The following is a 130,175-nucleotide window of genomic DNA, read 5'->3' as shown; positions in this document are numbered from 1 at the left end:
GCATCAGATGGGCCCACAACATCTTCAGCTACCAGAGACAAAATCATGGAAGATTTTGGCAGTCAGTGTCTGTGTTGAAAATGTTTTAATCCTGATATACATAAGATAGTCAAACTTGATAGTTCTCCAGGAGCAGACTCTGGTCAGAATGAAAATATTTATACCTCAGTAGCATCCATTGATGTCTTATTGACTGATTGCAGTGAAGTTAAAGCTGAGTTGTCTAAAGAAAATCCCATTGACAAATCAAAATTTAGTGCAGAAACTTTAAGTTCCAAATAGAAACGTTTTATTGTAAAATATGGCTTTTTTTTCTCAACCTCTGAGGGACCATTCCCACATGACTCAGATAAATCAATGCTTTTCAGCATCTTATTATGAAACCAGGTGTAACGGAGTGCACTCACCTTATGGGAGCACCCCTTAATCAAGTGTGCATGTGTCTGCTCTTTTTTCTCGATTTCTCCACTCACGGTGTCCCCTGCTGGCCGCTGCGCTGGTCTTCGATGACAGCCCTCCAGCTGAATCACACACAGTCCATGTGCAAAGCCAAACACACCCTTTTAGGGCGCACGGGTACCCCTCCAGCTGAGATACTCCTCTCGAACTCAGTTCATGGACTTTAGCTCTCCAGCTGAGTCAGTCTCAGTTCAGCCCCCTTCTGGGGGGGCGGGGGGTAACAGTTCCAGATGCAACCCATCCCTAGGCCTGTTTAAACTCCCTTTCTCAGAGTGTAGCTACCTCCCTGGTGGCTGATGGGGGGGGGGGGCAATCCAGACCCAGCCACTACTTCAGGCCATGACCCTTGGACCCTATAACTAGCAACCACATGCCACATCCCTCTAATTAACAGCATTTACCTGGAACACTTTCCCACGGCCCTTATCTTTCTCGAGTCCCAGCAGCCAGCCAGGATCACCTTCCCTGCTCCCCTGATCCCTGCCAGTAACTGCTTGCCTTGGCCCTTGCAGCTCCTGTAGCCAGCCAGGAACACTTCTTGCTCCCCTGGTCCTGGCCAGCAGACTGAACTCACTCTTTCCCTGTAGCTCCTTTTATACCAGCCTGCTGAGACCTGGTTGGCTGCTTCCCCGCAGCCTCTTTCTGATTGGCTGTGTCCAACGCAGCCACTCTAAGCAGCTTGGAGTACTCACCTCCACTGTTCCTTCCTGGGACAGGATGGGGTAGGATCGTGAGGCCTCCAACAGGGGACCTCTGGGCCTAATACACCCCACCACTTCCTGTCAAAGGCTGAAATCAAACAAACTAATTTGGTTATGCTATTCTCCTGTGCAGGACAACATTTACTGCCAACTCTGTTGGCTTTTCAGAGACTAAGGGGTAAAAACGTCAGATGACTTGGCCTCAATAAGTGGAATGATAAATACAGTGATATGTGAAACATAGAATCATAGGACTGGAAGGGACATCGAGAGGTCATCTAGTCCAATCCCCTGCACTCATTGCAGGACTAAGTATTATCTAGACCATCCCTGACAGGTGTTTGTCTAACCTGCTCTTAACAATCTCAAATGATGCAAATTCTACAACCTCTCTGGGCAATTTGTTCCAGTGCTTAACCACCCTGACAGGAAGTTTTTCATAATATCCAACCTAAACCTCCCTTGCTGCAATTTAAGCCCATTGCTTCTTGTCCTATCCTCCGAAGTTGAGGAGAACAATTTTTCTCCCTCCTCCTTGTAACAACTTTTATGTACTTGAAAACTGTTATCATGTCCCTTCTCAGTCTTCTCTTCTCCAGACTACACAAACCCAATTTTTTCAATCTTCCCTCATAGGTCATGTTTTCTAGACCATTTAATATTTTTTGTTGCTCTTCTCCTGGACTGTCCCCAATGGACTGTCTGGACTGTCTCTTTCCTGAAATGTGGCACCCAGAACTGGACACAATACTCCAGCTGAGGCCTAATCAGTGTGGAGTAGAATAGAATAATTACTTCTTGTGTCTAGCTTACAACACTCCTGCTAATACATCCCAGAATGATGATTTATTTTTTTTGCAACAGTGTTACACTGTTGACTCATATTTAACTTGTGATCCACTGTGACCCCCAGATCACTTTCTGCAGTACTCTTTCATAGGTAGTCATTTCCCATTTTATGTGTGTGCAATTTATTGTTCCTTCCTAATGGAGTACTTTGCATTTGTTCTTATTAAATTTCATACTATTTACTTCAGACCATTTGTCCAGTTTGTCCAGATAATTTTGAATTTTAATCTTATCCTCCAAAGCACTTTGAACCAGTGGCAAAATAACATATGGGTCAGTCTGGAGGCTCCCTCATGTGCGCCAGAACTTGGGTAAAAGTGCAGGGGGAACCGGCACTGGAACTGTGGCCCTTCCCCGTGCTCCTTCTCTTCCCCCAGGACCCTACCCTCTGGCCTGGCCAGAAGTTGAAGTTGATAACTACTCTCTGGGAACATCTTCTGTGGAACTTTGATTGTTACAGTTTTCACTTCTGCATATGCCTCCAGACCATATTCCCCCAACTCTTGCCCATTCCCAGATGCTTTGTATCCACCAAATGGGCCTGGGAACAGTTTTCCAATCAGTTATGCACCCACCATAAAGTACCTCCATTTAGGTTGTATTTCCCTAGTTTGTTTATGAGAAGGTCATGTGAGACAGTATAAAAAGCCTTACTAAAGTCAAGATATACCACATCTACTGCTTCTCCCCTATCCACAAGGTTTGTTTCCCTGTCAAAGAAAGCTATCAGGTTGGTTTGACACGATTTGTTCTTGACAAATCCATGCTGACTCTTACTTATCACCTTATTATCTTCTAGGAGTTTGCAAATTGATTGCTTAATTATCTGGTCCATTTCTTCTTCATGCTTTTTCTGGGTACTGAAGTTAAACTAACTGGTCTGTAATTCCCCAGGTTGTCCTTATTTCCCTTTTTATAGATTGGCAGCATATTTGCCCTTTTCTAGTTCTCTGGAATCTCTCCTGTCTTCCATGACTTTTCAAAGACATCTGACTGTCATTTCATAGCTTGCTTGGTGTATGATCAGTGGTCCTTGCATAGGACCGTTGACAAAGATCTCAAATTAAAAATAAGGAAAAGGGGCCAGTTGCTTACGGCACGACCCCAATCTTATCATTGACACACCATCACTTTATCTATGTCTAATCTTGTATTTAGAGGTTGTAGAGAGGTCATTGCTGAGGGAAACAGCAGTAATTTTTTGTCTACTGTCGAACTATCAGACAAATACAATCCTGTTCATCATAAGGAAACCAAAAGGCTCAACAATTTACTTCAGACCAAAAATTCCAAACGAAATCATCCAGTTGCTATCAGGCCAGGTTACAGAAAGTATTGTTGATGACATCAAGAATGCTCCATTTTACCCAGAGATAATGGACATGACCCACGATTTATCCAAAATCGACCAACTAAACCAAGTTTTTTGGTAGGTTACCATAGAAAAAGATGAAAAAGGCAATCCTGCCAAAATAAATATTAACAAGAGTTTTCTAGGATTTCACAGAGTAAGTGGTCAATCGGGTGCTAATTCTGAAAGCAATACCAGCAAGTATATTGAAGATAGGTCTAGAACTATCAAAAATAGGAGGACAGGGATATAATGGCACTGCAAATCTGAGCAGAATCTATTGTGGTGTAGAAGCAAGAACTGCTGAGAAAGTACCAAACACAAGATATGTGCACCGTGCTGCACACAATCTGAATCTAGTGTGAAAGGATTCAGTACGGACAATCACAGAATTTCAAAATTATGATGATTTAGATGAGTGATTATATACATTTTTTTAATCACAGCATTAACTGATGGGCTTTGTGCTCTTCCTTTGTAAGTGAATCCAACCTAACTGAAAAGACATTGGTCTTCTCGTTATGAACTTCTGCAGACAGTAGGCAAAAATGTGTAGACGTAGTCTGCATATTGTGTTCATGTATTTATGGATGAGATAGATACGTTCTCATTTTCCAAGAGGGTAAAGATAAGCAAAATTTTAGATTTCAGATTCGGGAATGGGGTCCCTTACCTATTTTGCACCAGGGCCCTCTTCAGCCTTGTTACGCCCTTGATCCAAGAAGAGTGATGGATCTAATATGTCCTCCAGGCTGCAAAAGGTAAGAGCAAGTCAGACAAACACTTCTAATAGAAACCATATTGCAATCCGTTACTCTAGATGTTTCCTTTTGCATAGCAGTATAATTGCTGTCTTACCTGGAATAAGTGTAAGGCAGCTTGCCCTTACATATATCCTACATCTGTCAGAACTGTAGGAAAGCAAGTAGACCACAGTATCAGGGTTCAGTGAAAAGGTGATGCAGAGCTGAGTAACATCTGCATACTGATGACCCTGCCAACCATCTCACTGTCTCCTTTAGCAGCTTCACAAACAAGAGGGATGACAAGCACCCTGCAGACTCCACATAAGAGAGCCTTTAAGGAAACAGGGTGCTCAAACTATCCTTTGGCACCACACAGAGAGGAAAGAATGACCCTGCCTTTCCCATCCATCTCTGCAAGGATCCCGCAGGCAAATTAACAAAACCTCAAGGTCAATGGTATCAAAGGCTAATGATAGCTCCAGCAAAATCCACTCAGACTTCTTACAGGCATTTATTGTTAGAAGATCAACCATTATTAACAATACCATCCCCCAAGTGCACCCACATTTAAAAATCAGACCGATAGGGAATAGAGGACAGAAGACAACGGCAAGACTAAGATGCAAGTGCTGCTGCTCCAATATCACCTTTTCAAGAGCTTTCCCTCAACACAGAAGGTGTTAACTGGCAAGATTCTTACAATCAAGAGTATATTTTTACATCTGAGTTAACCCAGGCTCTTATTCGGTTTTTGTCTCAACCCCGCTTCCCATCCACACACAAATCACTCTCACCATAGGTAAGTGGTGCTTTCAGCCCAGGCTAACTGGCCTGTTCTGGGCTTGTGGGTTAGAGCCCAGATTCTGTTTTCACTTGGGCTGGCAACCCCCTCCCCCCCCCCCCCCAGTGCCTTCTCATAGTTCCTCCATGAGCCCAGAAGGACAGTCAAATTCTCCCACAAGTGACTGGAAAAGAATCAGAGTGACCCAGCTTATTGCAGCCCAAAGAACCATGGGATAATATGCCCCCAGAAATCCTAGCAGCATACAAAAGTGAGTGCGGCACCAGGATTCAGTTATGGCTGTGTAGTGTGGCTGCCCACACCTGAGCTAGGCTAGCTCAGGTGCTGATTACCTGAGTTAACTCTGCAATGAAGACATATCAGAAGAAAGGGTTTTATTCAGGGCTGGTTGGTACCATATTCTCTTCACTTTGTTTCTAACTGCCTTTTCCCCATTTCCCTTTAAGCTTTGTTTTCCTCCTCCTTACCCCAGTAGTGGCCACAGCAAGTGGTAGGGCTGAGCCTGCAGGTAGCCAGCTGCTCCCTCCCTTGATCCCCACTGTGTGCACGCACACACCTCCCACCCTCCCCTGCACATTAATCATAGTTTCAAAGTGAAAAACTACAGCACTGTAGGGGGACCGTCACAGAGAAGCATAATGGTAGGATATAAGCAAGATTCATGTGGAAGTTGAAAGAAAAAGGGGTGTCCTCTTCTCCCTTTCAGTATGAAAAACTGGGACACTTGACTGTAAAGGGAAGGGTGTGAAAAAATCATGTTTATCTCTCCGTGATCCAGCTTCCCCCAACCACCACCCGCTCAGAAATACATACACATCTATTCCCCCAGGCTGAGGACCTGTGGAATCGTTCCACAGATCAGAACCACCTTCTTCCTCCCAATGTCCACAGGCTCAGAACGACTTCTCCACAATACACCCACAAAAGCCTCCATGCTCAGAACACTTCCTTACCTGACATCCAGCACCCCCAGGTACAGAATCCCACCCCCCAATTTGTTGCTGAACTGGTATTAGCTTCACAGAAGTCTGTATTCCATGTCCAGGGCCTGTTCCCTCTGCTACTGGCAGTATAAGGGCTAGAGACTTCAGGAAGCTATATAATTTGCCTCTTTGGGGCAAAACTGAATTAGTCCCTCAGAAACCCATTTTTATTCAGGATCTTCACCCCTAACATAAATTTGCCCTAACTTGTGAACCAAAGTCTTGATCCATATACAATTTGTACATGGGGCACTGTGTATGAATGAGAATGACAGAAGGAGTTGGGAGATCCTGAATTCTAATCCCAACTCTGTCACTAACTTTTTGCATGGCTTTGGCAAGTTATTTAACTTCTGTGCCTCCGCTTCCCAATCTATAAAATGGAAATAAGCTTTACCAACCTGGCAAGTCACTGTGAGGATTTGTTAATTTATACAGCATACTGAAAATGCTAAGTACTGTATGTCTTTAGACTATTGTTATGTAACGACCTTTATTACCCTTAATTTAAACATCTACCAGTAGGATAAAGAAATATTTTAATAATCTAAATTTACCTAAGATGTTTGCCTATTTTGTGAGGTTATTCTGCTCATAAATGCCACCTGCAGCCAGGCATGTAGAAAAAGAAAACAACTTTTTTTTTTCACCTTTCACATTTGTTGCATCCTCTTCAGTGGGTTTCCGGCGGTTTGCTGTGGCCCCACAACAGACAGCTGCGCTCGCAGTACCTGTAGGTGTATGTCTTTCTCACTTTTCCTCATTGAGAGATTTGTCTAGAAGATAAAAACAAGCTCAGGGACGTCCTCTGATTCTAACTGTGGGACTGCTCTCAGACTGAGTCAGGGAGATTACAGTGATATTTCAAAGGTCCTATTGAAACACACGCACCAAAATTTTCCATCCCCACAGGAAGAGACAACAAAACCTTAAAATGAATCCTGAAATCCTGGAGCCACCCCTCCTCCTCCACAAATGGGTGAGACTTGCCTGCAGCTCTGTGACTACATGCACCATGGCAAAACTTACTTTCACTTCCACACCGCAGACAACATGCCCGCCATCTGGACTCAAAGAACAGGGAACTCCCTTACACCTTACAGAGCATACACACAGAGAAACCATATGCACACAGCAACCTGAGTACTGCACAGTCTCTAATGTATTTATCCTCACAACACCCCAGTAGGGCCAGAAAGTATTATCCCCATTTACAGATGGGGAACTGAGACATAGAGAGGCTACGTGATTTGCCCAAGGTCACACAGGAAGTCTGTGGCAGAGCAGGAGCTTAAACCCAGGCCCTAGGTTAGCACCCTAACAGTCTGGTCCAGTCTCCTCTCCTTAACCCAATTATAGGGACCGCAACCTTTTCCTCTGCTGTACACACTATACACATACAAACTAAAAAGAGACGACCTGATTCTCCTCTCCCTTAGACTAGTGTAAAGCATAGTAACTCATGATTATATTTTTTTTCAATGTTCTGATTTTCAGAGATTGAAAAATGTTGGGAGGTTTTTTTTGGTGTTTTTGTTTTAAAAAAAACACATGAAAATTATAATTTTACAGAGAGAGAGAGAGAAAATAATTTTAAAAAAGTTGTTGGTAAGACTTATTTTTACCATTTTTGACCAGCTCTACTTTGAACTAGTTCCAAGGACTCAGTGAGGGACAGGGGCAGCTCTAGCCATTCGCCGCCCCAAGCACGGCGGCACACCGTGGGGGGCGCTCTGCTGGTCGCCGGTCCCGCGGCTCCGGTGGACCTCCCGCAGACGTGCCTGCAGATGCTTCACCGAAGCCACGGGACCAGCGGACCCTCCGCAGCCACGCCTGCAGGAGGTCCACCGGAGCCGCCTGCTGCCCTCCCGGCGACTGGCAGAGCACCCCCTGTGGCATGCCGCCCCAAGCATGCGCTTGGCGTGCTGGGGCCTGGAGCCGCTCCTGGTGAGGGAGTAAATCAGGACCCCAGGAAACTGGGAGATTCCCAGTATAACTGCTCAGTCTTTCAAATCAAGCATAGGATGAAATTCCTCTTTTTTTTTTTTAGAATATGGAAATGAAAGGAATAAAAAATAAACCTCTTTGGAAAGGCTTTAGGTCCCTCTTTCCACTTCCGTCAGAGACCTCACCTTCCATAGGCAGGTTCTCAGAGTAGAGGTCTGGCTTAGAGGGCAATTAGGAGATGGCACGGAGAGAAATCCCTAGGACTCAATAAGTAATTCCCAATGCTGCTGCCATGGACAAGAGAGACATTCCCTCAAAGGGAAGGGAGAGGGAACAGATCTATAGCACATTCCAGTTCAAGGCTCTCAAGGTACTTATCAGAACGGTTGTTTTGCAGATGCATATAGCAGAACAGCCCGAGTAGCCAAGGTAGGTAGTTTCAGTCAATGGTGGCGAATCCTGTATTACCTTTTCGCCTTGTCTTGCCCAGCACAGTCCTTCTATTGAACCTGGCAATCTGGCTGAACTGTGGCTGCTGCAAATTCTAGACACGAGAGAATATTGTATCTACTCAATTAGCACTGGCGACTCTCAAGCTGTGGTAATTTAAATCAGTGATCGCCAATGTCTGATAATTGAACTGTATTGCAAAAATCTTTCCTCACAACTTTTAAAGACTGACTTAAAATTAACCCAAAATGAGACTCTCTCACCCAATATGAAATGAAACTTGGCAGGTTGGTTTGCACACCACAGGACTGTAACAGCTTATTGCACTCTGAAGATACACATTTGGAATTGGAAAGGGGTAATGGGACTTCAGTGGTATTTATTGTTAATCTGATACAAACTCAGAGAGACACTGACAGAGAGAGTGAGAGGACTCCAGATCTGTAGGGTTATATTGTTTATGGCTATATGTAGACAAAATAAAATGTGCTGATGTTATATTAAAAGCCAGATTCTGGTCTCACACTTGTATCAATCCACAATAAAAAATGTCAATGGAATTATACCAGATTCGATCCCAGTCGTCTAATTTAACCTACAAAAGTAGAGGTTTCGTAGCTCAAAGAACTGGAGCTAAATCCACTTTCATTTAGGGCCAGATTGTAAACCTATTATTCCCACTGGTGCAGTTATTCAACACCAATCAGAGTTAGGATTTAGTGATTTAGGCCGGGATTTTGAAAGAAGCCTGAATGTCACTGATTTTGGGTACCTAACTCCCGTAGGCCCCACTGAAAATCTTAGCCTTGATCTTCTTTGCAATTAGATGCAGCGATTACAGTATCTTTTATATTTCAGTGTGGTTTTCCTTTAACTTGCCCAGCTGAGTTTGTACACGGTAGCATATTACAGTATATTCCAACCTAATGCAAAGCGGTAAATGTTATAAAACCATGAAAACTATAAAACACAATAGAAAAGGCAGCTCAACTTAACTGTAGAGGCACAAACATGATACTATAAAGACGTTTCTCAATGGAATGCATTCTTCATATAGACCTTTGTTACAAAGATTACAATTAAGAAGGGAGATGGTCTGTGTCTTCCCGTAAGGATTACGTTTTTAAAAAGAAAAGTATTACAACCAGGAGCCTAGGGTTTATGCTTTATCCAAGTTGCATGTTGGCACCAGTGCAAAGGAAGGGGCTCATGTTTAGGTAAAGAGAGTTTGTAAGTGAAAACAGTTTTTTGGAAGGGGAAAAATGTGTTTAATCTGTGGGGAGTTATTTAAAAACAAAGAAATTAGGAGGTAGCAAGTTTTCACTACAGTGGGATGGAAATGTACAATGGATGTTCACTACTCGGGCCAAGTCAAAAAGAATACAGCCCTGTCCAATTTGACTGGGCCCTTTTGCTGCCTTTTCCTTGAGTCAATCAATATAATGGTAAACTAAATAAATATGAGAGGAGAAAAAACAGTACAATATTTAGGCTTGGAAGGCTCAGATTTTACCCTACAAATGTTGCTAAGCACACACACACCTACCTCAAAAAAAAATGACAGAAAAATCTTCATCCTTCCCAATAAAAATTTACAAAGAGGGAGAATTTTTAGCAATTATTAAATTATCACTTATAGGCAAGGAAGAATCCCCAGCCTATTATACATAAACATGCATTGGGAATGAAGTAAAGGTGAAGCTGTGACCTTGTGGATAGGACACTGGACTAGTACTCTGGAGACCTGGGTTTTACTCCTGGCTCTTCCTCTTGTCTTCTGAGTGACCTTGGGCAAGTCTCTGTGCCTCAGTTTCTCCATCTGTAAAGTGGGGATAATGATACTGCCCTCCTTTGTAAAATGGCTTGAGATCTACTGATAAAAAAGCACTAGGTATTATTACATAGGTGCGCTGATTATATCAGTGGTGGTGTAGTATTATCCAGTACATCTGTGGGTGTCTCTTTTCAACACATGATGTTTGAAAACTAAATATTAAGAACTTGCTATTATGCAATTCAATCATTAAATATGATGATATTATTTGGGAATAATGTATTTGCTGTAAACACAAAGTCACAACAAACCTTCTGTCACTTTCTGCTATATAACTAGTCAAAGTAAAGAATTTACCGTAATTTCAGGGGCTCTTATAACAGTCTTTTTAATGTACTTTACAAACATGAAGAGCCAGATTCTGATGCTCTTTACTCAGTGGGACCCCTAGGCCCATTGATGTCATTGGAACTAATCATGGCATAAGGCACTACTGAACATGAGTAAAAGAACCAGAATTTGGCCCTACCTAGTTCATTTGCACACCACCCAGTGAGGCAGGTCAGATAAGTAAATGGAAAGAGGGAAGTTTAAGTCCAACATTTTCTAATGGTGGCCACTGTATTTAGGCCCCCAACTTGAAGTCATTCAGAACTGCCAGTACTCAGCACCTCTGAAAGTCAGATTCCAGATGTCTCAAGTTGAACACCCAAAATCAGTGGCTGCTTTTGAAAATTTGGGCCCGTGGCTATGTAGGCACTGCAGAAAATGGGGTGTTTTTACACGGATATAGCTATCTTGTAAAATCCTAGTAGAGCCAAAGCACTGTAGTCTTTACCTTGATGTCATTAGTAGAGATAATACTCAGGTTGGGGGCGGGGGGTACGGAGTTGACCTTGACTAACCACATCAAGATAAAATTTACCTGTGCTTGTCCTCATTGGGATTTTACATCGAGATAGCTATAACCTTTGGCCACAGAGGGGAGCAGCGTCAGAGCCCAGGATTCCTGCCTAGTGGACCTTTGGTCAGACCACTGGTGACCATATCTTTCTCAGTCTTCTTGTTTTATTGTTTTGGTAGAATCAGAGATGTCAAAGAGAAGATCCCAATCTTGTTAGGACCAGTAGCAATTGTTTTATAGGGTGCTTTTCAGTGTCAGAGTTTCCCAAAGCACATTACATGGCAATACATTAAGAGCTGGTAGTACAATGACTGTGCAGGCTAAAGGAACGTGTACTAGGCAATAGCTCACACACAGCACTAGAGTTCGGTTGATTCTGTCACTTCCAGTAACTTTTAGCTTGGTTTCCTGTGATACCGCAGCAAGGTACATGTGGCGCAGATCTGACAGACAAGAGCAGAGCTGGAAGTTAAAAACTGCAGAGAAGCCTAGATTACTTGATATGTCTAGTAAAAAAAAAACAACAGGTGCCCTTTTAAAAAAATGATCAATCACTAACAAAAAACTAAAAAACAACCTTTTTGTTCTTAAGTTCTTTATTTGAAAAAATTGGTAGAATACTTGGAACAATGAGCAGCATATTCTAGTACTGCTTCTGGTGGTTGTTTTGAGCCTATAGGTTGCTGAGGGGTATGGTTCTAGTTTTATCAGTAACATGGAACACCTGAAAATGAAAGACTTTACAAAGAGAGGCCCCTAATCTTGCAAAGATTTATGTGCATTTAACTTTAAGCATATGTGATCCCCTCTTATGTCAACTGCGCTATTCACACGCTTAACATCAAGCACATGCTTAAGTCTTTGCAGATCAGGGCCTTTGATTTTGAAATATTTCACAGAATCTGTGTTCTAGATTCTTGACATAAATTCTTTCTTCTAAAAATCTTATCCAACTCCCAGTGACTTCAGTAAAAGCTGGATCAGGCATTTATTGTGTATGCTCTTTCTATGTAAATCAACCTCTAGATGTAGTGATGACTGACAATTTACAAAGCTGCAGTTGGACAGATTTCAACAAATGTGTATGAAATGCATGATCTTATCTTCCCAAATAGGAAAAAATGGGGCATTTATTTGAATGTGACAGTGGTGGTGTAAATGTTGTAAAACAAAGCACATAATTTGAACTAAGGAGGTGGGGGGAGGGGAGAGGAGAAATCTAATACAAATGTTACTCTACCATGGATCAGTGTGTGCACTTCACAATCCCTGATAATCCTCTTGCTTGATACACAGTTTATCTAAAAATCTCACATGCTGCAAAATTCTTCAAACTATGGAAACAAATCACAACAAATATTGCCATTTTCCAGCATCTTCCAAGTAATTATTTTCTATAACAATAAACAATCATATTAAGGACAAAAATCCTCACTTATCACAGTAGTTGGATGATGTTAGCTTAACTTTCAATGAGAAAAAAATCTTATTTTAATTGCCACTTCATTATGTAGGCCACTTTAAGACTGTTTTCATTCACAGATTTTTAAAGCCATAACAGACAGTTATGATAATCTAATCTGAGCTCCTATAACTAAATCAGTACCAGTCTGGGCTGGGATTGTACCAGAAACCTGGCCTGATCCTCCCAACCTCAAGCAGTAGGGTTGCCCACTTCCTAATTCCACAAAACTGAATCCCCTTACCCCGCCCCTTCTCCGAGGCCTCACCCCCACTCACTCCATTCCCCCTCCCTCCGCCACTCGCTGTCCCCTACCATCACTCACTTTCACTGGCCTGGGGTAGGAGTGCAGGGGGAGTTAGGGCTCTAGCTGGGGGTGTGGGCTCTGGGGTGGGGCCAGAAATTAGGGGTTCAGGAGGGGGCTCCAGGCTGGGGCAGGAGGTTGGGGTGTGGACTCTGGCTGGGGGTGCGGGCTCTGGGGTGCGGCTGGGGATGAGGGGGTTGGGGTACCAGGAGGGGGCTCTGGGCTGGAGCAGAGAAGTTTGGAGTGTGGGAGCGAGCTCAGGGCTGGGGCGGGAGGCTGGGTGCAGGAGGGGATGCAGGCTCCAGGAGGGAGTTTGGGTGCAGGACGGAGCTCGGGGCTGGGGTTGCGGGGAAGAAGGGGTGCAGGGTGCAGGCTCTGGGAGGCGGCTCAGGACTGGGGCAGGGGATTGCAGTGCAGGAGGGGGGTTGGGGTGTGGGCTTGAGCCTCAGGCGGCTCCCTGGTCTGCGGTGCAGTGGGGCTCAAGCAGGCTCCCTACCTGCCCTGGCTCCATGCGGCTCCCAGAAGCAGCTGGCATATCTGGCTCCTAAGTGCAGAGGCAGCCAGACGGCTCTGCACGGTGCACACTGCCTGCGCTCACAGGTGCCACCCCCACAGCTCCCATTGGCCAGCACTCGGGGCGGGAGCAGTGCACGGAGCTTCCATGATTGCCCCTGTGCCTAGGGACCGCAGGGACATGCCAGCCACTTCTGGAATCCATGTGGAGCCGGGCAGGGACTTAGCCCTGCTGCGCTGCCGACCAGACTTTTAAACAGCCTAGTCAGCAGTGCTGACCAGAACCGCCAGTGTCCGTTTTCGACCAGGCATTCCAGTCGAAAACTGGATACCTGGCAACCTTATCAGTCTAGCCACTCCCAAGTTTGGAAAGACTGAGAAATAAGGGTCTGATCCTGCCCTATCAAAGTCAAGGGGAGTTTTGTGACCAACTTTAATGGCAGCAGGATCAGAGCCTAACTCATCCCAGTTTCCAAAGGGCCCGACACATCACTTAAATCCTTAATGTGGGGCGTAAGCAGTTAAAAGGTGCTCCACTGCACTGAGAAGAACTGCAGCCTTAGTGTTTTTGTAATACGGACTTCCATTTCATGCACTCATTACATTGTGATGGAAGTACGAACCAGGGTCTGGCTGATGTCCCCCAGTCTTCCTGTACTGATGGTAAACAAGTGACAGGCCATGTGTTCTGTTACTGCAAATGAAAGTAAGCCAATACCTAAGTACTAGATCCATACATCTGTATCCATCTGTACTCAGTGAACATGAACGTGTGACCAAAATGTTGGGATATGCATATTGTGCCAGATTTATATGTGGTGATCGACTTGACAGGGCCTCCGTAAAAGAAGTTGGAACTGTTCAAGTTCAATATATTGGCAATCACCACAATATTGAAGAAGTATGTGATTATTTTTCATTGGAATTCTTTCCACAATGGAAGCCCCATTTACAAATGAAGTCAACAAGGAGGCAAGACACCAAGGACCGAACCACAGGGGACTGTCCTATCTTTGGGGCAGACAATGAACCTTGGGGATACAAGTAGAAGGCAAGGAGACACCCTTATATCTTGCACCAGAGGACATACTTGGACTGTGCATTTACATTAATGAAAATGGGATCTCAGCCAGGCTTGGTTGAAACGCTGCAAAGACATTTGGGGTGAGATAAACTTTCTTAGACAGAAAGTTAAGTTTAATGTCTAGAAGATGGGTTATGATCTGGTTCGATATGGAACCTTTCTGTTTCCATTATCCTTTTCACTATCTTTTAAATCTTAATCTTTGATGACAAAATTATGATTGTTTTCACTATAAATATAACTCAGTGCTGTGGTGTGGTGTCATTCAAGTTGCTGTGTGCACAGTTCCCTTAGGACAGCAAACCTGGTATAACTGTGAGTCTTCTGTGGATGAAGAGCTGAACACCAGAGGAGAACCCTTAAAATTTGCACAGACTCTGGGTACACCTCTTGTTAACCTGAAAAACAAAGTAACGGCTGACATTGCCCAGAACAGATTGTTTGGGTGGCTAATAGATTAGAGGTGTCAGAGAGCTCGCACCCACTTAAGCACAATCATGTCTTCCTCTTCCTGGAGGCCAAAGGGAGGGGAGAGGTGGTGGGACAAGATGACTCACATTCCTGGGCACTGTGAGAAAGCATCACAGTCATTCTCTGTGGTACCCTTGAATTCTCCTTTCAAACTTTCTTGTTTTATGCTGTGACTTATCGATTACAGAATCATGCAGAAATACAAAGAGTTTAGCAATCCATTCTTTAGGCACTGTGTATCTCGGTCTTTCCAGTACACTCCCAAAGCTGGACATTCGGTTGCTGTGCAACTGCCCAGTCCAATTCGAGATGGAGGAAATGTTGCAATTGAAAGTACTTGTAAATATCTCATTTTTGAGCTTCTGTTGTGCTAACCGTTCAAATGATTTCAAGTTTGAGTTCTGAAAGCACTGGTCTAAGTGAATCAATATATTTTGCTTTCATCTAATTATACCATCATGGGGAGGGGTCAGGAGCATAGACTGAGGCCATGTCTACACTATGGGCACTACAAGAACATAGCTACAGCACTATGACTATGCTGCTGTCATCCTGTAGCATAGACACAGACTACAGTGACAGGAGAGGTTTCTCCATTGCTGTAGGAACTCCACCTCCCCAAGCAAAGGTAGATTGGTTGAAAGAAGCTTTCTTCTGTTGATCTACCTTGCATCTACCTACATTTTCAGTGTAGACCAGAGGCCTGAATGGTCAGAAATAGATGCTAGATAGGAGAGGGAGGCTCTAGGCTTAATTTCTTAAATGTTTCCAAACAATAAAGGTGTTTTTAACCCTTGTGTCATAGGAACATACAATATTTGTAGAGTTTATGCACATGCTTAACTTCAAGTCAACAGGTCTACTCATGTGCTTGAAGTAAGGAATGTGCTTAAGTGGGGCCCTATTTGGAAATTCACAGCAATACGTGATGCTGCAGTAGTAACAGTATTTCACCTAAGTCATTAAACATCTTTACCGTAACCATCCATGTAAAACCATCAATAGAAAAAAAAAACCACTGTAAAATAACACACAAAATACACATTCAAATGTTACCTGTTCACTTCAGGCAGCACCCATAGGTGCCGACTCTGTGGGTGTTCCGGGGCCGGAGCACCCACAGAGAAAAATTTGTGGGTGCTGTGCACCCACCGGCAGCTCCCCACCCCGCCCCCCTACTCCAGCTCACCTCTGCCTCCGCCTCCTCCGTGAGCTTGCTGCTGCGTCCTGCTTCCCCCCTCCCTCCCAGCGCTTGCACCACGAAACAGCTGTTTCATGGGGCAGGGAGGGAGGGGGAGGTGGGGGAACGTGCCGTGCTGGAGGAAGAGGCAGGGCTGGGGCGGGGATTTGGGGAAGGGATCCAATAGGGGCAGGGAGGGGTTGGAGTTGGGGCGAGGACTTTGGGGAAGGGGTTGGAGTGGAGGTGGGGCCAGGGGCAGGGAAAGGCTGGAGTCAAGACGGGGTCAGGGGCAGGGAGGCGCGAGCACCCACCAGCGCCGGAGAAAGTTGGCACCTATGGCAGCAGCACCAGTGATTCAAGCCCAACAGGGCCTCTGAGGAATGTGTCACTAACCTACTGCCTCACGTTGTCTGAAGGAATCCCACTGTGTACATTGTCAACATGCTGATGATATTTTTCTGCCATCAAGCAGGAGAAATTCTAGTTTTTGGAAACAGAGAGTTGCAGAAGAGTGGACTCACTGTGGCATGGCAACGCTCTCCTCTCTAGTGCCACCTGCTAACAGTTGTTTCAGTCCTGTGGTAGTCTGCCTCTTCTTGTGACTCAGCCTTCCAGCCACGTCACTTTTAGACCCACCACTTCAAGGGTATCAATATGCCAAACAACACGAGTCATCTATATATGACATATTCCTCTCTTCCAGGGCTCTTTTCCTGTTCCACTTTTTTGTCAGAGTAGTGGCCCCCCAGCTTCTTCTCCCTGGAGTCTCTTAACCAAACTCAGAAGGGAAACACAAACCACAATGAAAACAACATTTGTCCCTTTCTTGTGCTTAAACTTTTAATCCATCCTGGGTCTTCCCCCAGCTCTCAGCTCCTCTGCAGATTACTGACTCTCAAGAGTTACCACCCTGGAGCATTTCCTCTACTCTGGATCCTTCACTCCTATCTACCCCAGGCCATCTGCTTGTCAGTTGGGTTTCTCTCAGACCCAATCCAGGATTCTCCTTCATCCCTGCTTCCCTCTCCCATCAGGCCCATCACAGGGGAGTAAATTCCCTTGAAGCTCCTCTTCAGTTGAACGTCTTCCTGGATTTCTTCCCTGGAGGCCCAAGTCTTGCTATTTTGTCACGGCTCACTGCTGGAGCATGTGCTATCCTATAGTTTCTCTATATCGCTCCATTTTCTATTATTCCACACTTCATTATTCAGAGGGACTGCGGCATTCTTTGCCCCTCTTAAAGCCTCCTTCTAATTTGTGCTGCCTTTCCTTATACTCACCCCCCTAGCTCCTCTCCATCTTGGCTTCATCTTTAATTAAGCCTGGCCCAACCTCCAGGTGCAGACAGATAGGTTAATTGGCTCTGAGGCCCACATTAACCCTTTCAGAAGCAGCATACCAGGATGGTGTAAATAACCCATCACACAATTCTATTCAAGAGCAAAGAACTTTATCACTATCTGTGCCCCAAGGACAACGTGTCATGGGCATCTAAGATTAGGATTTGGGTTTATCATCTTCTGTTAATGTCTAAAGCAAGTTATGCAAACGAGAGAAACCATCGTGCAATGAGGAAAACAGATCTCTAAATGTTTACTGCTCAGGCTAGATCAGAGTTCCAAATGGGAACAAGAAATATAAGTGAAACGGAATTTTTTTAATAGCCTAAAAATACTTTTTAAGCATAAAGAAATATAAAAGGACTTCATAAGAGAAGTTAATGAGTATTTTCCATCCATTAACAAAACAGAACACAATAAAAACCTAACAAGAGCTTTAGGACTGCCAGATCTCACGCAAAGCAGCAGCCTTCAGCAATTTGGGCCATATCTCACTCTCTCACATGATGTTACAACTCTGTAGATCCTCTATATCCTGCAGTGCTGCTCTCTGTTTATCTCAAAACTACACACTGGTGAAGATACAACACTGCTGACTATAACTCCATTTCCTTTCCCACTGGCAGGTGACAAAAAAATCCTCAAGATACATGCTCAACTCCTAGCCCTACACTGAAAAAAGATCCAACGGAAAATTCCACCCAAAATGAAGAATCTATAGGTTATATTTCAAAACTTTCCAATTTAAGGAATGCATCTACACTGAACTGTTCATGTTTGCAAGCTTAGATTATTTGCTTTTGCTATAAATTCTGAGAAGCGTCACTGGGAAAAACACTGATGCTCGTTCTTGTTGCTTTTAAAATACAATCGGCTTGCCAAAGGACTACTGCAGTGTTTCTCAAACTGGGGTCGCCGCTTGTGTAGGGAAAACCCCTGGTGGGCTGGGCCGGTTTACCTGCCCCGTCCACAGGTCTGGCCGATTGTGGCTCCCACTGGCTGCAGTTCGCCACTGCAGGCCAATGGGAGCTGCTGGAAGCGGCAGCCAGTATGTCCCTCGACCCGCGCTGCTTCCAGCAGCTCCCATTGGCCCAGAGCAACGAACCGCGGCCAGCGGGAGCTGCCATTGGCTGGACCTGCAGACGGGGCAGGTAAACAAACCGGCCCGCCAGGGGCTTTCCCTACACAAGTGGTGACCCCAGTTTGAGAAACACTGGACTATTCAGATGAATAGATTCAGGACTATTTGGGTTTATTCCTCACTCATCCCAGGTCACAGAGTGAGTCAGTGGCAAAGCCGTTTAAAGCAGAATATTTAATTTGGATGCTTAAAGACAAGTGCCTAAACTCATATTTAGGCTCCTAAATAAGTTTCAGCCCAAAAGAATCATAGAATTCAAGATCAGAAGGGACCATTATGATCATCTAGTCTGACCTCCTGCAAGATGCAGGCCACATAAGCCGATCCACCCAGGGCCATTGCCAATCTTCCCTGAAGGAAAATTCCTTGAGCATGCGGGCAAGACTCTCCAGCCAAACCCTCTGGAAAAGGTTATATCATACCATTGACCCATTGTACTATTTACCAGTGTGGCACTTAATTGACCTATTGACTAAGCCCGTTATCCTATCATACCATCTCCTCCATAAACTTATCTAGCTTAATCTTAAAGTCATGGAGGTCCGCTGTTCCAGTATTGCACTCCTGATGGTTAGAAAATTTCAAGCCTGAATTTCCTGACTGACAATTTATATCCGTTTGTCCTCGTGTCCACATTAGCACTGAGCTGAAATAATTCCTCTCCTTCCTGGTATTTATCCCTCTGATATATTTAAAGAGTGTAATCATATCTCCTCTTATCCTTCTTTTGGTTAGGGAAAACAAACCGAGCTCCTCAAGTCTCCTTTCAGGCCTTCCATTCCTCGGATCATTCTAGTGGCCCTTCTTTGTACCTGTTCTAGTTTGAATTCATCCTTCTTAAACATGGGAGACCAAAACTGCACACAATACTCCAAATGAGGTCTCTTATATCAGCGGTCCCCAACCTTTTGGACCTGTGGGATGGTTATTACATTTATTTTTGTACTTTTATTTCTATTATTATTGTAATATATAATGAAATAATTATACAACTGACCATAATGCAAGTGTGAGCCTGCCCCCCCTATCTGACCCCCACACTTCCTGCCCCCGACTGCCGTCCCCTCAGAATCCCCGACCCATCCTGCTCCTTGTCCCTCACCATCCCTCAGAAACCCCACCACCCTGGGACCCCATCCCTGCTCCCTGTCCCCTGACTGCCCCAACCCCTATCCCCGCTGAGTCGAACACCCACAATCCAACACCCCCCTTCCCTGCCCCCCCCCCCCAACCTCCGCCCCTCTCTGTACCCTGACTGTCAGCCAACCCCTGGCCCCAGCCTCGCCTCAGCGCCGCCCGACAGCTGCAGCGTGTCTCAGGGGGCCTGAGCTCCGTCCCCGCTCAGAGCCGCGTGGTGAGGGGGCTGGAGGCAGCTGAGCTCAGCTCACCATGCGGCTCTGGCACCTCCTTATCCCTACTAGAAATACACATTGCCTACTCATAGTCATCCGATCAACCAGGACTCCTAGGTCCTTCTCCTCCTCCGTTACTCCCACTGGTGCGCCCCCAGCTTATAACTAAAGTTCTTGTTAGTCATCCCTAAATGCATAACCTTACACTTCTCACTATTGAATTTCATCCTGTTACTAATACTCCAGTTTACAAGGTCATCTAAATCTCCTGGAGAATATCCCGATCCTCTTAACTTGGTGTCATCAAACTTTATCAGCCCACTCCTACTCTTGGTTCCCAGGTCAGCAATAAATAGATTGAATAAATTCAATACTACCCTCTGCAGTCTCCCCTTTAACCAGCTCCTTATCCACCTCTGGATTTTCATTTGATCCCCATCTTTTCCAATTTAACCAGTAATTCTTCATGACTGAAATCCAGATAGATTAGATCCACCGCATTTCCCTTGTCTAAAAAATCTGTTACTTTCTCAAAAGAAGAACTTCTAAGAAAGATAAGAGTATACAAAAGCAGGAGGTTAGATGTAAGTCTGCAAATAACCTTAACTATAGACTTAACTAATAACTTTATTATTGCAAAAGATGACATTAATCCAAAGCAACTATAGGAGACAGCTGATGCTACAACAAAGTTTTGGTGAATTCCATTTCCCTGTAAAAAAGGATCAGTTTGGAATATACTATATTCTTTAAAGCAGTTACAATATAACTTTGCATCATAAACTTTCCTTAAAAAATAGAATGTGGAACAGTCATATCATGCCGCTAGACATGAAGCTGAAACTGCTGTCTTAAAGTACTCTCACCAATGGCTAATTTTCTGTACTGGAATGATCACATCACAGGGAAAACTGCATTCTCTGTGTGAGTAGTAACACTGTATGCAACCAACAATAAGGAGGGATATACAAATAGAACATGTAACCCTGAGAGACATTCAAAATATCCAATCTTTTCCATGGCTGAGAGCCACCATTGTATCGTTCTGATATTTCATTCAGAAAAGCCAGATGTTTGTAAGTCATTCTCCATGAGACCAGCATGGTAGCTTCAAATACCAGAAAACTATTATTTAGTATTCATAAATATTAAAAGTATACTGAATAGCTGTATATTTCAAGTTGCATATCAGGGGAAACAATTCAAAGAATAGTTATGTTAATAACACTCAAATTATTCTGATAGTGAGACCAGAGATCATATCTGAGATCTAGGGGAAATTACTTTTACAATGAGTTATGGTACAAAATCCAATTCTTAAGTCTAAGGGGAGTCCATATCTGACCATTATGTATTTATTACAAACAAAAGAAGTACATTAAAAGAACATTAAAGTTGCAAAGTCAAGCATGGAAAAGTTAGGAAATGCCAGAATTAAGGTTGCCCCCACAATCTTAATTCAGACCCCTTGTGCATATGCATTATGAATAAGGCTACGTTTTAGTCATGGGTATTTTTAGTAAAAGTCATGGACAGGTCACGGGCAATAAACAAAAAGTCATGGCCCAGTGACCTGTCCATGACTTACAAAAAATACCTGTGACTAAACCTCACCTGCTGGGAGGGGGCGCTCCTGAAGACTGCTGCTGGGGGAGGGGCAGCACAGGGTGACGCTTCTGCTGGGGGAGGGCAGCCCAGGGCCCTGCTGCAACTGGGGGCAACCCAGGGCCTCCTGCTGCTTGAGGGGGATCAGACGGGGCCCCCTGCTGCTGCTGGGGGGGAGGGGGCAGCCCATGGCCCTCCCGCTGCCGCCGCCGGTCCGGGTGGGGGGTAGCCCGTAGTGCTGCTGCCACTCTGAGTGGGGGGTGGCCAGAGCCCTGCCACCACGGCCTCTGGTCTGGGCAGGGATGGCCCAGGGCCTCGCCACCGCTGGTCCTGGACCACTGCTTGGTGCAGCTGACTGCGGGGCTTCCCCAGCTGCTGGGGTGGTCTTGGGGTCAGCGCACCAGCGCTGCAAAATTCACGGAGGTCACGGAAAGTCATGGAAGCCGTAACCTCCGTGAATGATTCGCAGCCTTAATTATGACCAGGCTTAGCAGAATTCAATTTTTATATTTTGATAACTTCAGCAGATATTGAACTTTATTTTTAAGCATGGTTTTGTTTTTATCTATTTTGCAGGAAATTATTGGGGTTCAAACATTTACTTAATGCCATTAACATTCAAAAAGTTAAAGCTTTATGACCATTAATACACATCTTGTCAACACCACATGTCAAAATATATTACGTAAATAACTTTGTCAAACTCCAACCAGTTCTCAAGTAGCATTTTTCTTACTTTGCCTACCTTTACATTTCTATTATCATCAATAGAGATATTTGTCTTTGGTTTTTGTGTGTACAGTAAAATTGATATTTATTGACATTTACAGATACGTACAAGTCTAAGACTTCCACGCCTAATTATGATATAGTCTTTAATTACGTGATCTCATACTATTTTCTCCACATAACCCCTGCCATGTCTCAGTTCCATCTTCTATACTCATTCTGGTCCTGCAGCAGTTACCAACAAATACTATTTTCAGTACTCTGCTGACATCATCAGTGCTTTTGCTGTACAAAGACATTTTGGCATGAAAAGGTGTAATAGAATTTAATGGCCTTTGTAAACCCAGCAACATTTGAAACACAGGGTGGGAAGTGCTTTACATATAGGACAAGGACCAAATCCTTAAGGAAAGTAAGTTTGTTTTCTAGGATATTTACAAATGACAGAGAGCAAAAACAAAAGTCAGCACCATGGAAAAAAATGGTGACAAAGTCAATTTAACTTCAATGTGGTGAACTGACAGAACAAAGTGAATGATTCCTACAGTATCTCTAAAGGACTGTTTTGTTCCTTTTAAGGTATTAGACACTATCATCTGATTCTTAGCTCACTTACACCACTGTAAACCAACTGAAATAAGTTGACTTAAACCAGGACAAAACTGGTGTAATCAAGACTTGAAATAGACCTTGTAAATTTAATCAACTTCTGCCTGTGGGGAAGAAAGGTTGTGGAGTGCCTAATGAGCCAAGTTTTCAAAAAAACAGCTTCCAATTGTGAATAGTTGTTGGCACAAATGACACCATTTAGATCTGCAAGCACAATCAGGTAGTTAGACATGTACGTGCCATGATTTCCACTTACAATTACCTAAGACTGATCTGACGTACCTTTAAAATTAAGCTCAGTGTATCTGCTAAAAAGGGGTATTTCCCATTTAGAATAAGAAGTAGACTCTGCAGATGAGGAGTTTCCATAGGACAGCAGCCAAAGATGACCTTCTTGGAAATAAAGCTTAGACAGGACAGAAATATTTTTTTCCCCAGTACTGATCAATTATGGAGGAATTTTGGTTTTTCATTATCACCTTTTGTAAGGGTCATTGAACTATAACAATTAAATCTTATTTTCCAAAAATCAGTTTCTACTGCTGCTCATGTGTTTGTCCCTCATGTATACTTATACTTACTGGGTTTTCGCTTGTTAGGGGCAAACGGGAAATGACTTTTTTTCTGGGGGTTTATCAGAGCTAGGAAAGGATTTCACAATGTATTTGCAGACATTTAGTCGCACGTAAAGAATGATACCATTTTTGTCAGTGCCTATATAGCCAAGAACAACATAGCGGACCTGCATAGATACTGTTATGCTGGAGGGTGCTGGCTACCAGAAGATACATAGCTCAGACCTCACAGACCCTGTTAGCCACCTTTAATCCAGGATAAACGTACAGTAGAAAGCAAACAGGCTTCTTTGTGGAGTAAGAAAGCTGAATCAATAGCCATCATCCAAGAGACCAGACCACATGCAAAGCCAATCAGAAACAGAGTTATGTGAGCAGGAAGTTCCCTGGGGGCTGATTGAAAACCCAGTAGCTGTGCATGTCTGTGAGAAGCAGAAAGCTAGGAGAAAGCAAGTGGCCAGTGAGAGAAGCATCAGTATCATGACCCTGAGACAGAGCGTTTTGGGCACAGGACCAGCTGGAAAGCAGGCGTGGATTTCTGTGAAAGGAAACTGCCTCCTGTTGTTTGTTCCTACTGCAGTCAGTGAAACAGGACTTTGTGTAGATTCAGTGTAAACAAACAGGATTTTAGAATACCTAACCTGGCAAGGAACTGAATATTGGCTAATTGCTTGGGCCAAGAGGCAACAGTATTAAAATGCCTCATGGAAATGGCTCTTTGTTTCTAAGATGGGCAAATTGCTTCTTTGGCCATGACTTGAGAGGGATTTTATGGGAACACAGGACCCATTCTTTTGTCCCTCACCTCTAATGATAGCACGCAGCTCTCAACAACTCCTCTTCTACAGGAAAGGAAGGAAGAAGGTTGCCAGGTGAGAGTAGCTGGCGATTAGTCTGCTGATGGCGACTCATGGGAGGGACACAAAGAGTGGCACCAGCTAAGGGGGGGCGCACGTGACCTCCCCACGTGACTCCTCCCTGCCCCACCCCCAACCCGGGGCCTCCATGCTCTCTCCATCCCCTCCCCGACCCACGTTAGCTGGGGGGTAGCCTCTATCCTCCCGCTGCACCAGGTACTGATTTCAGCGGATACGGATTTCTGAATTGCAGGGCTCCCCCAGGAACCACAGCAGTTAAAGGAGCAGAATGTGGGGCCGCTGGGTGGCCCCCCGCCGGCAGCTCCTCTGGCGTGGCTGTACCATCCCCAACCCTGTCCTCCGCTGGGGCTGTACAAACCCCAGACAGGAGACGCAGCTGCATGGAAGGGCTGGGGGCAGGGCTGGGGGGGGACTCAGCGGCCCCACATTCTGCTCTTTTCGACACTGTGGTTCCCTGCTTAATGTGCCCCCAGGAGTCTGGGGAGGGGCATGTAACCCTTCTTGCCTCTCCCAGGTGTCGCCCCTGTCAGTGGGTCAGGGCCACACTCCTCTCTCCCGTCCTTTTGGGTCTGGAAAAGCAGCTCCCCTCTACTTGCAGCTTCTCTCTCTCAGACATGCATGACCTTGCAGGCCCCCAGGGCATTCAGCTGCAGCTCCTAGCAACAACAGGCATCACACTTTCAGTCTTCATAAAGCTGGCTCCTCAGGGATAGTGGAGTTGAGGCCTTGCCACATGCTAGCAGCTGAAAATCTGCAAGTCAGCTTCCCAGTGCTCTGACAAGTCCTATCGCAGACATTCATCAGCCCCTTTCCTGTTAAGAAATCAGAGTACTGGTGTAAAACACAGCTAATAACTGGTTATTTCTTTACTTTAAAAAAAAAAAACCCTGATGGGATGGTTAAACCTAGTCAATAATTTAAGGCTTGACTGGGAGGTTAGCCCAGGTCCTGAGGAAGGGGCAGCATGTATTTATGCTGCCCCAGGAGCAGACCAAGGACCAGACTATGATGAAAGAGTTACATATGAGCCCCTAGAGTTCCCCCCTTGCTGCAGGTAATCTGCCACCAACCATATCTATTCCTGTGGCTTCCCTCTTTGCTGGCTAGCTATGCTGGCTGGTGTGTTGAGGGGATGGGAGAGCAATACGGACCCTGCCCACTTACGTGGGAGGGGAAGTAGCAGCTCAGCAGAGGCTAGTCTAAACAACAGTATAACCTGTGATGCAGGCGGCCAGTGCAGGGGAGGAAGGAGGTGACTTAATCCCTTTAATCCCCTGCGTGCAGGTACACAAGGTTAGCCAGTGTCTTGGTATTTAGTTCAAGCTCACTGAGACCCACGCTACAATGGAACTATTTAGTGCCTTGCATGCCTTGCAAGAACTCGTAGTGCAGATTGGAACAATAATATAACCCAGGGTGTCAGTGAACTGGGGAATAATACGTCCTTACTATGGGGCTGATCTTGCAGACACTTATAATGCCTACCACCATGAGTAGTCCCATTGAAACCAATAGGACTATTCATGGTAGTAAGCACCATGCCTGGTAGCAAGTGTCTGCAGGAGTGGCCTCAAGTATTACACAATAATAAAGTACACAGTAATCATGACTTACCGTATTTCCCTGTGTAAAAATCTTTTTAGAATACACTTTTGGGAAAGGTGCTTTATAATTATTATAAGTGTACAATAAAGTGAGTTACAAAAACAAGTAACAGCAAAAGAAAGAACTGAACAGAAAGTGAAATTTCTCTTTGCTGTTGTCTGATTAGATGTATGAACATGTTTCTTGAATTAAAAGTTAAGCAAAACATGTTGGAATGCTCCTGGAGGAGCCATTATAGCACACTGTGGCTGTGTATACCCCAGTTTTTACAGTACAGGCTTTTGTTTTGATCTATATGCCATGGGGTAAGTACTTTATTCTGTAAAGTGCTTTGAGACCCTCGGAAATACAAAAACAATGAGGAGTCCGGAAGCACCTTAAAGACTAACAGCTTTATTTGGGCATAAATTTTCATGGGTAAAAAACCCACTTCTTCAGGTGCCACCGGACTCCTCGTTTTTTTTGTAGATACAGACTAACATGGCTATCCCTCTGATACTTGGAAATACAGTAGAACTTCAAGTTTACAAACAATAATCTTACAAACAACCAGTGATATGAACTATTTTTCCAAACAGAAAGAAACAAAATACAGAACAAACGTGATGTTGATGAAGAACAAGTTAACATCCCTCACATTCTGATGCCTTCAAATGCATTGGAAATCGATTTGCAGTGGTTTATAAAACAGCAAGAAAGTGATGCACTGGAACTTATGCACCATGCCTACTGTAATTGTGAGATATTCAGTTTTATGAGCTCCTCAATCCCCAATTGTTTGTAAAATAGAGGATCTGCTGTAATAAGGTGCTATATTTACATAGTGCTGAAAATATGGAAGTAATATAAATATATAACATTATTATTCATTATTTTACAATGCCAGTATCATCCAATGCAGCTTACAGACTTGTGTGAAGATAAGTGCCAAGCATTACTATTATTATAAAGCATGACGCTGCTTGGGGGAGAGTGTGTTGAACTCTACCAAACCACCTGGCACCACAGTAAAGAGCTCTGCGTGAAGTGAAATGACAGCAAACAGAAAACAAGACAAAAATCAATGAAAAATGCAAAAACAAATCAAATGCATGAAACTAACATGAAGGGATTTGATTTACAACCCTAGAATCAAAGAAAGTGAAAAAAAATCCCTTATCTCCCACACTACCACTTCCCAGTGTGTCCCAGCATGCGCACAGCTGCCTAGAACTGTAGCACATGCTGCAGTCCCTGAGCACAAGGGGGTGAGCTGAGGACAGAATCCCTGCTCCAACTCTATTTGCATGAATGGCCTTTGCATTTGGTGGGCAGGAGCAAGGGCCTTCTCCATTCATATCTGGCAGCTCCGAGTAGAGGCATTTGGGAAAGGAAAATAAAAGGTGCGCCTTTTAACTGCTTTGAAACTCATGGGTGTGGAAGAAATTCCTACAAAGACCCTAAGGCTGTGTGTGTTTGTGTGTGTGTGTGGGGGGGCAGTTATAGATATTATCCCTTAAAATAAGAGTAAGGTCTGAGGCTCCAGAGAATGGGGTTGTAAGAGAGATGTGTCCTTAGGAGCTTGGATTATATGGGGTATCAGATGCATTATTGAAGGGTATGGGGTTATATGAAGGCAGGTGCATTTTTGAGACAGACCTGTGGTTATATAGGGGCAGATGTATTCCTGGGGTCTTGGGTTTCACGAGGGATCAGATGCGTTATTGAGGGGGCCAGGGTTATATTGTGGGGTTGAGTTACATGGGGATCAGATGCATTATTGAGAAGGTTGGGCAGTTGTATTGTAGGGGTAGTTGCATTATTGAGGGGCCAGGGTTATATTGTGGGGTTGAGTTATATGGGGTATCAGATGCATCAAGAGGCTGGATTTATACAGAAGCAGATGCATTTTTGAGACAGATGGGATTGTATGGGAGGCAGAACCAGTACTGAGTGGCTGGGGTAATAAGGGGGGATCCAATATATTACTGAGGGGCTGGGGTTATCTGGGGATCTGATGCAGTACTGAGGAGATGGGGCCATATGGGGGATGCAATGTATTATCAAGGTGATAGGGTTATTTGGGGGATCTGATACATTACTAAGGGACTAGGGTTATGTAAAGGATCTCATGCTTTACTGAGGTGCCGGAATTCTATGGAGGACCCAATGAAGAACAGGGGGCTGGGCTTATATGGGGGATCCCATGCAGAGTGGGGAGGGTTCATCTGGGGGATCCCATACAGTCCTTAGAGCTGAAGTTGTCTGGAGGATCCCATGCAGCACAGAGCGGCCAGGTTGGGATAATCAGGGGGAGGGGGAGGTCCCATGCGACATAGGGGGCTGGGGCTACAGGGGGATCCCATGCAGCACAGAGTGGCCCAGCTGGAGTTCATGAGCATCTCATGCAGCACGGAGAGGCCCAGCAGGGGTTAATGAGAAATCCCATGCAGCACAGAGGAACCCACCTGAGGTTACACATGGGATCCCCTGCAGCACGGAGGGACCCAGGCGAGGTTACATGGGAGATCCCCTGCAGCACCGAGGGACCAGGCTGGGATTATCTCAGATGGATCCCATGCTGTACAGGGGGCTGGAGATACAGGGGGACTGCATGCAGCACAGAAGGGCCCAGCTAAGGTTATACAGGGGATCCCATGCAGCATTGAGGGACTCAGCTAAGGTTACACGGGGGATCCCGTGCAGCACAGAAGGGCCCAGCTGAGGTTACATGGGGGGATCCATGCAGCCCAGAGATCCCCTGACCCCAGCTGTTACACAGGGGGATCCCATGCAGCATGGAGGGACTCCGCTGTGGTTATCTGGGGGACCCCAGACAGTACTGAGGGCTGGGGTTACATGGGGAATCCTATGCAGCAGGAGGGGCCTGGCTGGCATGGGTGTGGGAGAAACACGCAGTGGCAGGGGCCCGGCCGGGGTTACACGGGTGGGGGAGGAGCCCACGCAGCAGGAGGGGCCCAATCCGCATTACACGGGTGGGAGAGAAACCTGCACAGTGGCAGGGGCCTGCTTAGCGTTACACTAGTGGGGGAGGGGGGAGCCCACGCAGCGGGAGGGGCCCGGCCGGGGTTACACGGGTGGGAGGGGGGAGCCCACGCAGCGGGTTGGGCCCGGCCGGGGTTACACGGGTGGGAGGGGGAGCCCACGCAGCGGGAGGGGCCCGGCCGGGGTTACACGGGTGGGGGGGAGCCCACGCAGCGGGAGGGGCCCGGCCGGGGTTACACGGGGGGGAGGGGGGGGAGAGCCCACGCAGCGGGCGGGGCCCGGCCGGGGTGACACGGGTGGGGAGCCCACGCAGCGGGAGGGGCCCGGCCGGGGTTACACGGGTGGGAGGGGGGGGAGAGCCCACGCAGCGGGAGGGGCCCGGCCGGGGTTACACGGGTGGGGGGGGAGCCCACGCAGCGGGAGGGGCCCGGCCGGGGCTACGGGGGGCAGGGGCAGCGGGCGGGGGTCTGGCGCAGCACCGCCCCGTGCACGCCTGGGCCCGGCCGGCCGGAGGAGGAGGAGGAGGAGGTCGGGGGAGGTCCTACTTCGCAGACGCGTCTCCTCCCTCCCCGGCTCGCTCGGGCCCCACCGTCCCCGCGCTCCGGCGGGACTGGAGGCTGCCGCGCGGCGGCGGCTTTGGCAGCGGCGGGGCTGCCCGATCACGTCATCGCTTCCGCCCAGTTTCCTCCTGCCGTCGGCGGCGGCGCGCCTCGGACATGGAGTGACTGAGGCGGGGATGGGGCTCGCGCGGGGCCGCCGGCTGCACCCGGGCGCCGCTGCTGCTGCTGCTCCTCGTGCCGCCGCCGCCGCCGCCCGCTGACCGGGCCAGCACCCCCGCCCCGAGCCAGGCCCCCGCCCGCAGCCAGGCGGCCTCCCCCGCAATGTGAAGCCCAGGAAGATGCGGAGGCGCAGCCCGGCTGCCCGCGGCGGGGGATGAGCCTAGAGGGGGAGAAAATGACCGAGGAAACCCACCCAGACGAGTAAGTGACGGGGGATAAACACCTGGGGGAGGGCAAAGTTGCGGCACTTGTGCGTGGAAGGGCTGCGGCGGGGGTACCCCGGGCCGGGCCGGGCCGGGCCAGCGGGGGCGGTGCGTGCCTGCTGCTCCCTGCAGCCATGCCCAGCCCGCTCCCTTGGCTGGTTGCAGGGCCCCTGCTGTGTGCATTGGGTGCACGGTGCGTGGCTGTGCAGCCTTTGTTGCTGGGGGGAGGGGGCAGGAAGGTCCCGCGGCCAGGGAGGCCCAGTGTTGTTGTCTGTGCCTCGGCTGTATGAACGGTCCTACTAACCCTGCTCCCCCCCCCCCCCCCGGGGCTCTGCCCGACTGCGCCCTGCTCGCCCAGCCTGGCTCTCGGAAGCCCCCCGCCAGTGCCTCCAGCCTGGGCAGTCCCCTCCCCTCCCCCGGGGTGTGCGCGCTGCGGCTCTCACATCCGCCATTTCTTTTTTCTTGAATCGCCCTCATTTGCATACCACATTTTCATTCATAAAAAAAAAAAATACCCTGTCCGGGCGGGCGAGGGCCCGGCGCGGCGGGCGGGGCTGGCCGCTGGTGGAGCCGCCCGGCGGGGCTGCCGCGGGGACCCAGCCGCGGCGTGGGCCCGGGGGAAGGTCCCGTGCAAACGGGGTGGCGGGGAGGTGCGGGGCGCCCGGCGGAGCGTGCCTGGCCTGCGGGCGGGGGCTGGGACACTCGCGCGGAGCCTGCCCTGGCGTGAAGGCGGCTGGGACTCGGCTCTGCCTCCCCCGCCGGGCAGGGGCAGAGCTCGCCTCTCCCTGCCCCGTGGGCCGGCTCAGCCCGTGGCGCGGCGGCGGCTGTTTGTGAATAAGACGGTTCCCGTTATTGTCACATGATCCTGGCATTCATAAATCCGGTAACCTTCAGCCTGTCCCATTCACTCGCTCCGGCTGCCTGGTGCACGGCTGCTGCCCGCAGGGCCTGGCGGGGAGAGACTTTGCCTGGCTGGGAAGCTCTCCTTCTTGGGGAGAAAAAAAACCCACTTGTGGGCCCCAGACCACCCCCTCCTCCATGCGCTGCGCTGAAGGGGAAGGGGAAGTGACTCAGTTTTGCAGCACAGGCGAGGGGCGGTCGATGTCGAAGGTGTAATCTCGCAGACGTGGGGAGGATATTGTTACTGTTGCCCCTAATTCGGATGATCGTCAACGCACTCGGAAGAGCAGTTCCTGCCTTTTGGTTTGTGTGAAGATTTATGCAGGATCGCAGTATCCACACTTGACTAGGGGATTCCACTGCCTATACACCTATTGCAACTAATGAACCTTGCACGTCCTATTCAAGGAATGGTAGTAAACATGAATAAAAGGTTAAATGTCAAACCATAAAATAACACTGGACCCTGCTTAAAAGTAATTGGTGTGGGGAAATGCCTATTAAAAGTGCATTATCCTCTGCTGGTTACAGTCTTTGTATGCATATTTAGTAATGAGCTCTTCAGACCCATGCCCTCACATTTTGTCCAGAAATCTTGATTTGACATGTTTGAAGAAAAAAGTAATTGTGGTATAACTTATTCAACTGTTCCGTTGTGGCAATTAAAATAATGGCTCCGATTCTGCAGTCACTTACATGCATGTTTAAATAAACATAAAGAACATGTTTTTTTGTGTTTGCTGGATCATGTCTTAGGTATGTAACCTTCCTCCAGTGAAATATGGTGGTAGTCATCAATAAAATGCACAAGATATTTAATATACAACTCAGACTGTTACATGACATTTCTATTTCAATAGCAATAGAATAGAAAGAGCTGAAATCCACCAATATTGTAATGCTTTTTTCTTGTAAGTGTTCTTCAGTTAAACCTGTCGGTGTTAACAGTATTTGCAAATAAATAGATTAATACTTCTACAAGATCGTTTTGTGGGTAAATGCTGGGGACACCATGTTTGCATTTTTTTCATAATTATTGAGAGGACTGGTCTCAAAAATAAATTAACAAAGATGTTATCACAATATTACAGAAACCTATTTAAGAGATGTACTCACCAAAACGTTGGTCCTGGCTATCTTTTTCTGGGTTTGACAGACAGAAAAATGAGTCTCAACCTATAAAACAGGTATATGCTTCAGTATTTGGCATTAGAGCCATACTTACAATGACTACTGCAGGTATTTTAAAACATTGTAAAAAAATGTACAGCTTTATTCCTATTTACAATAGAAATGGTGGTTCAGTGGCATGTACTGTGTTATCACTATAGCTAAAAACCAAACCCACACTAAATCAAGTTGTTGCAGAGTGATGAAGGAAATGGCTTTTAACTTCAACCCAGGTGTTAAGAGGGATTATATTTTTTGGCGTTTCTCAATGGAGAAGCCGTAAAATATCTGCATAGTTTATGAAATTGTGATAAATTATGTTGAAGTCTAGCAGACTATGACAATTCTTCCAAATAATAGTCCAGTTTATCATATGGATTTTCTCCACTAATAAAGCTAGGTTTAAACCAAACAAACTGTAGGGTGGTTTGTTTGTTTTTTTAGTAGTATTACAAATAATGGTTGCCACACTTTCCAGTCTGCTAGGCCATGTCTAAGCATAGTTAGTCTGTAGTGGAGAAATTAACTTCCTGGTTTAAAGTGGATTAAGGTAGTTAGTGGTTATGTATTTATTTATGCTCTTTTATCTAGTTAAACAATATTTTACTTTTTATGGTATTAGATGACAGAATATTCTAAGTGCATTTGGGGGTTGCAGCCAGGATGGATGTTGATTTAAAACAGCATATTAGAAAATTGAGAGCATTCTGTTCAGAAATCTGATGCTTTGATTTTCAGTGGTTCATTTTGATTTGTTTTAGAATCATTTTTCCCTTTAACTGTTTCACTGCTTATACTTGCATTTCTGTCATGTTTTTAAAAAGGAAACTAACTCATGACTTATTTTATTTTATTTTGAGGGGGGAATGGGAAGGATGCCACACCAGCTTGCCCTAGGATCTTCACAGTTTAACCAAGCAAAGCTGTCCCTGGCCATTACTTAAATGTGTGATTTACAAGAAAATCTCATGGGCGAGAGGAAGTAGTGCTGGTGACTCAGTGGGCAGCGCTCTTTAGTCTGGGTAACTATTGAACCAATTTCCCAGTAAAGTGCTAATTGTCATCATGGCTGTTGGAGGTCCTGTCTTTCAGGTCAAATGTAAAACAGAGGTCCTGACCACTTACCATCATTAAACATCCTGAGCAAGTATTTGCAAGAGTAATCATGTTTTCCTAGTGAAGCACGGATTGCTGCAGTACAATTCAGGCAGTTTACATTATGACTTGCTTCAATATTCTCTGTAATTTCCTTTATAAGTAATTCTTCACCTCCTATCCTGAATTGATGGATAGTGTTGCTGAAGTAGTGACTTGTACACTGTTTTTCACTTCAGTAAAAAGAAGTAAGGACCGGTGTGCTGATCAATTTCCTCAAGCTCTCCGAACAGTGGTAATAAGCTCTTCTATTTGCCCTTGATATCCGGCTCTGATTTGCTTATTCTAGTTTCTCTGAGTACACTATGAGCATATCACCACAGTACTTCTAATCCATGTTGGTGTTAACGGGCTTGTGAATATTTAATAAAACTTAAACCTAATTAAGATGTAATGTTGAGTGAGTTGAAGCTAAGAGACATTTAAAAAAAAAATGTCAAATTCCATGTTCCTCTGGGCCATTCCATTATACTTGTCTATGCCAAATCCAGCCATTGATCTTTATGAGGGACTCCCACTAAAGTCAGTCTTGTGCAAAAGCTGATGGCAGCTTTTAAATATCAGCAAGTACTATAATGGTCTATACAATTGAAGAATATAGGTTAGTTGATTCTATGTTCAGTACAGATGTTAATTTATTATTACATGTTGCTGGTGATGTGTTTACGGGTTTCACTGGGAAGAATATAAGATTCCATCAGAATTTGCATGTACAAAAATCAGTTATATTTAATGCTACTTTCATTGAGCATGATGCATACCCCCACGGCCAGAAGTCGTCACAGGAAGTAATTAAATGGAAAAGGTCAGAAAATGAGGATGTGTTTGTGTGTAGCATTGTTTGTTGTTCTGTGTCAAGATAATTAAGTTAGTTTCAGGGCTTGTCTATATGGGGACACTCAGGAAAATTAAGGCAAATTAACTGAAAGTGTGAAGATGTAGCACATTAAACCCTTGTGTGGCTGATCTCACTCAGAAATAAACTGGCCTTAGCTCCTCCACCAGCCACCTGTAGCTTATTCATGGCATTAAGTTGGCTGGGAAGCAAATAGTTTGTGACTCTGATTAGGAGTGTCAAAGTTGCTTTGCAGTCTGTAGCAATTATGCTATGGGGTGCTGACCTTGAAGAAACTTGGTCCTAGAAACAGTAGAGCAGGGGTCAGCAACCTTTCAGAAGTGCTGTGCCGAGTCTTCATTTATTCACTCTTGTTTAAGGTTTCGTGTGCCAGTAATACATTTTAACGTTTTTAGAAGGTCTCTTTCTATAAGTCTATAATATATAACTAAACTATGGTTGTATGTAAAGTAAATAAAGCTTTTAAAATGTTTAAGAAGGTTCATTTAAAATTAAATTAAAATGCAGAGCCCCCCGAACAAGTGGCCAGGACCCGGGCACTGTGAGTGCCACTGAAAATCAGCTGGCGTGCTGCCTTCGGCATGCGTGCCATAGGTTGCTTACCCCTGCAGTAGAGACACATCCCAAACTTTGCAAATATGACTAGCAATCCTCTTGAAATGTTTCAAATAACAGTTTAAAGTGGAATATTAACTTTGCATTGGCATGTTTTGCAGCTGGTTTTATTGTATCAGATACACTGATCCCACTCACCACTGAAAATAAGAGCAATACATCATCACTGTGCTTACTGTGAATACTGAAAATATTCAAGCTTTAAGGTTGCCCTGTAGAATTAGACTTGTCTCATTTTCAGAGTAACTTTGTCTATTACACATTACTGACTGCTTTCTCCTAGATGTAATAAACAACTGATTGCTTTTTTTTTTTTTTTGTCATGAGTATGAGCTGTGCAGGAAGACACTGGCCATACTGTGTGTCATGACATTATTGCTTGCGCTTGGGACAGGACATGCAGGCTTGCCAAAATTTAACCATTCACTTTTTGGCCTAAAAATGTAATATGATTATTTCTGAGGTTTATACATTACTTTAAAAAATACTACAAATAACTAGCTAATGTATTCAATTACATTGAGAACTAACTATTTTCAAGGGAAGTTCTTAATGAGATGTGATAATTGAATCTAGCACCTTCTACTTCCTTATCCCAGGCCAGGGCTTTAAAGGGATTCATAGGTTTGTTTGTTTATGTATTTATACTACATCCTGAATGGTTTATGGGAATGGTATGTGGCACATGGTCAAGTGAGAAAGGCAAAAGGAAGAGAAGTCAAGACAACAGGGGAGGAACAGAACTGGTAGAAGTGCACCATATTTCTCACCAGAGGTAGCACTTTACTCTTAATTACAGACAAGAACAGCAAGTTCAGGTATTGGAAAGCTAAAGTGATAAGGAGAATCAAATAATTTGCCGTCAGTTAGACAAAAAAGTCCATAGTCCATACATCCTTTTAAACGCTTTTTTGGTTTTTTTTCTGGGCAAGTGTGGTTCTCAGATTGACAGCCCTGGAACCTAGAGGTGGTTTGCTACTTATAAAACAGATGCAGCCCAGGCAGGGGCAATGGACTGCCCTGCAATGTGCCTCATTTCTGATCTGGCAAAACTGCCACTAAGGACTGAAAGGTCTATTTCCTCTGCAGGTTTATTAAATCTTGACACTCCAAACAAGAGTATCCAATGTAGTGGGATGTTTTTAATGTAGCTCTCTGAGAGCTGGATTTAAATTATAAATTTGTTTGTTGGGCCAGCAAACCACCATTGCATAGCATTCACTTTTAGTTTCTCAGACTGAGCCATATTAGAACCAGTGACATTGAGACAAAAGGAAACTGAAAGCCACCATAAATCCCTTGAGCCACCCAATTCCTCTGCTTCCCAACACACACTGTCAAGTTTATTAAATGAACTCTACTCATCATTTCGCACGGTGCTGGAGGAAAGGAAATTATCCTCCAGTTGGGTAAAACCTGGGAGAGGAGTCATCAGGCAGTGGAATACCTTTTATGTCTTCAGAGGGACAAATCCAAAGCAAATGGTATAAAATGGGCTCAAGCCTGTCATATTCTGGGTGCACTCAACTTCCACTGAAGTCAAGGAATTAAGAATACTTGCAGCCTTGCAAGGCTGTACCCTATATATCCTTGTGTCTTGGGGCTAAGTCTGCTCAAGAAGATATGTGCAGCTCCTGTTGACTTCAGTGGATTGTGCATGTTTGTTAAAAGGCAGAATAATGCCTTCATATGAGAAACTGAAATTTACACGACTACAAGTTTACATTGTGGGCACACAAATAGTTACAGAACTGATAAACAAAAGTACATAATCAGAAACTACAGGTGCAGGCAGAGTCTCTGATACGTAACCTGTTTGCTGAACAGACTAGTCAGTTTGTGTATTTAAACTGCCATGGTAGTGTAGAAAGCAAGAAATGATGGTATGTAGGCTCTGATGTGAGAGTATAATTTCATAGATTCTACTAAATGAAACATATGAGTGAATTACTAGCCTACCTGATTTTGCATCTTGTGCAGAGAGAGGCAGAAACGCAATACTTAGGCCAGTTATCCATTTTGTTGAGGTGAATGGATGGCTAATTCTCTTGGTTTTCTCTTTCCTCACTGCACTGCTATTACATATTTAGGATTGAAATCTAGCAAATAGGAGTATAAGGAGAATCCCTGCACTTTATTTCCTTTGCCAAATAGACTGAAATGGACTGAAAATTTAATCACCAACAAATATACACTATGCACAGCAGGAACTGAAGAGGGGGTATTGCAGCCTTTCCACAGTCATAAAGCCTAGAGAGAAGAGGAGGAGCTCCCAGGAGCAGAACCAGCCACTAGAAGTGAAGGCCCTCCTCAACCCTAGTAGGAGCTAGGGGTAGTGGGGCATCTTCCAAACTCTTAGTCTGTGATGTCAGCTTCATTGGTCCTGCATTGGACTAGATGACCTCCTGAGGTCCCTTTCAACCCTGATATTCTATGATTCTTACAACTTGATTTTGGGACACTTTTTTTTTGCCAATGGTTTTGCCTCAGACGACTCCTGCTTTTCTCCCTTAATACCTCTGCTTTCTGCCTTGTTGTCCCTGCTTTCCATACACTTTTCCTCCTTTCCTCTCCCTTCTTCTTCCCCTTCCTTTTGCCCTTGCATTTGTTTGGCCTTACTAATTCTCACCCCCAACCCCATTTAAAAAGAAACACCGGGCTTGTGTACATGGGGAAATTGACCAGCATAGCTATAGTGCAATAATTAGAAGTATTCTGCTGTGTCTATACTGGTTTAACTCCCTGTGTGGATGCTGTATTCTGAAATGAAAGTGACTTCATTCCAGAATAATTCTTCCACTATAGCTACGCTGGAGTATTTCCCTATGCAGACAAGCCCTAAGGTTTGTGCCAGGTATCACTTTGATAATTTAAATTCTGCATCCGTTTACTCCCTATTCTTCATGTGTGTTATGTCTTTTAGAATGTAAGCTTTTTGGGGAAGGGGCTCTCTTTTCCTGAGAGTTTGAACAATGCCTAGTTCATTGGGACCCTGATCCTGACTGGAGCTTTGGGCACTACCACAATATAAATGATGATCACTGATAGTCTGTCTTTCCATCGTGGGACTGTTATAATATAAAACAAATGCCTGGCTAAAACTTACTAAGTATTGTTCATTTTTCAAAAGTTTCTATGTAATGTAACATAAATGCTTTTAGGATATGAAACTTAACCTTATTGAAAGTCTTAATTCTGTGCTGTATTTCCAAAAAAACATCATTGTACTTTATTTCTAGAAATTTTCCTTAGATGAACATTTCAGCTAATGTATACTACGTGGGTAGCCCAAAGTCACCTACTCTGGTACCAGATGTTGTTATTCACTGCCCTGAAAGGATTGCACTGTATTAAATGAAGTATCAGAGTGCCGACTATATTGCCCCTGCACCTATATACCCTTGCTACATTTAATTTTTAGTTTAGAGACAAGAATATGGTTATTGGGAGAAAATTTTCTCCCAGTGAAGTTAAACAAAGGTAGCAGTTTGAACATGTCATACACTCTCTGCAGAGAGATAATAAACTGCTCACTCTTCTCTTTAGGTGGAATTTTCACTCTCCTTTTCTGCTCACATTCTTCCTGTTTCATTTTTTTGTTCTGAAGAATAATTTTTTTAGCTCCCTTTTTTAGCCCCCTTCCCTTACACTGTTTGTCTCTCACACTTGTCCTTTCCTCCCCTGTTTCTGTTCCATCACTTGCTGCTTTCTCTCTCCTCCTCCCAAGGGAAAACCTGCCATCACTGCATTTCAGTTTTCTTGCCTCAGAATCTTCTGTTTCCAAAATCCTCTTCCCCTCCCCCCCTTTTTTAAAGGGATGTTGCCCAAAATTACTCTGCTTGCTGTTTTGACTAGCCATAGAGGAAAAGAGTATCTCTTAATGAGCCCATTACATATGCCAGTCAAATACCTTTTTGAATACCAGATATTCAATGCAGTAGAACTGGATGCTTACCTTAAAAGTAAATTACATCACAAAACAATATTATAAACTCACTTTCAGGGTTGTAAATACATTTCATTTTTTTAACCAGGCTACCACCTATTGCTTGAGATTTAACCAACTCTCAAACTGCCAAATTAGAATCCATGTTAGTCGTTGGCCTGTTTCATCTGTGTTCATATAACTTTCTTGTTGGACAAAACCAAAAAACCCATCCTCTCTCCAAGTGTAACTTTAAGGGGAATATATGGCCGAAGATCCCCCTTACTACACTCTGGGTAAACTCTGTCAAGGAGTGGACAGCCAGGGGAAGATGCTTTGTGGCCCAGTTACAAACCCCTCTCTGACTAATGGATTGTTAGCCAGGAAAGAACTTTCCTCATTTTGACAAGCTGGGGGATTCACAACTCGGTACCAAAACTACTGGGCTTCGCCTTTATCTCCGACACTCGTGTAAGCCAAGTAGCCATAGGGCAGTTTTGTTGTCAAACTAACTTGTGAAGAAAGTGGGCTTATGTCACCATTGACGGGCTATGCTTTTGACCTTAGGAGGTAAAAGCTACCTCAGTAAGAAGCAGCCTCCATTGTGCAGTATCTGTGGCCTAGCAGCTATGGAGGCAATAAGCTATGCAATGCCCTTAGTAAAATATTAGCTAAATCTAACCTATTTTATTTTAAGACTTTACATATATGTTAAAAGGACTTTCAAAACTATTTTTAGAACTACCTCGTCCTGTATCTGTTTCTCTCTGGGAACAGTGTTCCTCTCTCAGCAAGAGCAGACATCTTTTGCAATATTTGGGCAAGGCAGGTAGAGTCCGCTGATGCCAGATCCAGCCATTGATCTTTATGAGGGACTCCCACTACAGTCAGTCTTGTGCAAAGGCTGACGGCAACTTTTAAATATCAGTAAGTACTAGGTGAAAGTAAAGGTTCCCATCCTGCAAGCTGCTTTGTACAGACAGACCCCTGCACTTGGAGCCCCATTGCTGGATCAGGGCCTAAATTTGTAAGAGCTGATTTCTGCTTAGCACTTGAATGCAGGTGAAGACTTGGAAACATTTAGATTTTAAAAGTCGTATTATTCAGAATAAAAAAATATGCTGAAAGATTCAAATTAGTCTAAGTTCTGTTAGAAAACACTCAGGACTCTATTTTTTCTCATACATTGAAATGTATAGCATCACTTTAATAAACTATTAGTAGCTGAGCGAGATTAGTTTCCTGTTCAGTAATTTTATAATATTGAATAATTTAACTGCCAATGTACTACTTTAAACAGGGATGTGTAATAGTTACTATCATGGGGAAAATATTGGTTTCATTTTTATTAAAATTTCATTAAATTTTATTCATGAAAGTCTGATGATGGCACTGAAGAGTCTCAAAAGCTAGAGCAAATCTCTTTTTGTGCTTCCCCAAACAGCTGACCACGTGTCCTCAGTCTTGGCCTACAACACCAGTCTGGTTCCTCCCTTGCCTTCAGTATTTGTAATTGTATTAAACTGTGGCTTTATTTTCTGGATTAATGCACGTTGAGGATTAGAGTGATACCACTAACATCACTTCACATGTGACCTAAAGGTTATTTTGAACTAGTGTCTCCAGACGAGACTATAGTTCACTGACTCGTATGGTATATTTTTGCTTTTGTCCTTATGCAATGGAAAAGGCAGTTCTAAAAAGATCTCCCAAACTCAAAAAGGCCACCCATTCACCCTTCTGCTAGGCATTCCTCTTGTATGCATTTATTTTTTTTCTTTTAAACACCACTCTGAAACAAACAGGCAAAGTGGTCTGCATTGTGGAAAAATCAGTATTGAATTGTTTCTTGCAGCTGAAGTGCTGCCAAACAGCATCTATAGAGTGGTCCCTGCTGGGTGACACCAAATGTTCTCTGAGTGGTGTTTAACGCCCTATCACAGTGCTTCCATAGCTGACTATATTACGTGCTATGTTCAGTGAAAGCCAGGATGCTAATTCACATATGTTTTCAGTATATTTTTTTTCATTAACATGTCTTAACAATTTGGTGCTCCTGCATTTTAACACATGGAAAGTAATCTACCTGTTTATGTGGTTTATGAGCAGAAAGGTATGGCCCGAAGCTGCTATAAGGTTACTAATACTTCAAGTTACAACATATAAAGAAGAGTGTGTTTTGCCTCAAGTTGAGACAAAAGTGAGTTAAGGTTGTGACTCCATATTCGGTTGCAGCAAGGGCAGGCCATCAGTGTATTTCCTCTTGCACATCCTCCTCTCCTTTGGCAACAGGACTGCTACCTACTGACTTTAGAGTGGGAATTGACAACCCGCAACACTGGAACTAAAGCTGGTAACTCTCATGATCTTTAAAACTGCTTTTGAAAGCACCAGCTACACATTTTCCCCATGTTGCTAGCCAAGTAGTGCAGTGGAAGGATGCCAGTAGGCATCCAGAGGGTTAATGAGAGCATAAATTCAAACATTTCTGCATGGTTTCTACATGGGCTGTTGCAAGCTATTTACAAATAGACTGACTTTTAAATGCTTGTATGAGGGTAAATAGACCATCTAATCCTTTGAGCCCCAGAAGTTTATGAAATCATTTATTTAATTTTAAGGACTCTGTAAAATATATAGAACTTTACATGTTCAAAGTTTGGTACCATCTTTCTAAGATAGTTAACTTCACTGCCACAGCAGGCTTGCTGTTGTATTACCAACTCTGTCTCTTAGGTAGGGAAGCTAAGGTAGAGAGGCTAAGTGACTCACCCAAGGCCGCACAATGAGTCCGTGGTAGTCCGATTCAGACTGTAGTAGTTTGACGCCTGACATTTTAGTGGTACATGCTGGTGCTTTTATACTTAAAAATTTGTAGTGGAAACTTTATCTCTTAGGATTTATAATTCTGCCATCATAATTCACTCCTGACTAAAACTTGGCACAAAAGGTAGCAGGCTGGTTGTATTCTCCCGCCCGTCCTCCCCTTCTTTACATGCTATTAAAATGAGACTATTTATTTATTTTATCAGTGGCTGGAGGGAGGAGAGAGTAAAGGTAGTAAATTATGTTGGCATGTGTCCTTTTTGTAAGGAGTGCTTTTGATACTCTTTTGTATTCATATGTCTTAAATCAACTTGGTTTTAAAATGAACATTGTCAAATTATTAGTCCAAATAAAATCAATTAAACTTAGAAATAAGAGATACTGTCAGTCAAATTAGGTTTTCTAAAAAGTAAGCTTTTACAAAAGTGGAGATTAGTAAAGCATCCAGGGACATAAATCCTATAGAAACAGTTATTTTAAAGAAATACACTTTTCCCCATCATATTTTCAAACCAGAGATTGTGGCATTGTGCATGACAACCGGAAAGTTAAATTGATTAGAAACTGACTTCACAAAAGTGATGAAGACCAGTCTATTTTTATGGTGCCAGCTGATTGAAATGCAGAAAGTAAGCTAATAGCATCAATGACAAAAAGTAACGTAGACTTTTAAATACTTTCCATTTTAATAATGGAAAGTGGTGGTGGTTGTAAGGACATTTTGTAAATCATGATTCTTATTTTCCTTGAAGACATACATGTAAATAAAGAGAGACAGCTCCTACTAATGCTTAATGCATATGAGTGACTTTACGTAACCAAGTAGTTCCAGATATCAGTAGAACTATTAGTTATCTGCAGGATAGGACTCTGTATTAATGAGACCTGCAATATTGTATGTATGTAGCATCTTTTTTAGGTGGAGTCTAATATACACACTGAGGACTGAATGCTGCAGGAGGTTATAGGAATATTCTCATTGTAAGCACTATGTCCACTAGTGAGGGTTTTGCGAGACTGGTTTCTCTTTAACATTTTTCCATGTACTTATATAAACTATAATGGCTGTAAAGATCTTATCACAGAGGTGATGTGCCTTTTAAAAATACTTCCTAAAAACAAATTACACAGTAGGCCTCAACAGCTATTTTGGAGCCATTAGTCAAGTCAGTTCATGTTTTTACAAGTTCTTCATGTAGTTATATGATTTGCATCTTGCAGTTTAAATTTAATAAGTCATAAGGTTTCCGGAGATTATCACTCTCGTTCTTGTAGGTGGATTGCTTTTTCAAAAAGAGGATTTAAAAATATAAAGGTAATTAAATGAGATATAAATCAACAAAAGCAAAAAATAGAAGGGTGAGACTCTATCCTTGTGTCTGTTTTACAAACATTTTCACACAAGAAGCTGTCTTTTGTACCCCTCTTGCAGAGTGTTGGAGCCCAGGCTCCAGCCCCAGCCCAAACGTCTACACTGCTATTTTTGGCCCTGCAAGTCCAAGTCAGCTGACCCGGGCTCTGAAACTTGATGCCACATGTTTTTTATTGCAGTGTAGACATGCCCATAGTGTATGTGCGCCAGGGAACCAAATTAAAGTTGCCTGGGCAACTTCAATTCTGACACTTCCAGACTTTTGAGTGGTTGGTTACTAATAGCCTTTACCTTTTAAAATAGCTTTTTGGAATTCAATAATGTATATAGTTAATGAGGAGAAGGGGGAAGTGTCTCCATTAATGGGCCTGGTTCCAGTGGGGCACTTGATAGTTGTGGCATCACTTGAAGCTGGAGCTAGTGGAACATAACTTTGGAGCACCTGTAAAACAAATCAGTATGCCTGGGTTTTTCAAAGGTGTCTAAGGGAGTTAAGGTTAGGCAAGGGCCTAACTCCCTTAGGTGCCTCTGAAAATTCCGACCTGTATGCCTCGACCTTATTTGGAACAACCAGACTTAAACTTTGTTGCAGACCACCCTTTGGAAATGCCTAAAAACAAAATTCCAATGCCCCCTTGCCCCCCAATTGCCTGATAAAAGTACATATCAGAAAATAAGTACACCTTTTATATAGCAAACTGAAATGTTCATAAACTAGCAGACCTGTCAAATACATTGTAACCATTTACTTAAAAAAAGTTAATGCAAAAGATTATTCATTTAACCAGTTTCTAATTCATTTTTCAAAATAATAGTAGCATTAACCCAAGAATCTTTCCCAGGTTTCTAACTGTAGTGAATTTAAAGATATGTTGTGTATTGATAACTTAAAATCCATAAAGTATTTTGTATTTATGATACCTTGGCTATGGCTTTTATCTCATGTGCTCTTCCCTTGTGCATGCGCACACATATATGAGATGCTAAACTAATAATAATTTCAGTAGCTCTGTAACAGTTCGTGATTATTCTCAGACTCCAGAATAAAGCTAGCCAAATATAACAAATTTCAGCACTTTAAAAGGGTAGTACAATTTCATACTGTCTTGTGTCCTAGTCAGAATAGTATCCAGATATTTAATAATAGCTCAGTGAAAAAATAATTCTTGTGGGCTTGTCATTTTGGGAGTGTGTGCATGAGCACTCATATCACTAAGGAAGTACAGGCTATCTTTATCAAGTTATCAGAGGAACAGCTCATCCCAACATGCTGTGAGGTCAGAAAAGAACACATGCCAATAAATATTTCATTGCTATATTTTTTTTATGTACACTATCTGCATTTGAAGGGAAGAATAAAATATATTTGCCTTGGAGTCCATGCAGCATAGTTCAGAGGTGGCTGTTTAACTTAGTTCAAAGAGGGAACTTCGGGCATTTGATCTGGGCAAACAAAACACTGTTATAAACCAGCAGTGAGCATGAGGAGTAACTTGCTTCTTAGATGTTACTGCTACAAAATAATATCCGTGGTGTGCCTATGTCCTCTAATGATGTTGGTGATATAATTATTAAATGACTTTATTTTCCTGATTACACTGGTGCCTTTGAGGTATATTTAATGTGGATATTAAAGTGTGGACAAAGAATAGTGTTACACCTGTAACCAACAGCTTCTTGATATCTGAATAAAATACTTGAAGTAGAAACTGTATGGATGTCCAGAGTAGCTAATAGAAAAATATTCTGTATGTTTCTCAAAGGGGAATAATTATCCTTAAATAATACTTTAATGGTTAGTTCTGGTCTGCACTAAAGAGTTAGGTCTGCCCACCTACATTGCTCAGAGGTGTGAAAAATCCACCCCCCTGAGCAACTGTAGTTAAGCCGACATAACCCTCATGTAGACAGTGCTACGTTGATGGAAGAATTCTTTTGTCTACCTAGCTACCGCTTCTCAGCGAGGTGGATTACTTATTCCTGGTTTCATGCCTGCCAGCTCACCCTCCCACTTCATCAGCAGCCCACTGGGGACTCTGGGCTTCCAGTGTCTACATCTTCAGGATAGTTTGCTGGGCAGACTGCCCTTGGACCAAATTTCAAGTAGCAAAATCTTCTGTGAAAGAGGTTACTTTTTTTCACATAGGTCTAGCCACAAGCCTTAAAATACAACTCCCACAAACATACCTTACGAGAGTAAAACCTTGCCGGAGGATTTAAGACAATCAGCTAGATGTCTTGCTTATCTGTTTGTCTGTTTGGCAAGCATGTTTCTTCATGAAAGGCTGCAGCTGTAGGCAAGTGTACCCAGAACCCAACATAAATCCATGGCACTGTAGGGCACACAATACATCAGCAGCCTGCTCATATTGCAAGTGAATTTTCTGGGAAACTAGTTTAGTGAAAATCTGAAGAGCAGCATTCCACCCTACACCTTAGTGCAATGACTGACGATGAGAAGGGGAACAAGCCCCTCAAGCCCTACTGATGCCCTCTTCAACCTGAGTGAAGGACCCCATACGTTTTCATTATTCATTTCAACAGAAAATGGATTTAGTCCTAGGCTTCTTTGAATAATTTTCCTCTAACTTGCTGTGGTGTTAATGATTGTGATGAAGCAGAGAAACTGCCAGCCAGCACAGCAGGGGTTAAAGAAAGCCTTTGGGCCCAGCTAGCCCCACCCCACCATACCTGCAGCCAATGACAGGCCTGGAGGGGGAATAAAAGAAGGAAGCTCAGTTCAGGGCTGACTGGCAAAGAGGCAGGAGCTGGCTGTTTCCCTGCCTGAAGGGGTAGCGCACAGGTGCCTGCTAGTCAGGGCTGCCCCCTGGAAGTAAGCACTGGTTTCCCAGCCAAGAGAGACTGCAGAGGAACCCCCCCAGTAAGGGGAAACTGAGTGAGCAAACCTCAGAGACATTGTGAGGCTTGCCCTCACCAGCTTGCAGCTGTCCTGCCCAAAGTAGCCTAGGACCGCAGCAAGGCACCATCCTGCCCCAGAGGGAATCCTGTGGGAAGCAAGCCAGCTGGTAGATTGGACTAGAGGGGCCACACCCCAAACTGAACAGACTGGTAGGAAGTAGCCCAGGGCAGCAGATTCTGACTCCCTGCCAGGAGGGACATCAACCTCCCTCTTCAGGGTTGACATACTCAGGGCCCTGGGCTGGGACCTGGTGAAGAGGGAGGGCCTGGGTCCCCCTACCATCACCCCAGCCTTAAAGGCTGAGGCCACTCAGCTAGCAGGAGGCTGAGAGCCAGGTTATCTAACCACTAGGCTGCTCGGCCACCCAAGACCTGTTACATTGATCAGTATTGCATCTTTTATTGTCTGTTTCTTTGTAATGTGAACTAAAGCAGCATACTGCATGCTAGTTAAGAATGCCACTTTCAATGACTGATTTATAATAACAATCAATACACAAGTTATTTCCAAGGACAATTTTGATAAGGGGTAAAAAATTTTAAAAGCATGTAAGTCCCATTTGCAAAAGTTTAATTGAAAGTCAGTGGGACTTAAGCCTCTTACGAGCTCAAATCTTGCTTCTCTTTCGTAGGATTCCAAATTCCCGATGAATGAGTGAGCTTGTTGTTTAAAAAGTTCACATGGAGCATAAGAGAGCTAGATACTGGGTGTTTGATTTATTTGGAACAGTCCACGTGATCTTTCAGATTTTAGTAATCTTTGCCCATGTTCATGTGGTGTTTGCTTCAGGTAGAGAATTCCTTCATACTCCAAAATTTTCATCGGGACATTTTCATCTGATGCGACTTTGACTTTCTTGGAGGTCAAGAAGTCTCTCTCTTTGATCTGTGTAAAACAGTAACTCTTAGCTTCTGTAACCTGGCTGTGTGCAAGAGAGCCTTCTGCTGCTAACCAAAGTCATGCAGACTGTGGTACAGTAGAGTAGCCAGATGTTTACTCCTGTCTTCACTAAAGGGGATTCTCGCTTAAAAGATATTGGATATTAGTTTGTTCCTTAGTTTAAAAAAAAAAATTGGCTCAAACTCCTATACAGAAACCAAGCACTTGGCAGGCTTTTCTGTAGCTCAGACTGCCATTTAAATAAGTTTCAATATGTCCTTGTTCATACTCAACCAAGTCCCTTCCTTATTCCATGCCAGTAGTCTGGGTTGTGTTTTTCTTTGCAGTGATTGTGGCAGCTCGGTGTTGTGAAGCAGATGCTCGAAACTGCGCTTACTGTGCTCATGTAGTCACCTGCAAAGATATTCAAGAGCACCTGAAGGTGCACCCCTTGGATGCGGAGAAGACAGTTGTTTAGGGGATGACCATATGACAGTGGCCGAGAGCTTGTGTCCAAAGAGGAGGCCTCCTTTATATGTTGTAAATGAAGGTTAAATGGAACAAAGTGTTAAGATTACTTTGAAAATGGCATTAAAACTCATCTTGAACGTAGAAGAATGCTGGACCTTCTTCTCATGTAAAATATTATACATAAAATATTATGAGGCAAGCAGCATGGCTGCCACCAATCAAAACACAAGCCATACCTCCCCCGCCCCCCCAAAAAGAAAATCCGTATTGTGTAGAGAGCACTTTACTTCCAGATTTAGAATGAAGAATTCGGTTAGTTCAACGCTTTGTACTGAACTGAAATGCCTGCAGTTATTGTTTGAATGAAAACTTTCCCCAGAACTGATGAATGTTCTATAGATACTAGTTTAATTGTTGGCTTAGTCACTTTCTTTAAAGAATGACATGGAATGTGCAGTGCCTTTGAGTGACTGTTTCTTGCTTCATGTAGCGTTACAGGCCATGAAGCCGAGGTCCAACTAATTTTCATCATCTGAAAAGGGCAACATTTCTAAGAGTCAACTTTTTATGATACGTGCATGTAACCACCAAAGGGGTTAAACTGGATCCTTGGCAATCCATTGCCTCAGCCTTATTTTGCTATTAATTAAAGTTCTAGGGATGCTGTAAAGCTTGGCGCACCCTCTGCACGGTATCCCTTACTGTGGCTCTAATCCAGGCCTGCACAACATGCGGCCCACGTGGGCTCACTGTGCGGCCCACAGGAGATGAGTAGGTGGGCTCACTGTGCGGCCTGCGGGGGGGGTGAGTAGGTGGGCTCACTGTGCGGCCTGCGGGGGGTTGAGTAGGCGAGTGGGCGGGCAGTGGCAGGGGAACAAGTGAGCCGGCGGCGGTGGAGGGGGGCTGAGGAGGTGAGCTGCGAGCCGGTGGCTGACCTGTTCTACTGATCTGGTCTGGCTCCCATCCCCTCTCCGAGGGTTGCAGCTGTCTGGAGGTGCTGACTTCCACGCCTTCCTCCTTCACACCTCATTCATTCAACAGGGCAATTGATTACAAAGTGGGGGGAAGATCTTATTCTACTTCTAGCAAAAAGACATTTTTCTTTTACCTTAATTATACTACCTTAGGGGCCCACTATAACATATTGCCAAGGTTCAATACCGCTGTTTCGGTGGGGCTGCGCTGGGGAAGGAGGGTTTGTTTCCGTGGGATGGGCAGTGCCTGGAGGGGGGCGGGAAGTATTTCAGTGGGGCTTGGTGGCGTGTGGAGGGGTGTATTTCAGGGGGTTCGGGGGGGGGGGGTCGGTCCTCAGCTGTTTTCTTTGGAGTAATATGGCCCTTGCCGCTTTACGAGTTGTGCAGGCCTGCTGTAATCTGTACTTCTCTGTATGCAAATATGCAGATTCACAAGAATCTTGCTATCTCAGGGCTAGTCTACACTGGAGACACTACAGTGGCACAGCTGCAGTGCTGTAGCACTTCAGTGTAGCCACTCATTATGGTGACGGGAAGGATTCTCCCATCAATGTAGTTAATCCATCTCACCAGCAGACGGTAGGTAGGTTGACAAGAATTCCTCCATTGACCTAGCACCATCTACACCGGGGGTTAGGTCGGCTTAACTATGTCGCTCAGGGTGTGGAATTTTCACACCCTGAATGACACAGCTGGGTCAACTTAACTTTTGAGTGTTGACCTGGCCTCCGTATTGTGGCAAAATCTTGGAGCTCAGTTCTCCCACCCTTGCTGACAAGATGTGGTATCTTACTGTGCGGATAGCATTATTGAAGTTAATGGCACCACTTGCCTAGCATGCAAAGAATCCTGTGGCACCTTATAGACTAACAGACGTTTTGCAGCATGCGCTTTCATGGGTGAATACCCATTTCGTCGGATGCAAGTACTTGCATCCAACGAAGTGGGTATTCACCCATGAAAGCTCATGCTGCAAAACATCTGTTAGTCTATAAGGTGCCACAGGATTCTTTGCTGCTTTTACAGATCCAGACTAACACGGCTACCCCTCTGATACTTGCCTAGCATGGTGTGCTATGCAGTGTGAGTAAGGGTGGTAGAATCAGGCTTGGTCTGACTTCCGTAGAAGTGTTCCAACGTACGCACAGTGGAATATTAGAAATCTGGACTCCATCTTAATCTTAATGATCATAAAGGTTCATTATGTAATGCATACCAGTCATAATACGGGCTGACATCTGCCAAACGTGTCATTCAAGCTTGTTGTGAATTCATTGAAAGTATCTCTTTAAAACAGGAGGAGTTGTAATAATCACAATGGGAACCTTGCCTGTTTCAAATAATTAGTTGCCTCAGGCCAGATACAATAGCAACTGGAAATATTTACACACATCCGTTCAGAGGAGTTGGTATAAGAGAGTGGCATGGTATTTTATGTCACAATACTGGATTCAAGTCCTACCACTAGTGATTTTGATTCTACATGTTCTTCTCTCTGCCATTTGTGCACATAGCCGTATTGGTTGGATGCATTTGGTAGGCTTTTCTCCAGAGAGGTGAAGGCCTGGAATGGCAGAGATTGTGATCACATTATTTACAATAGTTCTTTTTCATCTTCCAACTGCTTTACAAACAGTCGAGCCTTCTATAACCCTGTAAGCTAGGGGATTCCCCTCTTTTACAAATGGAGAAAACTGAGGAAGAGAGACTGTTACCTTGCCCCAGCTTCCAAGGGAGTTGATATGAGAGCTATGATGAGAATTTAGAGGTTCCTGGCTCCTAGTCCTGTGCTCACTCGCCTACCTTTAGTTGTTGCTAGTTACTCCCTACATTATCCCACAAATATTTAAAATAGTTCCTCTGTGTCATGGTTGTGTCACACACAGGTGAAAGTGGAGAAGGAAGGTTGTTCTGTTTAAAATGCCACTTTGTCCTTAAGTTTAGAGTTGCAAAAGCAATGAATAAGTCAGTGCAGGAATGACTGGAGATGCCAGCCTTTCTCTGAATTTCTTTCCTTTAGTTAAGCAGAGTAACTATCATCACAACTGGTGTCTTTGAAAGTTAGCTTGTATTTAATAATTTAGTGAATGTTATAGCCACAAACCATAGACCTTGAATTTTGGTTTGGGGTTTGTTTGGTTTTTTGGGGGAGGGAAGGAGAGGGGAAATCCCAAAGGAGTAAACCCACTGTGACAGACCCAGACCAGTGGGGTACAGGAGTCTGGTAGAGGGCAAATATACTGGTCACTGGATGAGTAGTTTTCTGTTCTCTGAGTGACCAGAGCAGGGGCTGCACTAGAGTAATCAGGAACCTGCTAGAACCAATTAAGACAGGCAGGATAATTAAGACACCTGGAGCCAATTAAGAAACTGCTAGAATCAATTAGGATAGGCTGGCTAATCAGGGCACCTGAGTTTAAAAAGGACCTCACCTCAGTTTGTGGCGTGCATGCGACGAGCTGGGAGCAAGAGGCATGAGGAGCTGCGAGTGAGACGACATATTGCTGGAAGACTGAGGAGTACAAGCATTATCGGGCACCAGGAGAAAGGTCCTGTGGTGAGGATAAAGAAAGGTCCTGTTGGGAGGAGGCCATGGGGAAGTAGCCCAGGGAGTTGTAGCTGTCGTGCAACTGTAACAGGAGGCACTCTCTAGACAGCTGTAGTCCACAGGGCACTGGGCTGGAACCCGGAGTAGAGGGCAGGCCCGGGTCCCCCCAAACCTCCCAACTTCTGACCAGATACAGGAGGAATTGACCTGGACTGTGGCTTCTACCAGAGGAGAAGGTCCCTGGGCTGTTTCCCAACCCACATGGTGAATCTGTGAGGCGAGCAAATCCGCCAATAAGCGCAGGACCCACCAAGGTAGAGGAGAAACTTTTGTCACACCACACATATGTGCAAGACATTTTTGGATAAAATCAGTACACACAGATACTTTGTAGGAATGTGGGTTTGTGATCCATTCAAGGATATCAAAATACTAGCCTTTACTAAAGTCCTCATATGCATAATCAAGAAAAACCTTGGTTTTTTTGTGTGTAGTAACGTCCCATTGTAGATTTGGTTTCACTTTGTTAAAGCCATTTGCCTGAAAGTTCAAAAAATGGTAAGTTGTGAATGACTCTCTTTTTCCTCCAGTCACAAAGCAAACAAACAAAAACCTGTGGCTAGTTGTTGTGTGTTTCTGTATAACCACCGTTTGGATGAAATCATTCAGTGGAGAGGTTCTCTCTTGAGTCCCTTTTTGGTCCTGATCTCGAAGCCATTTTCTGTGTTCTTAACTTGAAGCCAACACTTCTGTTATGCAAAGACATATTCCCAATATTTTTGTCTGACTGGGGAGTGGCTTGCAGATCCAAATTTTCCTGTGTAGTAATAGGCTTCAGTTCCCAGCAAGCCCTTTGGCTGCGTTCAAGTTTTGGTACCTCAAAGAACCCATTCAGGTTTACAAACACAGAATGAGTTCCCATGACATGTCAGAACTTGATATTGTAAAGATATTGTTCTAATTTAGACTAGTAATGACTGATAGGCATTTGTCTAGATTCCAAACTTGTGTTTTGTAAGCAAAAGCTATAGGTATTTTGGTTGACTTTTTCTTTATTTCAGCTCTCTTGTCATGTTTACCAAATATTTTAAGCTGATATTTGAATCTAAGGTACAGTTTCCCTTGAAAAAGCCTAACACAGATAGGGTTGCCACAGATGTACAATTAGTAATTTGGAGAAATTCAAACACTCCAGGAATTATGCGAACTTTACATGAGGTTCATGGATGCAGCATTTTGCATAAACCTGTAAATGTATCACTTTTGTCATCTGAGTCCCTATCCAAAGCATGCCACAGAAGGTGCTAAAATGTGAATTGGGCATGTCACAACTTCAGAGCATGCTGCAGATCCCTCTAAACATGAATTTGGACAGAATAATTTTGTTTGGACTCAGAGGTGTGCTGAATATGTTCCTTTTTTTTTTTCCCTAAAATTAAACACTAATCCTCCCCGCCCCAAATTACTCCCACTCTTGGAGTTTCACCATCCTGAGAGACGTTCAGAACATACGTTGAGTTGGTGCCGTATTTCAGTTAACTATTAAGTTCTTCAGTGTGGTTCATGTTCTGATTTAAGCTTGAAAAATCTACTTGCCTCAGGTGAATAACTTGCCCTAACAAGCAGTGGGACTTGAACCAAAAAATTAAGCTGTCAGTTGACATAAGATAAAATTTAACTTTACAGATGTGAGCAATATGAACCAATGCAGTGTCCTCTTCAACCAGTGCTATTTGCATTGCTTGGCCAAACACCAGCAGAATGAAATAAGACTCTGGTCAGTTTAACTGCTACTGTTTTCCAGAACCATGTGAGCAACGTGAAACTGAGAAGAACCATGTCCATTTCATACTGCTGTTTGGAAAAACTTAGAGCTGCATCAGAGCAAGGCACTGAAGGACCACCCAAAAAATAAAGGCTGGAGGAATTGTAAAATGGTGGAGATCCTGTCCACCCCCCCCACCCCTCCTCAGTGGCTGCCAGGAGCAGCCCCAGGAGTCTGGAAGGCAGGAGAAAGACAACAATCCCTTCAATAGCTATAGAGGGTGGGTGGAGCATGAAATTCTATGAGCTACCTATATGTCACAGATGGGTAAGAAATAAAAAGTCCCAAGTAGAACACAAGCAACATTTTTGGTACCTTCCTCTTTAGCAGCATTTGCTGGTCAGGGTGGTGATGGGCTTCTCATCAGTGAGTTTTTGTGGTCCCCAGTAACAAAGCCAAACCTTTGTCTTTGGCATCTCCCTAGTTGTAGATTTAGTCTTTGAGCTAGTAGGTGTCCAGCAAACTTTTCATGTCTTCTGCTTAGAACAGTGCTGCTCAGACTGAGGCTCACGAGCTGCAAGTGGCTCTTTAATGTGTCTCCTGCAGCTCTTTGTAGCACATATTAAAACACGGTGTGATTTAATTATTCACCGATATAAGTTCTTCACCCGTAAGGATGCTTTTATTGTGATACTAACCAATTGTAGCTGATTAAAATAATAATGTTTCTCACTATGGACCTTACAGATGCTCTCCTGCCAGCATAATTAAACCACCTCCAACGAGCAGCCTAAGCAGGAGACCTCTCCACACGGGCACTTTTGTCGGTGAAACTTACCTCAGTCCAAGGTGTGCGTTTTTTCACACCCCTGACCGACAAAAATGTTACTGACAAAAGGGCTTGTGTAGACATAGCCCAGTATCACTGACTTAAGTTGGCATGAATCTGAGTAGTTTCCCTGTAAGTATGTGCTGGTGTCAAATACTGATTGACTTAATTGTTTGGTTTTTCTTTGCCTCTTAGACTTAGGGGTTCTCAATCTTTTACTTTCCGAGCCTCCCTCAACCCCCCAACATGCTATAAAAACTCCATGGCCCACCTGTGCCACAATCTGTTTTTCTTCATATAAAAGCCAGGGCTGACATTAGGTGGTAGCAAGCAGGACAGTTGCCTGGGGCCCCATGCCACAGAGGCCCCTACGAAGCTACATTGCTCAGGCTTCAGCTTCAGCCCCATGTGATGGGGCTTCAGCTTTCTATCCTGGGCCCCAGCAAGTCTAACGCTGGCCCTGCTTATTGGTCCCCCTGAAACCTGCTCGTGGACCCCTTAGGGTCCCAGACCTACGTGGTTCTCAACCAGGGGCTTTTTAAAGGCAGGGAGAAAGGTGCACAGTGAACTTCGAAGGCAATTGATTCCTTAGAAATCATTATCTAAAATGTTTACATAGAACGGATGAAGGAAAGAATGGTTTATCGTGGCTTCATCGACATAAGGCAACCATACCTGTACAAAATCTAGAAGCCATGAGACTCTCCAGAGGAGCTGGTCTCTGATAAGCAAACTGACAAGGTCTTTGACTAGCCTTTGCTCAGAGCTCTCTTTGAGAACCATGATGAATGCAGCGTATTTTTAAAAATGGATTTCCAGGACTTTCTGAATGTAGTTTTGGGATAGCGCACACGATTGAAAAATGACTGTGGTGCAGAAGGGTTGCCTCTGACAGTCTTTCCACAGCTATTCAGCAAGTTGCTAATAGCTTTTAATCTTTTAAATGCTTTTTTTAAAATATAATATAATAATAATTGGAGATATACCTATCTCTTAGAACTGGAAGGGACCTTGAAAGGTCATCAAATCCAGCCCCCTGCCTTCACTACCAGGACCAAGTACTGATTTTTGCCCCAGATCCCTAAGTGGCCCCCCCAAGGATTGAACTCACAACCCTGGGTTTAGTAGGCCAATGTTCAAACCACTGAGCTATCTCTCCCCCCCTGGGATTTGAGGGGCTAGTATTGACTGTAGCCTGAAGTACCTGGTATACTAATTATTGGCAGGTGGGAGGAAGGAAATGGAGACTGGCCCCCCAGTGCAGTGCACGCTAATTGGCATGCAATACACTAACAAGACACAAGGTGGGAGCCTAACTAATTTAATACCAGTAACTTGTTTTGAAGAAGTACTGCACAGTTTCTTCCTTTGAAGCAGGTTGGTAACCTGAATATTTTCCTTACCATCTCCTATAACAAATAAAGGTGAGACCAGAAATATGTGGACTTTAGCTGTAAAGTTTTTTGCATGAGACAGGAAAAGGTTTACAATGAACTGTTGGTAAGCAATTAAGTATTGTTCCCTCCTGCAAATCACACATTTTAAAATTCTGCTACCCATGGTAAGATACTCACTGAGGATTATTTAATTTTAATAGTTTAATTTTAGGTTGGATTTATTGTCTAGTCCCAGCCTCTACTTCATGGCATGAAACAAGCTGACTTAGGGAGGATGGAAGTTGAGAAGACATTGACTTGTGTGGGAGCAGTACCAAGGAACTGACTTTTGGAGATCCTAGGCTAAGATTCTTTGCGTGTGGGACCAGCACAATACTCATGTTAATTCTCTTCTCCAACTGCAGGCTTGAGGGAGAAGGGAGACTTAACTGGGGGCTGTACAAAGGGACCTTGACAGTCCAACGAGTCTGATTGTAAGGGGGCTTCTGAATATTGGGTTGGAGGGACTGCAGTGAGTTGAGTATTCAACAAAGCTTCTGGAACAGGGTTGCTGCTTACGAAGAACCACCTAGAGAGCTGCGATAATGCTTTCCCCTGGAGCTGCTCCTGGCAGCAGGCTGTGAGTAGCCACCTCTCTGCAGTACTGGCCGATCTCCAGCAACAAGCCCACTCACTTGTTCCTTTCCCTGGTGGTTGCATTTGCTCGCTCTCTCTCTGCAAACGCTTCTGGAGGGAGGAGAATTGATAGTAGAGAAGCTAGTGAAAGCGGATGAAGCTGCTGTATATTGGTATAACACACCCATTCTCATCCTGTTGGGAAGGGAAACATTACAATGTATGTGTTGCAGTGGTCCCCAACCTTTTTGTGACCAGTAGCACATTCATGTTTTCAGAAGAGCGTGGCGGGCGCCAACAATTTTACAAGGCTTATTTTGTATTTGTACATTAAATAATACAAAAAAACATATTTAATATTTCATAATATATGAATCCAGAGAGAAGCTGGAGAAAAGCCGCGAGGACAGAGAACACTGGTGCCCGCAGTCCTGGAGGACTCTGTCCCCAGCAGGCGCGGGGCCCCAGATTCTCTTCTCTGCTGGGCACTAGGTGGGCACCAGAGAACACCAGTGCCTGCAGCCCCAGAGTTCTCTGTCCCTGGCAGGCGCAGGGCCGTGGCTTCTCTCTCCTGCTGGGAACTAGGCAGGCCCAGCACCTGCTGGGAACAGAGAACACCGCGCCCGCAGCCTGAGTTCTCTGTCCCCGGCAGGTCCCCTGCTGGGCACTAGGCGGGCACACACAAATGCCCCAGCAGGTGCCATAGTGCCCACAGGCACCACGTTGGGGACCACTGATGTGTTGGCAATACACAGATTCCCCAGGAAAGGACTGTGAGTAGAGCCTAGAATATCGACATATAATCCAGTAAAGCAGATTGATGCTGAATCTAAATTCTGAAAAAACATGGTTTTAAAAAGTATATATTGGCTATTAAAATATTTGCAAAATGTGTTTTTTGACATAACATTAGCATTTAAACTGAGAACAAAATGAGAGGTTTAGTGCTCTAAAATACTGCTTGTTGGGAGAAGACACTGATACGATTTTAACATAACCTGATAGAAGAGAACCCGTGTAACAATGGTTAGCCTGGTACATATTAAAGTCAATAGTGGCTTATTTTTGTCCTTTGCAAGTGTATTACCGGTAATTTCAGTGGTGCTCCCTGTACCACTGCAATGTATCAAAGCTCTGAGGCCAGGCTACTATTTCTATACTTGGAAAATATTAAATGCTGTTAGACCAGGGGTCGGCAGCACACGTGCCAATGGTGGCACGTGAGACGATTTTTTTTTTTTTATGGCACGCCAAGGTCCTGGCTGCTGGCCCTGCTCAGTCCGCTGCCAGCCTGGGTGAAGGGAACCCCAGGCCAGTAGCGGGCTGAGCGTAGCCAGTGGCTGAGACCCTGGCTGGCAGGAGCCGGCGGCCAGAACCCCAGACTGGCAGCAGGGTAAGCTGGGCCCCGGCCCTACTCAGCCCGTTGCTAGCCCAGGGGCCCAGCCACTGGTCCCACTCAGCCCGCTGCTGGCTTTGATGGACGGAACCCCAGACCGGCAGCGGGCTGAGCGGGGCCAGCGGCTGGAACCCCGGCTGGCAGGAGCCGGCGGACGGGACTCCAGACTGGCAGCGGGCTGAGCGGGGCCAGCGGCTGGAACCCCGGCTGGCAGGAGCCGGCGGACGGGACTCCAGACCGGCAGCGGGCTGAGCGGGGCCAGCGGCTGGAACCCCGGCTGGCAGGAGCCGGCGGACGGAACCCCAGACCGGCAGTGGGCTGAGCGGGGCCAGCGGCTGGAACCCCGGCTGGCAGGAGCCGGCGGACGGAACCCCAGACCGGCAGTGGGCTGAGCGGGGCCAGCGGCTGGCACCCCGGCTGGCGGGACTCCAGACCGGCAGCGGCCTGAGCTGCTCAGCCCACTGCCGCTCTGGGGTCCCAGCCGCCAGCCCCGCTCAACCAACTGCTGCTCTGGGGTTCCGGCTGCCAGCCCCTTGCCAGCTGGGGTCCTGGCCGCCGGGACCCCGGCTGGCAAGGGGCCGGCAGCCGGAACCGAGAAGTGAAAGGAAGGCGGAGCGTGCACGCTCGGAGCCGGCCGCTGCTGGGGCGCTCTGCTGCGGCTGGAGGCACAGATCATGGCGCGCTCCCAACGGGGGTCCTGCTGGCTGCCAGAACTCGCTGGCGCTGGCGGCCCCGTGCACCGGACTAAGCAGCAGGCGGTCAGGCAAGTGAAAGGGGCCGGCGGGAGGCGCGGTGGAGGTGTCCGCATCCCGGCCTGTCCTGCTGCCCCCTCTCGCCACTGTGGCTGGATATCAGGGCACTACAGGCACTTGCCGTCCCTGTGGCTTGCACAGCTGCGGTCCCTTGGGGGCGGGGGGCAGGGGCCCACAGCTCCCTTGGCAGGAACAAGAACAGCGTAGGGCAGGGACCCATCCAGGTAACCCAGCTGCAACCGGGACTGTCCCAGGCCAGCTCCAAGCCCCTGCTCCCCCAGAACTTCTCCCCTACACAGACACCCCAACCCCCTGCCCTGAGCCCCTCATGCCACCCAACCCTGACTCCTGCACCCCCCATGCTCCCAGCCCTGACTCCTGCATCATCCACATCCCCACCCCCTGCCCTGAGCCCCACTCACCCCAGCCCCCTGCCCTGAGTGCTCCCACCCACACCCACACATCCGCAGCCCCTGAGCTCCTCCCCCCGAGGCGGGCTGCAATATGACAGTACCTGTAAGAAATTTGTTCCTTTCACCCCTGCTGGAACCCCAGACCAGCAGCGGACTGAGCGGAGCCAGCGGTGGGCTGAGCGGTTCATCCCGCTGCAGGTCTGGGGTTCCAGCCACCGGCCCTGCTCAGCCCACTGCCAGCCTGGGGTACCAGCAGCCAGCCCAGGGCTCTGCTCCTGGCCTCAACCCTGCGCTCTTCAGTCACCCCCTGCTGTAGCCCACATTGGAAAACTCAGCAAGGGAAAGCGAGGGCGAGGATCACAATACACTGATCAGATCTGCATTTTAATTTTATTTTAAATGAAGCTTCTTAAATATTTTAAAAATCTTATTTACTTTAAATACAACAATAGTTTATTTATAATAATACAGATTTATAGAGAGAGACCTTCTAAAAACATTAAATGTATTACCGGCACGTGAAACCTTAAATTACAGTGAGCTTGGCACACCACTTCTGAAAGGTTGCCTACCCCTGTGTTAGAGGATGCTCAAACTAGAATTAATGAAACTGTGTGAAAAGGGAAGGGTTGCATGTGGTGTAGGGAGCATCAGTGTTTTGGGTTTTTTTTTAATCTCTCCTATGTTTTGATTCATGACCAGCCTTTTCCTGAGCAAAAAGTAGTGCAGTTTCTCTATGTTTGCTTATAAAATTCACTTCAGTATTGACTACTAAGGGAAAATGAAGGTCCCCTCCTGAAGGACACTATCAACTTTAAAATCACATTTCTGTATGTATGATTTTGAATCTGCTGTTAAATTGTAATGCCTAAGATTAGTGAAATATTTTTTTCTCTCTTGTTTTCAGTTGGCTTACTTTGTGCATCAGACAGCACTTTGTGGGCAGTCACTTTCCACTGTTCCTCCCCCGGGCAATTTCTTCTTGGGTGAAAAGATCCTTATAAATATAAAAAAAAGAAGCAGAAAAACCTTTACACATTTTAAAGGGATTTTAAGGCTATATTTAATGTTGTTTATTTTAATGCCAGAAAAGGGAATTTCTTAACATTTTGTTGGGTATGTTATAATCAAAGTAAGGTCACACCTGTCCTTATAGGGTAGGTGTTTTCTGCATTTTCTACATCTAATTTAAAACTAAAACAAAACTGTATGTACAGCTATGGAATGCTCTCCCAAGTCTAATTTCTCTGTTCTTCCTGCTGCTAGGAAAGAAAGCTCCCACTGGCTTATGACAGGGGTAGGCTTCCTCTCCCCATCCCTAACCAAATGATCGGATGTGGCAGCATGTTGGGGACTGGGGAGGGAAGGAGAAGCCAAAGAGATCCAGAGAGCTATACAGTATTTCACAGAGGACAGCACTCCCGTGTTTTCCTCACAAGTGAGAGCTGGAGAGGAAATAAGTTGAGCAAATTACCTCAGGTCTCAGTTCAAGACACAGGGTGCACTTTTCCTTGCCCTCAGGTACCTGGATTCTCAAGAGGAGAAGATGGAGGGCCTGGGGAGTAGAGGTCTGCTGGAGCCTAATTTTTAAGGCCTACCCAGACCCAACCCCTCCCATCCCCCTGAACCAGAGTCAGTGCTGCTGCTCCTACTTGTGGGGTCAATGCGACTGCAGCCGTATGTGTTAACTGAAGTAAATGCGAGCGCACTGGGCAGGTCTGCTTCACTGCTTGTCAGTTTCTTGACCCCCCTCAGTGGCACTCACACTCTCTTCTACTGGGGCTGTCTTGAGATTTGAGCGAGGGATAAGGGGCAGGGTTGAGGGATGGTGTCATCACAGTCTGGCAAATGTCTGAGGGACAAGAGGGTTCCTCTTTCTCCACTGATACATATCTTCATTTGCTGCTTCCTCCTTTTGTCAGCAGGTGCGCGAGGTGGTTTTTTGCAGAGGCATGACAAAGATTGTGTTTGTACCTCCTTAATCTCAACTTTAACAGTTGCGTCCCCCCCCACACCTTTTTTTTTTTTAAACGTAAACTTAGCTAAGAATGATATTGGTGTGCAAGGCAGAACAGAGCACAGCTCGTAACTCTGTATTGGCTGGGCAAGTCTTAACCATAGTAAATATTTGACTGTCAGGAAAGCAAGCAATATTAAATATAAAATAAGTCATTTTTTATTTTAGCATATTAACCTGGGTCAAGGTGCTTTTACATACTTTAAAAAGGCAGTTTTGGGAGAACAGCTATGTAAAATGAGTATTTTTAGAGTCATTTTTCAACTATAACTATAGCTGAAAACATGCCTGGGATCTTCCCATACTCCAGAGAAAGTCAGGGTTGGTGAAAATTAACTGCACATTTGCAAAATCTCTTATTTGGTGACAAAGCAAGAGGGAGAAGAAAGTTTCACTTCACACATGCATCAGGTCATAAAGCAAGTTGGCATAAGCAGAATTTTGTAAAATAATTATTTGACCTGTAAACTGAAAACACTTGACAGTGAATAAATAGGGGGCACTTCATATGCAGTAGGTATGGAATATGGAATGGGATGTAGTTTCTTGACTATAACTATACTCTGAAAGGGGCACACTTTGAAGTTTTACACTGTTAAGCTAATTAGCTGAATATTTATATTGAGAGAAACATTTGAAGTTATTTACTTTTCATACCTTTTAAGGTATATTACAGTCAAATTTTTTAATTCTGTGTTCAGTTTGGCTATTTTTAATCTATCTTAAATTGCAGCAATAACTTGTGCAAGTTGAGGTATGTAAATATAACTACTGTGGTGTGGTACTTTGTAGTTTGGGTACCAAACAGTTATTTAAGTTGTGTACACTAAACACTTGTTAATTTATATTCATAGTTTGGTTAGAGTGCAACTCCAACTGGAATACTGCAGGAAACAAATAGTTAATTTGGAGATATAGACTGTATTAAAGATGAAACCACAAAGCAGACACATTTGAGTTATTTTCCAAAGTAAGAGAAGAATGCCCCAATTCAGACTGTTGAATGCTTTCAGTACAAACAAGTTGCAGCTGACCCTACAGTATTTAGGAACTTCCCCGCTTTGAAATTCTCTGTCACTTCCTGCTTTGGTGAAGATGTTCTGGAATTCATTATTCTCTAACATCAGACACCAGGAGCCTCACTATAACCCATTAAACTTGGGGTGCCTGTTATCCACAAAATAAATCATTTTGCTGTTCATTAATGGCCCTATCTTCATGAAACAGGGAGGTGGCATTGGGTATCAGAGAAGGGAACGTTTTCTTTGAAAGTAAGATCAATTTTTTCTGTGCTTACTGTCCTCCATTGTCAGGGTTTTACTCATGGGCTTCACTCTTTATTTTAGTTTTCACCTTAAGTTTATTCTTAAATTGAATGACTCAGATTTCTTGTGGCTCCCAGATTATATGAAGGTTCATTTGATACTTTAAAATAGCTTCTGGAATAGAACAAATGGATGTGGGTTTAAGTTGTTTGGGGGTTTGTGATTAAAAACAACAGAAAAGTATACTGCACCAAAGGTCATCCAGAACTGCACTATTCCTGAGATGTACTATATAAGGACAAATTTAATGGTTTCAAAATATTAGTAGAATAATTTATTTTGTATATAGTTTACTGTGTCTCTATTGGATTCTTGTAGAAGACAGTAAATATATGCTTCAGAAAAGGAAGAAAATGTTAGTGTTTGCAATCAAATATAACCAGGTTAGCCTTGTGTGAAGGAGACCAACCAGTTTTTGGCATGCTTTCTTTTTAATTGATTTTTATTCCTTTCTGTTAATATTATAAATCTTTCCATTGCAGAACTCTTTTGGGGATATGCCATCCAGACAATGGCCTTTTGCCCTGATTTCAGGTGGTGCCTAAGGAAGCACTATCCCCAGTTATGCCAGTTTAAATCCATCTCTCTGGCAGCACCCTGCCACATTGTGAGACGTTTTCTAAACCAAAACGGCTACTGGGTGAACCAGTAAGGCAATACCAAATAAGTTAATCTTTCAAATAAAGAATGTGTGTGAAATTAAATGATTCTGTGTGTAGAATGAGTTAATCTTGAAGTCTTTATTTGTTCATATGCAATAATTGTCTTAAATGGAAACCTTTACCTTAATTGCACAACTTGTCATGACTGGCAAAATCTGTGGCTGTAGTACCAAACTTGAGCTCTGACACTGCGTCTGTAATACAGTATTTACCTGAGGAAAGCGGTCATCAGATTACTAATGCAGCATATTATTTTAGAAAAAGCCAATGGAAAAGGAACCCTATTTTGTTGTATATCATCTATGCAGCTTTAGCTACAGTGCCAACATTATGACTTGTAAAGGTTTCTAAACTAGGTGAATAGCAATATCTGTGGCTAGTGAAGTAAATAGGCCATGTTCCAGATCTACAAGCTTTCTGGGCAAGTAACAGAGGTCTTTGGTGGGCTTGTGTAAAGACGCTTTTGTTGCAGCTGTCCTTGTATAGAGTAATAGGACCTGCAGCTGGGAGGCTTTTGCCAATATCTTAAGCATCACAAAAACAAATATTCACTCAAAATAACATTTAAAAAAATAAACATCTACTTCTTCCTATTTTCATAGTTAGCTTATTTCCTCAGTGTCATGGTTTTGTCTCCAGTACTGTACATTAATAATCTTCAGAGGACCAGGACCTTCCTAGAAGTATTTCCTGTACATGTTTATCTGTCTTTATCAAATTAGTTTTTATTAGTTCTTTTTAAATTTTGCTCTGAATGATAGGAAATTGTCCATAGTAATAAAGCTTTTTGCTAGAAAAATCTCAATGAAGCATTGTTGGGGGGTTAAAGTGCCTTTTGTAGGTTTTAGCCAATGGCATCCTTTAGGACATCTGCATGTAGCCTCAAATTCTAGAGGTCACCATCTTTGTGTTAGTTTTGGCTCGGCATTACTTTAGCTAAATTTAATATTCCGTAGTAAGTGAAGCTAGAATCCTTTTGTCTACGCACTGCCTGGTTCTGCAGAAGGGATACTGCTCAATCTAATATCAGCTCAAAGACTGCAGTCGTTGGATGGAAGGGCCTACATAAGTGAGATATTAACTTTTAATCAACAGTTTGTAGTATGGTACTAAACCCAGACCCCTTGTTTTCTTGAACATCTTCAGTGGGATGGGAGCAGTCATTCTCCTAACTATGCTATTAACTTGTTTCCCATCCAGCTAAACTAAGCTCAGCTTTTGAATAGATGTCCTTTAGTCATCCTAATATATATTTAGGATGGGGATCAATTCCAGAATCCACTACAGACTCATTATGAAACTTTTGATTCAGTCTTAATGATCCAAATTGTGGATGTGGTTTCTGTGTTCTAACCCAGAATTGATGGGTGTGAAAATCTTGACTGTTGACTGGCTGCCTCTGCCTTGACTGATGGGTTTAAGGACAAGACATAATTTTGGATTAGTGTAACTAGACCACAGAAACAAATGATTATTTAGAACTTACCTTCTTTGGGAAGAGGAGCAGGCTTCAGATTGCTCCTCTCAGGAAAATCAGTTCTCAGCTCCACTGTTGAACAGCTAGATCACTGTGTAATCAAGGACTATAAAAATGTTCCCCATTTTATAGAGGAGGAGAACATGCTAGCTAATGGGACGTAGTTCTGTTGAAGGGGCCTGTATGTGCTACAGAAAACACGGTGGTAGAAAACCTGGTTTTAAAATTGTTTCAGTTAGCATGTTGTTTACCTCCATTGTAGACCGGACATAATGTGGTGTTTTTATAATTGTTCTCCAGTCTTTCACAACACCTTATACTTCAGTGGCTACTGGACAGTGGAAGATGCTGTCAAACCAGGCCCACAGCCCAGCATATTAAAGAAATTGGAATGGGTGTTCACGATTTAAAACTTAGTGTGATGGGCTAATTAACTTGAAGTACAGTGACTTCCCAGTCTTTGCTGGAGATCAGTATGTCACTCTTCATCTCTTTGAGATAAATGAACAAGTTCCCAGAACATTTCCTGCTGGACTTTCTGTGGATTGGCATCAGCTGTAGCCTTGCATGAAGCTCACCTATCCCGTCTTTCTAAACAGTGTAAATGCCCTAGTGATTGAGCAAATGAAAAGCAGGGGTTAGTGACCAGTCTGAGAGAGTAGAAAGAGCTGCTGCCTCTGAGTAAACAGATGGGCTAAAGCCCAACTTCGAATGCCTGGACTTAAGAACCCCCATAGAAATGGGGGAGGATTCCTGAAGTGTTCATGTGGTTATGCAAATTCTGTTTGGGGATGAGTAGCTGGCTTTCTGCCTAGACTTCCTGTTTGGAATTGAACTCTTGCATTAAGCACCAACTTCTTAAAATCGCTAAATCCATTAAAGCTGGGTTGATCTGTTAGGCCTCCAGTAACTTACACTTTTCTTGGCAACATGTAAAGTTTCTGTGGCATGTGCTGAATTACACCACTATCCCCAATATCCGAGTTGTTATGACTTATCTCCTCCTCCACACTGCACTCGCAGTGAAGAAAATGTAGGTTTGAAAGTTTGCATTGCCGTGATGCTGGCATTGATAAATGGGCAACTTACTCCAGATAAAAAAGGGAGCCTGTCTGACTTCCTTTTTCTCCAGTCCTTTATAGAGTCTAATTTTTAATACTGCCAAGCACCTCCAGATTTTCTAATTACATGGAAATCTGATGTGGACTTCAGACATAAGGAATAGATTTTTATTAGTTGCCTAAGGTAGCTAAAGGTAAAATGGCATAATCTTTGTGGTTTTCTTCTGCTCCTGTACAAAACAAAATTAGTCTATTTTAGACATGTGACCTCTGAAGCAGCCCCTTAAATTTAATACTGGAAGCACCACTTGGTTAGATTCAAGGAGATGTGGATTTGGTGCTGGATGTTAACAGTATCGGCAAGTGAATTATGATGTCCCCCTGTTAATTATTCTGAGAAGTATATATTAATTATTTTAAGGCGGATAGCATATGTAAATACCGTGTAATTACCAACAATATGTACATGTTCTCTCTGAAAATTCATTTCTAGTGGACACAGGGCATTGGATAATCCCCTTGGCAGTTTGTGCTTACTTAATCGTCTTGTTTCTGAGCCAAAACATCCTGTTCGAATATCGGCATGGACCTTCCATCTGTGTACGTGACCTCACCATGGCACCTGGGGAACACGTTGCCATTAGATCAGCCTTTTTAAAAGATTTTTTTTTTTACTTTCTGCATTTTAACAATGCTGATCTGTTCCTTTGATGCATGTTCATTATGCACAGTAAAGCACTGACCATTTTTATTCAACTTGGTGTGTAAATTCTGGTGTGATTTATTTTTGTGCTGTATCTCTATCCATTTTCCTGTTGGGAAATTGATCCGAAAGTGTGTCCATTTCAAAGTAGAAGCACCTACCTTTCAAGTGTAGGATTTTCTCTTTTGTCATTCCTCCAGCTCCAGAGACAATATAGACATAGTGTAACTGGCTGAAGCCCCCATTTTTAGCTCATGTACAGGAGTCTCTTTTGCTCTTTCTGTAAAACATTGGGGAATTTTATGTCACCATTATCTGAATTAAATCTCAGCTAAATCTGGATTTCGGCAAAATTTGGCAATTTGGGGTCCAGATAGGCATCTGTTGTTCCACTAGCATCCGCTAAATACATGTGGTTTGGATATACCCGCAATTAGGGCAAGTGAAATTCAGGTAGGAAAAATGAGCAAAATGAAAATGTTCAACATTTTGTGAAATCGGTCAGCAAAATTCAGACACAAACTCTAGTCACCATCCTAGCAACTATTCTTTTTGGGTGAATGGGGTGACAAGTCAGAAGGTAGGTAATTCCCACCCTCCTGCCATCCTTTGAGTTAGGTATATTTTAAAAATTTAAGAAGGGAGGGGGGAAATCTGACTTTTGACAAGCAAATACCTCATAAGGAAATTTATACGTTGCCCTCACTGGTGCTGTTCTCACAGGAAAATAGAAACCACAATGTTGACAAAGGGTGGACACAGAAAATGTCATTGTCTGTGCATATTCTGAAAAATGCTAAAGATTGGTGTCGTTAGAAGAAAAGCATATGCTGTAAACTGGTGCTTTCTTGGTACTGAGGGTCTTCAGGTTGGTGTGTATTATCGATTTAAAACATCCAGTTCAAAAACTGCTAATAAATACATGGAATCTGGCAAGACTCTAGCTTTTCTTTTCCAAAGAAAACAAGCAGAAAAACAAATCCATCTGACTTCCAGTTGAAATCTTACAGGATGAATTAAAATATCCATCGCTGCAATAATTATTATGCACAAAATTGAAGAGAATGTAAATTTTATCTTTTTATCTAAAGGGTCCTAAATCTCATATACAAACAAGTAACTGTAGCTGTCACAAATTGCTCAGAGCCATTGGCCTTAATAGTATTGAGCTGGATACTTTTAAACAAATATATTTTGTTGCCATGGTTGTCAAGCAAGTGGATTTTTCAGTTTGAAGCTGCAAGGAATATTACCTCTGCAACTTGTCATGTAGTCTGGACCCTTTTATTTTATAACGAGGTGTCCATCTACACTAGATCATGGAATTGTCAAGTGTACACAATACCCAGGTGTTTGAAGGAATGCCTGCAATCACTGCCAAATTCGTAGACTAGAAGAGGACAGGAAATGCTGGTACAAGCCCACTGTCTATGACACTGTTTGCCTTTCATTACACACATTCTCCAGCATCTGTTGATGTATGGGGGGTGGGGTCACTTTTATACTTGTTGTTACCATTTAGTATTGACTGTATACTGGCATATTCACTGTATATGTGTAGCAGCCCAAATATATTTTCACATGAAATGAAACAATTTGTCAAGAGTCAAACTGGAGTTGAGCACACTGCTCTGATTTCCAAACAATCACGATTGCCCTTTTTTAAGGGGAGGCTTCTTCTGAGAACCCTGTACAGTCTCCTATAAAGCTTCTAGGGATCAAATAAAGAGAAATGGTTACATTTGAAAGGCCAAAGCTTCTCTTGTTTAAAAAAAAAAAAAATCTCTTCGGGGTAGAAAAGAGAAACATTAAACTCTGAAAATAATAAAACCCAGGGAAATCCAGAAGTTCTCAGGCAGTTTCTCTTTTACTTCCTTAAAGGAGAGAAACTCGTTTCCTAAGAATTAGTAGTACTCTAACTCTGAGTTAAGTGTTTTACTTCACCAGTAACATCATTGACCTTAGTTTGTACCATTGTACTGGTTTGAACTGAAGAGCCCATTTGATTTCTAATGTGAAATCCTTCAGAGCCTCAGGCAGGGAGGCACTCAAAAGACGGTTTTCAAATGTGCAATGGCCGTTAGCTTGTTTCAGAATCCTGACAAGTAGGAGACAAGACATTAAATCTTAACACTGTTGAAGTCAATGGGAATTTTTGCCATTGACTTCATTAAGGTCAGGATTTCACCGTACAATCCTCAAGGGCTGTTGGCCAAACTCTCTCAAGTTTATCGAATACCCAGTTTACTTTCTTTGCTCATCTGGTTATCTCATCCTAGTATTCCTGGTCTTTCACTGTGGGTATTTTTGTTTACACCTTTAGAGTTACAGGGTTCAGGAGCTCCCAGTCTTTGGGGGAAAATTTCTGAGACAGTAGAAATCAGTCTCCCCTTTTCCTCCTCTTTTCCCCCCAAACACACGTACCTTTCAAACCTGTTAAACAGATGTAACCTGCTGCATGACCATGTGTTTTCTCACCACTGGCAAGTGGCAGGAGGGGGTGGGGTGGTCTTCTATCATCCCCTGGTTTTGCTAGCAGGAAATCACAACTAATTTTCAGTTTGGAAGAGCAACCAGTTTGGTTTGTTGGCATTCTAAAACACCTGAATTCCAGAATATACAAGAATTATAACATTGTGAGCATTCTGTAAGTGTCTGGGGATGAAAAACTATGGTCCTTTATAGATTTAGGGGGAAAAAGGAAACACTTCCATTGTTAGAATGCCACACCACCACCTCTGTTTCCCATGATGACTAGATTGCTGTGCTGCTGCTGTCTGGAATTCCTCTTGTGTTGAGCGGCAAGGTGGTGGGAGGAGCATAAAGTGCTCTGACTGTGAGTGTGGGGATAGTGATAGGGTAGTTTCGGCCCTGCTGTTATTGTCCAGGGCAGGGGTGGGCAAACTTTTTGGCCCAAGGGCCACATTGGGGTTGCAAAACAGTATGGAGGGCCAGGTAGGGAAGACTGTGCCCCCTCCCAAACAGCCTGCCCCCCACCCCTTATCCGCCCCCTCCCACTTCCTGCCCCCTGACTGCCCCCCTAAGAACCTCCAAACCCATCCAACCCCTCTGCTCCTTGTCCCCAACCGACCCCCTCCATCAACCCCCGCCCCTGACCGCCCCTTCCAGGACCCTACCCCTTATCCATCTTCCCCCCCCCAGCCCCTTTCGGAATGTGGCCCCGCAAACATGGGCGGAGGACTCAACAGGAGCAGGGGCAGCCGCACAGCCAGAGAGAAGCGGCGGTTTCCCCTTCAAAGGGCCGCTTCTCTCTGGCCGGCTGCGTGGCCTCCCAGTGCTCCCCCTGAGTCCTCCGCCTGCGTTCCCTGCGCTCCCGCCATCTGCACCGCCCGCCTGCATATGATTTCAGTGCAGCCAGTATTGAGTTGCCCGAGTGCCCGGCCCTGGGTCCCCCTGTTGTTGGGGGGCCTTTGCCAGGGCACCCTGTGTTCACTTGTAAATCTGCCCCTGCACCGCGCCGCCCAACCCCGGAGCCAGCCAGGATGCCGCGCTGCCAGCACAGCAAGCTGAGGCTGCGGGGGATGAAGGACAGCCGGGGAGGGGCTGGGGCCAGCTGGGAGCTCAGGGGCTAGGCAGGATGGCCCCGCAGGCCAGATGTGGCTCGCGGTCCGTAATTTGCCCACCTCTGCCCTATCCACACCCCCGCCCTCTGACCACCACCCCGAACTCCTCTGCCCTCTATCCAACCCCCCCTGCCCCCTTACCACACTGCCTGGAGCACCGCTGGTTGGCGGCGCTACAGCCACGCAGCCGCCGCCACCGTGCAGCACAGAGACTGGGTCAGGCCGGGCTCCGCAGCTCGCTGCCCCAGGAGCTCGCAGCCCCGCCGCCCAGAGCATTGCGCCAGCGGCGGAGCGAGCGAGCTGAGGCTGCGGGGGATGGGGGATAGCAAGGGAGGGGCCAAGGGTGAGCCTCCTGGGTCAGGAGCTCGGGGGCCGGGCAGGACAGTCCCGCGGGCCGGATGTGGCCCGGGGGCCGTAGTTTGCCCACCCCTGGTCCAGGGACTTTATTATAAAAATATTAAAAAATTAAGTTTGTCAGGGAGTGGAGAACAGGAAGGAACAGGAAAAGGCCACTACTGCTTGCGGTATCCTTGCAGGAAGGAGAGGGAAGGAATCCTTGATACCTTTTTCTTGGTCCAATGGTGAGTACAAAAAATAAATCTTTAACTTCCCTATAACAGCTTCTAGTTACAACTTAGGGTACGTCTACACTACGGGATTATTCCGATTTTACATAAACCGGTTTAGTAAAACAGATTGTATAAAATCGAGTGCACACGGCCACACTAAGCACATTAATTCGGTGGTGTGCGTCCACGGTCCGAGGCTTGCATCGATTTCTGGAGCGTTGCACTGTGGGTAGCTATTCCTTAGCTATCCCATAGTTCCCGCAGTCTCCTCTACCCCTTGGAATTCTGGGTTGAGATCCCAGTGCCTGATGGGGCAAAAATCATTGTCGCGGGTGGTTCTGGGTAAATGTCGTCAGTCACTCCTTCCTCTGGGAAAGCAACGGCGGACAATCATTTTGCGCCCTTTTTCCCTGTATTGCCCTGGCAGACGCCATAGCATGGCAACCATGGAGCCTGTTTTGCCTTTTGTCACTGTCACCGTATGTGTACTAGATGCCTCTGACAGAGGCGATTCAGCAGCGCTACACAGCAGAATTCATTTGCTTTTGCATGATAGCACAGATGGTACAGAACGGCTGATAACCATCTGCTTCCATTGTAAATTGACAATGAGATGATGGTTACCAGTCCTTCTGTACTGTACTCTCTGCTGCTATCATGGGTGCCCCTGGCTGAGGTCAGCCGGGGGCGCAAAAGACAAAAATGGGAATGACTCCCCGAGTCAATCCCTCCTTTATGGTATCTAAAAATAGAATCAGTCCTGCCTAGAGTATGGGGCAAGCGTACTAGAGAACCAGTGTATCAGAGAACCAGAGAGCACAGCCTCTCCGTGTCAGATCCCGCAGAAATGATGAGCTGCATGCCATTCACAGGGGGTGCCCCTGCAACAACCCCACCTGTTGCTTCCCTCCTCCCCCATCCCTCCTGGGCTACCGTTGCAGTGTCCCCCCATTTGTGTGATGAAGTAATAAAGAATGCAGGAATAAGAAACAGTGACTTGTTAGTGAGATAAAATGAGGGGAAGGCAGCTTCCAGCTGCTATGATAGTCCAGACAGGACAGAATCTTTTCTTTACACATGAAGGGTGGGGGTTGATGGAGCTCAGCCCCCTGTTGCTATGATGAAGACGGTTACCAGCCGTCCAGTACCATCTACTGGGAAGTAGTAGCACTCATGGGCTGATGATGAGGATGGATACCAGTCCTTCTGTACTGCACCATCTGCCACAAGGCTGATGTTGACGATGGATATCAGTCATATTGTACCATCAGCCACCAAGGAGTGGGGGCGAGGATGCTACAGTTCACTGCCGCAGAATCGCGTCTACCAGCAGCATTCAGTACACATAGGGTGACATTTAAAAGAGTCAAGAGACTATTTTTTCCCCTTTTCCTTCTGGGGGTGGGGGTAAATTGACGAGCTATGCCCTGAACCACCCCAGACAATGTGTTTGACCCTACAGGCATTGGGAGCTCAGCCAAGAATGCAAATGCTTTTCGGAGACTGCAGGAACTGTGGGATAGCTTGAGTCCTCAGTCCCCCCTCCCTCCCTCCATGAGCGTCCATTTGATTCTTTGGCTTTCCGTTACGTTTGTCACACAGCAGCGTGCTGAGTCCCTGCTGTGGCCTCTGTCTGGAGATTTTTAAAAAATGCTTTGGAATTTCGTCTTCTGTAACGGAGCTCTGATAGAACAGATTTGTCTGCCCGTGCAGCGATCACATCCGTACGGTCTATGCTGGAGCTCTTTTTGGATTTGGGACTGCATCGCCACCCGTGCTGATCGGAGCTCCACGCTGGGCAAACAGGAAATGATATTCAAAAGTTCGTTGGTCTTTTCCTGTCTACCTGGCCACTGCATCCGAGTTCAGATTGCTGTCCAGAGCGATCACAGTGGTGCACTGTGGGATACCGCCTGGAGGCCAATACCGTCGATTTGCGGCCACACTAACCCTAATCCGATATGGTAATACCGATATTAGCGCTACTCCTCTCGTTGGGGAGGAGTACAGAAACCGGTTTAAAGAGCCCTTTATATCGATATAATGGGCCTCTTAGTGTGGACGGGTGTGGCATTAAATCGGTTTAACGCTCCTAAAATCGGTTTAAACGCGTAGTGTAGAGCAGGCCTTAGATAATGTTTTCACCCCTCTTAGCCATGAGAGGCGTTAGGACCCATGTGCGCTATGAAATGCTTACGCAATGATGTTTAACTTAGTGGGGGAACTGACGAAACATTGTCTGGCCCTGACTCTGTGGACAGAATCAAAACCATGTTTAAAAAAAAATTCTTCACGCCTGATGTTTATAGACCATTTGTCTCTTATGAAATGCTTTGTCTACGCTATGAAGCCTAGTTGCCTAATATATTTAGGGATATTACTTCGGAATAGCATGGTTGTAAAAGAAGAACCCTGAGAGAATTACCTTGTTCTATTTAGATCTACGCATTTTTATAGTCTTGCTTTTTTTCACCAGCAAATTAAATGTGCAGCATAGTGGGATCCTGCTATTGGTTGGGGGTGTTTTCAACACTACCTGACTACAAATAAGTAGACTTTCAACTATTTTTGAGACAAACACACTGTAAAATTTGACACAATTCTTACGGGTGTAAGGCTAGAGCAGGGGTCAGCAACCTTTCAGAAGCGGTGTGTCGAGTCTTCATTTATTCACTCTAATTTAAGGTTTCGTGTGCCAGTAATACATTTAAATGTTTTTAGAAGGTCTCTTTGTCTAAGTCTATAATATATAACTAAACTATTGTTGTATGTAAAGTAAATAAGGTTTTAAAAATGTTTAAGAAGCTTCATTTACAATTAAATTAAAATGCAGAGCCCCCCAAACCGGTGGCGAGGACCTGGGCAGTGTGAGTGCCACTGAAAATCAGCTCACGTCCTGCCTTCGGCATGTGTCCCATAGGTTGCCTACCCCTGGGCTAGAGCATTCTTTTCCCATCGCTGCTCTGATCACATCTTTTGAGTACAATGTGACTTGGACAAAGGCTAGATGGGAAATCTTTGTGGGCAAGAAGAGCATATAGAAGTAATAGGCACCCATTAAATTCTGGATAGAAAATGTTCCAAGTGAAGACTTTAAAGGTTGTTTTACTGCTCCTCTTTTAAGGTGCACCTTTTTTAAAAAAATAAATAAATCTTAGACATACAGATAAAACACAGCACTGCTGGACAAGTGGTCCATTGTTAATATTTTGCTGTTAAATTTTAGTCCCATTAATTTTTTTTTTAAGTGGTTGACTTCCTTCTCCTTAATTGTAATTACTCCAATAGCCACAGGGAAAATAGTCTTCTCTTGCCCAGACCACTGCTTCAGCTCTTTGAACTGTGCTTGTTGTGGGCGTATAGGCAGTGGAACACAGATGTAGTGCCTTGTTGGCTGTGCAATTCCAGTGTTTACTTTAGTCTTCTAGTAGCAAAACTATGCAGCAGTAATGTGTTCCACTCCACATTAGAAGACATGTCCATATATCAGAACAGTCACACTGCAGTCCAAGTCAGGAAGCGTACTAAAATGTTAGAGGACAGTCAGGGTAGCACAAAACATGCATTTAGTCTCAAACACTGGTGGGTTGTTTTTTTTTAAAGGATTGTAGCACTGTTGCCAAACTGGGAATTGAAGTTTGGGTAGTATATCTTCAAACCTGGAGGGTGTTTGAAAGAGTGACAATCTAGGCTGATATTCCATTACAGGCTACATAATAATCTGTATTTTATCTCTGCTTTTGAAGAAGCTTTGAAAACCAGATGGTGCAGCAAAATTAGCTACCTAGTTTTGTTTCACACTTTTGGCTTTCACACTTGGGTTTCTCTGATCCTCAGATTAATGGATCTGATATTAGAATTCAGTTTCTTTGAAACAATTCTTAAACGGAAAGTAAGTTTAGCCGATGTTATAGTGTGTCTTTCAGGAGCAGCCCTGTAAGGAGACTATCATTCAGTCTTCCAGATCTCCCCTTACTCCAAGGAGGGACATACCTTGTCACAGCTCTATATTTGATTCAAGGTACATCCCCCTGGTGCAGCTGCACTGCCCAGTGCACTGGTGGGCCAGAGCCACCTTTTCAGGAATGGAGATAGTGGTTCTGCAGAGTCTGCTTCTTCCCCAACCCCGATTGACCTGGGAAGCCAGAACAGGGAAGTAAAGCAGCAAATTACACCCCTGCACAGATATGCAGGGCAGGCCACCATCTCGTTGTATATAAGGAAGTTGTAAATATTCGCATATCGAGATATACCATGTCACTGTTGATCTTTTATGAAGTCATACCTTAATTGTCCCCCTTTTTAGTGAAAACAATTACCCATCAAATTTAAGGGCCTTTCTATACTACAAACAGAAGAATTCGGGATAGGGTACAACACAGTTGTCAGTTGACCTAGTTACAAACAAAGTTAAAATGTGGTGTTCCTATTTTGTGCTATCCAAGTCTCTAGCAAGGCTTGGGAATATAATTAGTCTTGTGTACGCTACAAAATAAAGCAATGTTATAAATGGGTCATCCTGGCATTTTCACTTGTCCTGCATACAGACTGCTGTAGTTTAAAGTAAAATGTATTTTTCTGTTCTAAACCCCTTTCATTTTCTCATAACTTTGTCACCTTTTGGACTAAACTCTTCCAGGCTTCTTAAAGCTGGAAGCTTGTGCAATATCATTTCAGCCATTTTTGAGTTATGTGAACATCAAGGGGAAAATAATTTTGCCTTATGTTCTGATTACACACTTTGAGTTTGGATTACTCAAAAATGGCTAAAGCTGGAATCTTCAGACTTGTCTGTCCGCAAGGAAAATAATTCATTCATAAATCAGGTCACTACTTTAAAGTTATAAATATTTTTAGAGTTGGAATTTTCACAAGTGTTAAACATGGCAGGAAAAAAATGCTACGGCTATGCTACGGCAGTTCTGCAGAAGCATTTTTGTTTTCAGAAACAAAATTGGGAAATTTAAATGCAAAGAAACGTGTGTAACTTTAAGGGTGAGTAAGCACGAAAGCCCCAATTCACCAAAACCCTCAAACATGTTTTTAATTTTAAGCATGTACTTAAGTCTCATTGATTTCATGCTTAAAATTAAACGTGCTTAAGGGCTTTCTTGTAGTGTGACTTTAAAAGTTACATGTACTGTATATTATATAATAGAGACTAACCTGAGTAATAATACATTCCATTTTACATTTAATAAGAAAAACAGGAATAAGAAATGCTACATGTGATATGTGGCCAACATTGTGGTAGAAACTTTTGGGAATTTCCTGACTTGAGAACTTCAGTGTTAACGTTATGCTAATTCCAGTTTCTTTTATCATTTAACTATATGTGGTACTTGGAAATACATTGACCTTGTTTACACTGCAATTTGTAATCACGTTAGTGAACACGTACTAAAACACTATTACAAATTATATCATAGACAAGCCCACTGATAGGCACATACTGCTGCTTACAGAAGTGTCAAGTAGTTTGAACTTTTAGGATTAACGTGATACAATATGAACATTATTCAGCATAAACAGCTAGCACAAAGTGCAATCTGGAGGCCCTAAAGAGATTATACCTGCTTTCAACTTTGAACCTGTTTGTAATTTGGGACAATTCACTGATACGATTCTGAGGATTCTGTGTAATTTCTGACTGATTTTAGCAGTGTGTTCGTGAGCTATTATGAAATTGCTGAATTACTAATTAATGGTAGCTACAGGATTTTCTTTAAAAAAACAAAACAAAACAAAAACCCTAACATTGAACTGGGGTGGCAAGGGGGCAGAGATCTTCAGTCAGTTCAATGTGCCTCAATTCTGAGAAGCAGGATGTTGAATATGAGTAATGATACAACAGGCCAATAATATGCAGAATAACCCTCTGATGACTCATCTAGTACAATGCAGTATATTTGTCAAGGAGACTGAATCATACATGGGGGGAAGCCACTTTTCAGGCAGCCAGCTGGTACTCAGGTCAGCAAAAGACGATCCATTTTATCAGAAGGTTTATAGTGGTAATAATGGTAAGACAGAGCACCCGGGGTATAAAATGTAGAAGAAATGGCATCTCCCAGCAGGTATATGTATTCTCTTGATACCTATGATTTCATTTTTACATTTCCTTTTTTTTTTTTTCCTGCCTCCCCTTTCCTCCTCTGGTTCTCTTTAATTCTGCACATAATCTGTAAGTAAATACTGTGTGACTTCTTCTAGGGAACACATATGTTTTCGTTTGTGCTTAATATGTGAGTTTTTCATAAGTAATATCAATCTTTTAATCTTCATCCTTTCATAAAATTCTGAGAGGAAAATAGATGCTGCCTAGGAAACAACTTGTCTAGTGGGTGCCCCCTCTTCATGGGCAGTAATTTGATGTGAGGGGTTAGGGAGAGAAGGAAGGCGCGTTGAATTGTGCATGCTGTACAATGTTTATATAATTTAAGAGCATAATTTTTCTGATTTATTTATCTGGCAGGGGAAAATGCTTAAATTGTGAATGTGTTCATGGTATATATCCTCTTTTATTTTTTGTGAAATAGGTTGTGCTGAATTACTGAAATAGCCTTAGTGTGTATGCAAAATATTCTTAGATTAGTCTGTTATATTGTACTATATGTACTAAAGTGAAGATTTCTTATTGAAATAAAAGATGCATTCTGCATTCACCAAAATGAAGCCGAATGAAAAAAATACATTTTACATGCACTAAAAGTATTGAGTGTATTGCTGATTTGTATGTTTCAAAACTGTGTGTATACCACATTTATCAATCATCTAAAATTTTTAATGTATCAAATGTTTAAGGACTAATGGCTATAGTTGGAGACAGACATGTTTTTGTGTAAGCTTCCCATGCAGGTTCACTAATATGGCTGCATCAGGACCAGGAGCTCTAGCCTCTGAAACTGAAAATTTTTGTGAATAAGAGGATGACTTGATGGTCTGGCGTACTGAATTTCTGTTCGTTTGCTGTTGTGATACCTATGTACATGATTGCAAGAAAAATCTCATTTGTAAAAGACAAGGATCCAGTAGCAATGGCACAGGACTGGGAGTCAGGAGGTTAGGGTGCTCTGCCCAGTTCTTCCATTGACTTGCTCTATGATCTTGGGCAAGTTGCATTTCTTCTCTGTACCTCCATTTCCTTATCTGTAAAACGGGGCCAGTCTTGAGATGAAAACCTTCAGAAGTGCTTGTTAGCATTATTTATTATTTTTGCTGATCATTACTCATTCAAACCATGTAATTCCTTGCTTTAGTTTAAGCAGAATAAATATAATGGGATTTTTATGATCGGTATGTATTACACAAATAATTTTGTGTAATAAAGGATGAAAGTAGGTAGGGCTGGTTTAAAAAAAATGTAATTTATGATGCAATTCTTGAATTGCCTGTTTATTTGGCTGGACATACTAAGGAGCACTCTTCATTTGTCTTGCATATGCTATGAAACAAATGCCATTTGTTTCTGTCATTCAATAACATGCTAATTACAACAGGGGATAATGGTAATGAGCAACAGAAATCTGTGGGGAATTTTGTTGAAATCTACAAGGATTCTCTGCCCAAATCGGCAGTGGTCTTGTATAAAATCTGGGACACCTCAGTTAGATTTTTCTCTTCTACTCTGCTTGTCATTGCCCTTGCATTTTAATGTGAGACAGGGTGCATCATTCAAAAACTATTAGTTTAAACCAAATTTCTTTTGCTGCTGCTGGAATGTGTGTCCCAGAGTTTATGTACAACCGAAATGATTAATTGAATAATTGGTCTGTTTAAATTTAACAATTTGGTATTTTAAGAGAAGTCTCTATGCAAATAAATAATCTAATAATCCATTATTACTGCCACAGCAAACACTGAAAGAAGTTTAAATGAGAATCGCTCTAAAACAGCTTTGAACAGTAGTTTGACTGGTATTATAAAATTGTAACTATGCTTTAAAATTGACCTTACGATACAGCTAAAATTTCCATATGGCTTTCTAGATCATCATTGAAGCAAACAATGAGCATCACAAATTTAGTAAAAGGAAACTTACTTAAATTTCTCAAACTTCATTTTACTGTCTCTATTGTGTTACTCTAAACTGACAATGTGTGAGAGGAGAAATACTGCATTGAAAATGAGCCTCTTAATTGAGTTTGAAGATGTAAATGAACCTCTGTTTGCCACCATCCATGCCAATATAGCTTTCAATGATGTTCAGCTTTGTCCTTCTTACTCACCTACTCATAATGTTGCTACTAGGCCTTCTTCAGAGCTGCTTCTCTTCAGTCAGACACTCAAGCACGGCAGCTAGGGTGACCAGGTGTCCAGTTTTTGACCATAACATCCTTGGTAACATCCATGTGGGAAGGTCAGCACCGGCGACTGGACTGTTGGTGGTGCTAAGGCAGGCTAGTCCCTACCTCTCCTGGCTGGCACTGCGCTGCGCCCCGGAAGCAGCCAGCAGGTCCGGCTCCTAGGCAGAGGGGGCGCATGGGGCTCTGCACTCCCATTGGCTGGGACCTGGCCAGTGGGAGTAGGGGGGCGGTGCCTGTGGGCGAGAGTGGCTCATGGAGCCTCTTGGGTCCCCCACCTAGAACCCGGACCTGTTTGCTGCATGCGGTGCCAGCATAGGTGCAGGAAGTAGGGGTGCGGGGCATGCTTTCCACGCCTATGCCCTACTCCCCGCGCCCAGGCCTCCGCTCGTGGGGCCCACTGGCCCTGCACCCAGGGCTCTGCTCCTGGGACCCCGACTGCTGGCCCCAGAGCCCTGCGCCTGGCCCCATGGCCAGGGCTCTGGTCTTGGCCCTGCACGTGGGGTCCCATCTGCCGACTCCTGCCCAGGGCTCTGCTCCTGGTCCCAGGCCCACCCCCAGCTGTGGTCTCGGCCCCCTTACCCATGTCTGGGCCCCCCACTCCTGGAGACCCAGCCCTGCTCCCAGCCTTGGGTGGTGCGGGAGGGGGTGGATAGAGGTAAGGGGGCTGGCTTTCAGCACCTCCACTACTAAAAATGTTCCAGCACCACTGGGTGCCAGGACAGGCAGGCAGCCTGCCATAGTGCCCCTTCCGCCCCCCGCTGCACCGCTGACGGGGAACTGCCCGAGGTAAGCCCAAGCCCCAACCTCCTGTCCCAGCCCTGAGCGTCCCCCCCAACCCAGAGCACCTTCGTGCACCCTCAGCCCCAGCCCAGAGCCCTCACCTCCCCTGCACCTTAAACCCCAGCCCGGAGCCTGGCCCACACCCTGAAGCCTTCATACCTGGCCGAACTCCAGAGCCAGCACCCCTCATCCCACACCCCCAACCCTCTGCCTCAACCCGCAGACCCCTCCCACATTCCAAATCCCTCGGCCCCACCCCTCAGTTTGGAGCCACCTCCTGTACCCCCCACCCCACAATTCCCAGCCCCACCCCAGATTGTGCACCCCCAGCAGGAGCCCTCACCCCCTTCTGCACCCTAACTCCCTGCCCCAGCCCAGAGCCCTCACCTCCGCACTAAACCTCTCATTTCTGCCCCACCCCGCAGCCCGCAGCCCCAGTAAGAGCCCTCACCCCCTCCCATACCCCAGCCTAGTGAAAGTGAGTGAAGGTGGGGGAGAGCGAACCACCAAGAGAGTGGAAATGTAGTGAGCGGGGGGTGGGGTCTCATGGAAGGAGCATGGCCTCGGGGAAGGGGCAGGCTAGTGTGTTCGGTTTTATGTGACTAGAAAGTTGGCAACCCTAACTGCAGCAGTTCCCTTGCTCACCCGTTCTACTAGTTCAGTCGCTTTTTCCTTTACTTCCCCACCTACATGTTTAATTTTAGCATATACGTTGGTGGTATCATAGTATCCTAGAGCAAATGGCAGGAATTCACAATGACTGCTCTGCAAAGCATCTCAAATCTGTCTTCAGGAAGACTTAAAATAACTACAGTAGAACCTCCGAGTTACTTATGCCAGAGTTACGAACTGACCAGTCAACCACACACCTCATTTGGAACTGGAAGTACGCAATCAAGTAGTAGAGATGAAGAAAAGAAGCAGCAAACACTGTACAGTACGGTGTTAAACAGAAACTACTAAAAAAAATACAGGAAAGGCTAAAAAGAAGATTTGACAAAGTAAGGAAACTGTTTCTTTGCTTGTTCCATTCCCTTGCTTTCCATAAGGTAGAGGGAAGAGAGAGAGGAGACATCCCTCCCCCATGGAAACCTCTCCTGACTACTGTGGACTTCCTTGATCCTAGGTCTCTACTGCCTAGGAGGCAGGAACCCAGTTATTGTCTTCCTAGAATCGTGGGACTGGAAGGAATCTCAAGAGGTCGTCTAGTCCAGTCCCCTGCACTCATGGCAGGACTAAGTACACTGCTCTACAGCCAAAATGCTTCTGAAATAAATGTAGTCAAACTTTACTAATTCTGGGTCACTGAGAACGAAAATGATGCTTAAAATTTTTGATTGGCTCTAGTTTTCAAGTTATGCTATTGGGTCAGTATATATGACCCCTTGACTTGGGAATAGCGAAGGATACGTGAGTTATAAAGGGAAGGGATCTCAATTTAAACCAGAAATGACTAAAATACATCTTTGACTGGATCTATGAATAAATCTATGACTGGGTTTGGACAGTACTTGCTTTTTAGGCAAAACAATGAATTATGCAATCTGAAGCTGGTATTGCGTCATACATGATATGAATTGCATCATGTTATTCCTAGAAGTCATGGATGATGCAATCATAACGAAGCTTACATCACTCTGCTGAACAAATTGCCCTATATCAGCTCTAGAAATCATACAGTGTCGTGCTCTCTTATTTGTCCGTGTTTGATTTTGCAAAGGGACACGTTTCTATTTAGCCAAAGTGAGCAGAGATGCCTCGTACTTGTGTGAACAGTGCTGATAACTTCTGCCATGTTTGTGGTGAAGTGACTTTTGCATCACAAAAGCGCAGTATAACCACTATGGTTAAGAAAGCCTATCACCTTTATTTTTGGCTGCAAAATTGGAGATCAGGACAAGAGGTGGGCCCCACACATATGCTGCAACACTTGTGCAACAAATCTTGGCCAGTGGTTGAACAGGAAAAGGAAATCTATGCCTTTTGCAGTGCCAATGATTTGGAGAGAGCCAACAGATCATACCAGCAATTGTTACTTCTGCATGGTGCCTCCAGTTGGGAAAGGTGTGTCAAAGAAGAAAAAGTGGACTGTGCATTATCCAAACATTCCATCAGCTATACGCCCAGTACCCCACGGAGAAGGACTGCCGGTTCCTGATGCACCAGAATCATTCTCCCTTGAGTCAGACGAGGAAGAGGATGAAACTTCTGGTCCTGAACCATCAATGTCACAGGACCCACATTTTCTCCCATCCTCCTCCTCTGAACCACACCTCATAACACAAGGTGAACTGAATGACCTTGTCAGGGATTTGGAACTACCCAAGAGTAAGGCAGAGCTGTTGGGCTCCAGACTACAGCAGTGGAATCTCCTGGCAGGTGATGTTAGGGTTTCCATGTTCTGTGACCGTCAAAAGGATCTTGTCTCATTCTTCTTCATGGAAGGTGATCTTGTAGCCTGCAACAACATTGATGGTGTGATGGCAGCCCTCAACATCGTTCACGATCCAGATGAGTGGAGACTGTTCATTGATTCATCGAAGACGAGTCTTAAAGCTGTTTTACTGCATAATGGCAATGTTTTGCCATCAATTCCAGTTGGTCATGCAATCCATATGAAGGAAACCTATGACAACATGAAACAACTTTTGAGGTGCATAAACTATGACCAACATCAGTGGCAGCTTTGTGGCGATTTGAAGGTTGTTGCTCTCTTGCTTGGTCTGCAGACTGGATACACAAAGTACTGCTGTTTTCTCTGCGAATGGGATAGTCGTGCAAGAGATTCCCACTACGTCAAGAAAGATTGGCCACTCCGACAGTCATTGGAGCCTGGGAGGAAAAGTGTTCAGCATCCATCACTTGTTGAATCAAGGAAGATTTTGTTACCACCCTTACACATCAAGCTGGGTCTGATGAAGAACTTTGTCAAGGCCATTGACAAAACACAAGCCGCTTTCAAGTACCTCCGTGGAAAATTTCCAAGGTTAAGTGAAGCTAAGATAAAGGAAGGTGTCTTTGCTGGTCCTCAGATTCGTGAACTTCTTCGAGATGATGCATTTGACCATGCACTGCGTGGCAAGGAAAAGATGGCATGGAAAGCCTTCCAGTTAGTGGCAATAAATTTTCTCGGAAACAACAAGGCAGACAACTACAGGTTGTTGGTGGAAAACCTCCTCAAGGCATACAAAAGCCTTGGTTGCAACATGTCACTAAAGATACATTTTTTGCACTCTCATCTAGATTTTTTTCCACCGAACTGCGGAGCAGTGAGCGACGAGCACGGCGAGCGATTTCACCAGGACATTGCAACAATGGAGAAACGCTATCAGGGCAAATGGAGCCCATCAATGCTTGCAGACTATTGCTGGACAGTGACAAGAGATGCTCCATTTAATGAATACAAGAGACAAGCCAAGAAGCGCCGAGCAGACACTGAATAGGACTAAACTATGTACATAATAGTTTTTTGCCTTTTGTTTCATAATACATTTTAGTTAGATAACCCTTTTGCTGATTTTTAAAGTGTTACATAAACAGGACAGGTGAACTATTATCATGTAAAGCAACCATAAACACATGAAAAGACCTAGGTTTACAATTTATGATTAAAACTCTACTATCTACACAATATACATAGACGTAAAATGTAAAAACGTAAATATATTAGAAACAGTAGCCAATCAGTTGTTTTAATTGTCATATTTGAATTCAGCACATCAAAATACATAATATCACATTTTATCTCTGAAGCAGACGACTTCTCAAAAATTGTAGACCAGTGGTATTATCTAGAACATATCTGACCGGTGTTAACCACCCTGACAGTTAAGAATTTTTTCCTAATGTCCAACCTAAACCTCCCTTGTTGCAATTTAAGTCCATTGTTTCTTGTCCTATCCTCCGAGGGTAAAAACAATTTTTCTCCCTCCTCTTCGTAACATCTGGCTCCTAAATGCCACTATACCTCCACAGTCATTTGTGAGGAAGTAGGAAATCTGCTCTGCAGTCAGTGTGGGAGAGTCCATCAACTTGGTGCTCTAGAGTTGGATTTGTTCCTGTTCCTCTGAGATAATTTAGCCACCCCTTCCCCCAGAGCCTTGTCTATATTAGAAAAAAAGGTGTGTAGTTAGCATGTTAGCTAAATATACCTTTTTTGTGTACATGACCTGACAGACTGGGGTTGGAGCCCCCTAACACTGGCTGCATCTCCTTGTCTGCAGCTGCCTGTGCTGCAATCAGCAATGGGGAAGGAGGCAGAAGTAAACTCTACCCTGAAGGAAGTTCATGTCGCATTTATGTGTTTAGAAAAGGCAGTTAGATAAATATAACTTGTAGAGGGGAGTTGCCAGCTTCTAAAGGATATGCTTGAAATAAATCTTCCAGAAGAAAGCGTTTTAGATTTTAAAAGTATAATGGGTGACTAAAGGAAAGTAAGTATTTTAAACTACAGCTAGACACTTTAGAAATTACAAACCTAATCATAGAATTATTTTTAAAAGGGGGCAGCGTGAAGGAGTTGGGGAAGAACCGGAATTGGTGGAAACCATGATTTTATTTTATTTTATTAAATTTGATCCTTCTTTTAAAAGGACATTGACCTAATATTAGACCAACCTTAAAACAGTAATCATTAGATAGGAAGTGTCCTGTCCTCTCTGTTGCTGAGAAACTTTTTATAAGCCATTCTTGATACACGGCATTTTATTGGTACTGCAGAGGCAGCTAGCTAGGAGAGACCACACATTCAATTAACAATCCCCATTCACAGAACTGTCAGAACGGTAGTGATGGCATCTTTAACGCAGATGGCTGTCAGCAGAGAAAGCTAGATTGAGACAGTGTTTGCTAAATGAAAAAAGGAGAAAACTGGTAGGAAAAAATGTTGTCCAAGTTTTTAAGTAAATGTTTCTTTCGGAGTGCTCTTTTTAAGACTCTTCTATGTAATGAATAAATAGATCCTGTTCTGAGGTTTGTGTTTTATTGCAAGCAACCCATCCTCTTCCCTCTACCCCTCATCTGTCTCTCTTCTGCCCTCCCCCCCCCCCTTTTAATTTTAGCTTTGCTCTTTACTAGCTGTGTCCATCAGCAGAAGAGGAAAATAATTCAGCAGGGTCTTGAAATTCTAATCTGTGTCAAATGAGGGAGGGTGTGGGAAAGAGCCATTGCAATAGATTCATCAAACTGTGAAGGGAAACAGACCTACAGGTATTCGGTTGAGCAGCTGGGGGTGGGGAGGAGAGTTGCTTCACATAATAGCTAGCAAAATATCCAAACTCCTTACCCTTTATTCCTCTTCCCCCCCAAATCCAAAGGGTGAGGTAGAATCATAGACTTTAAGGTCAGAAGGGACCATTATAATCATCTAGTCCGACTGCACAACGCAGATCACAGAATCTCATTCACCCACTCCTGCAACAAACCTCCAACCTATATCTGAGCCATTGAAGTCCTCAAATCATGGTTTAAAGACTTCAAAGTGATGATCTTTCACTCCGCAGACAGAAGTGCAATTTAAAACCTTCACTAGTAAAAAAAATTATTTGATATGATGAATTTTGGATACACAGTTGCAGATATTGCCACTAAACCCCACTGTAGACATTTAACATAACTCAATTTTTGTCTTGATTTCTCCTTCTGGTATGGTTTGTGTGAAGATCAAGGGAGTTCTATGACACCAACACATTAACACTTTATGAAGCAGTTGAGCGGAATCCTCAAAAATTGATAGTAAAATATCCTTTATATTGCAACTACTCTATATATTTGCCCCATCTTTTGGCTTTTTTAAAAAAGGTGTTGAACTATTGGTAAAATATTCATGATAGTGATTTGCTTATTACAGTATCGTTGTTTGTTTGTTTCTCAAAGGAAATTCTTACTAGCTTTCCGAATTTAAAAAAAAAATGCCCAGGAGCTATAACTTTAAATAGGTTGTGTTTTTCTTTCCAATAAAAAACGTGTAGCAAACCACAGGCTACCTTTAGCCCCGAAGTTCCATTATGGTTTTGGTTCTGGGTGGGGCTGACTAACAGCCTTGAAACACAGTGATAGAAAAGGTTGGCATCCTGCCACCCAGTTGGATAATCTGAGCAGATGTTTTCTTCCAAGGCTTCTAACACTATTTAAGACCAATCATTTTGGGTTAAAATAGCTAAATATTCCCATTATCTAATAATTAAGAATAGATTATGCAAACAGAATAGTATGTAGGCCATAAACAAACCCCAAAATTAAGGGCAGTCTTAAAGTTTTTAGAAGCCAATAAAATGGGAAGAATTTAAGCCACTTGGCAGTTCCTCTGGTAGTTTTACTCTAACAGTGAAAGACTGACCTTTAACTAATCTTAATGGCATTCAATATACTATAAATGGAAGTAAATCAAATATTGTACATGCTTTGAATAGATCTCCTTTAAAAAAAATGGCTGCAGCACAATAAAAGTAGATGGATATAGCAAAAAGATCCTGAGTTTCCTGCTGCTCTGAACCAATAATGCTCACGTAGGATTTGTAAATTATTATTTAACTATGGAGAATGAGTTGCTTGAACTAGTCAAGGCCATAATGCAGTCACCTGAAATTATATTGCAAAGAAAATAAACAGTTTGCGTGCAGAATTGTTTAGGTACTTGTATGACCCAACACTATATTAGCTAAACACCTCCCAGGTATTTATCTATGCTGTTGTGGAATAGAAAAGCATTGCTTATTCCACTTTTACGGATGGAGACCTTAGGCATAGAGACATTAAGTGAAGTTTGACAGAACTAGAAGTTGACCCCAGTTATCCTGAGTCGTAGTGCAGTGCCTTAATAGTGGAACCAAATAGTAATTATTGTCCTAGGTCTTTTTTAATAGTTAGTATAGCTGGAAATAGTGGCAGCGTTGTGTCTGGTGATACATGAGGGAGGAGAGCCTGTCCCTGCTCTAAAGAGTGTACAATGTAAATATGACCTTCTGGTAACAGCTGGACACAGAATTCCAACTGACTGTATTAGAAGAGCAATTTAGTATTCTTCCTGTCTCACAAACTAGAAACTATTGTCTGGCAGTGTTGTTTTTGCTATGGCAAAGGGGGATAAAGATCTCATTTTCAGGGGGGAAATTAGATTTGTCTCCTGATGAAAAAACCTGAGTCCCCTGAACTTACAGTTTTTAAAATGGAGAAGTCATGGCTTTCTCTATAGAACCTGCATTTATCTATACACTTCCCTGGACAACTGTAGAAACCAGGAATCTGGGCTTATTTTTGAAATGTATTTCTTTCATCGCATGTTGTTTTGTTGTGTTAGGTTTCTTATCAATTGTAATCTTAAAAGTCTTTAAACGACCAATTTTTAGCTGCTATAATGTTAGTCCAGCCCCTTGTCATTCAAGCCAGTCTACCTGGCTGCTCTCTGTCGTCTGCCGTCAAGTGAAAATGCATGAATGTTCTCTTTCTTTAGCAGTTCCCACTTTATACCAGTGTTCTGTTGAATTGTATTTGTTACCAGCTAGCCTCAGTATTCAGTTTGTTTCTGTGTTCTTCACTCTACAGTTTGGTCTGACTTAATTCGTGTCTATGTCCCCATGGCAGTGTCCTTGGGATGACTTTTTGGCCTTATGCAATTTCCAGATATGGGGCCTGATCCAAAGTCTGTTTGAGTCTCTTCATTGGCTTGAGTAGACTTGGATCAAGCTTGTAAGACATTCCTGGCTGATGACATTGGGTACAATCCAACCAAACCGACTTCCACAACATATGATTCAATGGTGGAACTGTCAGTGACAATTAACAAAGTGTCTGTCTTTTCCCACATTCAATGTCAGATTGAGACATCCAGTCAGGCAGCTGTTATACACTCGGATACAGTTGCAGGCCTTGGTACTAAAGGTGTAAAAGAGCCATAGGTCAGAATATCAGCATAGATGTCTTAATAAAAGCCGTATGATTCACTTAGTGCCCCAACGAGAATGTAAATGCGAGGGGGAGGGTAGTTTTAAAAAAAAATTCAAACCCAGAGTTATACTAATATTTAAAACAGAAGAGCATGTGAAGCTTGTCAACGACGAGCTAATTATCTGAGATAATGGAAACATGCAACCTTTAAACCTTAGAAATCTGAAATATCGGTGATTAGAATCAGTCATTAAGTCAAGTAAAATCAAAATTAACAAATTTTAGAAAGTTCCTAGCAGTGCTGTTTCAGGAAAGTGAAAGGCTCTGAATTCTGCTTAGAAAGTTAGTACTAGATTGTATAGAAAATGTTAGTCTGGGCTATAATACACTCAAGAAGCTTTTTAAAAAAAAAAAAAGGAAACAAGCCATTTGTTCTATGGAAGAGTATTTTGAAGATTGTGTTCATGTCTCTTTCTTAAAATAAAGGTTGAAATTCCATGAATGCTTCCCAATAACACTCAAGGATGTAATATAGAAGCAGTTAAGCCCAAAATAGAAGGAATGCAACCTTAGAAAAACCAGAGGGAGTTGGGGAAGAAAGACAAATAGTTAATCTTTAGTAATCAATGCATAGAGATAATCTTCAGAAACTATGAAAAACAAAGCACAGGAGAAGAGAGTTCAAACATCACCATGGCGAGTGCTTTCTTGAAGCCAGTCAATTTTTGTTTGAAAAGAATGTAGCATATGTAAATTGGCCACTTCATATCCAGAGTGGAGCAAATAAATTATTTAAAAGTTACTGTAAATCAAATTTAGAAATTATTTTTAGTAGAAGTCAATGGCTGCATAACACATTTTACAGGGAAAATACTAATGTCTGGATCAATCAGACTCTGGACATGCTCATCTGACTTTCTCCTATAGAAGGCTACAATGTCTTGAGGGCTGGGAGCAAGATTTCTGAAGACATCCCTAGTTACTTAATCTCAGTTCTACTGATGCTTTGCATATCTCATCCAGAGCTATTGGCAGCAATGTAGGCATACATGACTTTATTAAAAGCAGATGTCCACACAAAGCCACTTATGACAACATCAAAATAAGTTGGAAAACGTCATGGAAAGCCAATGGAAAAGTAGTGCCAGAGGCCCAGGGCAAACAGAAGGTAAATCTCTACCTTGTAGAATAAACGCCATACTAAACCATCAGACAGTCCTTATGAAGCTGTTTTGCATGCAAATCCAATAAGAGAACCAGAAGTCTAGTAGATAAATCCAATCAAAAGGGAACCATTCTGGAGAGACTTCTCTAGAACTTTCCATCACCATAAAACAGACTACGTGATTCCTACTATACCCAGCTAGAAGCAGAGGCTCCACTGTCTGGCAGACTCCTATGTTTTGCCAAACTTCATAGGTCTTCCATTTTCCTTAGGATACTCTGTTTTTGGGTGACTTCTGAAGGTTTTCCGAGTGGGTGGTTGGATCTCCCAGGAAAAGAGGAGTTCTGAAATTAACTCTGCAGGGCAATAACACAGGCATCGGTCCATACCTTTATCTCTATCGTAAGGTAAACAGTCAGGCCTCTGTGAAGGCTTTCGTTAGGAGACAGATTCTCCATGATACAACCAGGTAGATCTCAGATCTCTGCCTTTCTGCTCTGGGTACTACTTTTGACATTCCAAATGACCAAACTGAACTTGGGGGTGCAGGGCGAAAAATAATTTTACCTGTTGTCGTTTCTTTTCTCCTATTTCCTACTAGTCTGTGTGTGCATCCTGTGGCTGAAATACAGAACAGTGCTAGTTGGGGTGTCTTTTAGATACACTCCTGTCTTGGAATTTGCTTTTAGCATATCTGTGACCGGGCAAAACCCCATCACAAGATAGAAAGGGGTTAAGAGCCAATTAGTATGGGTATGGAATGGCTGCTATATGAGGAGAGATTAATAAGACTAGGACTTTTCAGCTTGGAAAAGAGACGACTAAGGGGGGATACGATAGAGGTCTATAAAATCATGACCAGTGTCGAAGAAGTAAATAAGGAAGTGTTAATTTACTCTTTCTCATAACACAAGAACTAGAGGGTCACCAAATGAAATTAACAGGCAGCAGGTTTAAAGCAAACAAAAAGAAGTATTCTTCACACAGTGCACAGTCAACCTGTGGAACTCCTTGTCAGAGGATGTTGTGAAGGCCAAGACTATAACAGGATTCAAAAAAGAACTAGATAAGTTCATGGAGGGAGCTCCATCAATGGCTGTTAGCCAGGATGGGCAGAGATGGTGTCCTAGCCTCTGTTGGCTAAAAGCTGGGAATGAGCAACAGGGGATGGATCACTTGATGATTATCTGTTCTGTTCATTCCCTCTGGGGTACCTGGCACTGGTCACTGTCAGAAGACAGGATACTGGGCTAAAGGGACCTTTGATCTGACCCAATATGGCCATTTTATGTTCTTACGTTTGAGTTACATGTGTCGCTCCTGTGCTGTAATTAGTTGCTTCTCCACTAGAGAGGTGGGCCTAAGAGGCATCAGGTGATGGACATTTAGGATTCATCATCTGAAGGGACTTGATTGCCTTTTAAGGGGCCTGAGTCTGCAGGAGAACAGATCCCTCAGGGAGATTCTGTGTGAGGGGGCATTGCTCAAATACTAGCACTGAAAGAAGTCTGGAGTTACGAGAAGGGAGATTGAAGACTGAGCCTAGATGAAGAAGGGTTGATTTTTTTGGAAAGACTTTGGGTAGTAGTTTGAACTTTTGTTACTGCAGAGTTGCATACAAGCAGACGGAGTACAGGAGATCCCACCCTGACGCTAGAGGACACATTGGTGGTGAGTGTGCACCATAACAGTACCAAAGGACTGCAAAGTGAGCCAGGTGGTTGATCTGTAATAAGCCTTATTATTACTTATTAACAAGTCCTCCTTTTGACTTTTTTATTTTAAATAAGCCATTGCATTAATTTCACTTTAGTGTTTAGAGAGAGTCTTTATTTTACCAACGTTTCTCATGCTATTTCTCGGCTGTTCCCCAGTTGCCAGACTGACATAGTTGTCTATGTAAAATCCATAGGATGCAAATAAGCATGACGTATGGGTGTTTGGTTTCTGGTCAATGATAATTTTGGACTACATGCCAAGCTTATTTTTAAACATATTTTTGAAGTTATTTAAAGTGGAAAATAAATCGTTAAAGGGAGAGGAAAACATGAAATAAACAGGATATTTATTTTTAACAAACGTTTTCCGAGTCATGTAGCTAAGCTAGAAGCAAGACCACTGTTAGTGACTTACTAGATATTAAAGCCTGGTTGCATTTGAGAAATGCAAGTTATACGTCAAACAACAACCACTTTTAATGAAATATTAACTGTGTCTTGGTAAATTTAAAAAAAAAAAAAAAAAAAGGTTTACCATGTGTATAAGGACAAATGGTGCTGCCTCTCTATTAACCTTAGCCAGATCTTGTCAAGTTTAAAGAGATACTATCAGTTTGTTCAGATGCCAAGAACTTTTGCAAAAAATAAATTTCAAGCTTCATCCCTCAGGCTGAGGTCTAGCCTATTTTAAAAGGCATCCTTTGGGAGCGCTGCATGGGTTTACCATCCTTTTTATGGACAGTATGTTGTGGGGACTGAACAGGTTGTGTCATTTACTAGTACAAACTTTTGGGCCTGTTTGATTTGACAGTGTGTTGAAAACTTACTAGATCAAGCAATTAGTTTCCTCTTCTTCTGTTTTTTCCTACCCTGGTGTGGTGGGTCAATTAATTTACAAGCATACTCTGCATTAATATTCCCCAGTAAAAAAAAGTGAGATGAGTACAGGTCCACAGGGGTCACTGTAATGTGCTACACTGTCTCCGCATGAGGTGATCAGATGTCTGTTGTAGCATTGGAACCAACTGTGATTATAATTATGCCTGTTGACTGTTAACGTGCATGGTGACTCTTCAGTTTCAGCTCGGGACCTGATAGCCACTAGAACTATCCTTAGGCTCAATCAGTACAGCTGACCACATGCTAGACGTGGAGGGTTTTTTTACTCAGATTCGTGGTAGGTGGGGTAGTAATTACACTTTTGTGCAGGACTGAACTCTGCCACCTTCTGTTTGGACTCTCCTCTTCCATGATGTGTGAAAGTCTTGTTTTGATTGCCAGCTGAGACTGGTGAAACTAGTGCATTTATGGGTGTGTCTCGAAGTGAACGCTCCTCTTCAGGTGACAAGACCACTCTCCTTTTGCTTTCAGTAACATTTTTAAATGGTGAGACAAGGCTAGCAGTGTCAGAAATTCTTGCATTTCCGCCTGGGTATAGTATGGAAATTGTGCTAGTTGCATTGGTTGATCTGCTCCTAGTAAGGGATCGGCACTGATTCTCTTAGCTCTGTGAGCTGCTTCCAGCACTGCCCATGAGATCTTGATGGAACACCATGTTCTCTATGGGGTAGGTGGAGCTGCCTTAGAGTTCTTGTGTGATCCTAAAGGTTAATGTTGGGCAAATTGTTCCTGTGCCCAGAGGGCATGCTTACGTGGAATATTGCAAGGTTCATTCTTTCTCTCAGGGAGCATGTTATGCTGGCTGAAGATGAGTTTCCAAATGTAATTTAATGTGTTCAGGGTGGGAGGTAGCCCTTCGTGTTTTGGACGCTGGTACCTGACAGGTTCCCACTCTCCCGGTGTGATACTTCAGCAGTTGTGATCATGGGAGACACTGGAGCTAGAATCCTTCCCCCTGTTCAAGAGGGGACTGCTGGCAGGATGCTTTTCTGCAAGGGGTATTCAGCCCTGGAACGTGCTTCTCTTTGTAGTCCAATAGAGCCCACATCTGTAGCCCTGCAGGGCACACTGCAAGGCTGGTCTCCCATTCGGGGTCTTTTCCTGATGGACTGGGGTAAAAGGCTTCAGGCTTGATTGTGGTGTGTTGTTTCATTTGTGTGTTGAGCTCCTGAAATTAGACTGGGCAATTACTGCTGTTTGTATAGTGACTGTGGCAGTAAAGAACATCTGCTATAAACACTTATATCTATCCTCAGATAAAACTTTAAATTGTTGCGCAAGTACCTGGAGTCTAGATCTCTACTTTCTAAATATTGCAATAAATTAAACTCTTGTAAGATTATATGTGATCTCACACAGTTATTTTGTTGTTGTCGTTACAGTGACAGCTATATTGTGCGAGTCAAAGCTGTGGTTATGACTCGAGATGACTCCAGTGGGGGATGGTTACCGCAAGAAGGAGGCGGTCTCAGTAAAGTTGGCGTCTGCAAGGTCATGTACCCAGAGGGCAATGGAAGAAGTGGATTTCTAATCCATGGGGAAAGGCAAAAAGACAAACTGGTAATAGAACTTAATTCAACTTTTGTCTGTTTTCTTAGGAAAGCTACCCAAAATCAACATATTCTTATAGGAGTTTCAAAACCAAACAAAAAAAAAACTTGAAAGCAATGCTGGATTGTGCAAAATAAACCCATCCTAATTCAAATGAACAATAAATTATCATGACCTGTTTTTTAGGTTGCCATATTATCTCCTTGAGATAGCAATTGCATGTTGAACAGCAATATGTAAAGGCCACCTTTAATTCCTAAAACATGAAACTGACACATTTATTTTTCTAAGACCTAAAAAGAATATGTGAGAAGTGAACTGAAGTGTAAAGAATTCATGAAGCCGGTCACGTTGTACTGAGTAATGCAATGCAAGCCTTTAAAACAGCAATGAATTATTTATGCTGCATGCTATTCAAGGTTTGGACTAGTAGAGTAATAATGTGAGGACAAGTTGTCTTTTTATGAATTGACAAGCTCAGTTCCTTCCAATAGCTATTTATTTAGAAGACTTCTTTTATTGCACAAAATAAAATGAATAAAACTTATATTCAAATATAAATTGGAAGTTTAAAAAAAAAACACCTGTTGTTTTAGTTCCCTGTTGGTTAGTTTTTCTTGTCGCTTTTAGGATACCTAATTATAAAATGGAAAAGCTTAAAAATCCACCTCTTGCAAATTGGTTTGGTACATGCTTATAATAGATGTTTGAAAATAAGCTAGTTGAATAAAAGTGGATAGTTTGGTGTAGTTTTAAGATTATCTTATTGTCAAGAGAGCTGGGATTTTTAAAGCTTTTGTTTCATTTACAACTACTTTTGACATGATTTTATATTGAATGATATTCTCTCACCAGAGTAACAGATTCATAACTTGCTTGTTTTGTGTTGGGGTGATTGTGGGGCAGGAGATTCTGGTCTGTACTAAAACAGAGACAGCCACGCCTTTCAAGTGTAAATGTAACCTTACTTTTGTGCTGAAAATTTTTAGGTGGTATTGGAATGCTTTGTAAAAAAGGACTTGGTCTACACTAAAGCAAATCCTACATTTCACCACTGGAAGGTTGACAACAGGAAGTTTGGGCTCACTTTTCAAAGTCCTGCCGATGCACGAGCATTTGATAGAGGAGTGCGGAAAGCAATTGAAGACCTCAATGAAGGTACTGAAGCTTCTATCAGCATTCTGCTTGTTTCTTTGCAGAGGAGAGGTTCCAGAGACAGGACTCACTCAAGCTAACTTGAATGCATTTCTTACTGCGGTCAGCCAATTAGCCTTTAAAATAAAGTTTAGTTCTTGTTCAGTAGAGAATTAGATTAGTAGCCTCTTGGGGAGGGAAGGATTTAACTCGGGCATTTCTTCAGAGTTTCCAATCCCTATGTAGCCTAATCCATCAAGACCTAAAATGAAAAGATGCATTACTTATAGCTGTGGATCTAACTATAGCTAGCAAAAGAACAAAGTATTTCACATCTTGTCTTTTAGGTCCCTTTTCTGTACATGCAGCTAATGCTGCACTGGTAATTATTTCATTATATGTTGTTGTTGTGCTTTGTTAAATTATAGTATGAATTCCTATGTGGACTTGAATAAATCATAAGGATTTTTTCTTAGACAAAATTAATTATGTTAAGTCTCCTCTTAATTGGAGAACTGTAGTGCTTGAAGGCTTCATATTTTTTATCCCTTCAAAAATTGTATTTTAATTAAAAAGATTTGTCCATACTTGGAGGTTGTTCTAAACATTTTCTTTTCGCATTATATTGCCATCAAACGAGAATAAAAATGTGTCTTCAATTCAAAATTATCCTTTATTTTGTTCTCTTTTAAGTGAAAAATAATTAATCAATTATTTGATAAATGGCTTTTCATATATAGGTAGTTGTGCTGCGAGAGCTATCTTTTTTTCTGAATGACTGGAATAAATATATAAATATTAACAGACTATTAAGTTTAGGATATTTGTGCTAAAAATCTAGTTTCTTACGTTTTTGGATCTTTAATTTTTGAACATCTTTAGCTGTCCCAACACAAATACATGGCACTCCTTGTCCATGCCTTTTAAGGTCTTGCACATCTCTACCCCAGTCTACATCTCTGTCATTATGCCCAAGTGTTTTTTGTGTGCATCCTTTTTTCACTCTGTTCCTTTTCCATTCTTCTCTGCCATTCCTTATGCTTGCAATTCCTGCCCTCATCATTCAATTCCCTCCATTACAGCAGACGTTTCAGTGATGATCCACTGAGAGATGAGATCAAATCCTCACTGGTCATTCATGCATTATGTGCTTGACCCTGTGCCATGGAAATCAATGGGAGTAGAATTAGGCCCTATGCTTCTGAACTGTATTCCTTTTCTTGTTTATCTCATATAAACTGTAAGCTCTTTGGGGCATTAAATGTGGCATCTTCTATAATATAATTCACACTGAAGCTCAATTATATTAATAATGTATATACTCTGTATTTAAGGGAAATTGTGATAAAATGGTATTTGAGAACATTTGTACATGGCAGCAACTCGTAACTGAAGATGTATTGAAGTTGAGTAGAATTCAAGAGTCAAGTATACATTTAAAGCTGTGTGGCAATTTTTTAGCTACTGTTCAAAATCAGTGCATCTGTTTATCACATTAACAGAACAAACTGATGCTGATGGGTGCACTCTTACTTAACTTCCAAATAGGGCTATCCAAATTAAAACCAATAACCAGTTCTCATATATATACATTGAAGTTCTGGATTTGAGTCACTGTGACTCAATACTGTCTATGAAATCTGGTCAAATTAGCACAACCAAGCATATACATTTGAAGCTTCACTGCATTCAGATATTCTTAGAAGCAAAACTTAATCCTTAGCTTGTTTCTTGAAGTATCAGAACTACAGAAATTCTGTTCGGTATTAGTGACATTGCACAGCTCTGGAGATATGGGGGCTGGGCTTTCAACCTGAATATATATGCACATTTATCATGAGGTGAAAATTTTACCCTTAACTCTGCATGTCTTCATGAATACTCAACTCAGGTTAGCCTGCCACAGATAAGATTAACGTTTAAAATCTTTCTGAGTTAATGTAATTCATTGTCTGCCACAGTACAAACAATTTAATTAAAAAAAAAAGTTACTAAAAGCTCAGCACTTATAAGCAATAATAAAACTGTGTGATGTGGGAGGGAGAGAGTTTTGATACAATAAAGTTTGGTGATTACTCTGGTTTAATATTAAAAATCCACATACAGAATTCCACAGCCTCTCTCCTCCCCGCCCCCAAATGTAGAGAATACTGCGGAGTCCCTTTTTAAATGCATAAAATGTTAAATGAGATGAAGGAAGGATTCTTGGATGAAATTTGCAAATTTTATGTTAAACCCTAATAGTTAGCACAAGGTTAATCAGAACCTCTTCAAATTAATTTATTCTTCTACCTGTTTTGTTCTTTCTTCTGTCAACTCTTACGTGTTTTGTTTACAGCGGGGAGGTGAGAAGGAAAGAGATGACTCTCTGACAAATACCTTTTAAAACAAAAATTCTTCAGAGTAGGTCGTTATTTTCTGAACGCTAAAGACTGACTCCCTTTCTGGTTGAGCTTTTCTGTATGTTTTGTTTGTTTTAGTAAAAATAAGTTTTCTGACTTCAGAGGTCCTTAGCTTGATGTAATTCAAGATAGCTCCATTGATTTACATTAGTGAAGGATCTGGCCCTGGATGTTCATTCGTTATACTTTCATCACGTTTTGAAAATGAAAACACTATATAATTGTACATGCTTATCATTATTCTACCGTGATCTAATAGTACAGGCAGTCGTACAATATCAGTTCAAGGAACTCTTTCTGGTTGTCACCTTTCTAACCTACTTAGCAATAGACATTTTTCTTTTTTCTTGTTAATTTGTTACCACTTTCTCACTTCATAAGTTTATTGTGCCAGTGTAGTTTACCTGGAGAATGTAATTGTCCATGATAATCCCAGTGGTCAAAATCCAAATAAAATCCACCAACTTTTAATTTAAAAAAATCTGATGTTTAGAAATGTCATATATTTTAATGATGTTTTTCTAGGATCTACTACTTCCTCTTCAACGATCCACAATGAGGCTGAGATTGGTGATGATGATGTCTTCACAGTAAGTAAAGTTAGTTTGAAATTGTTCTCTTTTGCACTGTGGTTCACTTGATCAGTTTTGAATGGCCCTTTTTTCATCATCATGATTTTCTTCAGTGTCTGTAAGTGATATTTCTCTGTTCATCTTCTGCCTTCCATGGCCCTAAAGTCCTCCAATTGTCATCACTGTAGTATCACAATGTAGAGCAAATGTTCATAGTGTCACGGAGCTAAGTAGATAATACCAAAAATAAAATATATTTTTAATTTAATTTTGAAATGACGTGGCTTTGGTGGAGTTCACGCCCCTTTTGTGTTATCTATCTGCTAGTTTTAGAGACATTGAGTGTTACTGGCATGTTTATGGAAATCAAGTTTGTCATGTTTGTGGTTATTCATGAAAACTGAATTTTAAATTTGCTTGTGCAAGCATTAACATAAGAAGTCCATCCAAGCTTATTCAAATTGAGGAGCAAACCAGATCTTGTGACTTACCTGACCAATAGCAACTACATAACAGTAGAAAATCAGCCATTCATTATTATTTGTTGTTGTTTATAATTGTTATTTCTCATTTTATTTTATAGTAGCATCTAAAATGTGTCTGGAGCTTTCCTAAAAGACAGTGTCCCTGTCCCATCCATAAGCTAAAAAGGTTGAATGAATATATCACATGAAATTTCAGTCTGGTCATGGATATTATTCCATGGACAGAAAAAGGCTAAATTAATCAGATTATTTGCTCAGCTCCAGTAATGTGCATCCCCACCTTCTTGTAAATGAACTGTTTGTTTGAAAAACACTGGAGAAAGCAGTGGGTTAAAGGTGGATATCTTCAGAATCCAAAGTAGAAGTAATAAATATACTTTAATACTGCATTTCATTTTTGTGAAAGTGTGAAAATATTTCATTTATTTCTCATTTCAGAAATGTGCTTTTTCTACATATCTAGGATAATGGAGGGAGGAAACGGAGCAGGAAACATTCAGTTAAATCCTGTGAATGTCAGGCGAGGCGGTGGGGGAGGGGAGAGCCCAAAGCTGAAAGGTAGCTCAAGATGAATTTAACTGAGCTTCCATTAGATCAGCATGGTGTGGGTCTGGACTGGTTTCCTGCAGTGTTTTGACCAGATCCTCTTGACAGTTGGCATGTTGTTCACATCTGTTCTTTTGTCACAGTTCTAAGAGACAAACAACAGCAGGCAGGGTTAAAAGGTGACTTCCTGTGCTCCAGAGCAAAACTATCATTAGCAGCTGCTTCCCAGCTACCTGCCAGAAGTGATTTATAGAATCCGAGATGGGAGAGGGTGAGGCCTCATTGGAGCCAGAGTGCTTTACTCTTTTGTAGTATTTATCCAAAAGTTACAAGATCCTTGACAACAATGGTCTGGTGCCATTTGAAATGCATATATATCTTCAGGCTTGTGTATTGCTTTTGAGCGTTTGTTGTAAAGTGGAGGTACTCAAAACTTGTCATGCGTACAGGTCAGCTTTGTTAGCCGTGGTAGAGATGTTGAAGCTGCCAAATGAACATTCCATTTACATTTCTCTTTAAGTGCTTTAAAAGAAAATATAGAAAATAGTTAAGGATAGTTAAGTTGTTCCTACAATCAGTCCAATTTGTCGAGGGACCAGATGGTTCCATGCAAGTAACCGAGGCCTGCAAATTCCCATGGTTTTGTCCATAATATTTAGGTTTGGGCCCATGTCTGAATAAAAAGTTTGGGGTGCTTTGGAGCAATGTTGGAAGTACTGTAGTTTAATGCTTGTGTTAGGAAAGCTGGATAAATTGTGCACCAGCTACTTTAAATATACCGTCAATCCTACATTCAGTGTTCAAAGCCAGAACTGAAAAATAAACTAATTTTTTTCCCACTTGACCCCCAATGAGGTATACATGTATTAGGTATCTGTACACATATTATTACTACAGTGATGGGTTATTTGGGTGCACCTTCAGATGTGTTGGGCAGGACCCAAGAGAAACATTCAAGCCACGTGGTGTACTTCGGGCTACGTTTATGGATAATGTTAGCATGCAAGTAATCAAAACTTAGTTGTGATCAGCATCCACTTAAGATGAATGGTGAAAGTTCATGCCTCAGGTTCTTCTGTTTCAACCTGTCTGGCAGCTCTCTCAAGAAGATAATGTGTTGATTTATGTACTAAAAGTAAGGTTGCTAGGTCTTTGTGTTTCCAAGGACCAGGGCCATTTTTCACTAGCTGTAGGTGGCTATGCTTTGGGTTGTCTTTTATAGCTGTTGATAGTCTCCAGAAGGCTGTTTTTGTGCCAGTCAGTTGATCATAACATTGAATCTCATGTAATCCATAGTACAGTAAAAGCTGTTTTATCCAGCATGTTGGGGGACTGGGAAGTGCTGGTAAGTGAAACATGCCGGTTAACTAAGAGGGAGGAAGTTTGGGTGTGGGAGAGGGCTCAGGGCAGCAGGTTGGGGCACAGGAGAGGGTGCAGGGTGCCGGATCTGGGGGGCGCTCACTTCTATGCGGAGGCGCAGCAGGCGGCTCCGCACGCTGCCTCCACCCACAGGCACCGCCCCCGCGGCTTCCATTGGCCATGGTTCCCAGCCAAAGGGAGCTGCGGAGCTAGTGCTTGGGGTGGGGCAGAGGAAGTGTGCGGAGCCACTTGCCTAGGAGTAGCTGGTACAGGTCGCCGCTTGTGGGGAACCGCCCCTGGTGAGCACCCCCCGGATCTGGAACCGGACTATAAACCAGGATTTCAATGAAGATCAGAAATGCCGGTTTACAGAGCTTTCTGGTTGGTGAAGTGCCGCATAAAACAGCTTTTACTGTACTTGTGAAGCAGGAAAGCATTTCTATCAGATGATTGGCTACTCTGCCACCATTTAAGCCATCCATTCACAGTTTATGATATTGCTCCAGTAGTCAGTGAGTGTTGGTGTCAAGATGTACTCTTTGGTTGCCCAAGTTAGTAAAAGACCTCAAACTTGAACTTTCCCTTTCCGGTACCTTTAAGAGGTTTTGGACTGTTAATTTATAGCTCATCTCATCAGGGAGCTGGGATTTATGATGGTAGAGTGAAGGGACCTTGTCAGGCCACAAAATTGTGTTTTGGTTAGGAATTTTTTTATTATTTATTTATTTATATTTGCTTACTGTTTAGTCCTTTAAATCTGAAAGAGAATGAAGAAAAATTACCTTTGTTGAGTGCAGTAGTAGAATGTCATCAACATTTTCTTACGTGGCTCTTAAACTTCCATGCACCCGTTTTCCCAACCAGTGCAGAAGTATTCTTAACAGTAGTGCTGCTGCCATTTGAGTTTGGTTTCCACTGTGCTTCAGGATGAAGATGCATTACTTCTCTTCTTAGTGTACTTATATATTTTATAAAACCGTAACAACTTAAAAAACATACCTGTGGTGAGATTTTCAAAAGTGCCCAGATGATGTAAGAGCACAGAGTCACTTAAGCACTTTTGAAAATCCCAACCATGATCTGTTCAGTCTAAGGACCTGTATATACTGTATCAATATAGCTATATGCATGCAAAAGCCCAGTCTAGATGCAGTACTCTGGTGTAAAACAGAGTTGCACCAGTGTGGCTTACTCCAGTTTGAGGTATATCTACACTGACCGTTTAAATTACCAGTGTAATTATATCAGTGCAAAATCCCTAGTATGGATAGGCACCAAAGCCTGATCCTTCCAGTGGATACCACAGGATATAGTGCTTTTGTATGCTTAGTTCTGTTGACTTCATTGGGACTATATGTAGTAGTAAATAATATGCCTGGAAGTAAGTGGAGGGGGTGGGGATGGGGGAATTAGGCCTATAATTATTTGATAAATTTTCCCTCCCGCATTGAAAGCCAAAGCCATACCTAAACAGAAAACAAACCACCCTGAAAGACTACATAAACAAATGATTGGCTTGCCGGTAAAATGCTTGCTTTAAATATGAAACCTTCATTTAGGTTCAACAGTATATAGTAGTATTACTTTAATTCCAGACCTTCACTAGAATCCATAAATGTTTTCCATATGTTTGCAAATAAATTTCACATGTCCCTGTATATTATAAATTTTCCCCTCAAGAGATGCAATCTGAGTAAGGCTAGCCATCCATTCTGTTTCCATTGTGGGAGCACTGTCTTTCCAAAGATCTGGGATTATTCTGTTTGCCTCCACTAATCCAGTCTGCATGCAGACTGCCTTCCTCAATTAAATGTGCTTCAATTCGGAAGTATCACTTATACTTCAGGACACAATGTATTCTGTGCTTCTGCAGCCACAGAATTTACAGCTGAATCCTCCACCCCTTGCTGGAGAATTATTTTTCAAAATCTAAGCTTTCACTTTTAAAAATTAAAATGAAAAAAAAAATTTTTCTCCCATATGATTATCAACTGAAAAATGAGAACTTAGTCCACTGGAAAATGGAGTGGTGTCTTCCTGAGTCTGCAGAGTGCGTGAAGCAATAGCTCTGAGCAGTGTAAACAGCCCACTGAAATAAATAGTGGCTGTTAATTCTGAAACCTGTTGACAATCTTAGCAGAAACATTGGTCCGATCTGTGTATCATATAAATCCAAATAGCCTTCCTGCGTGCCAGAAGTGGACCCAGTGGCAGAAAAACTCTCTAGCTTTCCCTTCAATAACTTCCTCAATATAGTTCTGTTTTGTAAATACAAAAATATTTCTCTTTCTCCCCTCTCCCACATTCAGTTATTAATATGCCAATATAGAGTAGGTACTTTGGTATCAAATTCTAACACATGCTACAGTACTGAGTATTTTAATATTTAATCAAAACCTCTCCGTTTAAATGAAACTGACGAAGAACCTCCAATCTGCTACACCAGAGTGCTGCAGAATCTATAACCTAGAGAGGAAGGATGGTGGTTCTACTCAGGGCCCTACCAAATTCATGGCCATGAAATACGTGTCATGGACCATGAAATCTGGTCTTTTGGGTGCTCTTTACAGATTTCACTGGGGAGACCAGCGTTTCTCAAATTGGGGGTCCTGACCCAAAAGGGAATTGAAGGACGGTCACAAGGTTATTTAAGGGGGGTCGCAGTATTGCCATCCTTACTTCTGTGCTGCCTTCAGAGCGAGGTGGCTGGAGAACGGCAGCTGCTGCCTGAGGTCCCAGCTCTGCAGGCAGCAGCACAGAAGTGAGGATGGCAATACCATACCATGTCGTCCTTACTTTTGCCCTGCTGCTGGCGGCAGATCTGCCTTCAGAGCTGGGCTCGCGGCCAGTAGCCGCCGCTTTCCAGCTGCCCAACTCTGAAGGCAGCGCCACCGCCAGCAGCTCACAGAAGTAAGAGTAGCAATACTGCAAAAAAACCACCCCCCCTACAATACCCCACCCACCCACCCACACACACACAACTCCTTTTTGGGTCAGGACCCCTACAATTACAACACCATGAAATTTCAGGTTTAAATAGCTGAGATCATTAAATTTACTATTTTAAAAATCCTATGACCGTGAAATTGACCAAAATGGACGGGGAATTTGGTAGAGCCCTAGTTATACTGCTAGCCTAGAACTCTGGACGGCTGGGTTCGATTCCCTGCTCCCACACAGACTCTTGTGGGATTGTAGGCACGTCTTTGTGCCTTAGTTCTCCGCCTGTAAAATGGGGATCAGAGTATTCCCCTGGCTCACAGGGGAGTTGTGAGGATAAATACATTTTAAGACTGTGAGGTGCTCAGATACTATGGTGAAGGAGTGAGTTGGGGAACATACAAATACTTCAGATAGAATCCTTGTTCTAGAACATAGGTCCAGCCTGCTCTGGAATACATCGGATCTTGCACTTAGTATACTGAACATTCGGTTGAGATAGCCCTAAAGTACATATCCAGAATGATCCTTTTCTCTCTTGCATTTTATCAATATGCATGTATAATCACAAATCCCCATAGCCCGTGGATAAAACTGAGAGGTGGTTGGGTGTTTGTCATGTGGTTTGGCTGCTGCTAACAACCGTTTCGGTCTCAGACCCAATTACCTGCCATGTCATTACAGATTATGTCAAATGTTAACACTGCAGCCTTTTCTTTTTTTTTTTTTTTTTGTATCTCTTATTGTTTTATAATTTAAAAAAGAGATCTTGTCCCGCTGCCTTCCCATGAAACCTTTCCCCTACTTTCATCTCCCATGTGGGTCTCAAGTGCGCTACGGCATCAGCCTTAAAATTCATAAGATTTATGTAAGTTGAATATGCACTAAATCTGATTTTTCTTGCTAGCATGTCAGTTCACACTCAGCTAGTTCCTGTAAAGAACCACTACCATTTTTTTAAGAGATAATACTTAGAAACTCATTCAAGAATTTGTTACTGGCCACAGGATATTTTTTTAAGTTGTATTTAAATTTGGAATATATATATATATATTTGTCTGAAAACAATGTAGTCTGTTCTGGGGAGAAAGGCACTCTCTGTGGACAATGTTGAAGGGTGGAGACAGGCCCTGAGTGGTAGGATTCTTCCATCCGCACCAACTCCTGCATTGGTTTGGACAGGAGCAGCAGGTTGTGGCTTCCCTTCACAGGGCTATGAGATAGTGGCAGAAAGGAAAAGTGCTTCTTTACTGGGCAGTGCAGAGGACAAGAGGGCTAGATAGGTTCCACCGCCCACCTTGACTCTTCTATAGGCTGGGCAGAGTTCAGGGAAAAGCCACAGCAGTGAAATCAGGCAATATGTTGCCTATATTCTTCCTGCTGCTCAGCAACCAACCGTAGCTGCTGCTCCTAGTTCCAGTTGCTGTTCTGTACGTATGACCGTGGGCTCAGCACTCCCACCCACATCCTCTGAGGTCTGCTTTTGGGCTCGCATGCAAACCACAGCTGTTCCGTTTGAGTCGAAAATACCAGCTGAGAAAAGTGAACCTGATCCCCTCCCCAAATCCTCCTTCAAAAACAAAAACAAAAACCCCTTTGCTTTATCAAAAGAACAAAAGTGAAAGACTTAGAAGTAGATAAGATTTTTTTGGTACTTAGGTGTTTTGCATTAAACAAAATGTATTACTGAGCATTAGAACCCAGCACTCAAATGCCAAACTTACACTGGCCAAATGTTCCTGTATCTTAGTACAACTCTCATCCTTCTTGCCTCATCATTTCTTCCAGATCTCTGTTTTTATTTGTTCCAACAGACTGACCACTGAGGTTTACATCCTCATAATGAGTCTCATGTACATGTATTATCCTCAGTTTAGTGATAATTCTTTTCCTTCCATTGATACTAAGATGTCTTGTGTTTTGACACTGCTTCCTGGCATTGCCTCTAATGCAGTGGTTCCCAAACTGGGGTTCGTGAAATGTTACAGGGGGTTATCTGGAAAAAAAATTCTAATGGTGGACAGAGCTGTACCTGAGGACCCCACGGACAGCATGGGGCCAGAAGCCTGGAGCCCCTGGACTTCCAAGAGCTAAGCAGATCAAAGCAAGCCTGTCTATCACACTGAGGAGATTTAAACTTCAAGACTCCTTATAAGAAATGGAAAGGGAGATGGATTTTTTTTTGATTATTTTAAAATTAAATAGGCAGCTAGTATTGTTTTTAAAATCATTATGAAGAACAAGTTTAAGCTTTGTTGTAATGTGTGTTGTTTGTTTGCCTGGACTGCTCAAGACCTGAATGCTTGTGTAGGAGGAACTCTTTCAGTTGGCTTCTTAAATACCTTCATGCTGTTTCACATCTGATACTCCTTGATGAAACATAGGAGCCTTGTCTTATAACAGGCTTATTCAAAGTGATACAAGCTACGAAAGTGAGATCTTGGAAGAGTGTTGCCTTTTTCATAATGTAATAAAAATGCTGTAATGATAAATAATAATTATTAATAAATAGTGTGTAATAAGATTGTCATAAAAACAAATTTTATATTTCCAAGATCACTGCTTTTATAACTTATATTCAAGTAAAGGAGAAAATCCCTGAAAATATTAACATTTTAGTGAAAGGGGTTCACAGGTTGTTAAAATTTGGGAACCACTGCTCTAATGGAATCCTCTTGAATTGTATACCCTGTGGCAAAGAGATACGAGAGAATATTAAGATGTGTGGGTGGATGAATAAGTGTTGAATATATAGAATTTACGACTTGATATTTCTTGTTCTTCTCTATCTTGGGGGTTATAATGGATTACATGTTGAATATGACCCAATAATATGGTGCATTTGCATAAAAACCTAATATACCGGAGTGTATTATCAACAGGAGTATCATATGTAAGACACGGGAGATAATTGTTCTGCACTGCTCAGAGAGTAGAGGAAAATATAAATATATATAATATAAAATATAAATTTTTTTAAAGGCATGTTTAGCCGTGAGAAAAGAAGACTGAGAGGACCTGCTAACAGTTATCAAATATATTAAGGGCTGTAATAAAGAGACCAGTGTTCAATTGTTCTCCAGGTCCATTGAGAAAGGACTAGAAATAATCGTTTTTGGTCTGCAGCAAGGGAAATTTAGATTAGGAATTAGAGGAAAATCTTTTTAAGCATGGTTAAGTACTGAAATAGGTTACTAAGGGAGGTTGTGGCTTTTAAGAACATCTTAGACAAACACCTATTAGGGATGGTCTAAGTCAGGGGTTGGCAACCTTTCAGAAGTGGAGTGCCGAGTCTTCATTTATTCACTCTGATTTAAGGTTTCGCGTGCCAGTAATACATTTTAATGTTTTTAGAAGGTCTCTTTCTATAAGTCTATAATATATAACTAAACTATTGTATGTAAAGTAAGGTTTTTTAAATGTTTAAGAAGCTTCACTTAAAATTAAATTAAAATGCAGAGCCCCCCGGACCGGTGGCCAGGACCCGGGCAGTGTGAGTGCCACTGAAAATCAGCTCACGTGCCACCTTTGACACGCATACTTCACCGTGGAGGAGGTGGACTATATGACCTTTGAGGCTCCTTCTAGCTCTACATTTGTATGATTTTTCTTTTCTCAGATTAATTATGCTACTAATTAGTCCTGGGCAATCAACAGGGAACCTCCACTAGTTGGAAAGATTTTTCTGTAGGAAGTTACTTCAAAAATAAAATCCTTTGCTAAGTGTGAGACCTTCTCTCATTCACGTCCGTGTCATGTTAAGGCATGGTTCTGCCTTTGACCACAGTATTTTTTTTTTTTTTAGTAGATAGGTTGAAAAAAGCTACATTAAAATTAAACTTGCTGCCAATACAAGCAAGTTATGCTTTCTCCTGAAGCATTTGATACTGGGCTAGACAGATGATTGGTATGAGCTGAGATGTCAATTCCTATGTTCCTAAACTGATTAAACTACAAGAATAATCATATAGTTCCGGCTATAAAATATCTATATTCCATTGTAGTTTGTACATTAGAGAGGATCAGTCATAAAATCTACTGTGGTGAAAGCTGCATAGATATGCAGTGCATAAAACTGATTTATTCTAACATATTTAACTGATTTTTTTTCTCCCAATTTATTTACATGTAGCAAGTTTAACCCTTGGGAAAGATGGTTGCAAGGTAGTCACATTTTAAAAAGCCTCTAAGATTTAGTTACTTTAAAAAAAACTACAACTTTTTTTAGCAACCAAATTAATATCACTAGAGAGTGAAGTTGGATTTTGTTCTGAGAGTATAGGAAAATGGAATTGGTAACACTAAAGTGTTCTGAACCACACATCCTCTGTTATATGAGTTTAAGGCCTTAAAACAATAACTTCCATCCCTTTTCACCAAATCACCCTGCCATTTCTCTGTCTGTGAATTTCACCACACAGTTCTGAAAATGTTTTAGGGAACAAGTGAAGTGAAAAGTATTCTCCAAACATCTCAAAGTGCTTGACAAAAGCACTTAGGCCTGGTCTACAGTGTGGGGGAGGATCGATCCAAGTTACACAACTTCTGCTACCTTAATAACGTAGCTGAAGTCGACGTACTTAGATCTACCCACTGCAGTGACTTGACTGCTGACGCTCCTCTGTCAACTCCACCGGCACCTCTAGCGCCGGTGGAGTACAGGAGTCGACGGGAGAGCCTCAGGGGTCGATTTATCACGTCTAGACTAGACGCAATAAATCAACCCCCGCTGAATCGATCACTATCCAGCGGATAGTATAGACATACCCTTACTTTAAATACCTGGGTAGTGTCATATCCAGTGATGGATCACTGGATAATGAGATGAACGCACGAATATCCAAAGCAAGCCAGGCACTTGGCTATTTGCGTGTCAAAGTTTTAAACCACCACAACATCCGGATGTCAACAAAACTGCTTGTTTACAGAGCTGTTGTTCTTTCATCTCTTTTGTGTGGGTGCGAAACATGGACACTATATAGGCGTCACATCAAGCAGCTCGAAGCATTCCACATGCGCTGCCTCCGCAACATCATGAAGATCCACTGGCAAGACAAAGTGCCCATTCTTGAGGTCCTCGAGAGAGCCCAGATGACAAGCATCGAAATGATGATCATGAAGTCACAGCTACGTTGGACCGGTCATGTCAGCCGCATGGATGCCAGCAGAATCCCCCGCCAGCTTCTCTATGGTGAGCTCTCCCAGGGCATCCAGCATATAGGTCATCCACGGAAACGTTACAAGGACACCATCAAAGCCAATCTGCAGTACAGCAGTATCAAACCCAGGGACCTTGAGGACGCCGCCAGTGACAGAACACAGTGTCGTGCAACAGTCAGAAATACCTGCATCACCCTTGAGGAAGACCGCTGCCGGCGTCTACAAGAGGCACGCGAACGACGTCACAGAGCACCAGCAGCGCACAACCCACTGACCGCGAACTTCCCATGCGCCATCTGCAGCAAAATGTGCACCTCTAGAATTGGCTTGTACAGTCATCAGAGGGCACATCATGAGACCAACAATAGATGATCTGCACAGATTTGTCGTCATCGGATCGATGGACTACCAAGACCCTTACATGCCAGTGCTTCAGTGACTTTATATAGGCAGAATGGTCTCTGCAGTACCGTACTGTTAAACATAAACAACTAAAAAAATAAAGGGAAAGCAGCATCTTTCTTCTGATAGTAAAGTTTCAAAGCTGTATTAAACCAGTGTTCAGTTGTAAACTTTTGAAAGAACAACCAAAATATTTTGTTCAGAGTTACGAACAATCTCCATTCCCAAGGTGTTCGTAACTCTGAGGTTCTACTGTACTAGAAAGAGTGTGTAGACTGTAGATATTATTTACGGATTTGCTTACAAATTAAGCATTGAAAACAAATGCTAACATGCAGTTTTTCCATAATTCATAGTAGTTGTTAGTTGTGCTAAACTACTTTTCCTTTACCTAAAAGAAGCAACTTCTGTTGCCTCTAGTTCTCTTCTCTAAAAACAGTTTTATAGTGCATTTCCTAGCTCTCTATCTTCCCATACACATGTGCAGTCAGGTTTGCAGTAGGACAGTGATATATCCTGTAGGAAATTGAAAAGTGATCTCTTGCAGTGATGTAAGTTTCCTTACAGTTGTATCTTGCCAAAACATTTAAGCATTGTAATAAGATGTGCCAGTTAAGCATCATTTTATATTGTTTGCCTTTTTTTTATTTAACTGCCAGTGTGGGAATTTGGGGGTAGTTTTTTAATGAGGAACGCCCTGCCAGACCCATGAGCCTAGCACCTCAGGTTAACTGGCTATGGCAGTAGTATGCTGATTGTTTTGGTTTTGTGTATTACATTTAATTGCTTTATTATATATACAGTAATTGTAATTGGAAGCAATCAGGTATTCTTCAGAATACCAGGAACCACCACATGAGTAATGCTCCTATATCTGAGATTTCTAAACTGATAAAATTAATAAAAGAAAAATGCATCTTCCTTCAGATCATAAAGTACATAGTTCGGCCTGTGCTGTGAATGCTGCCGGAGGTCAAAATGAATTGAACAGTCGCCATTTTCAAAGTTGTAGTCTCTCGCCTAGGTGAATAAATCTGTGTTCTGAATGAATGTATTGTAGCAAAGTCACACTTTCATACATCAGTTGCTTGAAAGTGTCTTGATTTCTCTAGTTTGGAAAAATAATTTGTAAGTGCAAATGTCTGTACTGAAATGACCCTACTTAAATCTGAGATCTAGCCTCAAAACACTTTTGTGTTAGTTTTAACACCTCTCTCCATGCAAACCAGGCAGTGGGAATGGGTATTTCCAGCTTGTCTTAGTTTTGTTTTTCTTTTGCCACAGTTGTGGTTTTTAACACCCTTGCACTCAACCACTGACAATTGAAAAGGGCATGTACTCACACTTGGTTTATCACAAGGTGATCCTGAATGATGCTTGTTGAATGTGGGACTTTGATTTTGAACACTGCAGTAGCTAAAACTTTATGAAGATATACAAACTCTGACGCCCCAAGCCTCCAGTTACACTGACAGGCAAGTTCTGAGGTGGGTAGAAACATGGTTGGAGATAGGGCCAGCTCCAGGCACCAGCTAAAGAAGCAGGTGCTTGGGGCGGTCAATACCGTCCGCTATTGGGGCGGCACATCCGGGTCTTCAGCGGCAATTCGGCGGCGGGTCCCTCTTGAAGTGAAGGACCTGCCACCGAATTGCCGCCGAAGAGTGGAGCGTTGCAATTGCGCTGCCGCGGCTTTTTTTTTTTTTCTTCCCCCGCTTGGGGCAGCAGAAAACCTGGAGCCGGCCCTGGTTGGAGAAAGGGGCAACTTAGCAGTCTCCAGCCACTTTCAGTTCATTTTGTGCTGCATAAGCATTACACATGAACTTGGCAGACTGGAGAATCTGACTTTGTAACTCTGTCCAATCTGTCTCTGCTATTTAAAATTACCCAGGGGACCTGTGCACTATGTAGACAGAAAGAGTATAGTTAAGGGTGGCAGTCCAAATCTCTTGTTGGTTCGTTTAAATAATTGTGGGTCTGATTTTAAGCATGGGGTTTTTGGAGTGGAGAAGAGGAGGTTGTGTGGAAGTTTTCTATTTTTATAGTAGGTATGAGAGAATGAAGCGGACATCATGTATCTGCTCCCCCGCTATTACTGCACAGTTGGATCAGCAGAGGAGCTTGGGCTGATGGCGGAGCCCGGGGCAGAACTGAGGATGGGGGAGGAGCTGGGGCTAGAGGCGGAGCTGGGTTGGGAGCAGAGAGGGAATGAGGGCAGAGCTGGGCTGGGGGCAAAGCAGGGGGCGGAGTGGAGCTGTGGCTGGGACCGGAGCTGGGCTGGGCTAGGGGCAGAGTGAAGCTGAGTGGCACTCCCTCTTCGCTCCTAGTGGGGGCTGGCCCAGGCTCCGCTGTGCACCCCCACCCCAATGTCCCTCTCTGCCCCCCTAGGGGGATGCACCCCTCAGTTCGGGGACCACTGCTCTAGTGTATTAAAACATGTTGGCCAACACATTTCTGAAATACATCTTTTTATCCTAGTTTAGACAAGCCCTTTGTGTGTTGTTGCTAAAATGTATGTGGGTCACAGCTGGTTAAAGTAATAAATCCCATTGCTTTGTTTTGTTTGGGTGGGAAGGTGTGGGGGAGGATGTGGGGGAGGAGAGAACGTTATTTGTAAGATACTTTGTATGTAATTAAATCACTAGAATAGGTTACCTACGGAGGCTGTGGAAGCTCCATCACTGGACGTTTTTAAGAACAGGTTAGACCAACATCAGTCAGGGATGGACTAGATGTCCTCTTGGTTCTGTAATCTTGTGTGGACCGTGGGTCAACAGTTATAGCCTTCTGCCCCTCCTTAAATCCTGCAGAGTTTACCCAGAAGAGTATGTATGATCGCTATGCATCCTGAAATAGATATATTAGGTGAGTGAGAGTAGAGTAACAGTAACATAGCCAAACTGCTGGCAGTAACAGGAACGATAATAGTTCTACATGTAAGATAGGGTTTATCTGATTCTGCCCTCCAGTCAGGATTCTTTTTAATCTATGGGCACAGCTCTTTACACTAATATCTAAACTGTAAAATGCATACACATTTTTTTGTTTTGTTTTCTCTTTTGGTTCTTAAGATACTTGAAAATTTCACTACATAGTAAAGGCTGAAAACTTCTGTTATGTATTACATATAACTAAGATAGATTTGTAAATGGCGATCCAGTCTTCTGATGTGTTCAAACAGACGTCATTCATTTCCTTGGCTCTGGGGCATGTATGTTAGAATTAAGAGAGCTAGCAATCAGTGCAGAGGAGCCGTCAGACATTTCTGCTTCTTGCTCGTCATTCAGTTCTGCCTTCTGCTCTTGAAGGTGACACACTGAGCTGGCCAAACTTAGCATGTAAACATGGTTTGAAAGAGAGGCAGCCTTGGCAGCCTGACAAGGAGATGATTGACAACTTCCTGTTACCACAGTAAAAAGGATTAGGGAATTGCTATTCAATGTATAACACAACAATGTTAGTGAAGCCTGAGGAGAATGCTGGAGGGAAGTGGAATCTGGAATTAGTGGATGAAGCTCTGCCTGGCCACGGCATCCTGGCCTCTGTAATTTAAAGTGGGGGGAGGGGAATTTGCCTCCTGGTGCTAGCTTGGGCCATCTGTCTTAGTGATGACAGGAAGAGGGTTGATTCAGAACCACAGGGCAAATGACTATCTAACCACCACTCTTCAGGAGAGAGGTTATAATTTCCACATGCTATTTAAACACAGACAAATCTGGTTTGATTCCCATTGTCTCTTGTAACTTGACGAAAACATGCAGAGACTTTAGTCTTCTTGGAAATGTACACATGAGAGTTGTTAAACCAACCGTAATTTAGTTTTATTCTCTTAAATGTTGCAGAAAGTTCTCAAAGGAGGACGAAAATCTCTTTGCAGCGTTTTACTAAAACTAAACAATGAATGTGTTTTGATGTCAGCAACCAGAAAAAAAAAATTAAAAAACCTAGAGCGATTTCTTTTCGTGGCAAACACTTCTATTTGATCCTTAGTGAACCACACCAAAAGAGGAGGAGGAAGTGGAAGAGGGTTACTGTAATATTTCATGGTAATCAACTTTTTCTGTAGATGTTTTGCTAATAGATGGAGGAGAAGAATACGTGCCATTGGATATTTGAGTGTGGGAGACTGAAAATGTAACTCTGCATAGTGTAGAAATCCATTGTAAATGACTGCATCTAATAACCCTCCTCCCTCATCTACCTGCTTCATGAGATTTGTCAAGGGCCTGATTTCCCTGCATCTTGTAAATGTTTCATGAAAATCAAATCTGAAGTAATTATACGTAGACAGTTACTTCATCCTCCTTTGCTTATTTCTGCAAAAAGATAAGTTAGTAATAAATAAATACTACTGCCTTTTTAAACAAAGCTTGACATATTTGCAAGGCATGCAGTGAGAGTATTTAAAAAGTTTGCATCAGCTGTTGAGTTCTATTTTGGTGATGGATTCCAGCTAAAATAATGTGGATAGTTATAATTAAATAAATGACCCCCTTATTGACTTAAAATATCAGCTGAATGCATGGGGTTTATTTAAAGTTATGAAGAGCAACCGCTTTAATGTGGGGGTGGATGCTCAATTTTTTAGCTCAGCTAACTTAGTTTTGTTGAGGTTTTTTAATTCCAGTTTTTCTTGGAATGACAGTTGCCACCAAATAGCAAGTTTTGTAGAATTATCTCTTGTGTTATATGCTTCTACCAGCAGACGGACACAGAACAAAGTTACTCATTCTCTGTACGTGCGTGCACGCCCACTAGTGTTCTTTTCCCAATTAGTTCCTCTTGCCTTGGTAGTGTTCATACAGATTTCTGAAAGGTAAGCCTAAGTAACACTGGGTGTTTAGTCACCTGAATAGGCCTGGCCTACCATCAGCTCTAAAAGGGGTGTCTTTGCTAACCTTGAAGCAAATCTCTGTAAATGGGAATGTGCCGACTCAGCACTTGATTCTACAGATTGTCATAAGCTATCACCAGAATGCTCTTTCGAGGCCTGGAAAAATTAACTACTGAAAGCACTTGCTTGTGCACTTACTAACATACTAACGATGCAGTGTGGCAACACTACAAAGCTTGTTACCATGCAGTAAGTACCCTCTCCTCACAAGGGCAGGCTCTCCATCTTTGCACAGAGGGTTAAGTTAAACAACCACCAAAGATTTTGAAGAGGGAAAGGGTGTGATTTTTAAGGTACATGACAATGTCCATGTTCCCAGTGAAATTATCTAGTTAATCTCACTATTGAGAAATCTATTAAGGCAGAGGCAAGGCACAAAGAGAAGGAAACAGGAGATGCCCAAATAACGAGAGAATCTCCGGAGTCTCATAAACAGAACTGGTAGGTTGAAAGAACATTCTTTTATGTCTAGGTTGTCGTACCACACTCATCACTGTAACATGCGATAGCTTTAGCCACTGCTGTCAGCATACCTCTGAACAACATCCCATATAACTGTTTTCACTGCTCCTTTTATATCAAGTTCTTGAAAGTTAGAAAGTGAGACCTTTCCTTACCAAATGTGTCCAGGATATGAGAACGTACAACATAAAAGATGATTATAGATCGTATTAGAATGGTGGCTTTAACCTGCAAATTTCTTACTTTAAAATTTGTTTGTTTAGAGTTTTCACAACAAAAAAAATTTTCTGTCCTCTGCTTTTAAGAGACATGTCTGACACCTCGGATCACTGACAATTAGTCAAGAGTATTTAAAGAACACAGAAAAAAGCTCAGAGCTTTTACCCTATGCACATTTGACACCATGTACCATTCTAATTAAACTGCTCACGTTCTGGATTCTCATAGATACTAAGCCCCCTTCTACCACACTGGTAGTGTGAGGGAGCCTTAATCAAGCCTTGTACAACATAAGAGAGAACTTGATAATGCTAGAAGCAGACTAAGATGCAGTTTAATCAGAAAATATTGTGCACAGAATCCATATTAATTTTGCATTAAATTATGCTGATTTAACACAGCAGTCATGGGAGTAATTTTGCCACTATATGTTACCACTCCAACAGTCAAAAAGGTATTCTTGCAAAACTTATATTTTGCTATTTGTATAGGAAACTGTCCAATCATTTAAGAAATTGTAGTCCTATTCCTGTTTTAGAAAATCAGAACCCATGCTTACTGTAACCACCATTATCTGTTTACACTCAAATCTTCTCTGAACTCCATGGAAAGATAATCTCACATTTGCTTCACGTTTCTGTATATTACTGCAGTTGTGTAGTCATATGTTCTAAATGTACAACCTTTTTCTTAAATCTGTCCTTATGCAGCATCACTTTAGGATTATACAATAACCACTTACCTTACAAGTTATTGGCAAAAATATGTTCTTCGACTAGTTTTATTTTATTTTTTGTCACTTACATTTGCCTGTGTTGTTGCCTGAAATCATTTTTACAATTTTTTTCTTATTTCTTTTTTTTTGTAATCTCTTACAGCCCAAATTCTCAAGGGATTTTCAACCTGGACTTTCTACAAGCACAAAAAATACGTTAGATGTGACTTGAAAATCTGATTCTGCAAAATATTTCTTGGTGGGTGGGGGGGTTATTTCTGTAAAATCTCATTGATGAGGGAGGAACTGGTGTGGTGTGATACAAGAAGCAAATATTTTCTTCTCCCCTCACTTCCACCAACATCAAAAGTGCAAAAGCACTTGTCTTTTCCTGAGAGCTTCATCCAAAATTGGGGACTTGCTCTTATAAGATTTAACTGAAGGAATCTTGGGAGGATGACATCTCGTGATTTCATTGGAAAGATGGTTGCACCCCGATTGTGCCATTGAAATTGTGCACAAACTACACATATTAAAATAGTGTAAACCATAGGGATTGTCTGCAGAGAAACTGCAGACACAAACTTAACCCATCCGACGAAGTGGGTATTCACCCATGAAAGCTCATGCTCCAAAACGTCTGTTAGTCTATGAGGTGCCATAGGATTCTTTGCTGCTTTAATCCAATAGTTGTTCAGTCATTTATTTTATGTGCCCAGGTATTGTGATTTTTTCTTTCATGGTGTTGCCATTTCAATTCCCCCCCGCCCCAATGATCCAACTGGATAAAGCGAGTCCTATAAAAAGAAATAGCTTGTGCTACTCCCCTCAAATTACTGCATCTGACTATAGTAAATACACAAAGATTCCACATAGGAGATCCTCACAGATGTGTAGGCAGTTAGAGGAAGCTGTCAAGCCAAGAGAGCTTGGCATCTCCTGACCCATTAGATCTTTGTCCCCTCCTGGCCAGCCTTACTGCTGAAACAGCCTCTCCCTTGGAGGGCAGGGTACATTGTCCTAATGATTGATCGCCCACTATTGCTCCTGTTTGGGAATGAAGACCAGTTGGCTCTGCAGCTCTCCATAGGCCTCAAAATTACTCTCTCTAGAGGATATTAGCCATGCAGTCATCCTTATTCACCCTGCTGTGCACCCATCTTTGTGTGTGTTATCCTGTAGTGACAGTCTTTCCTGACACTTTAAGGCACCTGCATCAATACAAATTAACTACCTTGACCAAAGAGGGGGGAGGGGAGAGAAAAGACTCATTTTCCTTAGCCCCGTCTTTGTCTCTCTGTCAGAGTCTCTGTCTGTCTGTGTGTGTCTCTCCCTCTCTCTCTCTCTCGCTCTCATGTACACACACACAAAATGGAGCCTCAGAGAGTGGCTCCTCCCCTAAACACCACTGCTCCCTGTGGACAGGACCGGCTCCAGGGATTTTGCCGCCCCAAGCAGCAAAAAAAAAGAAAAAAAAAGCCGCGATCTGCAGCGCTACCACCGCCGCTTCAGTCTTCCGCGGCAATTCAGTGGCTGGTCCTTCGCTCTGAGAGGGAGTGAGGGACCCGCCGCCAAATTACCGCCGAAGAGCCGAATGTGCCGCCCCTCTCCGTTGGCCACCCTAAGCACCTGCTTGCTGGGCTGATGCCTGGAGCCGGCCCTGCCTGTGGATACTTGGAGGTTGGTAGGAAGAGGAATAACTTGTTTATGAAAAGGAATGATTACTTTTGCTCCTCCTTCCCAACTTGAAAAGGGAGGCTGAGGGAAAGATGTTGGAGTGTCTCAATGCATCTTCCTGCTGTCTGAGAATTGTGGTGGCTGGTGGGGCTCTGGGACACTTCAGCGACAAGAATGAGATGGGCAGAGAGAAGGGGATATTCTGTCTCTACCCACATTCCCAACCAAACATGGGTGATTCAGCAGATGGGACTGCATAGCACAGGGAAGTGAGCAAAGCAGTGTGAAGCAACACAGAGAATTGGTCAGCTAGTGATGTTTTATGCTAAAAAAAAAAAAAGACCAAGCTAATGTAATATAGATTCAGATTGTTTAGGCTATTATTCTTTTATCTCCTGACCAAGTTTAAAAGCATGATTACTTTTATGTTGTGGAATCATAAAATCTAGAAAGGCTTATTGCATCATTCAAGAATCATTTTTGACACTACACATTTTTAGTGCCCTATTCAGTCTGCTTTTAAAAATCCCAAGTGATAAGGCTTTCATTATTTCCCTTGAGCAGCTGACTTCTGACACTGCCTCATATTGCATTGCTTCATGTTTTCAGCATGAGTCTTTCAAATTTCTTTATATATTCATCCTGTATATTGCATCACAGATGGCGAAACTATTCTGAAAAGCCAGCAGAGGCAAAGTGACCAGTCCAGTTTTGTCCCCGTAGGGGAGTAGTCGTTTCACATCTTGTTCATGATGGGCGCTTATCTCAGGATATTACTCAGACACCTGATTAGCCATTCTTGAGCAACAAAGACATGTAGTGGGAAATGAAGTGTAGTAAATGATTAACACACTAGTCTTTACTAATGACATATATTGACTAGGCTTTTAACGTTTTAAATGACTGAGTCATTTTAAAAAGGAATGTCTCAAATTCTGAGAAGGAAATGTAAGTTAAGCATTTTTTTTTTAAAGTAAACCTACTGGAGAGTTATAATAGAGATCTTTTCACACAGAAACTGGATAATTTGTATTTTCTTTCCCAGCAACCGTATCTGACACATTATCACAAACTCCTTTTATAAATGTGTGTAACTCACATTTTCACTTACCCCAGTATTTAATAATAGTGCTTGGGGACTTCAGCGTTCATGTGGATAACAAGCCTGAAACAGCCTGGGATTTTTTGGTCACCAATGAGTGTCATGGGACTGTGCCATGGGATTAGCAGTTCAGCTTCTTCAGCAGTCCTAGTGTTTGAGATGAGTGGAGGTGGGGGAGTACTGAAATGTATACTCATGTTGTGGACAGAGTGTTGCCTCCTTCCATTTCAGGTTTGACGGTCTACCTTCATGAACTAATGGAACTGAACTGCTTCTAGATGGCTCTGAGGAAGAATATTGTTCCTCCTACAGACCTCTCTAGCGATGGTTTGGAATAGTGTAGCACACTTTTGCGCCACCTTCAGTGAAATGGCCCCAGAGGCACACATGTCTCTAAATGCATCCCCAAGAAGCGTATTGATGGCATGCAATGACTGAAGTGAGAGGGAAGACTGCTATCGCACAGTCAACACAAATCCCAGCTCATACATGAGTTGCAGCATAAAATGCTTTTTAAAATAATATGCCATGGCATTATGGGAGGCAAAAGAATGGTGACGGGCTGTATACTAATTAACAACTTCATACTCTTGTTGGCCGTGAATTGTTATCCTGCAGGGATTTTTCTCTGACACTTCAAGACACCTGCATCGATACAACTCCAGGCTTATGCTACAGTACAGTGTTTCTCATTGGTATCTAGGCAATGTTTGTGACTTCTCTTGCCATCCGTTCCTTCCACTCTCCCGATGCTTCTTGGATGGGGTGCGAACGGGTGCAATGAAGTGTACTGGTACTTCTGCCAGTTTCAGTGCTGATACAATGAAGGATTTCATGCAAGTGGGGGAGAACTTGTAGAACTTGTTAAATAAATCACTCTCCGGATTATATATGATACAAAGTTGGACCAGTTTCTGAAACAGGTTCAATGGATGGTCTGAATCGATATAGTGGGCATATTGTTTTCATATCAGATTCAGAATTCTTAATCAAGTTTGCAAATGAAGTTATATGTTATATCCTCAAATCTATGATCAAATAGAGATTCTGGTTAAGACCCCTTGGAATTTCTCTTGCAGGAGAAATAATCTTAATATGAACCTGCAGGTCTTGTGATAGATCTTGATGCAGTATCACCCATTTGTTGAGATACTCATTGCAGTAGTATCAGACCCAAAAAACTTCAGGACTCTAGGCAAGATCTGGGCTAGAAGGACACTGGACGTATCTTTTGAAAATTAAAGAATATCCATTGAATTTTGAGATTGGTGAGAACTTTAAAAAAATAGCTTTAAAAAGTTGATCATTTTATGTAAGTAGTTTGTGACCCATTAGAGTTAGGCAAATTCTTAGCCCTGGTCTACACTAAGGTCGGGGGTCGAACTAGGGTACGCGAATTCAGCTACGTGAATAACGTAGCTGAATTCGAACTACCCTAGTTCGACTTACTTACCGTCCAGACGCCGCGGAAGCGAACTCCGCGGCTCCAAGGTCGACTCCGGCAACTCCTCCTGCCGCGGTGGAGTACCGGAGTTCGAACTAGCGCTTCCGGGGTTCGAACTATCGCGTCTAGATCAGACGCGATAGTTCGAACTCCGAGCAGTCGAACTCGCCGCGTCGACCCAGCAGGTAAGTGTAAACGTGGCCTTAGAGAACTGCAAAGAAGCTTCCACTTGACTTTTTTTTTAAACCTGCAAAAGGCCATTACTAAATCTTCTGCAGCCTGACTATCTAGTCTGTGTGTATAAATCAGTTAGTTGGACCTAACATTGTCTGAATGCATCCTATTTAAATTCCTTTAAATGATGCAATCAGCTAATTTTTGCCATCCAGAAGGAGTTATAGAATGAACATCCTGCTTTCTAATGTACGTTACAACAAATAATATGCCAGGCAAATAGAAATTGTGTTCTCTCACCAAGCACTCATAGGCTATGGCATACTGTATTTTCTGTCTGTGGTAGCAACTTCTATGACCTACATATAGATCCATATGCTCTTTTCTAGAATTTAGGGGCAGATTACATGTATAATGGTGTTTGCTTTTGCGTGTTGCCAATATTGCAGATGTCTGAGTGGCCTCATGTGCATCAAAACTATATGCAGTAATATATGGATGTATGAATTAATTATCTTTTCCTTCTATTTTAAAATAGAATGCTACAGACAGCTCTTCTAATTCTTCTCAAAAAAGGGAACAGCCGCTGCGGATAGTAGCCTCTCCCACATCCTGCGAACATCGCAGAATTTGCACTCATGGCCACATTCATGACCAGTATAGCTCTGACCACTACCAACTAGAACAAGTGAGCTTCTTATTAATTGCTGCTTACTTAAAGGGATACTGTGAGAAAGTTCAAGCATCACGTTCTTAAATAGTCTAATATTAAGAGACTTACGAATTTTGTTTTTAAAAGTTTTCACTGGAAAAGGAGGTTGGGTTTTTTTTAAATTGGAATTTGAACATTCACCTGTGCTGGCTGCAACAGACAACTGCAGCACTGAGCTGGCATGTGGATTTTTAACTTGGGGCTCTGTACCTGTGGTGGTTACAAATATGTGTGGCGGGGTGGGAGACAGGGGGCATAGTGAGCAACATGCCTTTCTTTATGTCTAAATGGGATGCAGGTTCTGAAACTATTTTCTGTTGCGACGTAGAGTCACAGCATGTAAAAGGTTGTTCCCACCGTGTTAGTGCAGAAAGTGAGGCACAATATAAAGTGCAAGATGGTTAATCTATTTTGTTTAATCAAAGCTTAGCATACAAAAAAGAAAAGAAAATTAAGTTAATTTTATCATTTTAATAATGTGCATGATCAAGAGAAATTTTTAAAAAAACTAAGAAAACACTGATTAAAATTTCTTTCCCAAATGCACTAATGATGCTTAGTAACACTTGATCAAAAATGTCAAAAGCCTCTGCCAGTCATTGATAGAAAAATAAACTGTTTGCCTTTTCTCCAGCAGTCAGTGCCAAGGTCCTATCGACACGTCAGCTTTCCAGATGATGATGAGGAGATTGTGCGCATTAACCCTCGGGAAAAGATTTGGATGACAGGTTATGAGGACTACCGCCATGCCCCATCGCGAGGGAAGTACATCGACACCGACGATGTGGACTCGTACGTACGTTTTGCCAAAAGTGATGCCTCAAAACACGATTACAATTATCCTTACGTAGACAGCTCAGACTTTGACCGGAGTGAAGATATAAAAGGTGCTGTGATAAAGACTCAGCCCATCAAGTTCAAACCAAGACGGAAGGAAGATGGCGAGAGATCGCGGTGCGTGTATTGCAGGGACATATTCAATCATGAGGAAAACAGGCGGGGTCAGTGTCAGGATGCACCAGACCGCGTCAGAAGTTGCATCCGTCGAGTCAGCTGTATGTGGTGTGCGGACAGTATGCTCTATCACTGTATGTCTGATCCAGAAGGAGACTATACAGACCCTTGTTCATGTGACACCAGTGATGAAAAGTTTTGCCTCCGGTGGATGGCCCTTATCGCCTTGTCCTTCTTTGCCCCATGTATGTGCTGTTACTTGCCCCTTCGGGCATGTTACCACTGTGGGGTTATGTGCAGGTGCTGTGGTGGGAAACACAAAGCAGCTGGATGACTACACACAAGTTTAAATTGTGTTATGCTTTCCCTGTAGTTAAGGAGCACGTTGGTTTGGAGCATTCAAATCCTTTATATTTTGATGCAGCCTGTGCACCCAACACAATCCAGAAACCACTTGGATCATTTATGTTTGGTTTTTCAGGGGCCACTCTGCATCGATTTGCTCTTCAAGTGTTCTAACAAACTAACCTACAGCATAGACTTTTGTATTATTAATCTGTAATCGAACAGAATGTCGTGTACATGTTTATATTTTTTTCAGTTAAAAGGACTCTGAGATACGAACTGTGGATGGTGGTGGATTTTAGAACATCTCTAATGTGGATCAGTCTTGCCGTAGCTTGCCTGGAGCAGTACCATCTACACCTAGCAAGCACTGGCACTTTGAGAATGTAGTGTAATGGAATGAAATCCCACCCAGAAAGTATTTTAACCTGCGATCAGTTATTGTATGTATAGAAGGTGTTCTAGTAACAAACTTGTACCACAACACAGTATTGCTGTCACTGTTTGTTTTTTAAAGCCAAAATATTCATGTAAGCTGCAGTTTCTCTTTAGAGTCCATAATCATTTCTTTTGGCAAACTAATTATTTCTCCGAAGTTAAATTTCAAATACTAAGTGAATATGGGAAATGAGCCTTAATTTCAGTTAACTTTTGAGAATCTGATAGTCCTCCAAACTACATTCATTTCAGATCAATACTTGAAAGGGAAATTTTAAATTTAGGCTTTTTTCTTATATAATTTTGCAAATAAAACTTTAGTTTTGGAATTCTACATAACGGAAAGGAACTTTTCATTACCCTGCTATGTCTTTATTTGATAATAAAACACTAATATTCTTGTCATTGTTATGCAAAGAATTATTAACAAGATAGCCAGTGCAACCACAAAAGTGGTAGCATAATCCATTGTGGTTTTGAGAAACATTGAACAAGTGGTGGATTATGCAGAAAAAAAAATTTAAATTACATTTTGTTCTATAGAATAAATACATCTGCACGAGAATTTTACATCCACAATGAAATCCATATGTTAGAGTAACTCAGAATACGTATTTAAAATAAAAAGCCTACATGTAATAACCACTCCCGTTTCCTGACTAAGGACCTGACCCTGCAAATGCTTATGCATGTGCTACTTTTATACATGTGAGTGATCCCATTGACTTTAGAAGCACTTACTCACATGTGTAAAGTTCATCATATGAGTAAGCGTTTGCAGGGTTGGAGCCTAAGTGTCTCCTATACCCTTCTCCTCCCAGCTCACCACCCAGATATTGAAAGTGGATCCAGAGGGTTATGTTATGCATACAGCAAGATGAGAATACTTTAAAAAAAATGTTACTGTCATGTCTTGTGTACAAGGCTTGTAATTAGCTGGGAAAAGAGTATTTTTCTAATATATTACAAGGAATAGCCAAATAATTTTTATTAAAAGAAAAAAAAGATTTAGATCAGTTAGCTCTAACTAGCATAGTACAATCTGAATATTTTGAGGCAGCTAGGGATTGGCTTGTCAAAGCTGGCACTGCTGTTTCTGCCATAATTTTTTTCTGCAGTAAATTGCCAGTGGGTGCATGCCCCTTCCCTCCCTCTTATTGCACATTGACATCAGTCTTAAAGGAAAGGAACTCTTTATTTTTGCCAAATAGATTTAAGAGATGCTTGCCATTCTTTCGAGTTAGAATGTTCCAACAGTTCCTCTGAGAGTTAATCACAGCTTTTTGTAAACCATCCGTTAATTATGCAACGTGCTTCTAGACTGTAGAGTTTGGTAAACTTAATTTGCAGCAGTTGCTGGGTTTAGGGTAAAAAAAATTGAATGATAATAGAAAGGGATCGATTTTTGCTCTTGGTGTAACATGTCTGGGTTCACTGAGTGAAATACAAATTTTTCGTGCCTGATCGCAAATGACAAATCTCTCAATGGTGTCTAGTAAACATCAAGCCAGCCTCAAAAAGATGTGATGGAACAATCTTTTTTTTGCAAGTTTGTTTCATGTAAACCAACATCTATAAGGTCTTGCCTCTACAAAGCACAACACTACGAAGAGATCTTACAGTTTTTTGTCAAGTCTCTATTAAGTGCCCCTATTTATTTAACTAAATCAGACATACTCCAAGCCTTTATGTATGTTGTCTTTTTAAAAATCCCTCTTCCCGACCCCTCTTGGTTTTTGTAATACTTGTCGATCTTGCTACACATTTTCTTTGGATTGTGAAGGCAATGGTGTAAGGGCACAATGGTAGAAAATGGAGGCTTTATTTGTAAATATTTCTCATTGGTCTCCACACTGCAGCTGAACAGTGTGTAGTGTTTTCGCAGTCAGCTTTGCAATACTGACATCAATCATTTGAGAGACATTCTCCAGATTTTATTTTTGTATCTGTGGTAACAAAACATTAACCAAATTTTATTTCGGTTGTGAAGAGGTTTTTTTCAAGCTATTGCTCACATTAACAAATGAAAGTGCCTGAAGCCTACATCCATAATGTATCTGTATACTAAAAGTTAAAACCCTGTTGTATTGATTTTTTATAAGCCTTTTTACCTCTGTGTAAAAAATATATATACAAGTGTATGATGTACATTTTAGTTAACTTCTTTTTTTTATTGTTTCTAATATGTATGATCAGTGTAGTCCATGTAAATATAAATACATCGTATCAAAATGATGCTGCTTACGTTATTTGCAAATCTGGAACTGGGACAGGGACAGCGTTGTTACTAATGCGGGTGACACAAAAGAGAAAACTGATCATGGGAGAGGAGGAGATAGATAAAGATTTTTTTTTTTTTAAGCCTGGTGAACACATGATGTCAATTGCTCCAGTTAGCATGGAATTTTTGATTGCATTCGACATTGGCCTAAATCTGCATCCAGTGAGGTCAATGCAGGGGCGGCTCCAGGCCCCAGCACGCCAAGCGCGTGCTTGGGGCGGCAAGCCACTGGGGGGGGGCTCTGCCAGTCGCCGCGAGGGCGGCAGGCAGGTTGCCTTCGGCGGCTTGCCTGCGGAGGGTCCGCTGGGTCCCACGGCTTCGGCGGACCTCCTGCAGCCTGCCTGCTGTGCTTGGGGCGGCAAAATGCCTAGAGCCGCCCCTGGTTCAGTGGGGATTTTTTCCTCTTGGGCACCTGATGCTCTATTATAACTGAGTTCTTCCTCATTTTCCAAGTATGGAGTTTCCTCTCCCGCTAGTCTAGAGTGACAATGTACTGCCAGCGGGTGGAGCTGTTCAGAGACTTGGCTCTCTCCCAGTGTCTCATCTCCACTCAAAGAAGCAGGAGAGTCCCCTAGGACTCTCCTCTTTGTGTCTCCAGGCTTCCCATTGTGTTTGGTTTTGATTTTTCTGTAGCAGGCCCAATTAATATCATAGGAACCACGGTACAGCAAGGTGAAGCGTGGCAGCCTTGGCTGACTCCCAACAGCAGCAGTGGTGGCAGGCAAGCTTTGAACTGTTTGGGGTGGAAGTTCAGACGCAGGATCTGGTGTCTTGGAAGCAACAAGCTAGAGGTCCTTAGCTGGGTTTGGGGCTATTTGCTATTCTGACTGCGGTGAAATACTGCGTCCAGGAGTGTCACTAAGAAGCTGGTAAGTTCGAAGGTTATGGAAAACCCACAGCACAGGAACATACCCCCATCACCACCCTTTTCAGACTGCCTCAGTAGCCAGATTTTTAGCCCAATAATTCCAGGAAGGGGCTTTGTCCAGTCCTGGCTGAGCTCTCCAATATCCTGGGACGGACGTGACTCCAACACCACTACATATGCCAAAATAGCTGGAATCTGCAGGTAGAAGATTTTCTCTTTCCAGTTTCCCTTCGTGTGTTCCATTTTGGCCTAGCTAGACAGCTTTCATCTAAGCGACTCTGCTGAGTATCTAGTTGCTCCTACCATCAGCCTGCCAGTTCCAGTGGACAATCAGAAACGCTACGATCCAATGCTAAAATCACATCGCTGAGAGAGGAGAGCACACCGTTTTGTTGTACAGGTGTTTTTAAAACCACTTCAGCAAGGCTTTAAAGCTCATAGAGCATTACTGCACGAGTAAGGGGCTTCTGAACTGGGCTCACATAGAATAGAATCATAGAACTGGAAGGGACCTCGAGAGATCATCTAGTCCAGTCCCCTGCACTTGTTGCAGGACTAAGGATTATCTAGACCATTCCTGACACGTGTTTGTCCAACCTGTACTTAAAAATCCCCAATGATGGAGATTCCACAGCCTCCCTAGGCAATTTATTCAAGTGCTTAACCACTCTGATGGGAAGTTTTTCCTAATGTCCAACCTAAACCGCCCTTGCTGCAATTTAAGACCATTGCTTCTTGTCCTATCCTCAGAGGTTAAGAAAAACAAATTTTCTTCTTCCTTCTTGTAAAAACCTTTTACATACTTGAAAACTGTTATCATGTCCTCCCTCAGTCTTCTTTTCTCCAGCCTAAACAAACCCAGTTTTTTTTTTTTCTTCATCATCTCATTTTTTCTTTACCTTTAATTTTTTTTTTTTTCTCTCTCTCTCTTCTTTTCTCCAATTTGTTTTCTTTCCCTTCTAAATGTGGCAAGGAAGTGGACACAAATAGTTGAGTTGGCCTAATCACCATAGTGGCAGCAGAAGAAAGAATTTCTCATGTCTTCTTTACAAATACTGCTAATGCATCCCCCCATGAATGATTTTTTTTTTTTGCGTTACACTACACTGTTGACTCATAACTTGTGATGACTATGACCCCCAGATCCCTTTTCTGCAGTACTCCTTCCTAGGCAGTCATTTTCCATTTTGTATGTGTGCACTGATGGTTTCCTTCCTAAATCTTCTTTTCTCCAGCCTAAAAACACCTTTTTTTTTCAATCTTCATCATGTTTTGTTTTTTTTATTTTTTTTTATTTTTGTTGCTCTTCTCTCAATTTGTCCAATTCCATCCGCTCTTCCTGAAATGTGGCACCCAGAACAGGACATCTAGTTCTAGTTGAGGCCTAATCACCAGGAGTATGAGAGAGAGAAGAAGAGTTAGTTCTCTACTCTATACTCATGCATAATGCATCACACACAATGATGTCTTTTTTTTGCAACAGCTGCACACTGTTGACTCATATTTTGTGATCCACCACTACCCCCCCCATCCCTTTCTGCAGTACTCCTTCCTAGGCAGTCATTTCCCATTTTGTATGTGTGCAACTGATGGTTCCTTCCTAAATGGAGTACTTTGCATTTGGTCTTATTGAATTTCATCCTGTTTACTTCAGACCATTTCTCGTTTGAATGACTGAATGACAATGTGCAACGCCCATTTCCGCATGAAGTTCAGACCATTCTGTTAAACTTCGCTTCAGGATTGGAGCCCATCCTCATGTGCCAATTTGCCAGTGCCACCAATGCTACCTGCACTTTGCCTTTGGCTTCTCCTCCCTCCTTGACTTACCAGTCTACCAATATATCTGATGTCCAGTCTATTACTGAAAGCTTATAGACTTGATGGCCCACTGATACAAAATATTATCTGTACATACTGACTGGGCCTTCCAACTATTTAAGTCCCTTGCCTTCATCTGTCTTCAGAGGTGTTCCCTGGTGTCCTCTCAATCAGGATCTGGCCTGCCTCTGGACATTCTATTAGACATTCCTGGTTCTAGTACAGTTGCCTAAGGAAATATTTCGCAGTTTATATTTCTCCTGGGAACTCCCCAAGTACTCCTTATGAGTACTTATGAGACAGTGAGTGGATTAAAATCTATTCTGTGTTGGTGATGTACTGCTGTATTCTACACACGTTCCTGATTGTTCATGGAATTTCTAGAATCAAGAACCAGATTCTCTTCTGCATCACTGAGGGAGCTTTAATGGGCCCTATTCAATTCAAGGTAAATGGTTGTCCCAAGAAACTCATCAGAACAACTTCCTACAGTAGCAAGCAGCTAAGAAGTGGCTTTTCCCTCTCAAGATTTCCTCTGAATTTGGTTGTCATTCTCAAAAGAAGCAACCAATAGTGTCCCCTCAGGGCATCCTGGCCCTTTGAGGCTGGAGTACACATTAAAAATCCTGAATGAAGCAAGGGAAATTTTCGTGCTCCTAGAGCAGGACATTTTGTTGATTTATTACTTTGTTTGTTTACAGTAGTGCCCACTGTATGCTGGGTGCTCACCAAGCCCTCACTAAGGATAGTAAGAGCAGCCTGTAGGTCACCTGACTAAGCAGATGCCAGTTGGATATATGAGAATAAAACTAGTTATTCTATGTTGCTTTTCATTCCTGGATCTCAGTGCTCTACAGATGAGATCAGTATAAATATCGCTATTTTAGCGATGGAAAAACTGAGGGACAGGGAGGGAAGTGACTTGCCTAAGGTCACCGAGCGAAGCAGCAGCTGTGAATTGAACCTACCTTTCCTGAGTCCTAATCCAGTGCCCAAGCCACTAAGCCACACTGCCTAAAACTATTGAGTCCTCAAGCAGTTATCAGTTATGGTGGCCCAGGCACTCATAGGCTCTGACTCCTAAATATGTTAGCTAAGCATCTTTGAAGCTCCTGGTCTGTAGGTAATTTCTATTCCAGGATTCTCTCTCTACAGACCTACAGCACTTTGAGTTTCTTGTCAAAACCTCTCTGTTTACAGGAGAATATTCAGGATAATTTGTGGACTTCCTGCTCAGATCTAGAAACTGTCCCCAGATCTGGGCATTTCAAGACTCAGTGTGTCTCAACCAGAGAGATATTGGAGTTGCTTTTAGGCTCTTTATTGGGGCGGAGTCTTGTTGCCTACTCCACTTCTTACGCTTTTGTGCAGCACCCAAGACACTGTCAGGAGAGTGGTAGAACGATGTGATGCTTTAGGTAATCTCAGAACCGTCTTTGTTTTTAATATATGGAGGGATTTTCCCTGTACTTTCTATTAAAATACTGTCCCCATTAGCAATTGCATTGGCCAGGAGAGGAGCTAAGTTTGAGGCCTGCACCTTGCATATGGTGGGGGAAGGGAGAAGAAAAGCAAAAGTTAAACAATAAAAGCTCATCTGCAGATAAAAACTGGTTTTCTTCTTGGCTCAGTTTTTTATTGATGATTGTTTTGGAGATTGTTTTTACTGCTGGCTACTGCCCAGTTGTAACAGATCACAGAGCAGCCAGTGCTCACAAGGGAGAAAAGTCAATTTGGTGGTAAATTTTTCTTTCTCTGAAGTGGGCACTTTGTTGCTCTGAGAGACATGACCCAGGGCATCCTCTAATTGGCATAAAATTCTAATTGGAGGGGAAATATTTAAATCCTTCCTTTTTTTCCCCTTAGAAAAAGGGAGAGATGGAGACATCTTGGGATTCTTCTTCAAGCGATGGTCCTTGTATGTATTCCAAAAAGTGGGTGCGCATGTGTGTCATGCGCTGGAGCTGTACGTTTTTCCTCAGCAGTGGCCATTGACCCACACGGTCATCATATATCACCACGTGTTCCATGAGAGATTATAGGAGGCCATGTGGGGCAACACTCCCCCAGCTCCCTCTTACCACATGGTGGGAGTTGGAATCCTCTCTTCGCACTTGTAGCCTGTATGAGAACGACAGTCCTTTCTAAATAGATAGTTCTGCTGCTTCTTACTTTTGTAAATAAGTTAGTTTGTGTATATAGTAGCCCCGTATGCCCCCCCAACCCTTTCAGGGGATTATACCCCATGTCCCAGGGTTCAAGAACTGCGCCTCATGCTCTCACTCATTTTCCACAAGCACATGCGCTGTCTCTACTGCCTATGCAAGACACACCTTGTCTCCTGCTGCAATATCTGCTAATCCTTCCCGTCAAGGCCCTTGACGCTCAACTTCTGCACCTCTGCAAGTTCCTCATGCGGAGTCTGATCCCGGCCCATCAGTGCCTTCTCTCAGCCCTGCAGACACCTACACCAGCAGTTGAGCTGCTCCTCAGCAGCGAACCACCTCCACCGGTCCTCTCTGTCAACAAAGAGAAATCTGTGCTTCTCCTAGTACAGACAATCCACTTCATCAGAGCGCACCTGGACTCTGTCGCAGTGTGAGCCTTCCTCCCGGCAGAACACTCTCACGTCCCTCATGAAGCCCCTGCGCCACAACCCGGGCACGAAGGTGCGCCGCTGTCTCTGTCTCCTCGGCCGCATGGCGATGCTGCCCGCATGCCCCATATGTACTGCCTACAGCTGTGGCTCCTCTCAGTCTGCAGGCTCCACATCACCCACCCTCGTCCTTGATTGTCCCCAGCTGGGTCCAATCCTCTATTACCTCTATCCCCACGGCTGCCCTCACCACAGACGCCTCCGTGGCAGGGTGGGGAGCACACTTGGCCAGCCATGCCGCACAGGGGAAGTGGACTCCCAGGGAGGCGCGCATGCATGTGAACACACCGGAGCTGCATGTGGTCTGCTGGGCCTGCCACATGTTCCTGTCTCTGCTCTGTGACCAACATGGCCAGATCCTCTTGGGTAACACCACCGCCATGGCATACATAAACAAAGAGGGCGGTACCAGATCCCTGTCACTCTGCACAGAGGCTATCTGCCTCTGGAACTGATGTCTCCACCACAGCATCATACCCCATGTGGTGTACCTCCCAGGGGCGCAGAACTTTCTGGCTGACGCACTCAGCAGAACCTGGTATCTCAACCACAAGTGGGAACTCCACAATCCCACTCTCTGCTCCATCTGCCACGCTTGGGTCACACCCCTTGGGGACCGCTTTGCCACCCATGCAATCCTCAAGTTCCCCCTCTACTGCACTAGGGTTCAGAACTCCAAGGGCGACCCCCTCCTTCTTCCATGGTGCAATGGCCTTTGGTATGCTTTTCCTCCAGTTCCTCTCCTTCCCCAGGTCCTCCACAAGATCTGATGATACCAAGTCAAGGTCATCCTGATATAGCCTCACGCTGGCCCCGACAGTTTTGGTTTCCCAATGTACTCAGACTGTTGGCCCACGCACAGATCAGCCTCCCCAACCTGCAGGTCCTTTCTCACCCAGGATAATGGCAGAGTTCACCACCCCAACCCAACTGACGGGCTGCTTTTTGGGATAGAGCTCACGTGTAGTCAATGCCAGTACATCACCTGTTCACCATATCCTTACACACAATAGGCAGCAGTCTATGAGGGCAACACCGCCACCTCCCCCTCCAGGCCATCTCCGAGCCTGTCATCATAAACTACCTCCTGGAGCTCAAGAACTCAGGCTTCACACTCAGCTCGATTTGTATCCACCTTGCGGCACTCAGCACCTTCCTCCCTCCTATGAACAGTTGATCGGTGTTTACCCACCCTACCGGTACCTGGTTTTTGAGGGGCCTGATGAGATGCTTCCCACGCCAAGCCCTCCCAGGACCTCAACCTCGCGCTGTCTGCCTTCACCTGGCCTCCATTCAAACCGCTGGCCACATACTCCCTTGCCCACCTATCCATGAAGGTCCTCTTCCTGGTGGCCATCACTTCTTCCCAGCAAATTGGCAGCCATGATGGCAGATCCCCCCGTATATAGTATTTCATAAAGACAAGATCTCCCAGTGCCTTCACCCTCAGTTCCTCCCAAACGTTGTCTCCAAGTTTCATCTCAACCAGTCCATCCACCTCATGGTCTTTCATCCTAAACCGCACACCACTCCCACAGACAGGATGCTGCACTGCCTAGACATCTGCAGGGCACTGGCCTTCTACTTGGACAGGACTCATGCATTTCACTCTCCCCCCACCCCCAAGTGCATTACAGAATGCTATGTGCACTCCAATGTGACACTGCCCGGCAGGAACACGGCACACTGCACGCGGGTGCACGCAACCACCTCCGCCTCCCTGGCAGACATCCCCTGGCATGCGATCTGCCGTGCAGCAATGTGGCACTCCATTCTCACCTTCACAACGCACTACACCATCGACCAATGGGCAGCCGTTGACAGGACTGTGGGCCGGGCTATCCTGCAGCAGGCCTTACCCATCACATCATCACGCCCATCTCTGAGCTGATCATTGCTCCATACTCATCCACGTTTGGAATACATATAGGGACGATCACTCAAAGAAGAGGAACCTGTAACTGGAGGTTCTTCGAGATGTGTGGAGCCTATTTGTATTCCAATGCCCGTACACCTTCCCCTCTGCTGTGGGCTCTCTCTGCAGCCGTAAGAGGGGGACTGAGGGTGTGTTGCCCCACCTGGTCTCCTATAACCTCACATGGAGCACACAGTGATGTAAGATGACCATGCAGGTCAACAGACACTGCTGCAGAAAAGCGCCTGGATCCGGCACATGGGGCGCATGCACACCTGTATTTGGGATACAATAGGGACCACACATCTCGAAGAATCTCCAGTTACAGGTAAGTAACCTCCTCTTCCTCATTTTGGGATCTTGCTTTGCCATGCGTTTTTGCCTGGAGATGGCTATGTGGGGCAACACTCCTTTCGTAATGTTTGTTAATCAGAATGTATAGAAACTTTTGCCAGTATAGCCATCTTGGTTAGGGGTGTGATTTTTTTTAATGACATTTCTATACTGGGAAAAGCCCTTGTGTAGATGCAGTTATGCTGCATAGTTTATTTCATTCAGTGAAACCAGTATAAGCCAGAACCAGCAAAAGAGTGCTGTGTCTACACTAAGAAAGGTTAAAAAAAAAAAAAGAGCAGTGCCTCTATGCTTGGAAAAAGAAGAGGAATACCCAGATGTAATGGATCACAGACAGGGGCGGCTCTAGACACCAGCGCGCCAGGCGGCGCAGCGGGCAGGCGGCGCGGGGCGGGGGGCGGGCGGCATTTGGCTGGGCGGGAGGCTCGTCGGCATGCCTGCGGCGGGTCCCGCGGACGCCGGACCCGCGACGCAGAGGCCGCGGCGCGTGTCGGTCGTCCGCCGCCTCCCGCTTTGAGCTCGAGCCGGCGCGGGCAGCGCAGCGTCCGCCCGTCCGGCTCCCTCGGACCTGGCCGGGCATGGCGGGCAGGAGCTCAAGCCGCGCGGAGAGGGGACCCCGCCGGGGGGGGGGGGGGGCGCGGCGCGCCCCGCGCTGCTTGGGGCAGCCGGATTTCTAGAGCCGCCCCTGATCACAGAGCACCAAGTACTAACTTCAGAGACAGAAAAATTATGGGTAGGTGAGTAAATTGTACCTTTTGCCATTGAATTCAATGGGAGCAGAGTTAGGCTAGCACCGAACACTTTTGAAAAATCCCAGCTGTTTTTTCCGTAAACTAATATCGAAGTGACATACAAGAGTGATAGTTTAATTATTTACATTATTTAG

General features: G+C 43.3%; 1 protein-coding gene and 1 long non-coding RNA gene across 4 annotated transcripts; one reads left to right on the top strand and one right to left on the bottom strand.

Moving 5' to 3' along the window:
- The first annotated feature begins 29,386 nt into the window (after positions 1–29,386).
- SPRED2 (sprouty related EVH1 domain containing 2) lies at positions 29,387–121,620 on the top strand. Of its 3 annotated transcripts, none has more exons than XM_039532475.1 (6): positions 29,387–29,779; positions 91,093–91,270; positions 92,251–92,419; positions 95,323–95,387; positions 117,484–117,633; positions 118,295–121,620. In XM_039532475.1, exons 1-6 carry the CDS (start codon positions 29,733–29,735, stop codon positions 118,943–118,945), a joined length of 1,260 nt encoding a protein of 419 aa, XP_039388409.1. In that variant the 5' UTR covers positions 29,387–29,732; the 3' UTR covers positions 118,946–121,620. The 3 variants fall into 3 exon arrangements, with proteins under 3 accessions (XP_039388409.1, XP_039388408.1, XP_039388410.1); XM_039532474.1 differs by having other exon boundaries at positions 118,292–121,620; XM_039532476.1 differs by lacking the exon at positions 29,387–29,779 and adding an exon at positions 50,326–50,401 and having other exon boundaries at positions 118,292–121,620.
- Positions 54,601–67,380, bottom strand: LOC120402098. Its single transcript, XR_005596976.1, has 4 exons — positions 67,229–67,380; positions 64,966–65,084; positions 64,639–64,723; positions 54,601–55,193 (listed from the first exon to the last, which is right to left on the bottom strand). It is a non-coding gene; the product is annotated as an uncharacterized LOC120402098 (long non-coding RNA).
- Positions 121,621–130,175: the final 8,555 nt, after the last annotated feature.

The sequence above is a fragment of the Mauremys reevesii genome, linkage group 3 (assembly GCF_016161935.1).
Source record: "Mauremys reevesii isolate NIE-2019 linkage group 3, ASM1616193v1, whole genome shotgun sequence".
NCBI lineage: Eukaryota > Metazoa > Chordata > Testudines > Geoemydidae > Mauremys > Mauremys reevesii.
Note: the sequence above shows the minus strand (reverse complement) of the source record. Positions and strands in the feature narration are given on the sequence as shown.

What these genes read in the sequence shown, in the direction of transcription:
- SPRED2 (XM_039532474.1), top strand. Translation starts at nt 29,733, where the DNA reads ATGAGCCTAGAGGGGGAGAAAATGACCGAGGAAACCCACCCAGACGA. An exon ending in GTGATGATGATGTCTTCACA is followed by an intron (nt 95,388 to 117,483) that starts GTAAGTAAAGTT and finishes ATTTTAAAATAG; the next exon opens with AATGCTACAGACAGCTCTTC. An exon ending in ACCACTACCAACTAGAACAA is followed by an intron (nt 117,634 to 118,291) that starts GTGAGCTTCTTA and finishes CCTTTTCTCCAG; the next exon opens with CAGTCAGTGCCAAGGTCCTA.